The sequence below is a fragment of the Populus trichocarpa genome, chromosome 6, assembly GCF_000002775.5.
Source record: "Populus trichocarpa isolate Nisqually-1 chromosome 6, P.trichocarpa_v4.1, whole genome shotgun sequence".
Lineage (NCBI taxonomy): Eukaryota > Viridiplantae > Streptophyta > Magnoliopsida > Malpighiales > Salicaceae > Populus > Populus trichocarpa.
Window position 1 is genome coordinate 26626191 of NC_037290.2, and position 124776 is coordinate 26750966.

The 124776-nt window shown below is 34.0% G+C and overlaps 14 protein-coding genes and 1 long non-coding RNA gene across 28 annotated transcripts; 5 read left to right on the top strand and 10 right to left on the bottom strand.

Annotated features, from left to right (window-relative positions):
- Positions 1 to 7165: 7165 nt before the first annotated feature.
- LOC18100753 (uncharacterized) lies at positions 7166 to 9242 on the bottom strand. Its single transcript, XM_006382098.3, has 2 exons — positions 8959 to 9242; positions 7166 to 8664 (listed from the first exon to the last, which is right to left on the bottom strand). Exon 2 carries the CDS (start codon positions 8641 to 8643, stop codon positions 7351 to 7353), a length of 1293 nt encoding a protein of 430 aa, XP_006382160.3. The 5' UTR covers positions 8644 to 8664; positions 8959 to 9242; the 3' UTR covers positions 7166 to 7350.
- A 5494-nt stretch (positions 9243 to 14736) lies between these two features.
- LOC18100754 (E3 ubiquitin-protein ligase MBR2) lies at positions 14737 to 19359 on the top strand. 4 transcript variants are annotated; one of them, XM_052454013.1, is made up of 7 exons: positions 14737 to 14912; positions 15851 to 16097; positions 16516 to 17740; positions 17824 to 17874; positions 17949 to 18047; positions 18243 to 18407; positions 18892 to 19359. In XM_052454013.1, exons 3-7 carry the CDS (start codon positions 16541 to 16543, stop codon positions 19051 to 19053), a joined length of 1677 nt encoding a protein of 558 aa, XP_052309973.1. In that variant the 5' UTR covers positions 14737 to 14912; positions 15851 to 16097; positions 16516 to 16540; the 3' UTR covers positions 19054 to 19359. The 4 variants fall into 4 exon arrangements, with proteins under 4 accessions (XP_052309973.1, XP_024459986.1, XP_052309972.1 ...); XM_024604218.2 differs by lacking the exon at positions 15851 to 16097; XM_052454012.1 differs by lacking the exons at positions 14737 to 14912; positions 15851 to 16097 and adding an exon at positions 14937 to 15433.
- Positions 19360 to 22341: 2982 nt separating this feature from the next.
- Positions 22342 to 25098, bottom strand: LOC18100755 (uncharacterized). Its single transcript, XM_024604652.2, has 2 exons — positions 24810 to 25098; positions 22342 to 24577 (listed from the first exon to the last, which is right to left on the bottom strand). The coding sequence occupies exon 2, from the start codon at positions 24114 to 24116 to the stop codon at positions 22866 to 22868; it is 1251 nt and encodes a 416-aa protein (XP_024460420.1). The 5' UTR covers positions 24117 to 24577; positions 24810 to 25098; the 3' UTR covers positions 22342 to 22865.
- A 399-nt stretch (positions 25099 to 25497) lies between these two features.
- On the bottom strand, positions 25498 to 30075 carry LOC18100756 (uncharacterized). Its single transcript, XM_024602535.2, has 5 exons — positions 29985 to 30075; positions 29196 to 29231; positions 28515 to 28560; positions 28200 to 28287; positions 25498 to 28040 (listed from the first exon to the last, which is right to left on the bottom strand). Exons 1-5 carry the CDS (start codon positions 30033 to 30035, stop codon positions 28019 to 28021), a joined length of 243 nt encoding a protein of 80 aa, XP_024458303.1. The 5' UTR covers positions 30036 to 30075; the 3' UTR covers positions 25498 to 28018.
- Positions 30076 to 32351: 2276 nt separating this feature from the next.
- LOC18100757 (plasma membrane ATPase 4) lies at positions 32352 to 39061 on the bottom strand. Its single transcript, XM_006382102.3, has 16 exons — positions 38853 to 39061; positions 36880 to 36999; positions 36518 to 36754; positions 35664 to 36425; positions 35445 to 35567; positions 35253 to 35357; positions 35016 to 35160; positions 34770 to 34934; positions 34325 to 34563; positions 34197 to 34229; positions 34024 to 34105; positions 33749 to 33909; positions 33491 to 33664; positions 33066 to 33248; positions 32789 to 32973; positions 32352 to 32685 (listed from the first exon to the last, which is right to left on the bottom strand). The coding sequence occupies exons 1-16, from the start codon at positions 38907 to 38909 to the stop codon at positions 32589 to 32591; spliced, it is 2868 nt and encodes a 955-aa protein (XP_006382164.3). The 5' UTR covers positions 38910 to 39061; the 3' UTR covers positions 32352 to 32588.
- An 11848-nt stretch (positions 39062 to 50909) lies between these two features.
- On the bottom strand, positions 50910 to 55116 carry LOC18100758 (COP9 signalosome complex subunit 5a). The gene is made up of 6 exons (XM_006382103.3): positions 54627 to 55116; positions 52949 to 53230; positions 52722 to 52869; positions 52429 to 52508; positions 51335 to 51412; positions 50910 to 51237 (listed from the first exon to the last, which is right to left on the bottom strand). The coding sequence occupies exons 1-6, from the start codon at positions 55047 to 55049 to the stop codon at positions 51148 to 51150; spliced, it is 1101 nt and encodes a 366-aa protein (XP_006382165.1). The 5' UTR covers positions 55050 to 55116; the 3' UTR covers positions 50910 to 51147.
- A 727-nt stretch (positions 55117 to 55843) lies between these two features.
- Positions 55844 to 61389, bottom strand: LOC18100759 (protein KAKU4). 2 transcript variants are annotated; one of them, XM_024604387.2, is made up of 13 exons: positions 60958 to 61389; positions 60805 to 60860; positions 60527 to 60642; positions 59736 to 59851; positions 59517 to 59644; positions 58904 to 59086; positions 57931 to 58195; positions 57696 to 57775; positions 57397 to 57433; positions 57225 to 57300; positions 57048 to 57133; positions 56543 to 56651; positions 55844 to 56458 (listed from the first exon to the last, which is right to left on the bottom strand). In XM_024604387.2, exons 1-13 carry the CDS (start codon positions 61259 to 61261, stop codon positions 56107 to 56109), a joined length of 1908 nt encoding a protein of 635 aa, XP_024460155.1. In that variant the 5' UTR covers positions 61262 to 61389; the 3' UTR covers positions 55844 to 56106. The 2 variants fall into 2 exon arrangements, with proteins under 2 accessions (XP_024460155.1, XP_006382167.2); XM_006382105.3 differs by having other exon boundaries at positions 57030 to 57133.
- Positions 61390 to 62111: 722 nt separating this feature from the next.
- Positions 62112 to 64793, top strand: LOC18100760 (cytoplasmic 60S subunit biogenesis factor REI1 homolog 1). The gene is made up of 5 exons (XM_006382106.3): positions 62112 to 62390; positions 63023 to 63598; positions 63699 to 63868; positions 64063 to 64281; positions 64451 to 64793. Exons 1-5 carry the CDS (start codon positions 62286 to 62288, stop codon positions 64605 to 64607), a joined length of 1227 nt encoding a protein of 408 aa, XP_006382168.1. The 5' UTR covers positions 62112 to 62285; the 3' UTR covers positions 64608 to 64793.
- An 892-nt stretch (positions 64794 to 65685) lies between these two features.
- Positions 65686 to 68828, bottom strand: LOC18100761 (uncharacterized). Of its 5 annotated transcripts, none has more exons than XM_024603607.1 (5): positions 68620 to 68828; positions 67013 to 67693; positions 66772 to 66847; positions 66163 to 66199; positions 65686 to 65964 (listed from the first exon to the last, which is right to left on the bottom strand). In XM_024603607.1, the coding sequence occupies exons 2-4, from the start codon at positions 67668 to 67670 to the stop codon at positions 66163 to 66165; spliced, it is 771 nt and encodes a 256-aa protein (XP_024459375.1). In that variant the 5' UTR covers positions 67671 to 67693; positions 68620 to 68828; the 3' UTR covers positions 65686 to 65964. The 5 variants fall into 5 exon arrangements, with proteins under 5 accessions (XP_024459375.1, XP_024459374.1, XP_024459373.1 ...); XM_024603606.2 differs by having other exon boundaries at positions 66125 to 66199; positions 68620 to 68826; XM_024603605.1 differs by having other exon boundaries at positions 66772 to 67693; positions 68620 to 68827.
- A 1160-nt stretch (positions 68829 to 69988) lies between these two features.
- Positions 69989 to 76011, bottom strand: LOC18100762 (uncharacterized). 4 transcript variants are annotated; one of them, XM_052454015.1, is made up of 13 exons: positions 75845 to 76011; positions 75568 to 75656; positions 75055 to 75216; positions 74447 to 74668; positions 74120 to 74197; positions 73319 to 73420; positions 72909 to 73228; positions 72685 to 72795; positions 72098 to 72582; positions 71805 to 71973; positions 70769 to 71011; positions 70542 to 70676; positions 69989 to 70383 (listed from the first exon to the last, which is right to left on the bottom strand). In XM_052454015.1, exons 2-13 carry the CDS (start codon positions 75644 to 75646, stop codon positions 70252 to 70254), a joined length of 2238 nt encoding a protein of 745 aa, XP_052309975.1. In that variant the 5' UTR covers positions 75647 to 75656; positions 75845 to 76011; the 3' UTR covers positions 69989 to 70251. The 4 variants fall into 4 exon arrangements, with proteins under 4 accessions (XP_052309975.1, XP_052309974.1, XP_006382170.1 ...); XM_052454014.1 differs by having other exon boundaries at positions 75568 to 75653; positions 75845 to 76010; XM_006382108.3 differs by lacking the exon at positions 74447 to 74668 and having other exon boundaries at positions 75568 to 75653; positions 75845 to 76007.
- A 2902-nt stretch (positions 76012 to 78913) lies between these two features.
- Positions 78914 to 84684, bottom strand: LOC18100763 (protein ACTIVITY OF BC1 COMPLEX KINASE 1, chloroplastic). Of its 2 annotated transcripts, none has more exons than XM_006382110.3 (14): positions 84313 to 84684; positions 84026 to 84232; positions 83419 to 83508; positions 83188 to 83334; positions 82936 to 83100; positions 82573 to 82713; positions 82315 to 82494; positions 81840 to 82035; positions 81506 to 81633; positions 81219 to 81290; positions 79789 to 79901; positions 79547 to 79694; positions 79350 to 79419; positions 78914 to 79271 (listed from the first exon to the last, which is right to left on the bottom strand). In XM_006382110.3, exons 1-14 carry the CDS (start codon positions 84598 to 84600, stop codon positions 79207 to 79209), a joined length of 2010 nt encoding a protein of 669 aa, XP_006382172.1. In that variant the 5' UTR covers positions 84601 to 84684; the 3' UTR covers positions 78914 to 79206. The 2 variants fall into 2 exon arrangements, with proteins under 2 accessions (XP_006382172.1, XP_052309977.1); XM_052454017.1 differs by having other exon boundaries at positions 84329 to 84459.
- A 4949-nt stretch (positions 84685 to 89633) lies between these two features.
- LOC18100764 (replication protein A 32 kDa subunit A) lies at positions 89634 to 92970 on the top strand. Its single transcript, XM_024603342.2, has 10 exons — positions 89634 to 89955; positions 90527 to 90637; positions 90757 to 90854; positions 91049 to 91090; positions 91221 to 91298; positions 91603 to 91681; positions 91794 to 91877; positions 91962 to 92041; positions 92557 to 92625; positions 92706 to 92970. Exons 1-10 carry the CDS (start codon positions 89851 to 89853, stop codon positions 92779 to 92781), a joined length of 822 nt encoding a protein of 273 aa, XP_024459110.1. The 5' UTR covers positions 89634 to 89850; the 3' UTR covers positions 92782 to 92970.
- A 1542-nt stretch (positions 92971 to 94512) lies between these two features.
- Positions 94513 to 100059, top strand: LOC18100765 (disease resistance protein RGA2). 2 transcript variants are annotated; one of them, XM_024602788.2, is made up of 4 exons: positions 94513 to 98731; positions 99309 to 99419; positions 99507 to 99596; positions 99819 to 100059. In XM_024602788.2, exons 1-2 carry the CDS (start codon positions 94729 to 94731, stop codon positions 99314 to 99316), a joined length of 4011 nt encoding a protein of 1336 aa, XP_024458556.1. In that variant the 5' UTR covers positions 94513 to 94728; the 3' UTR covers positions 99317 to 99419; positions 99507 to 99596; positions 99819 to 100059. The 2 variants fall into 2 exon arrangements, with proteins under 2 accessions (XP_024458556.1, XP_024458555.1); XM_024602787.2 differs by having other exon boundaries at positions 99309 to 99392.
- LOC112327861 (uncharacterized) lies at positions 100030 to 101274 on the bottom strand. The gene is made up of 2 exons (XR_002982276.2): positions 100787 to 101274; positions 100030 to 100665 (listed from the first exon to the last, which is right to left on the bottom strand). It is a non-coding gene; the product is annotated as an uncharacterized LOC112327861 (long non-coding RNA).
- An 18430-nt stretch (positions 101275 to 119704) lies between these two features.
- On the top strand, positions 119705 to 121301 carry LOC18100766 (transcription factor WER). The gene is made up of 3 exons (XM_006382114.3): positions 119705 to 120030; positions 120150 to 120279; positions 120388 to 121301. The coding sequence occupies exons 1-3, from the start codon at positions 119898 to 119900 to the stop codon at positions 121034 to 121036; spliced, it is 912 nt and encodes a 303-aa protein (XP_006382176.2). The 5' UTR covers positions 119705 to 119897; the 3' UTR covers positions 121037 to 121301.
- The last annotated feature ends 3475 nt before the right edge of the window (positions 121302 to 124776 follow it).

Sequence of the window (124776 nt, forward strand, 5' to 3'; positions counted from 1 at the left end):
ACTCTCATTATCACCCTCAATTTATAACTCATATGGGAGACCATCCTCCCCATTTTAGACAATTATAGCAGCCACTCTTGCCACTGTTTTTAATATTCGGTTACCTAATTGCAATCTTCACCATGCAACCATGTTTGACATGGCAGCCAACAACTATTTTGTGTCCACACATAACAATTAGCACCAGTTTTGATGTACACTTATGATTCTAACCATCCGAGGTTGAATCTCAAAGCATTACTGTCAGGACCTAAACTCAAAGTTTGTGACCAGCAACGCAGGAGAGATAACATGGGGACACCTCACCTGTGTTAAGCCTCATAACATACATATCATAAAACAATTCACACAAAATTTGAAGTGTTTCGTAATCTTTCAAAATAATATATTTCTCAAAACCAATAAAATCAAATACTACTTCAAAATTTCTCATCATCGAATAAGACAAAACAACAATCTATAGCACTTATTACATTAAATAAAATCTAATCCTTAAACTAAACAGTGTTATAAAAGAGCACTCTAAGACATTAAAACAAATCTATAAGGAAATGTCCCGCGATTCTACCACACATTAAAACAAATCTTAAGTTATTTCAATAAAGATTTGAAATAACTGAAGTCTAATACATGATTTGATGTGGATGTTTTATGTCTGCCTAATCCATACCACACATGAGTGAGCTGATGATTCTACCATCTGAGTATGAATTAAAGTATTGCTTCGAAGCTTCAAACAAAGAAAATATAACCAACAGGGAAACACTACATATTCACATAATGCTTATTGGTCATTAACTTTAGACATGTTATCAATATTTCAAGATTTATCAGCAGTCAGATCAATGCCTGCAATTTGGTTCTGTAAATGGAAAGTATGAAGTGTGAACAAATTTCCTTAAAGTTTGTCACATGCCTGCAAAACCCCATAAACACAAGTATCATAAGAAAAATGAGTAGACTGACAACGATGACTTGCAAATTGAATAAGAAATCCCTCAAAGAAATAACAACTTCATATACGTTGTGATGTTTTGAAATAAATGAGTAGGAAAAGGCAATAAAGCCCTTAGAGGCTTAAAAGTGAGTATAAATGAATAAGGAGCATTGTAGTAATTGAACAAAGAGTTGATAAATATAAATAGAAAGAGAAAAAAAAAAGGAGAAAGTTGTGTTCTTAGAGAGAAAACCGTGAGAGGGAAAGAAAAAAAAGAAAAAAGAGAGAAAGATAAATGAAGGATAAGAGAGTTGGAGAAATAAGCTTAAAATGTAAGATTTAGGTTTTTAAATGTATAAATGAGTGTTCTTTTAGCTTTAATTTTTGTTTTGTTGAATGTTAGGGTTTTTCTTTTAGCTTTAATTTTTGTTTTGTTGAATGTTAGGGTTTTGAAGATTGTGTTTTGGGTTGATTGATGAATTGATTTAAATGTTATGGTTTGATTGTTACAGGTAATTAGTTATTTAGTTGATTATGGAAGAATATAGGTAAAGATAATGATTTTGAGTTATGATTTTGTTGGAATGGTGAATTTGTGTTAGAAATCAAGAGATAACAGCAGGTAATCTATGAAAATTCTGGTTTTGAGGTTGAAGATGACGAAAATTCAGTTTGGTCCCTCAATTTGACAAAAATTACAATTTGACCCTAAAAATTTAGAAAATTTTCAGAATGGTCCCTGGAGCATAATTAGAGATTCTGGACAGAAATGAGGATGAATTATGGGCAAAATTCCAGTATAGTCATGAATTTATAACATTTTTAGTTTGGTCCTTCAATTTGATAAAAGTTACAATTTGACCCTTAAAAATATGATAAATTCCATATTGGTACCTAGCTTTAATATTAGCTTTTTCAGATTGGTTTGATGAATAAATTAGGTTTATTTAATGAATTATTATCAATTTTATTATTTGTTTTATTATGGATTATATGTCGGGAAAACCGTTTAATTTTGGGTTTTTTAAAAAAATTACTAGTTTAGTTTAAAAACATATAGGGTTATGGAATAGACCCTTAGGTAAGTGTATTAAATAGGTTGTATGTTCTTTCGAGTCATTTTTTAATATGTCTCATTTGTATTTAGATAATCATGATATTTTACCAGCAGGACATTAGTAAGATTTCCTTTAGTATCTGCATTTGAGTCAAGTGAGTGGATAATTTTCCATATGCATGAGAAATATTATAAATATTTGAGTTGTTAATATGAATTGAATCATGCTTCTTGATAATATATATGTTGATTATTATCTTTATTACGATAAAGTATGATCAATTGTTGAATCTGAATTCTTGATATGAACCAATATTATTTTGAATTGACTTCTAAATTGATAGCTCCTCATTTGATTGATGTCATGAGTTGAGCCTTGAAATATGAATATGTATGTTTGATTATGATTATGATTATGAACCTATGGTATGTTAGTCAGTATATACATGCTAACAAGGTAGTGTTAGTCTTTGTGCACATCATATCTGAACCCTAGTTGGTCGGGCGAGTCACCAACCTGTGTGGACTGATCATCCCACAGTACGGAGCTTCATGCTCGTTGCATTTTGATTTTCTGAAGAGCTTTACCTTATGATATTCTTGTTATGACCTATTTGAGAAACCTTCTTGTAAGAACCTAGAGCCATAATTGTATATATATTCCTCATTGTTGTATTACCTCGTGTGTGTGTGTATTGAACGATATCTACTCACTTAGTTGTTAAACTCACCCTCTCATTATTTATCTTTTCAGGCTTATAGCTTGTTAGCGGGTTATTTTGTTGGACCTTCAGGACCTGCTCTTTTGTTGAAATTTGTATTTTTTTCTTATATCTAGTTAGTGCTCCACAACTATGAATTTATACTAACTCTTGTATTAAGACAATCAAATTATATAATGAAGTTAGTTTTGTTATTAGTATTGCGTTGAACTCTGATTGAGTTATTTGAAGGATAAGTTTGTATGTAAGTTTGGGTTCGAATAGGTATGAAACCTTGGCGGGGAACCTCACTTATATGTCGGTCATGGATCCGGGAATCGGGTTGTGACATACATAGGACGCATGACATACCTCAATGAGAAAACTGTTGAAATTCAATATCAACTATGGTTTAGGCTAATAAAATTTAGAGTTTGTAGAAATTTTAATATTAGATAAAAGAGGAATCCTAGTTAATGTAGGAGTCCTTGATGAAGAAGGATTTATAATATACTAGTTTGTTAGAATCCTTATTTAATTAGAATGTTAGATTTCTTATTAGATTATGATTTTCTTTGAATATTTTAATTTCTTGATTATCTAGAACTTGAGGCCTATAAATAGGCTTGTAATCTTAAGTATTATAGACAAGTAGAGAAAAATATAGAGAAGAGCTAAAAAGGTGTATCTTTTGACAAAACTCTTAATAAATTCATCTCATTCTTCTTTTTGTTTTTTAGTTTTGTTCTTATATTTATTCTTATAAATTAGCTACCACACTTTATTCTTCTTTGGGCTATTAGGTGAGGTCCTAAGATATGATTTATATTATTCTCTAACAAGTCCCTTCAAGTGAAAGTCATTTGTGCTTGAAACTTACACAAGCTCATATTACTTTGTATTTAATTTTTATCAAATAAATGAGGATGGTGAGATTTGAACTTGTAACCGCTTGGTCAGCAAGGCTCTGATACCATATCAAAGAACCATATTAACCCAAAAATTTAAGTTGTTAGGTGAGGTTCCAAGATATAATTTATATTATTCTCTAACATCTAACAAAAACAACTAGTTGTCATTAGAAAAATTCTCATATGGCCCAAGTAGCATGAAATTTTGGTTTCAGACAAGCAGAGCCTTCAGTTATTTTTTTTTTAAAAAAATATGGGATAGATTAGATGATTGGAGAAATCTCTTTTTTGTGCATGTAAGGAAAAGAGATTGGATAATCTATCGTTTTGTTGAGGGTTGAAACCCCTTTTATGTTAGAGTTTATTTTTAGTGGTTATTTAAAAAAATATTTAAAAATATATTAAAATAATATTTTTGTTTTTAAAATTTATTTTTGATATTAATATTTAAAAGCAGAAAAAAATATTTAAAATAATAAAAAATATATTTTTTTTATACAAATACTTTCCAACTACAAAAACAAATATGACTTTAATTAATTAAAAAATGTTACCAATATTTATAGAAAAAATATAATAATTTTATCAATAAAATTTGTGAATAATAAAATAAATAAATAAAGAGAAAGAGTATGTAATAACAATAATAATAACAACAGAAATTAAATGAAGGAAGGAAGCGGTTAAGAACCTTTAATTATATTTAAGAATAGTAGCCTCACGGTGAAAAAGCTCTAACCATCAACTATGATAAATTAATTAAATAAATAAATAATACATAGTTTTATGGAATGATAGTAATAATAATAAAAATTAAACTAAGGAAGGAAGTGATTAAATACCTTCATTTATGTATGTATGTATTTTCGGTGAAAGGTAATTTTGTTTGGGGTCTGAGCCAATTAATTGAAAAATGTTACCATCATTTAAAGAAAAAAAATAATAATCTGATAAGTTGAGATTTGTGGATAATAAATCTAATAAATAAATAGATAGAGAGAAAGAATATGGAATAATAATAATAATAATAATAATAAAAGAAAATAAATGAAGGAAGGAAGGGAGAGGTTAAATACCTTTCATACATATAAGTAAGCATGTTCGGTGAAAGTGTTCTTCTACTCCTTAGTATTCCAATATTACTACACCCTTTACATCACAACCATCAATTACAATATCTGGAATGTGTTTAATGTTAGGAGGCCACTCCTCCTCGCTCTCCTTTCCCCCATCCTCTTGTTCTTCCACTCAGCTCTTCACTGTAGTGACTGATTCTTAATTCTTGCAAAGAGGGAAGGTAGGGTATCATCCCTGGAGACTCAGATTGAGATAGCGACTTCAATCCTCTGCAGTTACGGATATGTAATTCCTGAAGAGAATGCATCCCCTGATCAGGCAGTGGTAGAGACTTCAATCTTGGACATTCATAGATCGATAGCTGTTGAAGAGAAGAGAGATTTTGCAGCCCTACTTCTGGAACAGATTCCATGTCATCAATGAAATAAATATATAGTTCTTTCAATTTGGAGAGAGGACGGATAAATGAAGAAGAGACTGGTGATTTCATCTTCATTGTCTGCTGTAATGGCATTGAACTAGTGTTGTCCAATTGAAGATCTTCATCGAGAGTTCGAAAAAACGGCATTGAAGTCAGATTTGGACAATCTTCAATTTGCAAGGAAGAAAGACGTGGAAAACAGAGCATTCTCAACCCTTCTTCTATTGTTGACTCATCACTATCATCATTCATCTCATCTCTACTCCATCTCTTCCACCATCCCTTCAGTCTACGACAACTAAAGATAAGAAGTTTCCTTAAAGATGGGAAAAACACTCCTCTTCCTCCAACCCTCTCACTATCTATGTACTCCAAACATGTTGAGCTAGTGTGGTCTTCCCCAACCCACCTATTCCAACTATGGAAATGACAGAAACATTCTCATCGTTTTTGGAATTCAGCAGAAAACTTTTAACTATAACTTTGTCCCCTTCTCTCCCAACTATTACTTCAGGTTCAGAGGAGGTATTTTGCTCCCTCACAGTAATCAAATAAGCTCTCTCCTCATCACGAACCTCCAAGTGGAATCTTTTACTGTCAGCATCAATGTCATCTAGTTTCTCTCTAAGTGCTTTAACTCTGTGACCCATCAGCAAACCATACGCAAATTGGTTTGATTCTGAGAACACGTACCTCCCTCCATACTCTATTCCCCGACATCAACTGATTCCGCAGAACTTGTGCTGAAAAATCGCCCAGCATATCATCTGCATCATACACAGCTTCCAGCAGCTTCTTGAGCCAGTCTTTGATTTGATGGTTCTGTTTCTATGCCTGCTCCTCAGCATCATGAATCACAGCCTTAATCCTGGTAACTGTGTCATTGAGCTTCCGCAATTGATCTTCGACCCCCCACCATAGTGCAACCTCCTGAACAGCTAGGGAACCTAGTTTCTTTATTATTTCCTCCGCAATATTGAAGAGCACACCTTCAGCCATTTTTTCTTTGTAGGTTCAAAAAGGAGTGGGTAGAAGACAAACTCAAAGGAGAAGAAGAAAGAATATGTAGTTGGTTTGGATTGGTGATCGTTTAGTATGCTCAAAGGGTTTTATATAGTGAAGTAGATTCCGACGTTAACCAAACAGTACTCAAAGCAAGCAATGTGTGGATACTGTCTAAGCTACCAATAAATATCCCTTAATCCTTAGGTTTTGAGCTAAATTATAACTTAAGTCCTTTTGGTTTAAAAATCTATAACTTAATCTCTGGGACTTATTAAGAAAATGGCCTCCGAGTGTTGAAGAATTAAGCTGTAAATATATAGCCTTTCAAATTTAAATGACTATATTGTAATAACATTCAAAGCCAAGGGACTACAGAATGATTTAGTCTTAATATTTGTACTTAATAATTAACTAGTAGCCAAGGACCACACTTGTATTAATTGTAGGTCCCAAGAACAAAGATTAAGGCGAAGTCGAAGTCTAAGCAAGCCAGCCAGTTATAACTTGGTTAATTAGCACTGATTCCTTGGAATGCTATAAGAGAGACAAGAATCATTAATATGGGAAATGTCCGGGAAGAGATCAAAGCTATGCATGGAAAAATTGATTGGTTGCAGACCAGGCTAATTGAATCGGTCACAGACCTGGAATAGATGGTTTGGAAGCAGTATTCATTAGATTAGACGATATAATTTCGCAAGCAATTACGTTAGGTGGAGGAGGTAACCAAGATGTAGATGCTGCAGAGCAGAAGATGCAGGACCAGAAAATAGACCGCTTCAGTCTTCAGAAGATGCATATTCTCCTGTACTAATGTTCCATTAATTTAGACAGAATCACCATTTTGTAAAATCCGATAACCGGTTCACGTGAATACTGTCCCTATAAAGTCATTTAGATTCAATAAAACAATCTTTGTAAATATCATCAGGGAAAAATCAGTTCAATTGTTATTTGTCAGGAATTATCAGCTGCAATATATATGTACCGGTCTATGACAAAGGTTTTCATTCGAAGAATCACAAATTGAGTACATGTTTTTCTTGGCTATGTATATCATGGAAAAGAGAGAACAAACAGGAATTATGTATTCTTGCACATTATCATCAATGTCTTTCTAAAGGCAACAATATCCACACGAGCTGTAAAGGAAATCTAGCAAACACATCGGCAACCTGAAAATTAAGCTTCAGTTACTCCAATTCGATCGAGAATTGTCTGTATGTTATCATCAGCCAGGTTCATTTAGATTCATAGTCTATCACAGTCTCAAATGCCCCAACCAATGCCTTCACCTTGTTCTTTCTCTCCTCAAGTAGCTTATTCTTAGTCTCTTCGATCACATCATTGTATGCAGCATGAGATTCCTTTTTATTGCCTTGTACCACTTGCTTCTTTTGTGGCGAATTTGCATCATCTGGCTTTTCTTCTTCTTGAGCATTACTCACTACTTTATCTTGTTCTTCCTGGTGCTTATGCTCCTCACTTCCTTCATTAACTTTGTTCATGTCTCCCTCCTTTTCTTCACCAACAGGTACTTCGGGCGAAACCTCATTTTCGTTAGCATTGTCTTCCACTTTCACTTGATCATCAGCGTCAACTGCAATACCCTCTTCAAGGTTAGCATTAGTGTCGATGCTTTCCTCTAATTTGCCATTATATTCCTCTTCTTGTCGGTTTTCGCTTTCTTGATGTAACTCGGTTTCTGTTTCTTCAACTGGTTCTGCTAATGCGGGGTTATTACTAATTTCTCCTTCAGCAACTGTGGTAATGTTAGAGCCCTTGAGCTTCTCATCTTCAGTAACATTGTTAACTTCAGTTTCTTCAGAAACAATATGTTCTTCCTTGTTTTTTGCCTTTTGCGAATCAGAAGGAACTTGTTCCTGGCTCACAGCATTCAGTATCTCTTCACTTTCATGAGCCAAAAAAGATTCTGCATTGCTTTCTTGCTTAGTTTCAAGATCCAAATTCTGAGCTACATCATGACGGATTGGCTCTTTCGGCAAAACAAGAGCATTACTCACTTTCTTGGTAGAGGGACTGATGCTCCTCCTCGTGATCCTTGTAGCCAGTGGCTGAGATTGTCCTGGCTTATGTGATGTGGCATTCCGGTCGAAGACAGTTTTTGGTGAAGTAACATTTTTTGATGAAAAAGATGAAGATCGGGCTGTGCGGATTAATCTTTCTCTACCTGGTCTCTCTTTAGAATCTGAAGAGAGTAGTGGCTTTTGTACATGATGAAGAGATGGAGGCTTATCAAAGGATCTTCTTCTAAGAAGAGCAGGCTTTTGTGATGTGTCTTCATGGCCAGTTTTCTTAACTTGTTTTAAGGACTCAGGTCTTGAGCTAAATGTAGGCTTGAGGTAGTTTGGGATTGGTTTTCCTGATGGGGTGCTGGGATTATCCTTGCTGGTTGAGCCTGATGAAGGGCTGGCTGGTCTTGAACTCCCTTGCCTGCGAGTACTTGTGTGAGGATGTGAAGAGGGTGTGACCTTCTCCCTCTTCTGGGCACCATTGCTTGCAGTTGTTGCCATATAAAAAAATTCTCAAAAATCCTGCATTATCAAATGAACCCACGATCTGTAATGAGTTTCTCAATTTCTAATGTATACATATAAATACTTCTTGTCATATTTCTACATTTTATGATTCTATTTCCAATAAACAAGCAGGTTTTTTACAACATTGTCCAATCATATAGAAAATCCTGCTAGAATGAAAAGAAATTATTTGTTTGGTTTCTTGCAAGACGAACAAATTATAAACCAAGAAACAATACAAATACAATAAAGATTGACATTACAAGCAAAAAAGAGAGGGAGAGATGGCCTGAACTACAAGCAACATACCTTGACCAAGGCAAGGAAATGGGGCTAGGAGGAGTGATGTTGTTATATTGCTATGCCATGAGAAAGAAAAGGAGACGAGTATATGAAGAAATTAAGGAGAGGAAATATGGTTATTGGGATTGATAAAGGAGAGTGAATTGCGCAGAACAAAAGGAGAAATGGTGGTGGCTTTGGTTTTAGAGATAATGGAAGGCCATGAAATCAATAATGGTAGATCATCAACATCAAGCAGCCGAGACATGTGGAGGAGCTAGGGAATGTTGACCTTTTCGATGCTTGACAACTACATTATTCTCCTCTTTGGTACTCACGTACATGTAAGAGATTTTCGGTTGAAATTAAGTTGTTAAAGGAAAGATTATCAAGTGTGAGCAGTTTCAATATTGGAAGGTACGAGCAATAAAATACATCATCTAGCATCATTTTTTGTTGAGGAATTGTAATGAAATATATATCTAGGGATAAAATTGCTATAAGAAATTGTTTGCAAACAAATATTAACCCAATACTTGAGGGCTTTTTGGAAAAAATAAGATCCTAAATTGAAGTCAACAAGGTGGTCTCATGATTATGTGATGGCTTCTTAGCCCTCGAAGTGGTCTCTGGTTATATTATTAGATGAAGACTCTAATGAATAAGAGCACCATTTGTTACTGTGGAGGAGAGTGATCTCAGATCACCATGGCCCAGAAAATGTCAACAAATTGCAAATTAAGCTCACTTTTTTATTTCTCCTTTTGTTTCCTTCCCCTATTTGATAGAGAAATTCACCAACTAAAACAATTTGTGTGTGTGTTTTTCAAACTATATCATAGTCATTAATTCCAATCTGTCTTGGTAGATTAAACCTGAAGTCCTATACTCGAGTTTGGTATAGAAAAAAAATCAAATAACCCGATCAAAATACTATTTGATTTTTAAAATATTATCAATAACCTATATTATCAGAAAATTTAGAACAATATTATTTTGGATTTAAAATAAAAAGGGCTAAGCTACGTTTAATTATTATGTTGTGTATACTTCAAATAATATATATATAAACTAAGGATAGTAAAATATATTTTTTTTATTTGGTGATAGAGGATATTTTTTAACCAATCAATATAAATTCTCTATTAATTATTTTAAGAGCACTTCCTTCCAATTAACTTCATAAACTTTTTAAAAAATAATTTCTTTGATAAAGAAAAAACTCTTCTTTGTCTAATTGCATTTGGCAATTCATGGTATTGGGTCACAAATCTTTGTAAAAAAAAATATACACCTAAATCTTCAAAAAAAATTCCAATAAAGGGAAAAATCCAAATCATAGTTGTAATAACTAGAAAACCATTGGCACTTGGCTAATGGATGGCTGGCCAGCATTTCCTGTAGACAATACATGTTTTCTTGGTAGATAATTTATTGGTTCAAATTTGTCAACTAGCTAGCACAACTTCTCTCCCTTTCTATATTTTCTAATTACAGAAAGAAATAAGAACCATAACAAAAGGTAGACATAGACAAGCTTTGAAACCCAAAAACATTAGGCTGGTTTTGTTGAACAAGTCACCCTCTTGCTTTTCCACGTAGGAACACCAGCTTAGGATTGGTTTCCTTGTTAAAGCCCCTTTAAACCCCACTTTTGCTCCTCTTGTCGTGGAAGAACCTGGGGCTTATGGCAACTTTCTGAGGCTTTGTCCGAAGGACATATCATCATCGAAGGTGACTTGTCACGTATGGTGGCTTTAAGCCAATTTGTGCTTAATCTTTGGGTTACAAATGGCAGTGTATCCTCTGTTGACATTATTTTCTTTCTTTCCTGTTTGGGTTATTTTCAACATTTTTATAAGAAATATTAATGCTATTTATATATTATGTAAATATATGATATTATAAAGTAAGAATCACTCAATCTTTGGACCAAAGTTCAATGGTAGTATTTAATATAAGAGAAATGAGTTCTAGTTACTAGTTAGTTCAGGTCTAATCGTTTTCATCAATTTGTTACTGATCTTGCAAAAAAAACAGAGATTTATATTTTTTTATAAAGTTGGGAAACTTGTTTGTTTCTGTCAATTTTTTCAAAAAAAAATAAATAATAAAATAACATTGAGATAAAAAAGACAAATAAAAAAGATATGTTCTTTGCATCTCCTTTTTTTTTTTAAATGATAAAAATCTATACTAAATTTATTTTATAACTCTTTCTTGTTCTTTTAATTAAACATGTTTATATTATTTTTGTATTTGTATGTTTTTTTTTCTTGCCAAGTAACACTAATTAAACCAAACCAAACCGTGTGTGTGTTATATAACAAAAATCATGTTTTCTGGTTTTTATTTTTCAAAAATGCAAAATTTAAATGTTTTTTTTATTTTAGAATTAGAAGTACTATCTTTTTAATAATACCAAATGACCTTAAAAAAGTTATTTTGTAACAAAAGACTTAAAACTTCTTTTTTATATAATTTTTTTTTTAAAAAAAGGAATACTTTTCAATTGTTTGAGAATCGAAGCCCCACTAGCAACTACTTTGTATGTTGTGGGGTCTGGAAGCTCAATAAGATATGGTGATGGCCAAAACAATAGTTCTTTCTTCCTCCACGTAGCATCGGCTCGGGACTGTTAGGTGGATTATTTCAATTTTAAAATAAAAATCAAAATAATATTATTTTTTAAAAAAAATAATAGATTTAACTTAGTTACTTAGTCAATTCCTTCATTTAATATTTTTCATTTAACTCAGATCAGTTGAGGCTCTAAATCGATATCTAACTTTCTAAGTTTTATGACAATATATATATATATATATATATATATATATATATATATATATATATATATATAACTTATTTACTCTTATTATAATCTTATTTAAATATGATTAAGATTTATACACTACAACAGTCATAACCGTATCAATTTTTTTAAGAACATAAATAATAATAAAAAATTAAATCTTACTTGATTCCTTATTAATATATATTTCAAACATAATATCAATATTAAAAATCATTATATTTTTTTCTCTCTCTCTTTTTTTTCATTCAAATAGCTCAATTTATATTCTGAAACTTACACTCCTTATATCTAATTAACTTCTAATATTTTTATAGAAACTTACATTTCTTTTTATTGTATAATAATTGTCATCTTCTCACATGATTATACCATTATTGCTCTTGACTGTTCTAGTAAGAATCTTATTTTTATTGACAAGACTTATTAGAAGTAGAAGAAATTTTGAAAACGTGAGAGACATATACAGTGGAAAATGTCCTCGTCAGTACCAGAATATAACCTCTCTTTCTTTCTTTTTTGCGAATAAACAAATATATACAGGGAAGGAAAAAAAGAAAGAAAATAATTAGTAGATGGGCCCATTGCCCCTTGGCCAGTAAAGAAAGTGATGGATGGACGAAAATCTAGGTTAGGAGGATCAAATTGCACAATTTCAATGGCTTATCTAGCTTCTTCAAGGCCCTCAATTCAAGTCACTTCATAGCAAGTAGAAAATTATCCATCCATCAAATAATTAATTAATTAATTAATTAATTTGGGCACTTTAGGTTAATAACAACCACATAAAAGGGTTTTGTAAACTTCCGAGATGGAAACACTTTGAATTGAATTGCGATATTTAATTAATTAATTAATTACTTGCATGGTTGGAAAAAAAAAAAAGGAGTTTGTAAATAGATTTCTTGGTTCTTTAAAAAACTCTTGAAGTATTCTCTCCTTTTTTATATAAAAAAATCTTAAAAAAGAAAGAATATTCTAACCTCATGAAAAATAATGACTAGATTTACTATAAAAAATAATTTTTTTAAGTAAACAATTTTGTATTTCATACTATTTTTGTGGCTATTAAGATAGTAAAAAAGTTTATTTTCTATATAAAAAATACAGCTAGAAAGAATCTATACCAGCTTGGATATGAATTTTATTTCAAATCTAATTAAGAAAATATTTAATCTCAATGTTTGAAAATCACCAAAACAAAAAAGAAAAGAAAGAAAATTGAGACATAGAAATAACACCAATGAAAAGGGAAAAAACCAGCAATATTTTTGGATGCAAGAATAATATTTTTTTTCTTTGAATGATAATATTTGTTTTCATGATCCAATAAAAGGACAATTTAATTTTTCTAATAAATAAAAAAATATGTAAAATATAAGGTTGTGTAAGTTAATGTTCTAAAATAGAAAAAATAGATACAAAATGAACAAAAACATGTTTAGTTAAAGAGTTGAAGAAAAGGATATAAAAATTAATTTTTTATAATAATTTTAAAATAAATTTTTATATTTTAAAATAAAAATATTTTCTTTTCTATATTAATTTTTTTATTTCTTTTATCCGAAAATTAACGAACGTGCTGTGGTGATGTGAGGTATCCTTTTTCCATCCACAAAAATGTCAAAAAAAGAGCATAAATCAGTAAGTGACGTCAAGGTCATCATTAGCCGTCGATCTTTGACTCCCACCCATGTTTAATCCAACGGCCATAAATACCTCACTCACTTAGCTCAATTTTTTTGTTTTTGTTTTACCTATTAACATATTTGGGACGGCACTAACTCCTTTATAGCTTTATAGCTCCTTTTAAATTTAATTTACTAATCAATCAAGTAATAAATAACTAGATCAAGGATAAAATATATTTGTTAGATATAAAATATTAATTTTATTGTGTGAATAAATAATGTTTATACTAGTTTTTTTATTTTTATACCAACAAAAGATAAATATATTAAAAATATCTAATAATTTATTTTATTATAGAGGTTAAAGTCTAATTCTTATCCATATTCAATGCATCGTACATATTACAATATAACCTATATCAAATCAATCATATTGCTTTTAAAGAAATTGAATTAAGATACGTGAAAGAAATAAAATTAAAAAAAATATATTCTTGTTTAGTCATTATTAACTTATTATTCAATTATTAAAATTAAAATTGTGTTTGATCAATGTTACATGACATAAAAGATAAATATATAAAATAAAAATATCTATGTGATATGATCTAGAAATGAATTTATATATTTTTAAAAATATATATAAAAATATTTTTTTATCTTTATTATCTTTTTTTATTCAAAATAATAATCCAATCCTACCTAATTTATTGAAATACAACTTAAAATCTGTTTGTTTAAAGTAAAATATTTTACACGAAAATATACTTCAAATCTTCTGTGTTTGTTTTTGAAATATATTTTTCTATGTTTGTTTTTATTAAAATATTTTATAAAAAAATTAATTAATAAAAAATATTTTATAGTTAACTTCAAACTTAATTCATATACAAAAAATTATTTTTAATTCATGAATTTTTATAAAATATCTTGCAAATAATAATTTATTTACAATATTATCCAATTATTTCAACTATCATCTTAATCTCGCCACCACTATCATATTCTCTTGTGCAACCACAACCCAGTTATTATTACTTTCTCAACTACTACAACTATTATTTTTATAATTTTACCACCATTTCACAATTATTTTTTTATTATAATTATTATTTTATAATTATCATATTATCTCATCATTATTATCACTATATTATCATCACTTCTCATTAATCACAGGAAAACATTTCTAAATATTAAAAATATTTTATATGTAAAATATTTGATAATAAAAATACTTTTTCGCAAAAGTTGTGAAAAAGGAAAGTAAGAAAAATGCAAGTTGTAAAAAAAACAGAATAATTAATTAAAGATAGTAGATAATAAATAAATAAATAAAAGGGGAACTTTCTGGCTTCAGCTTTGGATCTTCCTTCCCTATTCTTCACTCATAAAAACATTACAAGCACTCAAGTTTTTCCCACTTCTCTCTCTACAAATTTCCTCTCTCTAAAAAACGCCTTCTCTTCTCTCCTTCAATTCCTCTAGGCTCCTCTCTCTCTACCTCTTTATCTAACAAATACTGAGAAGGAGAAAAGGTAGAGCAGACCACCTCAGTATTGAATTAACATGAAAAGAACCATTTTTTTCCCATTTTTTTTTGTTTTTTTTTCAATTTTGAATAAGAAGAGTTGGTTTTGTTCTTATTTGTTGTGTTTTTCTTATTTGGTTGATGGGGTTTTCCTGTTTTGATTGGTCTTGTTTTTTTGTTGGATTTTCTCTCTTTGTAATGATGAAAGCTGGTTGCTTTTCTTTTTTCTTTTTTCTTGAAAATTTTCATTTGAAAAGAATCCTAAAATCAAGGAGAAAAGGTCAAGTTATTTATGGAAAATAAGGGAGAGATTGAGTGGAGAAAAATTCAGGGAAAAAGGAGAGGTTTTATTTTGCTAAAAACACTGAAGAGACCCACTTTTTTTGGAAATGAATTATGGAGTTGTTGCCATCTGGGTGTTCTCTATATCTTTCTTTGCATGTTTGGTTTTTGTTGTTTTGTATTGTGTTTTCTTTTTTCCTGTCTTTGAGTGATCAAAGTTGATATAGTTGTCAAATGGAAAACAAGGTTTTTTCTCTTTAATATGTGATTATTTTTTCTGGGTTTATATGATTGGTTCTCGATCAGTTCTTAATTTAAGGAACAGAGTTTCTATGTTATCTTATGTTGTTTTGTTTTGTCAGGTGTTTTAGGTTCCTTTTGTTCTTTGCTATATTTTTGTTAGTGTATTTATGCAGCAGAAGAGGGAAAGATGTATATTTGAAAAAAATTTATTATAAAATATTTATTAGTGGGGCAAAGGAGTGTAGGTGTAGGTTTAATTTGATGGCTGGAATTGGACTGTTGTTTGAAGATATTAGGAAGTTTTTATTAGCTGTAGCTTAAATTCGAGGTTAGAATGTTTGATCAAACCCAAACATATTCTGTTATTGAGCCATACTGATGACATGGATCTTAATTTGGTTTTTATGGAATTTGTGCCAGATGGCAACCAATTTCTTTGGCATGCATACTGCCCGTTAATGATTCGTTTGAAGGGTGATTTAGGCTTCTTTGCAGACAAACCTATGAGGCATTCACAATAGGGATTTTTGAGGGAATTTGCAGGTTATTGTGATGCTGGAAATAACACCGCTTGTGGTTGCTATTATAATCTGAAAGAATCTTGGTTGACGATTACTCTGAATTCCTCTGTTGGCACTTTCGCTGTAGTTGTATGCTTTGGTAGATGGTAATAAGAAAAGAGATTATCGGATCACAGTTTGCATAGTTTTCTGATGATTGGATGGATTAGATATTTATAATGTGGTCGCTGTTTTAGATGTATTGTTCTTGTCTCCTGTAATCTCGATATGGACACCTTATAAAGATTTGTGATCAATGCATGATTCATCATATCCCAAGTGTTTAGAAACAATTTATTGAGTTAGGTTTTGGCAGCAGATTTCTCTTTATCTTTCAGTTGCACTTTGAATCATTGATGCTTCCTAGTTATGCTGTACATTTTCTGACATGGTGTGGATAATATTGCGGTACATTCTTCTATTTTAAGATGTTTGCCATGCATCTTTTTTTTTCCCACTTCATATGATGCAGCTTTTCAAGAGGCTGTAATGGTCTAAACAATAGATTTAATTAACTGTTTGCAGATTTAAAGGGACTTATATATAATTCATGGATGACTATTCTTGTAAGAGAGCTGGTGATGGATCCCTTGTCCCCAGAAAGGGATCTGCCCATGTTTTGAGAGATTCTGCTAATAACAGAGATCAAAAAGCTCAATTTTGCAACCGAATTGGATGCAGTGGCAGACTGAACTCTAGTAAAGGTGCTCAAATCAGTTCAGAAAAAGCCAAATCTTCAAGGCCAAGACCGTTATTTTCATCTTCCGCAGGTGGCAAGGAAACAATTGGAAGCTCGTCTAGGACTTGCTCTGTAATCACCAAGCCTAGAAACTCCTTACAGGAGCCTCGGAAAAAGTTTTCTTCTCGACTAGAAGCAGATTCCTCTGAAACTGGGAGTGTTCAGGATGAGCCTGAAGGGATACCACCTTCTGGAAGGATTAAACTAGACATTTCCCCATCTGATGGAGCTGGTTCAAGTGACATCACCTCAATGGAAGTTGGAAGCTCCGGTATATCAACAAATACAAGATCTCGTAGGAATTTTCATCAGAAATCAGGATTCGTAAACCCTGAAACTGTAGTGGGCTCACCTGTTTCTTTGGCATCTAAAAGCACAATCCAGGGGACGCGTGTGAGTGCCAGCAGGTATGGTCTCAAAAATCTTAGATGCAACACAGTATCTGATGCTGCCTCTTCAGGTTCTTCATCATCAGATTCAAATCTAAGTAGAAGGAAAGACATGGTCAAAAGGAGAGTTTGTGATGTAGAAAGTAGTTCCTCTGCCAGAGGGAAGAAGATGATCGGATCATCATTAGAAGGGCGGAGTGCTAGTTCAAGTCCCGGTATCTCCATTTCTGATTCAAGGCGATCCAGAACTGGACCTTTGAACAGGGATAGCAGCGCAGCATCAGGTAGGACTCGAAGACCACTCAGTGGCTACGCAGGGGCAAGGTTTTCTAACCAAGGAGGTGGAAACAATTTATCAGCAAATGAGATCCCATTAATGTCTCAACCTGATATATCCCTGGATTTGAATGCTCCCAGTTCATCACACCAGTTCTCTATGGAAGCCTCTTTAAGTCGCCCAAGTTCTTATAGTCGACCTGGCAGTAGAAGTTATAGTCGACCTGGCAGTAGAAGTGGGAGTTTACGGGGTATTACGCCATCCAGTCCAGCAGAAGCTAGTAATGCCCGATCTTTAATGAATCGAGAGAGCTTCCGGCACCACAACATGGATGGAATTGCTGAGGTATTTATTCCATATTTGGTTTCACCATGTTTTCTTGCTATCATATCATTAATTGAACACGATGGTTAAATGATTTTGTACAGGTATTATTGGCACTTGAGAGGATTGAACAAGATGAAGAGCCAACATACGAGGTTGGTAAAAATTTTGGCATTTTGATTTCATCTGGTTCCATACACGTGCCTGACTCTTCTTTGCTGTCTTGCAGCAATTGCTTGTTTTGGAGACCAATTTGGTCCTTAGTGGACTGAACTTCTATGATCTACACAGAGAGATGAGACTGGATATTGACAATATGTCGTATGAGGTTTGAGATTCCTTGTACTTCTTTACCTCCTTCCATACTTTTTGTGCTCTCGTGTTTCTTTTTCTTTTGTTATCAAAACTGCTGTGCTTCATCAACCAATTTTATTTTGAGCAATTACTTTATGAGTTGAAAGTTACCTCAAAAAGCTATGTCATCCTTAGCCATTGTAACCTTACATCATTCCTATTCTGACAGGAATTATTAGCTCTTGAAGAGAGAATGGGTACTGTGAGCACGGCACTAACAGAGGAAGCATTTTCAGAATGCCTTAAGACTAGCATTTATGAGTCCACTCCTATGGAGGATGCGACTACAAATCTTGAAGGGGATAAAGATGACATCAGATGCAGCATCTGTCAGGTCTTTTTCTGTTCATTAGTTTTCCTACGTTCTTCCTCTCTTTTTTTTTTAATTCGTTTTCTTGCTCTTTTCTATTTTTGGTTTTTGTTGTCTAATATATGCCTCTCACTGATTTGGAATTTCAAAAGTCATTTTAAACGAAGGGTTCAAAGAATTAACATGGTAACTTTATGCAGAAGCAAATTGTGCTAAACCTGGCCATTTTGGTTTCTCACCTCAATGGACCTGTAGGTTCAATCTAGTTACAGTCAGAACAAGTCTGAGATCCTTATACATCTTCGAGAAAAATAACAACCACAATAATTTTAAGATAATTTGTAATTCAGGTTTTGAAGAAGCCAAAAGAAAGGCATTTGTTAGTTACACTTGGGAGTAAGTTATTAGAATGAAAATGAGCATATTTATTTGACTATTTCAGTGTACCAAAACTCTCAGTGTCTATCCATCACCTTGTTTCTCATGCTGCTGGATTTTAGTATTGCAGGAAGAGTATGCTGACGGAGATGAAGTGGGAAGGTTACCATGTGAGCATAGATATCATGTGGCCTGCATACATCAATGGCTGAGTCTGAAAAATTGGTGCCCTATTTGCAAGACATCGGCAGCTCCCTCCTCCTCATCCTCGTCACCACTGCCATCCTTGTAATCGATTAATGAATTAGATGCAGGCGACTGACTTTTCCATTTTGTACAAAAAAAGTCTGTCCCCTTCCATATATTTCTTTGATAAGTTTTCTTTTATGTACATAACAATTCTCTTTCAAAAGACTAATAAGTTCAGGCTCTGTAAAGCCTCCACAGTCATAGGTCAATTGTCTACCCAAAACAAAAGAAACACGAATGAAAATTTCATGGTTTGTTTCTGGCCTTTTGGGACAAATATGGTCTTTCAAAGTGATGTACTTGTTCCTTGATTGACCAATTTTCAAGGCATTTAAGATTACTTTCGGCATTGGTGTGCCTTGTTGGGGTGATGATCCTTTTATCAAGCAACTTGCATGCGTGAAGTTAACCCTAGCCTCTCTACGGAATAAAGGAATCTTTGCATACGTGTTTTCAGTCCATGTCTACAGCCAAGGTGAACATGTACAAGCTAAGCTTATGCTTGTTGTCAATGTCTTAAACCCGGCCTATGATTAACCTAGGGAAATCCATCACCTAGGCTTGGCTCGAGTTATGGACCGATCTGGACTTAATAACTTTGGTTATTGATAATCATGATTGAATGCTGGTATACTAAACAAGGGCATCCATAATTTGTAATATAAGGTAGGCGTAGGTCCTGGTTAAGAAAAATAGTTCCAAAAGCATCTGTGTATCGAGCCATGGAACATGGGCTTAGGCTATTAAAGGACCATGGAGGCATAGAAAATGGCAGCTTAGCATGGCATGGCCACTTCACACTATCTATGGGTAGGGGTGAGTAAACCAAGAAAATAAAAAAAAAATAACTGAAAAAATCAAACCGTGAAAAAAAACCGATTAAAATTTTGAAAAAATCGACCGGTTCGGTTTCAGTTTTATAAGCCTAAAACCGAAAAAACCAAACTGAATCGAACCCAAACCGAAAAAAAACGAGCCAAACCGGCAAAAAACCGAGCCAAACCGGTTTGAACCAGGTTTTTTCTTAAAAAACCAAACCGAACCGAACTGAAACCGGTCAGTTTGAACCAGTTTCGGTTTTTTTTTTAAATTCAATTTGATTTTTTTTTTATAAAAATCAAATTAAACAAAAAATAATCACCCCTGCATATAAGATAATTAATTAACAAAAGGGAAATTGCAGGTTCAAGAAACAATGTTTTTCACCCTAAAACATAGTTATTAAACACCGTAGGTGGGTTGAGCTGTGTGTCAACCTGAATCTTAATTGAGCCGGATTTCTTTTCAAATTAATTTAAAAGTTGACTGGTGAAACCTGATAACCCGATTAGGAGTTGTGTTTGGTCTTTCTCCATTTATTCTGTATGTTTCTCTCTGTATCTTACCTTCATGCTTGTCATGTAGGTGTTTTTTTCTCAATAATATGTCTGGTTTATGGGGGAAAGAAAAAACTACGCGAGTCCCAAACGAGCTGAACACGTCCAAGACAGTACTTTCTTCTGTCGAAATTGGAGGAGCTCTGTAAGTTCTAATCTTTCTTCAGGTCATTAGCAATCAACATGATTATCTCATTTTCTTCCAAACACAGAGCAGCTACATTCTTCATGCAGAAATCTTGATGGATCTCCACAAGTTGACAGCAGGATCCAGGCACGACGATGAAGCATTCTTAAAAAGGTTCAGTGCACTGATTGATCCGGATCCTGTAACTGAAGCAAACGAATTGATCCTCAACACACTTCTGAATCAATATTTGTTAAACTCCCTCTTCCTGTCTCTTTCCTAACAGATGTATATATTAAAAAACTAATTTAATTAAAAAACTTAAAATTGTAGATGAGTCTCAAAGATTTTTTATTATCATCTTCAACGAAACTTACATAAATTCACACTAGTACTATTAATTAATTTTAATTAGAATAAAAAATGGGATGAAAAGATTTACACTAATGACTATTTGATCAATTCAGATACCATGTCAATGTCAAGTAACTAGTTTCATTGAAAGCCAGCACCTGATAAACATCAGTAAGAGTAGAAGAGGAAACGTGTTGGTTAATGGAGGCCAAATAACTTCCTGGAAGTGCTTAAAAGAGAAATGAAAGAAGGCAAAGAAGAATCAGCTTGCTGAACTAATAAACCCCACCTGATGATGTACTTGACCTTCATGAATGGAAGATGTCACAGTGAATACTGTGTTTTTAGGGCCAGCAAGAGCAGAAAACATGAAAGCGATATTTTAAGAAACGAAGATATCCTTCAATGGAGAAAATTGAAAGTGAAAGTGAAAGTGAAAGAGGAATACGAGTTGCTGGCTATTACTTCATTATTTCAATGGTTCAGATCTCTAAGCAACTTGATATCCATGAAATAATAACAAGGGCAATAGCTTCCTAACAAAATAATCAGTTTTAGGCAAATGGTAACTGATCAACAGAGCAAAATTGATTGCAGAGCTTTTCTTGAACACCAGAGAAACCAGCTTCTTTAAAGTCCATGGTTCTTCAGAAGTCATTTGATTATGGAAAACTCATTCAGTGGCTCTGACAAGATTGGGGAAAAAAGTGTGAAAAACTGTAGCTCCAACAAAATATATTTTTCCTGAAAACCAAGCTAAAAACAGCAATCTAGAAACAGTACACCACCTTTAGACGAGCTTATGAGAAATATGAATACCATTTTACAAATTCCAAATCCTGCCTCCACAGGACATCTCAGAACAAGTTCAATGACAGTTTCTGCATTATGATCAAACGGTGCTCTGAGGATTGACAGATGGAATTCGGGTGGCTCGACCAGTGCTGGAATTTTAGCCTGTTAGTAAATCTCAGAAGGGCGTTTAAATCTCTCTTGCAAATATTACCTGTAGCTGATCCTATAGAGTTCATGGCAGACTGAACAGCTAAGTTTCTTTGGATGAGATAAACCAGTACTGCTGCAAATAGAGTTCGTGAAGAAACAGATAACAAGCAGAAAGCCACTATTCCTTGCTCATTATCAGCCAACCACTTGTTCACAAACTTGCATGTGGCCACTTATTTATTATTACAACATGAAAATCCCTGCTCTCTAGCTCATGATTTGAATATGTTAAGTTGCGCCACCAGCACATGTAAGATTGGCCAATTCCACGTTTCGCAAGCGCATAACATTTATGCTAGTCTAGGCATGTAAAAGCTTTTAAGATTCTGATGTGAGAGCATATTTATGCTAGTTTAGGCACGGAATGGAAAAGCCACAATCTTGAAGAGAACACGATAGGTTGAATAATGCTTTATTAGGGATATTTTCAGGGGTCATTCACTTGAGAATTCAAACATGACAAGAAAGATAAGTCAATGGATATCAATTTGTTATTAATATTGGAATTCCAATCGTTTCAGATTTTAAAATACAAAGAGCAACACTACAGCTCTTTACACCAGTGGTTTACCTTTCAACAAGCTACACAAGTGTATCCTGCAAAACTGTCTTTGAGTACCTCTTTGTTGGCTGTAAATTATACAGAAGAGCTTCGGATCTCTAGTGACGGCAGCAGACAGCCAACACCAATGCTTATCGTACAACAGAGCAGCCAACCAAGGGCATTCTATTTAAAACTTTCCCTGGCTTGGTTGCTGCTAAATAATTTCCTGATCTGTGGCAGGAGAATACAGCCATCTGGATGCTCAACCCACAAATTTCATCTTGCAGTAGCTGAGCTTCAACAAAAGGGAAGCCATCTGGTTCATCCTGGCAACAAGAAACAGAACTGGGTGCATCAATGGCTTCTAACAACAGTTGTCAATGCCTTTGAACCAGGACAGCCTGACCCAATTATGGCTTTGGGATAAACAAATCTTCACAGGTATGTTTTCAATCCTCAAATGACTGCATACATATTTTCTCCAGCAGCAATGGCCAATCTTCACCGAGTTGCTGTGGATTTAGCTCCATGGCAACTTTGAAATCAAGCATAGATATTGAACTATGTGGCCTCTGCTCCTGCACACCCTCAACAGGACCACTGCTACTCTGCATATGCAAGTGATTACTTGGCCACATGCCATTGACAACCTTGTTCTGTACCTGCTGCTTGTGAACAGCGTACTTTCTTGGATCACGCAGAGACTGTGCTCCTACTAACTTGACGCATGACTTGATCAACCTCTTTAAGTACACATCCAGCATCTTATTCAACGTGTTTGCACATTCTGTCGTGACCCCTCCAAGACCTTGCGCATCTGCAATCTGCTCCATGCGTTTCCTCAGCATCTCTGTATCAGACAATCCACCACTGTCATAATAGCTAACGAAATCACCACTGCTTGCAACTGGCATAGCTTTGCGGGCCCCACCCATGCTAGCTGAACAATTTGGAATCCCTAATGGTGCAAGTAGAGGACTTCTAGAGAAGCTCAGGTGGTTTGCCTGCTCCACCTCATCTCTATCTTCCACAAAAGCAGTCTGATCTTTGTTCTGTGTCCTTGGTCTTTCGATGGGCCGTTGAGCTGAACCCTCCCTTTCATTCTCAGGTTGTTCAGCAACTGTTGGAAGATGCTGCACTGGTCTCTGATAATCACAAGGAGCCAATTCCCCATTTTCCACTACAAATTTACTTCCATTATCTTCTGTACCAATTGATCGATGTGAGATACATTCGACTTTCCCATTGGGTCCAAGTGAACTGGGTCTATCTCTGAGCTTCTGATCACGTGTCACTGACCTAACCTTTTTTGGGGACACTGGTAGGATCCCATTAGGCCGAATGGGCACGCTTTGATTTGGAATAAGGGACCCGATTTGTTCATGCCCATCTTCTCTAACAGGAGAGCTTTTTGAAGCTTGAATCGGAGATTTTGTGGGACCCGCCTCGTAACTTGGTGGCGGCGTCTTCACTTGACAGGCATTCTTCAATATTGAACGTATAAGATTATTGTGCAGTGGTAGATTCTCCCTTCCAAGAAAGCGAAAACACGACTTATCAAACTCACTCTTACACAGCTTCTGACTCAAAAATCGATTCAAGTAGTAAAAATACTTCTTTGATCTCTCAACTCCAACCTTCTTCACTATTTGAGTTCTCAATTCAACCAAATCAACTCTGGAGCTCTGATAAGGTTGCATTTCTCACGGAACAGATTCATATACCATCCAAAAACAGAGCCGCAAAACCCCCAATTCCACACTCAATCACTGTTATCTTCGTCTCCACAAAAACACAAATTTCCACACCCACATATCAAATTCAAAGCAAATCAACAGTCAACCTCAGCTTGTCTCCAGCACAAACAGTCCCAAACCCCACCATTCACCAAAATCACAAAAACCCACGATTTTCAACCTAGAAAACAGCTATTTCTGTTTCCAAATAACCCGAAACTCGCCCGCCAACAAACCATACAATGCAAACCCAAATCTCATCTTTACAACATCCAAAACCCTAAGAGATCATACTCGCTAAAAAAAACTCAATCCAAATCACCTAAAACCAACACCAATTCATTCAAACACACAATAAATCAAAACCCTAACTTCAAATCACCAAACTTTATATACACAACAAACTCCTTTCTCTTCATATACCACTGCACCAATCAAAATAACAAAAACCCACTTCAGTTTTCACACTAATACACACAATTCACAAGCTAACAACTTCAAATTTTCACAAATTCAACTTTATAAACAGAGATCAGTAAAACAAACTAAACAGAGCCCATAAAAACAAAATTGACAATGAAGTGCAAAAACTAAACTTTACGAGTATAAAATTAATGGGTTTTAAAGATTAATCAAGTAAAATTTGAAAAAACTAACCTTTGATTAAACCTCGCCAAAATAGAAGAGTTCGAGCTTGATTCCTGGCTTGTTTTATCGGGTATTGAATGTAGTTTTCGGTGTTCTTGATTTGAGAAGAAGGAGAAAGAAAGAGAAGGTTTGTGGTTTTGAGAGTATTAGCTAGCTTGATCGCTCGCTTTTGCTGCTAATTAGTGTAATAAAGTAGAGTTTTATTTTCTCTTTTTGTTTTTGTGTGTTTATTTTCTTGGTTTCTCTCTGTGTTTCTTTCCCTTTCACTCCCTCTCTCTTCGGTTCCTTCTTTCTTGCGTGGTCTCACCTTTGTGTTCTTTTAGCACAAACGTTTTCAATTATTTTTTTTAATTTTTTCTTTTCATCTTTTTTAATCCATTTTGTGATTTTCAATTCAATTCTCTAGTTTCATCCCTACCTCACATATTTTTTTAAATAAAAATATGATCTAATCCATTTTTATATAATAAAATTAATTTCTTTCTGAAATATTATATATTTAATTTGATGCATTTATGAGAATTTTTTTCTATAGTTTAATTTTATTTAGATTAAAGTTAATAACTTAAGATTCTTAAAAGTCACTCGATGCTTTATCTTAATTTTTGAAAATAATTCATAGTTTTCCTTTCAATAATACTATTTTTTTTTAATTTTTTGATAATTAAATTGGTTATAAAACTAAATACAATGGTGTTAAAATTTCATAATGTCGTGAAACATTAATTTTTTTGATTCTTGTTGAGATCTAGTATTAGATTTTATAATAAGTAAATTATAGAAATAAATTATTTTGTTGTATAGAAATAAATTATAATAAAAGTAAATATAATGACCTCATGGTTGATGATAAGTACTTTTGCAAAATTAAAAGGGTGACATTTCAAATTTGAGCGCACTTTTATTAATTTATTATTAAAATATAAAAAATGTAACTTAACCTTTCATGGCATCAAAATTTTATGAATACGAGAAGTTAAATTATTTAACTTTAAATTGCTGGTATAAAGACATGTACAATCAGTTAATTCAAGTTAGTTTTTCAATATTTAATTCTTTTTTAAAGATATCATATAAAAAAAATAAAGTTAGATTTTAATTAGTGCAACTAGTCATGAAATAACTTATTAAATTAAATGAATCAAATTAAGTTAATTTTAATTTATTTTTAAAAAAACTCAATCCAACTAATATTAGACATAATTTTTTTTTTATATAACCCGGGGTGTCCGGGTCAGCTTACGCGCACCACGACTAATCCCCGGGCCCACTGAACATCCTGCAAGCCTAGTAGGCAAATAAAACACCGCGGAGGTGACAGACGTACACGCAAGGCTCGAACCCAAGGCACATAGGCAGGGAAATCCTACCAAGGCCGTTGGGCTGCGAGCCTCGGTTAATATTAGACATAATTAACTTGTGCTGATGTCAGTCGAAGAAGAATCCCTGATTTTTGTTAAGGCAAATAACTTCATGCCACCTCTTGCTGAAGTAATATTTGTCATCGTGAGAATTCTATATAAGGTATAATTTAACTTATTAGATTTTATATTTGTTTTTCAGAAATTATTAGTTCAAGTGTCATAAAATTTAAGATCATTAAAGGTTTATCTAGTTATTAATTTCAGGATTTTAAAAAATTAATTAAGATACATATAAGTTGATCCGAACACACACCCATTAAAATAAAAAAATTGCCATCTCGGGGCTCAAAACGGATGACCTACAATTTGAAGTCAATCTAGCATGAGGTGATGTGGGAAATTGACTAGTCATACCTAACGGCATGGATAAACTTTTAAATACATATGTCATAATATTTAATATCCTCTCTAAGGCCTAACATTAGTGTGAAACCCACTTAGTACTTGTACCAACTACCAAGTACAAACTACCCTTGAAACCACATGCATAAAAGAAGAGAAGCAAGACATCAAGTGAAACAACTAGTTAGTCCCTCTAGTTTTAACCTCATATCACACCCCTATATTTTAAAAAAAAAATTAACAGAACATTTTGATGAAATTATAGTTATAAACAACATGGGATTAAGTAATGATTTCTAAACCAGAGAAACTAAGTTATTGTATTGCGAAAACTTGAAAAATACAGGGACTGAATTGTTATTTACTCTTGTACAAACAATCGAGCACTAAAATGCACGAAGCAAAATGACCTTTTCGTTATTCATGGATTCTTACTACTTTATTGCCAAGTATGGAAAGGGACTTGAATATATACCGATGCTTATGGATACCTCAAATATGATGGCTGGAATTCTTCGGAGAGTGATTTTGGATACACTTTAAGAACTTGAAATTTAGTATTGTTCGTAATCATTGATGTTATATCGTGCGTGTTGAAATCCAATAAACGTGTTTTTGATCGGAAAAATAGACAAAAATAAGATAATTTTAAAGTTTTTTACTTTTAAAAGAGAGATGCATCTCTACTGTCTTTATGAGACAGCAACCAAACACGTCTTAAGAAGCATTTCTTTGAGTTTGTACAAGAGCAAACTCACAGCAGTCGTCACTCTCTTCAATTAAAGGAAATATGGATGTAAGGTTTCTAAATTTCTGGAAAATTAAGTGGGGATGAGGGTTTACAACTCACAGCAGTCGTCACTCTCTTCAATTAAAGGAAATATGGATGTAAGGTTTCTAAATTTCTGGAAAATTAAGTGGGGATGAGGGTTTACAGACAGTTGTTCTCTCGGTGACTTCACATCAGCTACACAGCAACATGGCTCCTGCTCAGACAGCTTCCACCTATGGAAGGGTCAACCTCTTGACTAAAAGCCTTCAATGTTATTCTCATTAACGTTGCCATAGTGATGTAAAATTATCAGATGATACTCTACCTTCACAAGGTCAAAGCAATTATGCGACGATCCTTGCGTTATATTAGACAAGATAGCACCAACACTGATTTTTCATAATAAAAGGTATTCAATCCTGTGAAGTTATCCCATTTACAGTGGCATGATGTTCCTGAAAGCAGATACATGCTTAGATCATGATAGAAATTGATCTGAAGAATTTTTTCGAAGGTATGGCAACGCGCAACGGATTTTTAACACAGCAAATATGTTTCATCAACCTAATCCGCAGTTCACAGAACAAGATATGTAGCCTTCAAATCTTACAAAATTCTGTAGGTATTCGAAAAATCTAAATTTCTTTGCCACCGTTTCGGAGGGGGGAGCTTGTATTGTATCATCCTGAATTATCCCGTAATCTAACAAATATTAGATAAAATCAGTAGATGACAGCATGTGGAGGTACCTATATAGAACACCACATTTTTGTACTTTTCGAAGTAATCCATGATCTCCCATGTACATTGCAATTTCATGTTGCAAACAAAATATATGTAAACACATGCATAACGACTTACGCAACAGCTCTCCCAATAATTTGTTGTGGCTTCAACCAATGCTGACCATTAGCATACAAGCTCCTGTCATCCAAAGGATTGGCGTCTCCTGACAAAATTAGCCAATATCAAATTGAACATCAGTCTCAAACATTTTTTAAGAACTTTTCACTTGTACCCCTTATAAAACTACTTAATAGGCTGAAAGATTGTCCCTTTTTATCCTTCATTTTAATTCATCTTCATATTTTATTCTTCAGAGTAGAAGAGGATTAGGTAAGATAAGCAGATGTGTACTCAAAGAAATTTAACAACTTGAGGTACAGAACGTGTTACCTTTAGGAAGGATGTCAACATTTCCATTATTTTCCTCTTCGTGAACCTACAAAGCAAAACAAATGTACATTATGAAAACTTCTTGTTAAAAATCAAATAGTATCACACAAGACTAACGCGGGATCGCAGAAGCAAGACTTCTGTCGCTGCTTGTCCGATCTGCACTCCCCTCCCCACCCCACGAAAGAAAGAAAAACGACAATCTAAACAAACAGTACTATTCTCATACCGCTACGATAAAATGCACGCTGTGATGTAACGAATCGACATAGTTAGTTTAGAAATCTGATTCAGGTAACCTAACTCATTCTGTGGGTGGTTACAGAGCCAGCAGATACAAATTGAAGTTCCAGAAGAAATGTGAGTGGGGTCAAGATGAGCTAAGGGCCTTCCTTCTTTTGTTTAATCGGTATGCTTCCTTATGAGAAACATGAAATATACTATGATTGACACTAAAATAAACAAGAGTGGATGCACAGAAGCTTATATTTCCTTGTAGTAGTTTCCTTTCTATATGGTCACTATGTCCATAAAGAATACATTTTCAGTTTGGAACTGAGTGGTCAGCATAACACTTTCAACAACCCTGTGCAAAGTGCCCAGCATATTCTACAATAAACAATAAAATATGACAAGCATGTTTAGATAACAAAACAAGAGGAATCTCGCAGATATTGGTACCTCAATTACTCGATGGACAATTGGAACCGGGCGTCCCTAAGCAATGCATGGAAGATATGTTAGTCACAGGGTAAAAAGAAGAATATAATGGTAAATACATGTAAGACAGCAAGAAGAAAGAAATAAATTTGGGATACAATCAAAGCAAAAGAGAACAACTTTGTGCCTAACAATGTCCATGTTAGCTAAATTCACAGGAATGGCATCTATATGTTAAGGTAAATACAAAGCTGAATCGCCTTAAATTAACTCACGCACCTCTGCTTATATCAAATTCCCACTAAAGTTCCTAGAGTTGAGGTTTAGACAGCTAAAATGGGTTCAAACAAGATTCATCAAAACACCCGCATTACCACTTTTTAGTTCTCCGGTGGCACTACTGCTCCACTCGCATAAAAGTGGGACCCATAACAGTAAAATGGTAGGTCCCACCTTTATGTAACCGATGAAGAAATAACACCTGTTTGCGTTTAGTTGTTACAAAACAGAATGGACAGAAAAAGAAGAGACAAGAACGTGCTTGGTTGAAGAGATGAAGACACGAACATAAAATTGATGTGTTCAAAACAAAAGTGCATGGAAACATGTAAAGTCTCTGTCTCTTTTATTCCGATAAGATACCAAATGCTACCCTAATGTTTTCTCCATTATTTTCTATACGCAAAAATTCAACAAAAAGATGTAGTAAATACTAGAAACATTGACTAATAAAAAATATCAAATATAAGATCAATAAATCTCAACAGTCACCGTAACAACAAAAACAAATTAGAGATAGAGAGAACATACTTCTACATTGTACACAACAATCTCTCCAATTCGAACGGGGGCCTTGCTCATATGCAAGAACAGAATGTCACCCTGCTGCAAGTCAAGACAACATCATAAAAACCACATCTTGTCTACGTTCATATTCATATCTAAACCAAAAAAGAACAAAAACAAAACATGGGATTCTTAACTCGTTTGAAACCAGGTTCCATACTCCCAGAAAGAACAACGACAACAGGAGATTCACTACCAGTTAAACACATTAAGACTTTCCATATTATTAAAACTGTTAATCTATATGAAATAAAATCCTCTAATTTAAATTGAATAAAATCAACCCTTTACTCCTAATTTGAAGTGATTCAATCCCATTAATTAAATTAAATAACTAATTAATAATGCAGTAATTAACAGTTTATTTGTGAGTGATTTGTTTGAAAAAAATGGTTTTTTCTTTTAAATTATTGTGTGGAGGTTTATTTAAATGGAACTTTAACTTCACTAACTTTGTAGATATTTTGCAAATATTTTGTTGCTAAAAGGGAATTGTAGCAAAATCATTGCATGATTGCTTTTTTCAGTTTCTATGGCGTCAATGATGAATCTTGTACCGCACACATACTGGATATGTTTCCACCTATTCTGATGTTTTTCTATGCCTTTTCTTGTTGCAGCAAGGCAATAGTCAGTCTTAGATACGCAGGCGTCGTCTCTGTCTATGCTTCCAACTGGAGTCAGAATCATTGCATGGCCAGTTGATCAGTTCAAGAAAAAGCGAAGTGCTGGGAACTCACCCTAGTCCAACTCGCCTATCTTACGCAGAGGATGCTTTTTCTGTAAAACAAGAGGCAACATCAGATTATATTTAGCTCTCCGATTTAGCTCCTAAAGGAGAATTCCTGCCAGCTGGCCAGCTGGGTATCATGCAAGCAAGTCAAGCAAGCAAAAGATACCTTTCATTTATAGTTTATATTGTTATTTGCATGATTTCTGGGGAAACAAGTGAGGTTGACTTGCTTGCTCTGAAAGTTGATAATTCATATTTTCCTAATTACTTCCATCAGTTTTTCATTGGATCATTCCATCACCTGCTTGTAAATGGAAACACATTGTTATAGATGTTTTTAGAGGATAAACAAGGTATTTTGTGAGATAAGCTGGAAGTGTTAGTCTAGCTGATGCTGGTTTAGATGTTTACCTAATCCTTTTCCACTTAGTTTTCTCCGGGTTCCCCTTTGATGCATTTTCTGCCTACAGGTGTTAGATTGTTTTCGATCCGTGTTGCATTTGAAGAAACTTCTGTGCCTTTCATGCTTTCCTGTTCCATACTTTATTACTGCTCTTCACTCTCTCCTGTTTCTTTTCTATTTGCCTGATTCCATATGCAGAGATCGTGTTGAGGCTGCCAGAAGTTGTTCAGTGAAGATCTGAGGACAGGAATCCCAGTAGGGGCTTCAGTTTTTTGGCGGAAAACTTCTGATCTGTACAACTATATCATAATAGTGCCGGAGTAAACTCTTTAAAGTGTTGCTTAGAGATGATTAGTACTAGCTAAAACTGGAAGTTTTCTTTCCCCCTCCTCCTGATGAAAAAATTCGAAGAAAACGTGGTGTCATCCTATGTACAGGAATATCAAATACGATATCATTTTTCGAATGTCTTAAATGAAATTTCACCCATGCATTGACTATATCCTTCTGCTACTATTATATTCATGAGGCACGAACACTTCAAGTAAGAAATAAAGCAACCAATGCACATCAATTTGTTCTTGGTTGTGCTTTGAGACACAATTTTTCTTGAAATAGAAGAGACATAAACAGATACGATAAAAAGAGCATGCTCCTCTGTCTTTCTTGTTTTATGTCTGGAATAAAAAATGTACGTTTTTATCTTTTTGTTATGGGATACTAATCAGATGCAACTTCAGGGGATTCATGTCATGACATGGGTGACATGCCCCGGCGTAAACTGAAGTCGTGATTGTCTTTCCTCGATGAATATCGAATTACAGCTTCTCTCAACTTCTCAAGTAATTCTGTGTTTTACGTTAGATATCAAGTGTATTAAACACATTCCCATCTACGTTGCTAATTTGGGCCCTTGTTGAAAGACGTCGAAGAGCTAGAATTGTTTTCCTTTCTACAAACCCTGTAGTTAAGCCCTAGGAAAGTCCATTTACCTGTCTCAGGACTGGTTTTGTGATTTCTTAATTGCTTACAGAACGCCCTACCTAAGATAGCTTGCTCATGACAGAAGGCTTCTCTCATGTTTCTATGGAAACAGTAGGGGGCATTTGATACAATTTTAAAGCATATAATTGCATCACTCTATCAGCAACATAAGACTGATGCAGACAATGTAAAATTAAAGACGATAGAAAAATGGTACAGCGGAGAAAATGTGTGGCTGATTATATTTAGCTCCTGAAGGAGAAATAATCCCCTCTGGGTTTGAAGGTAGATAACAAACAACAAAAAGGTACCCTTAAGTTATGGCAAGAGGAGTGTCATTCTAGTCTAATTTAAATGATTTTCGCTTCCAGCCTTCTTCGTCATCATATACCTAACTTCAGCTCGGCTTTTCTCCGAAGAATTTGTTCTCATCAAGACTTGTAACTCTTTAAACTGTGTAGTGTTGTTGAATTGTATCAATGTCCAGTCCCTTCAGCTTCACCACTGATTCAACATGCCCCTTGAGGGTGTTTAGCTCCCTCAGCCTGTAAAAACCATCCTTCATGAGTATAAAGATCGTAGAAAAACAAGAGCTTTTTCGTTCCCCCATTCATTGAATATGAAACATAACGAATACGGCTTGCTTACCTTGCCATCTCAGCCCTCCGCTTGGCTTGCTCGGCGATCTCAGAAAGCTCCCTGTAACTATTCTTTTCAGAAAACATATTGTGGGAGGTCTCAGGAGGTTGAAGGCCATGGAGGGTCCTCTGTGCTGTGGCCCACTGAGCTTCTCTCTCTTCTTTGCCGTAGTCTTTCTTTGTAGTAAAGGCAGTCTGTTACAAGACGATAGCGAATGAGCAAATAAGAAGGACACCGAGGCAGAGAAACAGACTCAGACTCGGGATTTTGTTATGAAAAAATATACCTTGTTCTCCAAGAGATTATCCCAAGCCTTCCCACTCAAAATGTAGCGGATTGCGAATTTGAGGATATCAAGCGGCACATATGTCACCACGCTAAATAGCCAGATTACTCCAGCCCATCCCCAGCCACACCCCTCAATACGTGCAAAACCCCAATTTGCATAGACCGCTATCAATGTTGCGACCTGTCATTCAAGAATGGTTCAAGGCGATGGGTTAGGTTTTGCTAATAATCTGATCTGATTCATTTTCAGAATATAAGCAAAATATTTGACATCCAGCATGAGGATCCCAAGATTATCATTGGCAGAAGGTTAATAAAGCACGTTACCATGCTTTAGAAAACATGAAGCAGCCATAACAAAGTAAGCCTGGTAGGGATGGTTGTTTAACAAATAGTGATAAAGCCGATAGAATAAATCCTTACCAGCTGAGCAGCTACAAATGCACCAAGGAGAAGGAATCCAGGACGTTCAACAAAAGACCAGCTGCGAGATCTTGTGACAAAAATAAGTGCCTGGCTCACGATACTCACTTGTAAATACAAGGCTGCCATCATTTCCTTATCGTTATTTCTCAGTGACCTGACACCAAACTTATCCTGCATAACCGAAAATGTATAAATACATAAAAACCTGAATAAACGAAACCACAAACCGATAGTGAGATTGAGGAGTATTCTTACTGAAAAGAAGTCGGTGTCTTTCATAATCCAGAAGAATAATACTGTCATCAGTGCCATGTAACCTCCAAGCACAATGCCAGTACTAAATATCTCTTTAAGTTTCCAACTATCGGGCTGTGGGGATGGCTTCACTCGATCCTTTGATATTGTCATGATCGTTCCTAGACGTTTGATGATAAACAAAGTCAGAATTGTTCTCAAGACAATTCAGTTAAATAATAACTTGCGTTAAGAGAATGATGCAAATATACAGAAGAGTAAACTCAAGATCTCACCATCATTTAGAATAGCAATAATCAAAACCATGAATGGAGCGAAGTCAAACTTCCATATCAGGGCAATAAACATGAAGCCAAACTGCCATTTTGAGAAGAAATAGAGCAAGAATTTGAATCAGTGTCTCGGATTGATAATAGTTGGATAACTACACATGTAATTTGGTACTTACGACAATACGAATGGTAATTGAAACTGCATATATCTGCCAAAGAGAACAACCAGATCAGAGATAGTTAGACTCTCACAAATTCTACTCCTTTGAACACAGAAATAAAACAAGCAGAAAATGTAACTAACAGTGTAATTCTTCATCCTTTGGAATATAGCCCTGCTGGTCAGCACTGCACTTATAATAACACTAAGTCCTGGTTCAGTGAGGACAATGTCAGAAGCACCTCTGGCAGCATCAGTTGCATCAGCAACAGCAATTCCAATATCTGCCTTCTTCAGAGCAGGGGCATCATTAACACCATCTCCTGTCATTCCACAGATGTGCTTCCTCTCCTGTAGCCTCTTCACAATTTCATATTTGTGTTCTGTAAAAAATATATATAAAAAAAGTGTTAAGACTAAGAAACATGATAAAAAGTAATCAAAATCCTAAAAAATAATCATCAATAAAAAAATGAAAGTCGGTAAAAAAACAATGCTAAAATTGGTGTGGGGAGAGGGGGCTGAAAATGCACAATCTTTGAGAGAGAGAGAGAGAGAGAAACATTGATAATAAGGCAGCTGAAGTCACCTGGAAAAACTCCAGCAAATCCATCGGCCTTTTCAATCAACTCATCCACAGGGAGAGCCGCAATAGAAGCATCTTTGTCTTGGCCGAGCAATGCAGAAGAGGGATACATGTTTGTTCCCATTCCAAGCCTCCTGCCAGTTTCCTTGCCAATTGCAAGCTGATCCCCTGGACATCGAGGAAACAACAAACAAAATCTAAGAAATCGCATCAGAGCAAATTTCCAAGGGAGATTGAAACAAAATTTACCAGTAATCATCTTAACATTAACACCAAGGTGGAGAGCTCTTCTGATGGTTTCAGCACTGTCATGCCTGGGAGGATCAAACAAAGGCAACAAACCAACTAGCTGCCATGGTGCACCTGCAGCATCTTTTGATTTCTCAGGTACTTCCTGCATACATTTCATTAAATGAAAGAAACAATAAGATCGGGTTTATTTGAATAGCACAGTGACAAGATGTAGATAAACACTAAATTGCAGACCTGTTTTGCAACACCTAAAGATCTAAGTCCACGTTCAGCAAACTTGTCAATCACAGAATGAACCTTCTTCTTAACATCTTCCTTGCAATTGCACAGAGTTAATATCTGCGTAGAAACATAAAATAGGGAATGAGCAGGTGGTTATCACTCTGAATGCTGATCCCTGAATTGGTAAAAGGAAAAGCATCTTACCTGCTCGGGGGCACCCTTGCTAGCCCGGTGCCAGTTTCCATCAGAATCAATGTAGGTCAGAGCAGTCCTCTTGTCCACAGGGTTGAATGGAAGGAAATGAACCTCTCTGATCCCAGCTCGTGCCTGCCAAACAATGAAAATTATAACTGTTAAGTCCTGTTTTTTTGTGCAACCTCAGATATAGAGAACTCGGAGAAAACTGCATTGAAATGGCTATACCTCCTTCGGGTCTGCAAGCATCCCTACAATCGCAGCATCAATAGCATCCTGATTTTCAGTCCTTGAAGCTCTTGCTGCAAGAAGCATAACATGCTCCTTCTCCACACCCTTTGCAAACACTTCAATCAAGCTCGTATCAACAGTAAGCTTGTTCAGAGTTAGAGTCCCAGTTTTGTCACTGCAAAGAACATCCATTCCTGCCATTTCCTCGATGGCAGTCATTCTCTTGGTAATAGCACCCTGTTGAGAAAGTCTGTGGGAACCAATAGCCATGGTGACAGATAAAACAGTAGGCATAGCAATAGGAATTCCTCCAATCAAGAGAACCAGCAAGTTGTCAATTCCATCTCTGTACTTGCGATGTTGTATAGGGTACATCACTATAAGCTCGGCGATTATTCCAACAGCAATTGAGCAAATACAGAAATTACCAATGGCAGTAAGAACTTTCTGGAAATGTCCAACTTGATTGGTGCTGTCCACAAGATGGGCAGCCTTACCGAAAAAGGTGTGCACACCAGTGGCAATCACAACTGCTTCAATTTCACCTTGTTTACATGTTGAGCCAGAAAACACTTCATCAGAAGGGTTCTTGGTGACAGGAAGTGACTCCCCAGTAAGGGCAGATTGATCAATCTTTAAAGGATCACCCTCGAGAAGACGAGCATCAGCTGGAACGATGTCTCCCAATTTAATGCTGATAATATCTCCTGGAACCAAGATTGAAGCATCTTGCTCGCTCCATCGGCCATCTCTCAGAACCTGAATTTTTTTCAACATAAATGATTAAATAATCTTGCAGTACTTGCAAGAACTAAAGTATAGAGCAAGAACTTGTGAAGTTCAGTCATCACCTTAGTCTTAGGAGCAAGACCAGCCATGAGGGCTGCTGCTGCATTACCAGCATTGTTTTCCTCTATGAAACTAATAGTGGAGTTAATCACCAACAACACAACAATCCCAACAAAATCCTGCCAATCTGGAGGTCTTCCATCACCATTAGCCAAGGCTATGGCCATCAATGCAGCAGCTTCCATGACCCATGACAATGGATTCCACATAAATCCCAGAAACTTGAGAATCTTGCTCTCCTGCTCATCAAACACCAAACCTCAAATTTAGCAGAAAACTCAGTAGAATCAAATAGCTAACACTCTTATTAATATGTTCTTCCATTTTTTTGTTCAATAATGAGTAAAAGGTTACAAAAACTGACCTTTTTCTCTTCTAGTTTGTTTGGTCCAAACACTTGAAGCCTGCTGGCTCCTTCGTCTGCCGACAGACCTTCTCTTGTGCATTTCAGCTGCTCAAACACTTCCTCCATGGGAATCCTCTCCTGCAAAGAAAACAACATTAACTACTAAGAAACAAGAAAATCTTTCCATGATTATCATGAACCCAACTCAAAATGACACACCATATACCTTCTTACAGTAGTTTACTACAACGTTATTAGTCCTGACAACATCATACCACCACAAAATCTAACTGACAAGAGTACATACAGTATCTCATACCAAAAGTTTGTCCAACTATTGTCCATTTTTTTATATCTTTAATAAAATTAAACCATTTTTTTTTTTTGGATTTGGATTTGGATTTGGGAACTTGGATTGCCAATTGGAAACAAGATTTGTCTAGCTACATCTTGTATAACAATTTCTTGAGTGAAAAATCAAAATGGAAATAAAATAATAAACCCAAAATTTTTCACAAGCTGGCAACCAAAACTGTGGTGTGTAAACATGTGCAGCAGATAACATATCAGCTTGAGCTGAGGTTGGTCAATGAATCCACCATGGTCAAACATTTTGTCTTCAAAATTAAAAAATTTCAACCACCTTGCTTACACTAAAAGTCCAAACATTATATTAAAAAAAAAAAAATCTTTCTGCTCAATAAGCTAACACCAAAAAGGGACAACAACTGTAAAGTACAAAATCCATATTGCTCAAATTATACAGATCATTATTAATAATAAAAAAAAAACATATTTTGTTTGTGTTAAAAAAAAAGGCATGTGATTAGGTTAAAAAGAAAGAATCAACCACAGAAAAAACCCTAAAATTATTATGTTTGCCTCAAATATAAACACTATTCATAAAGTTCTTTAAATGGTAATTAAATCAAATTTAAACCACTACAGTACACGCGCCAAATATGTTTTTTGTTATCTAAAAACACAAACAAAATTATTATGTTTGCGTCAAATATAAACACTAAAACATTATCTTAAATTTTTTATTATTTTATCAAAATAAAATTATCTGAGAAAATAAATAAATGGATTTGTTCCAATGTTATTTTATCCCTACAATACCTGAACCAATCCGGGTTTAAATAGCTTTAATTCAAAGTTAAAAATATGATAAATTAATCAAAATTATCCTTATTATTATAAAAAAATATTTAATTCAAAGATAAAAATATGATAAATTCATAAAAATTATCCCTATTATTATAAAAGAAAATTGAAAAGACAATCCACGTCATCATTTAAGGAAAAACCTCACGTGAAGATGGAGTAAAAAAAACCCTTGGAGTTTCCAAAAGGCAACGTTTATTATTTATGGTAATATTTTATTTATTTAAAGTATTGGCTGATTTTGTTGATATATATAAAAGTCAAAATTATCGCCGAAATTAATGACCTGCAAAATAAGGTAAGTCTTCGACTTGATTAGATATTTTTTTCTTAACGTGACTGAAAATTCAAAATAAAATTATTTTATTTATTTAGTTGCCTTTTCGAAGACGTAATAATAAATTTTTTAAAAGAAAAATCGAACTTGAGATTAGAATTGTGGTCTATAATTAAGGTAAAAATCAAAGTAAATAAAAAAATAATAATTTCAAGGTGAAAAAAATTAATCACAACATACAAGATCGAAGATCGATTTTTAGAGAACTCAAAAACTAAAGAAAAAATCATTATTTAAGTATGAACTGAAGAATGATTCCATATAGTTTTTCGAAAAATCTCGTAAAGAAAACAGCGTGATAATTTTCTCAGGAACCAAACACATGCATATATATATATATATATATATATATAGCGAGAGAGAGAGAGAGAGGGATAGTTCGATAGATAATGGTAGACATGATGATTTCATTGCTTTCACTTTCTCAGCAACCAAACACGAATGCAAACAAAAAAAGGGTGAAGAAGAGGAAGAAAAGAGTACATACCAGATCAACAGACTCATTTTTGATCTCTTCAAGACTGATGCCGCCCTTGCTGGACATGGTTTAGCCTTGCTAGAGAAAACCCTCGAAATATAAACAAAATTCAAGAGAAAACTACAGAATCATAGTAATATTAGCTAAAGGGGGGGGGGATTGGAGAATTTAGAGGGAGAAAAGTTGAGAGTGTTCTGAAGAAGAAGAAGAAGAAGGCGAGGGGTAGGGGAGTAGCTTGAGCTAGAATTTATACAGAGGTGGGGGGCTTACGTGGCAGGGAGATTTGTGGGATTTGCAGTAGAGAGATGCCACGCTCGGGTCTTGAGACACGAGTGGGTGTTGGAATTTAATAGGGATTCTGGACTCCCTATCGGGCAAGATTTGACCCGCCCGAGTTGATCCCTCCCCCAGCCATTTTCTATTTGTAATGACCAATGGGCATGCCCTCCTCCAATATATTTCAACTCAAATTGAGGTGGTTATCAATTTTCGATTAATTGAATGTTGACAGAAAGGAAATAAAATGAAATTTTGATTTCTACTGGAATACGATATTTTAATTAGCAAAATTTTTAAATATTAAAAAAATTATGATTTTATCCTTTCGGATAGGATATGGATTGGTCCGAGATTTACAAAAAAATCAAGAAAGAATTTTATGTGTGTAACTCATTGAGAAAGAAACAAATTACCCTTCAATGATTTAATATTTAATATTTAGATCTCCGCTTAATAGAATATTATTCAAAATAAATGAAAAAATATTCCTTATGAAAGTTGTTCGATGACAAGAATTATTGTAAATATTAGTTGGAATATCAAGTTAGGTTTAGAATTGTCAATTGGATACTAAAAAATAATAAAAGGTAACATCAATACCAAGAACAATAACGAAATTATTCTAAATTAAATAATTAAAATTAAATTTTCAAGATCTATAAACATATTTTTTATTGGGAAAGTGTTTTAAATTATGACTATAGTAAGAATTAGTCAGACACTCAAACTAGCTTATATATTCAACATGAAAAATAAAATTGATCTAAGGTCTAATCATGCACGACTCCATTCTTTTTATATTTGTTGATTATGTTGGCTAGTGTTGAATATATCAATGCTCTTGAGATAAATAATAGTTTAAAATTAAAAACAAAGATATAAAATTTTAAAATAATCCAATTCCCAAGTAAAATCAATAAGTATTTGATCTTAGTGATTGTCTGTGCCATGATTGTTGAGTTACCATTCATCTCAGACGGCATGATTAATAAGTTTTTATAATTTTAATTGGAATTTATTTTTTAATTTATAATTTAAATAAAAAACATATTTTTATTTATAAAACATATTTAAAATAAAAGATTTATAAAATTATTATTTTATATGAAATAATTGATCGATTAACACTTTAAAAACACAATATATTTAAATATTGTTATTATAAAACGCGACAATTATCTTGTTGTGTTTAGAAATATTGATATTTAGTAAATATTATATTTTAAAAACATGTTATTTAAATGGTATTATTCCTTTAATTTACAGTGACAATTTTTTTAAAAAATCCAAGCTTTTGTCCCCTTGAAAACCCTAATTTAATTTAATTAATTCATTTCCCAGGGCTGTGTTCTCATGTCTCCGAAACCACCGTAAGTTTCCAACACCAAGAGTTATTATTGGCAAGATTGTTAAACCGGTTCGGCTGGCGGTTTGATATGAAAATCTAAGGATTTGAGACCTAATCTACGTTGGATTTCTAGTAATTAAATCAATCAGATAATTTATTAACCTGGCAAGGATTTGAATGATATTGTTAACTCCATCTAATCCAGTTTAAACCCTGCCATGTCAAGACTAAATAATTCATTGTGATGGCAATAAAAATAATTCATCCGATAATCCACGAGCTTACATTTTTTTCCGAGATAGTTAGTTGTCTAACAATTATCAATAACGAGAGATCTTAGAGATAAGGCTGATTTCTTAATTGTTTTCTGGGATTCCGAAAACCTTTTTGATTTGTTTCAAGTACAATGTTGTATCTTCACCGTACGTTTGTTTCATGGGATCAAAGGTTGTTGGGACTTTTCAAAGTGATTAATTAAATGTAATTTGATCTTTCATGCTAGAATTTCGGCAGGAAAACTGGGGGAGTGTTTGTTAGGAGTCAAAATTCTCTGTTTGGTACTAATCAAAAGGTGTTTGTTAAACAGAATTTTACAATAATTGAGTTCATTTAATTAGTTAGGTTTTTAGTTCCAAGATTAATTTATTTTGATTTCTGGCTTTAATTATAGACGATGGTGATGTAATTTTATTCTAAGAGTATTTTGATAAATTAAAATAAATTTGGTTTTTGAAATTTGGGGCTAGTTTTTGTATCCCCAATTTAAACCAGTATTATTTTTATTTTTTATTGAAAAATAATGCTTGAATTAATTTATCAAACTTATAAACTTCACCTGGTATACAATAAAATAAAATAATTTTAATTTATCAAAATAAATCTGATTTTTTAAGTATGAGACTATTTTTTTATCCCTAACTTAAAACCAGTATTTGTTTTTTATTTTTCATAAAAAAAACCTACAACCTCATAAACACTCGAATCCAACTAGGCTATGCGGATAATCCATGTAAAGTTGTCTTGGATTAAAATATAAAAAATATAGTCTAACTTAAAACTAGGTTATTAAACTTAGCTTAACTTGGTGGACCAACTCGAAACTTAATAAATTCATTATTTAATCATAACTGTTTTTCATAATAAATAGGAGGTAGTTGATTCAACTTAACAGACTGAAAAACTCAATTTGATTCGTCATTCAATCAACTCATTTAAAACCTGTAGATTTATTTTTTTAAAAAAAATATATTAATTAACACTTAGATTTTATTTCAAATTGAACACATACAACTAGTGCAAGTCTAACAAGTATGAGTTAAACTCATATCTTTGGTTGGTAGGGTTTGTATGTTACAGAAACGGTATAGAAAACTAACATGCACTAATTTTTAATGTCTCCTAGGAGCTCCAATACGGACTTGTCAATTTCCAAAAGTAATTAAAAATTTTTAAAGTGCATTAGTTATTGAAAAATTAACTACTTAATCCCTGTATTACATGGCTTTGTCAAGGGGCCATGTTTACTTAATATATCTTGATTATTGCGTGCGACTCTTCAAAAACGACGACTCGGATGCTACAAGATATCAATGGGAAGAGAGTCATGCCAATATCCACCGTCCAACAATAGGCACTTGATTATACATGACATGTTAGTGAATATAGATGACGAATGAGATTTATCTTTTTTATTCGAAGTTTTGGATTAGTATATAAAAAAAATATTAAATCTATTTGAACATGTCAACTAATATAATATAATATAATATAAGAGTTATATTCCTATAATCGCTCGGAGAATGTATTTAATGTCGTTTAATGTGTTATCTTCTATGAGAATACTAGCAGTGGCATGGATTTCTTGGTTGACTATAAAAATCAGCATGACCTTTGCAATTTGCTCGAGGAGGACCGGAATGCTATGTTCTGCTATATGCAATAAATTACGAAAGAGAAAATTTGTCCTCGACGGCCTTTCAAACAGGGATTTGGGTTTGTAACAGCGGACTTTTACAATATCTATGTTTAACAAATAAAAAAATTTAAATATTTATATTATAACCGTAGTGTTTCGAGAGTATTCATTTATTATTTAAAATAAAATAATAATTTATATATTTGAGATACATGTGTGTATATTGAACGGTGAAATTATATTATATATATAAAAAATGTTTTAAGTGTGCGTGCATACACACTCAATACGAAATAAATAAATATATATATATATATATAGGTTTGAATTGTCTGGATTTTATAATATTTATATGTTTATTGTGGATCTTTGTTGTAGAGAAATGGACTTACTCTCCCCGTAATTTTCGACGGTGTTAAGACTTGAAAGAGGTTTCAATCAAGAGCGCCAAGTGGGTGGGTGGGTGGGTGGGACCCGGACCCGGGAATTGGAAAGTCAAGCCATCCCCAATGAGCTGACCTTGCATCCAATCACAAAACAGTGTGGGCAAGATCGGCTTATACATCATCCTTGATCTTCATGAATCAAGCAACCTAAACCGTTTGATTCCATTTCATACCTGGAAGACGGTCGACATTAAACTAGGAAAAATCATGGCACGCCCCCTTCTCTCTCTGCGTTTTGTTTGTTTTTTGACTTGTATTTATTGGCCCTGTAGCAAGTGGTCCACTAGGCATTGGCGTGAAGGTTTCGTGATCTGAATTCAAGGGGCAGTTGATGATTTTTCTTAGGACTACTCTCAGGGTCGCATTAAGCATTAAAATCCAAGTTGGGTTTTTGGCTGCAAAAATCCACACTAATTGTTTTCAGAAAAATGATAGGACCTCAATTAGTCAATACTAGTTTAATTATTCATTGAAATTAAAAAAAAACAGTTTATTTTATGTTTTTGTTTCTATTCTTATTCTTTTAATTAATTAAATATATTTCTATCCCTTTTATATTTATTTATTATATTCTCGTACACTAACCAAACACAATGTAAATGCATGTGAAGAGTTGAAGCTAATATGTGTTCACACGAGCGAACAAATGATGCTTTTGTCGGATTTAAGTTTCTCGTGTAAGGTAAAAAGACTCCATGCTATAAACGCACGCAAAAAGCAATGGAAATTGAAGGACCGATGGGGTCAACATTCCTACACCACATAATTCACTTCCACATTGCTATAGATTTTACGGATTTAAAACATCAATTTGATATTAAAAACTTAGTACAGAAGGCAAAGATGTACACAAACATTAATTAAGATCCAATTTAAGGCATATTTAATCTTTAATATATACCTTACCCACAAAGGCAGTACCATAAACCCTCCCATTTCTACGTACAGGATATGAAGAATAAGAATATCCATATCAATACCCTTATCAATTAATTAGTTCAATTTGTTTCCCATCTCTATATATGCATATCATCATTAATATTGCATATAGGATATATTTTAATTAATTAATGAGCTTGTGTAATCATATTAATAATTACCAGTACTCTTTAATATTTATTGCTATTTATTATTAATTAAATTTCATAAAAATTAACTTTAATCCCCCCCCCCGGTAGATAACTATAATAAATTTTGAAGTTTATATTATCTATTCATTGCAATACTTTACTTGCTCATTTTTATGTTTATTTAGTTTTAACCTCTCTTTTTTTTTAAAAAAAAAAAACATTGAAATAGCACTATTTTTTTATATATAGCTTTGGTCCAATAACGAGCATCTAGAAAAACTTGAAACAGAATGGATAATTTAAAAGGGAAAGCAAGCATCAATCAATCACCACATCTTCTTGTTCTTGATTATCTTCTGGCTTTTCCACTCAAACTTTGCTAGTCCTTCCAAAGCTTTATATATTGCTGCGGTCATTGCAAGGCATATAACTAAGGTTAGGTTAAGGCCTTGTCACGATCACACACATGCCCTCCTTGATTATTGATAATTATACAGTCAAAAAGGGGCCCGTACAAAACGTACTCCTTTTTTTGTTCTTGCTTAAAGAGTTTGACAAATATAATATATAGTAACAAGTTAATTATTATTAAGAATAAGAATATGATCACACGCATATTTTTTAATCCTTGGCATGTGCAGCAGTGCTGTAGATTTGACTAACGTGTCTCATTTCCTTGACCCTTACGAAAGGGCTGGAGAATTACTACCTCTAGTCCTTGTTTTATTGGGGGCTTTTATCGACTACCCATCATGCCTGATGACGGAACTACAAAGAATAAACAAATAAAAAGCAGTAGAAGAGGAGGTGTTTGATTTTCTGTTCTTGCTGGCTATTCTCTGTTGTTTTTTTTTTGTTTTAGTGGAATTATAAATGATTGGTGTGTTGAGAAGTTTATATTCTTACGATGCTTGTTTGGGTTTTGGAGACTCTTTTCCATGTGTGTCGTCTATACAAGAATGCAATTTCTCTTCTTAAGAGGATAAGAAAGTAGTGGTTGTTGTAATAGTTACCAAACCCCATCCAGAATGAGTTTCGAGTTACGTGAATTTTAATCTAGTTATTTTTTAAAAATAATTAAAATAATATTATTTTGATTTTAAAAAAAACTAAATTTTTTTGATCAAGTAGGCTATGTTGTGAGTTTTGACCATGCCATGCCGAGTATTTTATTTTTATAAAATCTAACCCGAATCATATCTAGGATTAACCTATCGGACTAGTCTAGAATCCACAACAACGGTCAAAATTGAAAAGAAAAACAACTATTTTTCATGTTATCTTCAAGTTGAGCATTCAAGTAGGACATTACAAGGGGATTATATTCCCCAAGTAACAAGAATCACCCTAAATGGAGAGTACTGCTTTCAATGTACAAGAGAAGGTTATGGTCCATGATTTTGGTTCTCGATTATGGACCACCATAGCTACTACTTTTGAGTTTTGAAAAGACTCTTTTGACCATTTGAACAAGTAAGAGATGGAAGCTTAAAGTGGGCAGACATAGACTAATGGAGGCAAGTAGAAGAAAGAAGGGAAGATGCCGTTGCAATTATGCCGAAGACGAGTGGCCTGAAACCTCCCCTCCAGTCTCTTTGGCACCAATGCTTTTAGTATTGTTCTTTCAATGTACATCACCAAAAAGATTCCTGGGAGCTATCATACCATAGGGTTTTTGGAAGCCATGAACATTATCAAAATCTAAAGCTTGTGGATTAAATATTGCAGCAATTTTTTACTGATGACCCTCTTATAATTCACCATGGATTGTAATAGTGTATTTTTTAATTTTTATTTTGATCCTCGAATTTTAATTTTTTTTATATAATTGGATCATTTTGAACTCAGATTTAAAGTCAATTGCATTTTTTAAGAAGGAATTGCTGAATAAAAAAAAAATAGTGAACTAAAAAACAAGAGTAACATAGATGAATTGTCATAGACTCATAGTGTATTTTTTAATTTTCATTTATCAAAAACTAATTCACTATGTATTTTTTAATATTTATTTTGGTTCTCGATTTTTTTTTGTATAATTAGGTTTTTTTTTTGTATAATTAGGTTATTTTGAGATCATATTTAAACCTAATTACATTTGTTTTTTGAAGGAATTGTTGAATTGAAAGAGATAAGACATAACTAAAAAACATGAGTAACATAGGTGGTGACTTTGAGATTTTTTAAAAGTTTATTTTTCTCCCCCATTTTTTTTAGCTATTAGGTGACCAGTTCCTATAATTTTTAAAAAATAAATTTTGATACCAAACTTTATTTTTTTTATTTTTAGTTTTTTTTGTGGAGGAGAGAGAAGAGATGACCTAATTCCGGTTTAGAGAAAGAAAGTTGTTGTCGGCGATGATTTTGACCACCAAAACATTCGATTTTTATATCAAATGGTTCCATATGATAGGAGCTTAAGATTAGATTTTTTTACCTTGAAAATGACTAGAAAACATATATGAGCTCATGAAAATTTTTAATTTTAGGTTGATTTCGAGTTTTGGTGCGATTTTTTGCACTTGACCTGGCCTCATTTATATATATTTTTAAATAATTTTATTTATATATTTGTTTATGTTAATACCCCTTCTCTGTGATTTGTTTTTAGCTTTTTGTAAATACTGATTATTTTTTAATTATATTAGGTGTGTTTAGTTTTCTAAGAAGTTAGTGTGATTCACCTGTAATTTTTTTTATATATATTTTATATAGATTAAGTTAGTTTGTAGATGGATACATAAGTTTTTTTATTTACATTTATGATTTTTTATGTAAAAAAACAGGTTGAAAAATTCTACATGTTCAATTTTTTATTATATATAGGTGTTTTTAATTTTATCCTTATTTTTAATCTTCAATTCAAGTTTAAAGTAGCCACCTGATTTTCATGTATTTTTCGCTTTGATTCTTTTTTTTATGAATTATGTAATCTTTAAATAAACTAGGAGCGATTGGTCATTAATTTGATCTCAAATGAATGCAATTAAAGAGAGAAAAAGCTCAATGAGCAAAATAAAAATAAATTACAATTTAAATCCACTTGATTATCATGTGTTTTTCACTTTAATTATTTTTTTAACGTGCCGAAAATAACATAATTGCGTTTGAGGTAAAATTTAATTTATTTCTTGAGGTAAAAAAAGAATTTAATTTATATCAAGTGAGCCCTTTAATTTTTTATCCCATCTTCAATGTTTTCCTTCCGTCCGTTTTTGTCAATTGATGACTAAACCTATTTTGGTTGACCCCTCAAGTTTAAAGAAAACATCTATCAATCACCCCATCATTTGGATCATATAAAAATTCATAAGAACTGCCTTCTCATACTCCATAAACACATCCTACCATCCACATATTAGTATAACCACCATAAAAAAAATGTTATCGTAAATTATAGCTTTGTATAATATTTTTTTATTATATAATCTTTAATATTTATTTTTTTTATTATATTTTTAATATATGTAGTCTTACATAATATTTTTTTTCTTTTATTTTATTCAATTAGTTTTATGTGTGTTGATTTCTATTATAAATTAATTTTAATAAACAAATTCATCAAACATAACTATAACCCTTTTTTTTGTTTTTGAATAGAGATTTTTTTCTCATGTTATCACAATAGCTTTTTTTATGTATATATTTTTTTGTTTGCCATTATTGTTTTTTTTTTTTAAATATTATTTAAATAAAGCCAACTTATTTAGTTGATTGAGACTATAACCCGAGTAATTAAATTTTTTTTTTATAATAAAATACACTTATAATACTTAAATATTTTACTAAAAAATAATACAAACCCACGTCAAGGCTTTATTTGCATGCAATCATGGACTCATCCTATAGATTAAGGTTTTGTCTTAGCTATTGAGGGGCTAATAGTTCTATACCACCCAATTGTTGATATTTCCTTACAAAACCATGAAGTGCTCCATCTTTCTATTCAAAGTTATTAAACTTGTTCTGATACAAATGATAATGTCTTTAGATTGAGTGGGTGTATTGTTTCAAGAAAGTTTTTTAAAAAAATATTAAAAAAATATTGTTTTAATTATTTTTTTCAAAGTTAAATCAGGTTTTGATTTACTGAGTCACTCAAAATTGATCAAGTCAACTCTAGCTTGGATTTTTTTTTTTTTTAACATAGCCCGAGTTAAGTTTTGAATCGACTCTCCGAGTTTTGAACATACTAGATTTAATAACAGTATTTTCACCCCTACTGAGAATGGCCCTACTTGCGTTTTAGAAACATTGAAATCCTATGTTTCAAAATTTGGAATTGATGGGAGAGTGGACATTCCACTTTCTAAAGTGGCTAAAGCACAGATCACCTCCCACCCTTTCTAAAATCTCCTTCACCAGCAAAGAAAAAAATATGCATATATATTATAAAAGAGTAGACACGAAGGTTGGCTTTAGTGCTGTTCTTACTTGATTACCATACTTTATTACAGGTATGGAGTTAGGACCCATGTATCTATTAATGTCAGACCTCAAATTAGGGCAGGAACAGGGTGAAATACAGAGTCCCAAATAAATTTCATGTTGCATACGTTGTATATCAACAATTTCCTGTTTGCTTTCTAAAAAAGAAACAGCAATTTTAGTTTACGTATTGTTCCTAATTTTCTAAAAGAGAAACAGCAATTGATAGAACTGAGAAGATAAATCTTTGAAATTGTAAAAACATTAACCTTTTATAATTTCCAGAAGGGCCTCGTCTAATTCCAGATTTTGGTTAAGGAAAATGATGTAACCCAGTTTATCAAGTCTCTGTGGATGTATTTTGTTTTTCATCACCATGAGGTTTCGAATTCAGACAGCTCTTACAATCAACAGACAGCTTCCAGACTCCAAGTACTGAGATTCATGTATTGGGCATGAAAGACTTCCATTGCTTGTTGCAAATTACAAATCTTATCTGTGAATCAACTTGGATGGCCTATAAGAAATTAATTGTTAGTTAAGATTATTCTCAAACCGTGAAGGGATCATCTCACTTCATGACATGAAAAAGCTTGATCACTCACGGGAATGGACCATGTATGACAATCAAGCAAGTAACCTTTTTCTCCATAAAATCTGGCCGATGAAATCACATGAATGTACACGAGACAGCAAAAAAGCGAGAGAGAGATTAGGTTGCGTTTGGTTTGTGTGTCATGATAGAAAAGATAAATACAGAAAAGATAGAAACGTGTTTAGTTAGAGAGATGAAGATGGAAACATAAAATAAATCATAATTTTGAAGTGAATTTTTTTACCTTCAAAATAGAAAAGACGAAGATCTCCATTATCTCAATCTCTTTTATCTCAAAAGAGTATAGTTACAAGACTAACGCTCAAATACAAAAGAGATAGACAGGTGTTTGATTGGAGATCAGGTGAGGATAAAATTATAAAATAAATCACAATTTTAAAGTGAATTTCTACATTTTTAAAATAAAAATGATAAAGGGATATGTCTCTATTATCCCGTCTCTTCTGTCTCAAAACATAGACTCTAGAAACGCATGCCCTCGCATGATTTTCTTTCTTTCTCTCATGCATTCAAAGCTACAAAAAAGTGCATCATCCATCACAAGAAGACAAGTGAAGAACAAAACGACTTGCAAAAAAGGAGGGTTAACTAGTAGTGGTGTGGAGCTACTTGCATGTGACATTGTCACAAGCATTACTTCATAGCTATATATATATATATTTAACACCCAAACCAAACCCTGCGAAGAGGACCGTTCCTTGTGAAGATATCTCTTTTCATTATCTTATGAGAATCTAAACTAAAAAAAGAATGGTGTGTGTGCGTGAGAGAGAGAGGGAGGGGGGGAAGTCATGGAAGGTATGATTTCTAAGAGTGTCCATAGAAGACCCACTAAGGATAAAAGGTGGAAGATTTGGTATAGTTTTTTGTTCTTGGCCATTTCCTTCTCTAGTGGATGGTGATGGTGATGAGGAAGGACCCTTGGGGTCTGCCTTACACTTTAGCATCCAAAAACCAAATGATTACAATCACAAAAAAACCAATAAGAGGAAATGAAACTAACAAAGTGCTTGCTTGCCTTGCATGTGAATAGCACTTGCATAGGAAGACAAAGGGCTCCCCATGTTTTTCCCTATGAGTCTATTAATTGGATTTGGATGCTGTCACTGTTCTTCCATATGATCCATTCATTTTCCTTCACTTTTCCATTGCTTTTCCAACCATCCATTTCTTCAACTCTTCTTGTTGATACATATCCTTTCTCCGCATTTAATTTTCCTTTTGTATTTTTTTGGTGGTTCAAGTGTTGCATTGCATAATACTGGTTCCACATATTCTGTGCAACAATTATGGTGTCTTTCACATATCTTGTGTTCCCTTCCTCCTCTGTTGGCCATATGCAGCTGTAGTTGACTCTGCAGACAAGACAGTGATCCCATAAAATGAAGGGCTAGAAATTATTTCTTGAGTTGCATAGTAGGGCTCAAGCCAGTCAAAGATAGCAGGCTGTTCTTGCTATTAATATACTACTTTGTAATTCTTTCAGCCACTCAATCCCTCTTGTTGGATCTTCAAGATACATTATATCCTTCTTCCTTGCAACCTTTTCTTGACTTCCAACACGGCTCAAGGTGAGCTATGCGTTTTCAATTCGGACAGTACAAGATTAAAAAAAAAAAAAACGGAACAAGAATCCAAATGCTTAACGCAATGCCAATTTAACCTGCCTTCATAAGAGGTAATCTGAGATCTCAAGCAGCTATTTTTCAAAGCAAAAAAGGTCACTTTAAGCAAATGATTCAACACGCAAGGGGCTTTATTAGAATGGTAGATACAACCCACGCTCTCATCAAGTCAAAGGTTAAAAAGTCCTCCCTGCCTGTTTCTGCTCAAAGACTTGATTACTTGCAACACTTGCAACATTCAAACATATATTTCTGAAAAATCCGGATTTGATGGGAAGGAATGGCTAAGGTTTGTTTTCAGGGAAAAAAAAATTGGTGTATAAATTGCATGAGAATCAAGAATTGTTAATGGTTCCTATATTTAAATTACCTTGTCACTGAGTTGAAGACATGTAAATTGCCAAAACAAACAAAAGCTTAAATTCCGAATAAAACAATGAAGGAAGCTGATACGATTTACATCTGCCTCTAAAGTTGAAGGAAAAAATTCCAATTTCACCGTCAATTTTCAATTTTAACCTGCTCTGCAGAAAAAAGGAACATCCATCAGTTGCTGCACCAAGGAGGAAATCAACATCAATCAGGTTTCAACCATTGGTTCAGGGCCAGATGGCTCCGTCTGAGATCTGTTTGATTGATGAACGGAGTTGAACAAGATGTCCTTGATAACCTAGTCATAAAAAGGCAAGAACGAAAAATGAAATTCTCCTAAATAATAAAACTTTTCAAAGTTAGGAAGGCATCTAAAAATTGGATTGGCCAGTTACCTGCGACATTAGGCCATGAACTTGCTCCACAGTTATCTTAGCACTATCACGAGTAATTTTAGCAAGTTGAGATTCTTCCTGCAAATTTAAAAATCCCAAATAAAACTACCACCAAAGAGACTACAGACCATAAATTATATAACAAAAGAATAGATGTGTAGGATGCAAAAGTACTGAATGGAACAAAAGGAAATGCATAAGTAGAAAAAAAATGTAAGCATGCATGGGACATAGCCAGCACCTATTAAGAAAATAGGGTCCTAAGATGAAAATTGAAGACAAAATCTGAGAAAAGAATTATCTTCTAGTTCTAGCCCATACAACATAAAATCAGTATCTGTACACTGCCTTTGCCCGAACAAATAATTCCAACAAGAAGAGTTGGACAGCATCTCAGGCCAAATATATTTTCATAATGTTTCCTTGTGTGTGGAATTTCATGCAAAATTTTCAGGTACATGACATGTTACAGAGGCACTTCTCCACACCATAGGATATCACCATGACTGATGCAGGCTAATGCCCTGATATTAAGGACCAAACATTTTCCCAGGACAGAAACGAAAATAAAAAAGTTATGTGACCAAAAGAACATGTGATACCCACAAAGGTACAGTTTAAAGCAGGTCCAAAACATTTACATGATGCAACGATGGTCAACACATTTAGCAGTTCGATGAATGCCTTTTGTTAACAATGTTTGCATCAGTTTCATAAGTGCAGGAAAACTAAAGCAAACCTATCAGTTAAATGCATCAATTGCACATTTTTAGGCACCCATTATGTCACTTTTCACATATATCTATGCAAAAGACCAAACATTTAGCAGAATACACAGAGGAAGCCCTGTTCCTCTTATAGAGATAATGGGGAAATAGTCTTTAGATGTCCCATCAGAAAAAAGACTATTCTTTAGTATTGCATGCCATACAGCAATGAAGTAACAAATATAATGCACAATAGTAAAGAGGAACAGTTCTGTGGTTGACAGAGACGTTAATTTTTGGTGCAAAAGAGCTTAGATCAGCAGAGTTAACAGTTATAATTCTGAATTAACATAGATATATAACTCTACTGATGGAAACGATACTCACATCTTTCTTTCTTTGAGGAGTCATTAATGGTCCCAATCGAGAATGTGCCAATTGATTCTCTGCATGCTCCAGCTTCTCAGCTGCATGACAAATGGATGATTATTGCATCTTGATAGACAGAAAAAAAAAAAAAAAAACCCTAGCCTTTTCATCTCATAAATAAGCTACTGATACTCATAGACCTTAAGTACCCTGGTCTTTCAACTATTTACAGCTACACTTAATTTTAACCGTGAATCCAAACTGGAAGAAAATCGCATAAAAGAAAAATAAACCAAAAATTTAGAAATTACCTAAATCAGAAATTTGTCCTGCAACATAGTCTCCATTACCCAAGAGAGGTGAAGATGAAAGCGTATTCACCCAGTATTTGTTCCACAAAAGATCCAAGAGGTGACAATCAAGAGAAGACTTGAAATATGTGATGTCCAAAGAATAATACTGCAAAACAAAGTAGCATTAGTCAACAATGGAATACTATGAAACCTCAGGGGCAAGCAGTCTAGGTTAATATAATAACCTGTTTGCAATGGACTCCAAAGTCTTCGATCTTATTAAGAGGAATAGTTTGATATTCAGAAACAGGATCATCTGGAGGTTTGTATCCTTCTGGATATGTCCTGAATGCCCCAATCTCTACTTTCCCAGCTGAGACAGTTCTTGTTGGATCAATAACAACTGCCAAAAACGGCTCCTGAAATTGCTGGTTAAGCATTTGGGTTGAAACATCAATACCCGAAAGCCAGCATCCATAGCCAGGATGTGAATGATACCACCCAATTACATTCTCCAAACGTCCAGCCTGCATAAACACCACTTCTTCTTTTTGTCAGAAAAGGGGGGAAAGAGCCTTAATAAATAGGGAGACATGGAAATAAATGAATTACGAATTACAAATTATAAATAATGCTTCCATCCACTCTTTAAGAAATATTTTAAGGAGTCAGTTTATGTGTCAATACAGAATGTGGAACCTTGTGTGCTACTGTTCAGGATTTAAATCCTACTCTTAAAAAATAAGAACAAGTAGTCAAGTTACAACATAGATCAAATTAAAGGTGATTCAAGCATAACAGAAAAACTATTCATGTCTAGTGTTCCCTTGCAACAAAAAGATGCAAAAGACAAACTCCTAGGACTACTTGAACATCGCTTAAAATAAAACCAGCAATTATCAGACATTAAGGTTTCATACATAAAGCCACAATGTGTGTGTACAGAATGTGTCTAACAATCAGATTGGGGCTACCAACTATTTCTAAATGGAGTCTTCACGGAATTCCTTTCAGCTAGTTTGCTTGGCAAGTATAAATTAGGAGTTCCACACACTTACGAGACATAAAGCTAGAAATTTGCTATTTCAAACATATAAAAAGTAGAAAGTTATATATTTTGGGAACAAATTATTAGTTCAATTAAGCTCTGAATCAGGGTTTAAGAAACTTTTTTTTCTAATTCAAACTATAAATTCAAGGTTTAAATAAGTGTTTGGGAGTGTGGTTGGTTATGATTGTTTTTCTGTTTTTTATTTGAAAATACATTAAAATAATAATTTTTTATTTTTTTAAAATCAATTTTAATATCAATATATTAAAATGATTTGAACACACACAAAAAAATATTAATTTAAAAACATAAAAAAATTTCAAATTTTTTTAAAATTCTTTTAAAACACAAGTTCCAAAGACAAAAAGTGTCTAACAAATTACAGAATTGCAACAACGCAACTATTCGCTACAGTTGAAAACCCAGGGTCTATATTTTACTCAAAATCACAAAATTTCACCAATGCAAGCGTTCTCTAATCGTAAAAAACCACAACAAAACAAATCCCTAAACCCCAAAAAACCTCTAAATAATATATAAAGTAAGAAAGTTTATATCTTGGGACTAATCCTCGGTTCATTTAAGCTCCGGATTAGGGTTCAAAACACTTACTTTTCTAACTCAAATTGCAAATTTAGGGTTCTACTCTTTTTAACAAATCACAAAATCCCAACAATGCAACCATTCTCCACACACACAACCACCACAGCAATACAAACCCCCAAAACCCTAATTACTCAAAAAACCCAAAATGTTTTTCCTCTTTTTGAAAGAGAAAGAGATAACAAAGGAATCCAAAACCCTAATAACCCCAAAAGGCAATGAACTTTCTAATTAAAAACCCCCCAAAAGCAATCACATAAAAAACAAACCTGTTTATTAGTCTGAGAATAATCAACCATATACTCATAAGCATCAGCTTGAGCATTAACTCTCGTCTCAGTCCCTTCAACAGGAAGAGCAAAGGCATCCATAACAATTATAGAATCCCCATCAGTTTTCCCTTGCATTAATCCCATAACTTCAATAGTCCCACCTGATCGAGCATGTACAACCATCTTCAACAACGCAAGTGCAGATATCTTCACTCTTCTAAAATAATTCGGATCATTAGACCACGGTTTTTCTTTCTGGAACTTCGCTTGTGCTGCTTCATCGAAGTAAAAAATCGCGTCCGATGAAGAAGAAGAAGAAGAAGTGTCTGTTGTTGTCGGGGTTGCTGTGTCGATAGGTATTATGTTGTTTTCGAGTTCCCAGGTCTTTTTGGCTATGGAAGAAGAAGGGTAGGGATCCATGGTGTTTTCGATAGAGATGAGGGAGGGTTTATGTAGTAGAAGCGGGGAGTGTGGGGGTTAAGATAAGTTTAGAGTGAACTGTAATGTAGTTCTTATAGTTTAACCAAAGTTATTAATCAATCCTTAGTTTTATTTGTATTTATAATTTAGTCCTTTTTTCAATTTCAAATTTCTACTCCGAAGGAAACTTATCTAAAACTTCCTATAAGCCGATCAAAGTAGGAGGTAAAGTTTTATTTTGTCAGGTATTTTTTTTAAATTATATAGAGTTTGGAAAAGATATTTTTGTTAAAAAACGAAGTTTTAATTAACTTTGTGATTGTGTTGAATATTTAAATAAGATGAGTTTTGGACTAGATCACGGACCAAATCAAATTTTTACAATTATAATTATTTTTTATATAGTTAAAATATTATTTTAAAAAAATATTAAACTAGATTTTTAGCCGTATAAATAAGGTTCAACAAGATTAATTAAGTTCGTTAAAATTAATTTTCATCGGATCCTATATAAAACTTGTTTAACTTGTCAGGTAGAGCAGGTTTTATAAAGCCCCGATCATTAGTGTAAACCTACGCAGATACCTCATAAAATCTCTGAGAAGTGAAAATTTGCCTAAAAAGAAATCTCGATAGCATGTTTTTAATCTATTTCTATGATCTGTATATAAGCTTCAATGTCCAGAAAAGAATCATTTTTTTTTTTTAAAAAGAAAGAACTAAATTTCATTAGAGGGAAAATGGCTGCCTGTTCAATAAATTCAACAGAAACCAAAGATTATACCAAAAAAAGATGACAAAACAAATTAATTTCACTACAGCTTGCAAATCTTGTGCAAAGCAGAGACAATTCCTCACTCTGGACTGACATCAATACCTAAATTTGACAGCTACTAAACACCCGATTGAAGGGGAAAAACCAGCTTAGTTAATGTTAAACTAGGAGAGCTATATGAATCTCGCTAAACTTTAATATAGCCCTGTCGTGGCACTATCCTCCCTTTCTAGTCTAGTTTACAGTTAATTTTACACTAGAGTACAAGGACATGATTTAGGATTATTTACCCCGTCCCCTGCCTCTCTTGTTGTATCTGCTGCTCACGATTCTTCCTTGCTGCTTCTCACTGACACCAGTTGTCCTGGATCCCAAGCCGCGTTTTGGATTTGGTTGAGCCAGAGCCTGAGCCTGCAGCGATCCTTCTTGGTGCATGCTAGAGCTGTCTTGGGAGTCAGTAGCAACACTATCATTTTCATTTACGTTTGGCACTTCCATGGAAGCCTCACTCAGTAGCTTGCAGGTTTCCTCGGCAGGAGCAGTTCTTGTCATCTTGTCATGATCTGGACCAACTGGATTGTGCTCTTCACCACACGGCATAGACTTTTGTTCTCTTTCCTGTGCCTCGGGCAAACTTAGAGAGAAGAAAATGGTGTTAACAAAAATTACAGTAAGCAATTAGCAGTAAAAAAAATACAACCGCAGCCACGATTTTCACCTGGATGCTGAAGAAGGGAAGCCGTTGACAGTAACTGAATCGTCTCTTCCAGCAACTTCTCCAGCAACTTCCTTGGACGCTGAAAAATTTACTTCAAGTAACATTGAATCTGGGATTGCATCTAGAGAGGATCAGCTTGAGAAAAGGTACTACTTATTGACAAACATCAGTCCACCCAAGAAACAAATAACACAATAGAATGTTAGGGCCATAGTTTAACGGAAAGAACTTTAGAACAGGGCATTCTGTAAAACCATGTTTCCGTATTTATTCAGCTCCAAGTATACTCCCAAATTCTAATTCTTGGATTTAGACACCATGAAATCGATGCACATCTCTCATATTAATATCCTAACCACTCTGTCAGAAATCTAAATAGAAGCAGCTTTTAGCCTGGCAACCGAGGAACAAATAAACTAAAATCCTCCATACATGGTCTAGTAATAAACTGCACATTGTCCATAAAATGTTTCTACTACGATGTTACCAGATTTAAAACTCTTGCCTTGTACAGTTCTTTCCATTCTAGAGCTCAAAGGGTGGCTAGTCTCCTCAATGTCTCTGGGGGCATTGGCAATGACAGCATCAGCACTATGACATATAGAGAGATGTGGAAATCATAAGAAATAGACCTCTTCATAGCCCATAGGATTTTAGAAAATCAGGGAAAGGGGAAGCTAACCTTTGTTTTACTATCACTTCTTCTGGAAGCTGCTGTTGTTCATGGCTTGATATCCCTTCAGAGCCATCCCGCAATCCTAAATTAATTGGTTTCCATTTGTCAGGAAAGAGTAATCACCAGAGAATAAAAGAGAGAGAAAAAAAAAACTCTTGAGTGGTTATGGAAAAAGCACCTGCCATTCCCTCAGTGGTCGGTGTTAATCCCAGACCCTTCATGAACATATTAGTAAATCATCAGACATGATTAGTTTAGTTATAATAATAGAAGTTTCAATTTATTTTCTAATAAAACTAAAAAGGAAGGAAAGAAGAATAAGAAGAAGCAAGGATTCCATAACCGAATTGCTTTAGCTAAAGGAATGGTAAAAACAATTTTTGTGATTCCTATGAGCTAATCACGGTAATATTAATAGATATACCAAATGAGCAAGAAAAACTTTTTACTGAATTCCCAATCCCACAACCAAGTTACCTGACTTTTTTCGGGAACAGAAGTAGCTGCATTAGGTGAAAAATCATCTTTCTGCAACCTAACTTGTGCCATCTGAGTATCTGAAAATGCAGAAAATGAGATTTCATTTCCCCCCCTCTTGGATAAAAAGACTTTAACCAAGTAGGTTTTATTTCATAAATAATCCACATGTTATAGCACTGGTGACCACAGCTACAATTCACATAATTTCCCTCAGGCAGGTAAAAAAACACACCTGTTAAGCCAGAATTATTTGCTGCACTTCCCCACTTCAAAGGTACATCTATTAATTGTGTGAAGTTGGAAAGTTTATTTTTAGCACCACTAAATTCTCCAGCCCCCAATACACTAGGGCCTCCTTTATAAGCTGAAGCTAATGCAGACCAATCCATTTTGGAAGACGGTCGAGTCCTCAGCATCTCTTCAGTTGCCCTGGATCTCACTTTACGTAGTTCCTCTTGGATATTCCATGAACCAGTGACCAGGAAATCCCTGTTCAACTGCATTCAAGTTTCATCATATCACAATGAATTAAGCTGTGCAGAGCAATAACCTTGAGAAAATAAGCAAACATTGCATAAAGCACATCATTTTCATGTTTCTTCCCAGTGCCCTCAGAGGCCATCACATGATTTAAAGGTAAGAGAGTTGAAGAGTTACGAGAGATGCCACTTCTATCAAAGGTGCACAAGAGTAGGACTACCACAAAATTCTCCCCTCCAGTACCCCATTGTGACCACAATAGGGTCAAAACTGAGTAATGGCCTTCATTTTTTCCCCTTATTCTGTCCTTGCTTCTACATACAAAAATTAAATTCTAATAATGCATCTTATGAGTTCCTTGCTCAATTTCTTTCCAATGAATTCAAAAAAATTAATCAATCTGTTCAAATTCAAACAGAACTAGTATTTGTCAAGGTCAATTTCACTTTATAGCCAGAAAAATAAGCACAAGACTCTCAAGAAACTCTCATTCCTTTTCTGATCCTGACTTAACTACTCATGGATGTGTGCTTTATCATCCTGAAAAAAATATGACTGTCTAATAAAACCTAGACAGGATCACTAAATTGCATTTCTAAGTCAAAGTGGTAACAAAACACCCTTTGAAGTTCACAAGATCATTTTTTACTATCACTAAAAGCAATAAAAGGGTCTATAACTATACAAATAAATGGAGAAGAGTAAAAGAGACTTCCAAACGGCACCTTTGATTGGGACAATGACTTGCCACTGACTGAAAATGGTGTTGCTTCCACAAAAAGCTCTTTTCCCATTGATGGCGGTGATTGCAATTGGATGTGGTTTGTGGAAGGAGAAGCCCAAGGTGGACGCTCTCGCATGTAAGATTTGGCCAAATCCACTGGTGAACCCATTTCTCCTTCAGTAGCCTGTTCAATAAAAATCAATAGCAAAAAGGTGGTGTGCACCAATTAGCTCACAGCAGTTGCTGAATAAAACAAGTGTGTTAAGGTACTTGCACAATTTAGTTCCTTGGTCTAGTGAAAACAGAATCTACAAAAAGAAGATTAATAAAAAAAATCAATGCATGGACAATGACAATAATTGGTTAAAGGAGGATAGCAAGTCAAATTATTATGAGAGCCTATACATTTCAATGAGCAATAATGGACACATTCACAGAAAACGAATTGCAAGGACAAGGGAACTGCCATTGCATGGAATAATCTAAAATCATCATGACCCATTGTAAAATATGATTAAATACAAAGCCACGTCACTATAATCTAAAGAAGCAAATATTGTAGTTTTCATAAATTCCTTATACTAGGATTAAATAAAAATAAAAGGATTACTAACATGTGGAGCAGTGTTCAAAATGCAGGTTCCATACTCCACTGACTTTGAATTGGACCCCAATTTCTTTCCCTCAAACCATTTTTTGGCCTCTGTAACAGCTGTATTGCAGATATCAGGTGTATCAACATCTGAAACAGGGCTCAACCAATCAGCAAGATATACCACTAGGCATATGAATTTCTAAGTACTTTGAATGTGAAAAATCCAAAATAACAATACCATTGCCAACTGTCTTGTCCAGAGTCTTACTCGGCCTCCCATCTTTTGTGCTTCCAGTGATGGGAGAATCTACAACTCTCGATTTAATAATATGTGTTAGTCTGTCGCATTCTTCCCTGGTCATTGTGAATAGAAAATAATTCAGAATTTGTAATCAAACCTAGGTTGAATATATAAAGAAAGAATAATCTCCAGCAACGTTAGCGGTAGGCAAAAGAATTTAAAATTTTCAGCAACTTCACAAATTAAATAAACCATGATAGTTATTACCAATGTATTGTTTTGAATTTGAACTATTACTTGAACCTTATATCTCAATAATTAAGTTAAATGCTTGGAGTCGATAGTTCAAGAATCAAGGTGAATTAACACAAATGCAACAAAAGCAGTCATATATAAAAGTCCAGAACAGATGGTTCCAATGCATTGATGACAAGCAATGGCGGAACTACAGCATAGCTGAGCAGACAATGGCACCCCCGAGAGTTTGACAAATTTTATTCGAGTCATGAAAACATTTAATTTTTTTTAATCTACCCTTGAATTTAAGGCTTATTTCACAGAAAACATACACCGCCCCCCCCCCCCCCCCCTCCCAAAAGAAATTACCTATTGTTCTATAGCTATCATTCATTTATTTTATTTTCAAATGCACCCTAGTATGTTTTACACTGGAACCCTCATATCTAAAATCCTAGTTCCGGGTCCTAATGACATGGACTCAAGAAAAAACAATGTAAATGTGCATGCGAGATGTTTCTAAAGAAACAATGTAAGTGATTCCCAATTACCTCGAGAACGTTTCCTGCATTAGAAGCTGTGCAATTACACGTAATGTCGCAGTCTTCCACTCCACAGCAGGGAGATCTTTCTTCGAGTAATTAACAATTTCAGTTGTCTGATTCTCCTAATTTCCACACGCACAAAAAAAAAATCAATCACCACAAATCTCACGCTCTTAAATGCCAATGAAAATAAGCTTAATTTAAATCACAAAACACTCAAAAATCAAATGATACATCTGCAATGTATATCCCTCATTCAAGTTAAAAGGGACACAAAAAACTACCTTTTCATCACTTTGAGAAGAACCATTGCCGTCATTGACGTCTTCCATTTCACCCTCTACAGAATGCCACGAGCCAGAAATTTCATAATTTGAAAATTACCATTTCTAAACTAATTTGATTAAACACTAATAACCAAATCAAATTTGCAATACCGGAAGTAGAACCGGAATCGCCTTCTTCTTCTTCGTCGACATCGGAGGAGGAGGAGGAGGAAGCGGAGGATTCAGAGCCGAAGACGGTGGAGAAGACTTTTCCGGCACCGGTAGCAAGTATACGAGAAGGAGATAAAATGAAACGAGAAAGCCAATTAGGGTTTTGAGGAGTGGAAATAGGGGAAAGGCGAGGAGTAGGTCGGTCGTATGGAGTGGGACGGGTAGTGGTTCGCCTGGGTCGAACGATTTTTCCACCTGATTTGAACTCAGTGAGTCGATTCGGAGGCCGGGAAATGGCGGACATCGTGACTCAGTTTTTGAAATTGGAAAATTTTCAGGTAGAGAGAGAGAGGGAGCGGTTATCCGGGGGTGGATGGATCTCGTTAAAGAGAGAGGAGGAATGTTGTTGGTGGTGGGGTGCTTTACAAATGTAAGAGTTTGATGGGTTAAAATTATAATTATTAAACCCCACTCGAATTATCTGGTTTAAGACCCGGCTTACACCAAGTCAAAAGATTGGACCTTATAGTTTAATTATTATTTTTAAATAAAAACATGAATACCGTGAAACTAATTAATTAGAACTTAGAAGATGAAACAAATTGTGTTTCTTTTATAAAATAAAATAAGTTATTTCTTATATATCAAATATTAAACGAATTTATTAAATGAGTCTGGCTTATGATATCACAATCATTCATATAAATTTATATGATTTTTTGAGATTATTGAGTATTTTTATAATTATAAGAATTGATTTGATAGTAAATTTAATTTGAGATGAGATTGGAAGAAAAGAGGATGAATTAACTAGGATATCTTAATTTTATAAAAATATAAAAAAATATAAAATATTTTTTTAATTATTATTTTTTTATTGATATAATTTTATCAACGTTGAGATTTATATTTTTGTGTTTAAAAATTAAATTTTTTATTTTTTATGTTAAATTAATATTTTTATATTTTTATATTATTTTGATATGTAGATATTAAAATAAAATTTAAATAATAAAATTAAAATATTATTTTAATAAAAAATAATTGCTATACCAAACAAAACGTACTGTTTTTCCATCATAAAGTTAGGCCAAAAGCCCATGGGCAATAAACAGGTTGGGCCACTAACTTATATGAAAATCAACAACTCTCTAAGGTTTCAGCTAAAGCTGATCGATCAATCGTAGGGGTTTGTGCAACAAACGACTCGTGTCTTGGAAAAGAATCTCACCTTCTCGCCGACAACCAGCGGTCGTATATTTTCGCCTCTCTTTCTCTTATAAAAAACGAGAAATCGAACAGAGAAAGCCGAAAAAAGAGAGAATAAAATGCCAGGATTAACTTGTAACGCTTGTAATAAGGAATTCGATGATGATGCTGAACAAAAACTCCACTACAAGTCTGAATGGCACCGTTACAATCTTAAACGAAAGGTGGGTTTTTTTCTTATTCTTTTAGTGTTTTCTTTGCTTATTTGTGTTTTTGTTAATGTTTTTTATACGGGGTTTTGTTGCTTTAGAGTTTAGTTTGAGTTTATTGCATCACTGGGTTTTTGTTGTTTTTTTGAAAGAGATGCTTATAATGGTGGAAATTTTTGAGGTTTTGAGTGATAATAATTGTTCTGTTCTCGTTTTTTTTTCAGTCTTTAGAATTTTAATTGATTGTTGTTGAGTGAATGATTTGATTTTGTTTTATTTGTTGATAGCTGTAATGATGTTAAGCTAACGTACTGGTGTGCTTTTGTGGTTTGATGGAGATTAAGCTAAGTGTTGATTATAAGAAATAACTTGGAAGTATAGCAAAAGCCATTGTGTTTGTAAATACCATTTCATGACAGCCACTGTTTTTAGTAATATAGCATCGAAATGAAGTGTGTAATTCATGAATTGCTTTAGTGGAAGAATCAACATTATCGTCTAGTCAGAGATTAAAATAACAGACTTTGCTTAGGGTTTCTCTGCGATTGGTGATATCAATAAGAAGACTAATGATATAGTTTTCCTTGAAAAAAATCATGAAAATTTCTCAAATTTTTACCTTTCTCTGGGGTTCTGTTAAAATCTAGGTTGCTGGTGTTCCGGGAGTGACTGAAGCCCTGTTTGTGGCTAGACAGTCTGCAATTGCTAAAGAGAAAGAGAAGAATGAAACCCCTATGCTTTATAGCTGTGTTCTATGTAACAAGGGATATCGAAGTTCCAAAGCTCATGATCAGCACCTTAAATCAAGGAGCCATATACTGCGAGCTTCTCAAGGAACAAACCAGGAAGAGGAGAATACTGTGATTAAACCGCTTCCTCGACGGGAGGTGAATAAGCGTGTTGTGCAAAGGGAGGCAGATGTTAAAGAAAGTGAAGAGAGTGAGGATGAGTGGGAAGAAGTTGATTCGGATGAAGAGTTGGTTGCTGAGGCCACAAAGTCTTTGACTGGTTTGAATGTAAATGAGATGGCCTCCCTTGATGATATTGTTGAGGATGATGAAGATGATGTGTTGTTGGATCCATCATGTTGCTTCGTGTGTGATCAAGAGCATGATAACATAGAAAGCTGCATGGTTCACATGCATAAGCAGCATGGGTTCTTTATTCCTGATGTTGAGTATTTGAAGGATCCACAGGGTCTTCTTACTTATCTTGGCCTCAAGGTACTGTATTACATGCCATGTTCTTTATTTGCGCAGCATATTCTTATTTTATTTTATTCTAGAAGTCATATTTACTTTTATGCTATTTTCTCCTCTCCAGGTGAAGAGGGATTTCATGTGTTTGTACTGCAATGACAAGCGTCAACCTTTCAACAGCTTGGAAGCAGTTAGGAAGCATATGGAAGCAAAAAGTCACTGCAAAGTACATTACGGTGATGGTGATGAGGATGAGGAAGCTGAGTTAGAAGACTTCTATGATTATAGCAGCAGGTTTGTAAAATGCTCAGTATTGACTGCAGTTAATTTCATATAAAACCCATTTCTTTTATCATACTTTCTGGTAATGATGCTATAATCAGAAGCAGAGTTATCTTGTTCAATACTTGGCTTTTAGTCATTTCTTTTAATCTTCCATCTGTAATTTTATTTCCATATTGTGTATCCATTTTGTTTCCTGGTTGCAGCTATGTGGCTGAGGATGGTAGACAACTTGTTGCATCAGGTGACATGGCCAACACTGCTGAACTTGGTAGTGGTGGTTCAGAGCTAATTATAACCACAAAATCTGGTAAAAAAGTATCATCCAAAACACTAGGTTCCCGAGAATACTTGCGCTATTATCGCCAGAAGCCACGACCATCGCATGCAAATCATATAGCCATTGCTGCTGCACTTGCGTCCAGGTATGCTTTCAATCTCTGTTTTTCAGAAAATAAGATCGTGATATTGAAGAGGAAACAGTTTGAAATTAAATGAAATCGCTCTCTCTTCACCTGTACCCAAGTAATATTAGGAATCAAATAAATTGACAGAAGCAGTGGTATGGCGTCTTAACTTTGTTCTAATTTTCAGATACCGGAGCATGGGGCTGACAACTGTCCAGTCAAGAGAGCAAATGGTGAGGATGAAAGTGATGAAGCAAGTGAGTCGATCAGCAGAGGCCATGCGGACCAAAATTAACATGAAGAATAACGTTATTTGGAACCTGCCCAAGAACGTCCCATATTAGCTCAGGGCATGTCGTCATCTTCTTGTAATTCTAGCTACTGTTGTGAGCTGCTTTCGAATTTCCAACTACTAGTTTAAGTGTTCGCTACATTGATATAGTACTTAAGTTCACAGTCTCGTTTGTTTGCTTCTTTCCCGTTTGGCCGGATTGGGAAATTAATATTTCATAATTGCAGTACTTCTTCAATTTCTTTTTTTCTGGCCAAGATACAGAGCCTACCAGTTATCTCTGGTTAATAATTGTTTTGGGAGTGGAAGATAGACAAAGGGTGCCTTCCATGGTCACTTGACAACTGCTGAATTACTGAACTTAGAAGTAGGTTCGAGGTGCAACAGCACAGTCCTGTTCTTCAGGTCAAGGTTTCCAAATGTCCAGTGCGAGGGTGGAATTGGCATCGTTTAGGGCTTACAATCCAAGGTTATTGAACCATCACCTGGAGGATATCAGCTTAGATACAAAACCTACCCCCTTTTCCATGTGACGAGTTCTAGCTAAATTGTTCTTAGAGTGGACATGTCACCTCATGTATTTTTCGGCGTCTGCCTTAAAATGAAAATTTGCCAACTGACGTGAGCAGATTTTGGAAATATTGACGTCGGCAAATGCTGCCACTGGAGTCTAGACAGCATCTTTTACCACAGAATATACTGAAGGTTTCTGTGCGGTCTTTTTCAGGAATCACAAACAGAATGATTGTAGGGGTTGAAGATGCTATTTTTTTTTTTCTTGAGTGGTACTTTAATTGCACATGCAATTATTGTTAAAGAGTAATGTAAATTATTCTAGTTTAATCTTATTCTTTATCTAATTAAATTAATAAAATCAAACATAAATTAATGATAAATCTATAAAAGTTTCAGGTGTTAAAAAAAGCAATAAAAAACCATTCTCGGGATCTCAGTTTAAGTTTTTTAATTTTTAATTGAATTGGTTCTTTTACAATTTTATAACAGAAAATAACAAAGTCATTACTCAAAGGACCACTGCCAAGCCAAGATAACATGCCAGAAAATATGCTTCATATCTCTGCTGGACAGGAGAAGGTGAGCTAATCCATGAGTTTGTAACAAGGACGCAGTAGCAGAAAAAGAATATATACAGTTAAGATAATCAAAGTTCTATTAAGGAAATTAACAGTCAATCTCAAATTAAAAAGAAAAAAAATCCAAAGAACAAATTTAGTCACCATATGACTACCTGGAGATGGCAACAAAAATTCATGTCTAACGAGCAAGTCTAGTTTGCATATACAACAAGATGAGGTCTGGATTTAACTTTTAATGTTTGAAGACCAACACTATCTGCGGAATCCCTAACATTTTGCTTTCGATCCTTTGCTTCACTTTAATTACAGCCGCTGCTAACACAATACAAGGGTTTAGTGAGTATATTATCTTAGGTAAGCGAATAGGAGTGCACAATTGAATTTCAATGAGATGGAGGATACACCGCTATGAATATAACTGTGCACTGTTAAATTGGCAAGGATGGGCCTTTCTACAGAAAAATGAACCTACCTGATTTCCAAGCTAAGGATCCACGAGCAAGTACGTACCTAAGTGTCATAGAAGCGAGAGCGGCGTCTTCGAGAACTGTGAGATATAGAACAGTAAGTATAAAATTATAGGAAGAAAGTGTTAAAGAGTGAGCAATTGCTAGAATTTTATTCTGACAAATGAAGTGGTCAATTGAAATAAACTAGCTTTACATGCATGGCTTGTACCACAGATACACCTCAAACCCATTATGACCTTGTTAAAATGCTTCTAGTGCACATGGTGAAGTTTTGCACCCAGCAAGAAAACTACCAAGGACAGCAGAAACCAGTCCTATTATATTAAATAAGGTTGATTAATGTATCAGAAATGGTTGAAAAGTGCATTTATTGTGCTCTCAATTTATTTTACTTGGTGACTGTCAGATGTTCATTTGAATGCACATCCTGCAAAATCAAAGGTAACCAGAATTTCCACTTAGTTGTTGCCTACAGATTTGTATATCAGTCCCTGTATGGTAGCAAATGTGCAACGATTCTCTGCCCAATGTCCACCAAAAAAAATAATGCAAATAATCATAATGAGAAAACTTGAACTCCAGAGTTGAATCGAACATTAAAAAAAAAAAAAAAAAAAAAAGATGTAAGAAAGAAGGTAGCTTTATTGACCTGCGATGACCAGAACTACCCCTGGAGGAGACGCTTGAACTTGGAAACTCATCATCAGTCTCGTCTAATCTGTATTCTGCAAAGTCTACAGATGTTACAGAGCCTTCATCAGAATTTGAAGTATCATAACTTGAGTGGCGACTTCCTCTCCTTGTATCAGCTATTCTTGCCCTTCTTCTATTTCTTGAATTTCTGAAGTTATCAAATACCTGATACAAGATACAAGAAGTCCACCAGTTACCTTCATCTCCAGGGAAGTCCTCAAACTCATCTCCAGTATCATCATCTCCATACTCAATCACATAGTCTCCTAGAACAATTCCACGTGGCACTTCTGAATGTATGGTGCTCAAAACATCTATTATCTCAGATGACTGCTGAAAATTTTCCCAATCAAGCTGCCGAGCAGGGTCAATTTTTGAAGGGCGAGCATGCGGGTGTTCTATTTGAGCATGTTCATGTAGTTCAAAATATGTTCCCATGAATGTACATTGTTCTTCTGCGCAACAACGCTTCTTCTCATCCAAATGTAAACGAGCCTTATCAACAACAACCCACCCTATGACTTCACCTCTACACAACGGACAAACTAGTTTGGAATTGCTATCTGCTACTGCTGGCTGAGTATTTGTTGCAGGAGTTGGATCAGATGTTGAAGGGGATGACAAACCACTTGCACTTTTAAAACGACCCAAACAATTTGAATGCAAATGGTCTGTATCACACACAAAAGGCTGGCACCCTTTATCATAAGATGAGCACTGGAGGAGTACACAATTGTGAGGAAAATCCAGGCATATAGGACAAATCACATCTTCCCAGTTGGTATTCAATTGAATATCTTCTATGTTGATAGTATTGGCAGGGTGACCTCTTAGAAAATAAGGCTCAAAGGCCATGATCAACCCCTCCAAATGACAATCTACAAGGACATTAAGAAAACTCAGAAACAGACAGCAAACTAACTGAAAAGAGGAATGTAGCAACTACTGAATATGGTTAGCTAAGCTCCTATGCAAAACACAGATATGAAAAACCACAATCTTGTATAACATGAAATGCAGAAAGCTTCACATAGAACAAAAAAGAAAAGAAAAAACAGTTGACAGGAGTTGTGTGGAGACACGCCAAGGAAAACATGCCAGTACCAAGTTGCTTTGTCAACATTATCATTGTATCAAAGTAGCAAATCAGTAACTTGTCATCTTCACCACTTACCTTTCCACTTTCAGTAAGAAATCCCCACTTGAACCTAATAATTTCTAAATATTTTATAACTTTGAATTGAACCAAATCAACTTAATTCCTTTTTTTAGTATAACCTTCAGATGCGAAACTTAAACTCAAGAACCACTGTATTATCATCATAACAACGTCCATAAAAAATTAACGAATTCACACTCACCCTGAGACTTAAATTAAATGTTTCAAAATCAAGACTTCCTGGATAATTCCCTTTGATCAAACTAGCCATGCTTAGTAGCGAGAGCATGCATTAGCATCCACATCAAATGGTCATCAAAATTGATCAATCAATCAACAAATCCGTACTATTCAATAACATTAAAAACCCAATAAGCCTATCAGATTCGCACATATTTTTCTCAAAATTAACAAACAGAGAAACAAATTAACCAATTCGAAATCAAGGATCAACAGCAAATAATTAAAAAATATATATTAAACTAACATTCATCAAAATCATCGTAGTAAAACAAAAAAACAACCCAAAATCAAGGATTTTCTTTCCAATAAAAAAAACTATATATAAAAACCAGCTGATCAAGTACAACTTAAAACCAATATACGTGATCAAAATAAAAACAGAAAAATTTGAAGTGTTCTAACCTTAAATAGACAGCTACTTTGGGACTGAAATGAAAAACCCAGATGGGGAAAAGACCAAAGAGATTGGAGAAGTCAGTTTCGGGAGTAGGAGTAGGTAGGCCCTCTCCTCCTCTTCTCTTCTCTTCTCTTCTCTCTTCACTTGTATCTGTCTGTGTGACTGAAAGGTAAAGTCTTTATTTTTATTTTTTTGTAGTTGCCATTTTTTTACTTCAATTTTTTTGGTTATTTTCACTAACAAGATATTGCATAAAAGGTCAAGAATCAAGATAACTCGGTGACGTTATTACCCTTTTCCATGCATTGACCATAACTTTCATGTAATAAATAATGCATGATCTTTTTTTTAAAAAAAAAAATAAAGTCCTGGAAACAAAATCTTTGATATCCCATGCTCCTTAATTACACATTATTGCTATTTAATATTTTAAAATGAATCACAATTATTAAATTCAGTCTAATTTGAGTTATGAATTAAGTAAGATTAACCCTAATTAATCTAAAATTATATCATTTTAAAATTTTATAAAAATTAAAATAATATTATTTAATTTTTTTAATAAAAAAAGTTAAACTGTATTTTGAAAAAACTATCTAAATGATAGTTAATTCTCACTTGATTTTTATTAAAACTTGATATGAATAAAATCTTGAATTAATTATATTTTAAATTAATTTACTAGATTCATTTGCATTTGATTTTTATTGAAACTTGACATGAATAAAATCTTAAATTAATTATATTTTAAGTCGACTTATTAGACTGATCTGAATATAAAAAGATAATTATTGTTTAAATGAAAATGTTATTTTGAGAAAGAAATTAGTACGAGTTATTTTTAAAATATAAACCATAGATAAACTCAAATTGAATATATAAAAAAAACTAATGAATAATTTAGCATCATTTTCGGTAAAAATCTGGAAAAAAATATATTTATTTTTATTTTTATTTTTATTTTAAAAACCATCAAAAAGCTACAATTGGATGTCAACCCTTTAATTATTAATAATCTAACTCAATCCCTTAATTATTATTAATCTAACTCAATTATTCAATAAACAGAACCTGACTCGATCTGAATTTCATTTCAAAATATTTTAGAAATGGACTTGAATGAACTGACTTCACCTACTGATCAAACACATGCCAAGCATGCACGGCACGGGTCCTTTATTTAATCCCTAGCATGAGGGAATCTCAATCTCATATTTGCTTGCACGGTCCCTAATGGCCTTCAATGGCGAAACTAGCAGCGCCCACTTCATAGCACATTTGACAAGATAAATTAATTGAGGATAGTGGTCAACGCAAAACAACAAAAGAAATAGTATTGGGATGAACAAAAACTAGAGGTGGTTAAATTTGACCTATGTTAATGAGAGATGCATTGAAAAGAATCAAATAATTTTACATTACAACATAGGAGGCTGCCCTTTTTACAGATGTATAAATATTGATGCAACCCACAAGACAAAATGATCCATCAAAACTCAAAGATTAAGCCCCCCAGTGTAGTTGTTACATGTGTTTTGGGAGGTTGCTCGAGAGCCTGTCGCCAGATGTGGCGAATTCTAGCAATGAGACCTGTTCACATCTCAAACACTGAGGTTTCTTCCTCTCATGGTTGCTAGCTATTCCTGATCCTCAATTATCCTTGTTACAATTCCGACGGCAACGGTTTTCCCTAATGTTCTCAAAAAGGCCCTTCCAAGAGCCCTGCAATTCGTGAACTCTTCCGCACAAACTGGTCCATCCAAAGCCACCTGAAATTAGTGAAAAGACAAACATGAGATCAATTCACGGATGTTTCTGCATCAATGTCGACAGAGGATTTATCGTTCATGTTTTTTTTTTTCAATTCACTGCTATTTCTGTGTAAAAATTGATGGAAGAAACTATCATTCTTTTTAATTCAATCCACCTCGATTATGGCACTCTGCTTTGAGGTAAGACAGCGAGGTGCCTTCTTTGACACCTTGCCGGTCTTTGGATCAAGCACTGATATTATTTTAACAACTCTTGCAGCCTCCTTTGCATGGTGTATGTGGAATTCCAACTGCACATGTGAATGATCAGATCATCACTGTAAAAGAGAGATGCTCTGGAACAAAATTAAAAAAACACACATCTTCGTAGTGACGAGCTTACTTGAGAGCCAATGACAATTGGGATTGTCAAAAAATCTAAGACGAGCACTTTCAGCTCAAAATGTTTTGCAACTGCAACAGGAAAGTCAGGATGACATAGAACACCCCCAGCCATCACATTACTTCCATCAATGCCTTGGAGACTGACAGTCACATTATCTCCTGCTCTTGCGACTGCACAAATCTGAGAGTCCCGTTCTAGGGTGCGTACTGTCCCCACATCTCCTGATGGCATAACTAAAACCTGCATTCCACCAATTAAATATGTGGTTATAGTATCAGCACGGATAAACAATGGCCAAAACAAAAGATAAATATAACCCCAGCAGGATAGGTATTATTAACACCAAAAATTCAACCACCGGTATAAATTTTAAGCATAAGTAGTATCTGCACTTTATAATGGACATTCAGTAACCCAACATTATATTTTCAGGCTAGGGAACTAATCTTGTCCAGGAGCAAATGTCGAGACAACAAATCAGTGGCCAGTTACAGCACCAATAAAAAACAAAGGGTAAGAACAGTAAATGTGAAGATGGTTAAATTCTGGGTCATTAATGATCCAGGGACAGCCTATGATCAACTCACGAATGTCTCAACAAATTTTCCCATGTTATGCAAAAGTCAACATTTAAAAACACACACTAAGGAACAATTCTCACATAGTTGAAGCATGAACTCTCAACTCTCAAGGAGAAAATTGGTTGCATTTCTGTAAATTTCTTCAACCTTAATCACATCCTTCCAGGGAGACAGAAAGAAAGAGGTCAGAAACATTCAAGTGAAGACCACCACAAGTTTTGGGATCTATATGTGCACATTTATTGGTACATATATTGAAACTAATTATTGAAGCCTAAGCTTAATGCAAGGAATCCAACTGCCCATACTAAGAAGCACTGGTATGATGGGTTTCTATTAGGAAAAATGCAAGCCACCCATCCAATTGATTTCTCAATGATGAACCAAATCACTTGTTTTTCAGAAAGTCTAAAGTCAGTGTTATAACAAGAAGTAGCAACCTTAATGCATACCTTCAATCCACTCCGAAGAGCACCAGCCTCCAGTTTACCGCAGGCTGACACCTGCCCTTGTGAAGATGATTTAACTACATCACATATGGGCATGAGAAGAGGTTTTGAGAAATCTCTCTTCAGTGGCTGAAGAGAATCAATTGCATCCAACAGATAAGATCCATGGTACCTGCAATTCAGTTACCTAGATAAATTTTCAACACCCCAGAAATAATTTTAAGATGCTAGTGAGACTTTTTTATAGCTCCCATTACAGAAAATATTTCTTGTAAATAAATTGAAAGCAAACTCACCAGGATGATAAACGAACATCAGAAGGAGCTGCAACTAAATTTTGATTTTCCACTGCACTCAACGGAATCCATGACACCAAGGAATCCTTGAATCCACAAGAACGAAGAAATGTTCCAAGTTGTGTTCCAATCAAATCAAATCGGTCTTTGGAGTACTCTACTGAGTCCATTTTGTTAACTGCGACAATGATTTGGTCAACCCCAAAACTTCTAATAAGACGTGCATGTTCCCTAGTTTGCCCTTTGCTGTCCATTCCAGCTTCAAAACCCCCAATGGAGGCATCTATAACAAGGATGGCAGCATCGGCTTGTGTTGCGCCAGATATCATGTTTGGGACAAAGTCTTTATGGCCTGGGGAATCAAGCACAACAACATGATATTTTTTGGAATCAAAATAAGCAACAGCGACTGTCATAGTTATTCCCCTTTCCCTTTCTTCAGGACTCTCATCCAATGCCCAAGCATAAGCGAATGACCCCTTGCCCTGTTTGAATTACCAAAAAGAACCAAAATCAAGTATTATTGTGATTGTTTTTTTATTTGAACAGCACATCCATGCGAAGAAGCAAAACCTTATTAACATCACCTGTAACTTGGCCTCCTTTTCATATTTGTGCATTTCTTTTTGGGTTATCCGTCCCGAAAGATGTAGCAGTCTACCTGAGAGTGTTGATTTGCCAGAATCAACATGGCCAACCTATAATCATTTATAGATGAAGTTTATCATTAATGCAACTGGTAACATATCCTTATTGAAGATATTAGCAACAAATTCCTGGAGTGTATGACTAAACCAAAGTTCCGACTTACAATAGCAAGATTCAGTTGTGTCAAAGCATTTTCTGATTTGTCTGGGAGCATCCATTTATCAGGTTGATATTGTGCAGATGACTTAGGCCTCTTGGCACTAGCCTTATTTGAGTTTCCAGATTTATCAGACAAAGACATGTCATTCAAATTACTTGTAAGACCAAGAGACTTGCCCCCATTTATTGAAGAACTGCTATAACCAACACTTTTATCTTTGGCCTTCGGCATCAATGAAGATGTGCTATCTGAAATTTCATCCCTTGATTGAGTGTCAACTACGCCATTCTTGTTATGATTGCCCTCATCAACACCAGGCCTGCCTTTTGAAATAGAAGCAGAAGAACTATCAGAACTTTTGCAACTTGGTCGCGGAGCTCCATTCATTAAATGATTGCTGTCATCCATGTTACCTTGTTTGCCTTTTGGGATTGAGGCAGATGATTTATCTGAACTTTTAACAGTCTCAGAAATGCCAGCAGATGCATTTTGAGATCTGGAGTTAATAAGGTTGGCTGCAATAAAAAGGCAGCACAGGAACAAAGATGAAGCAATATTATATTCACAAAGGAACTGGAAAGCTCTTGAAAATAAGCTATTTTAACTATATTGTTGTTTTGGAAAACAACAAGGAATATGATGAGTATGCATATATTACACGCACACACATGTAAGAAATATATATTATGTTTATACATGCAAACCAACTAAGTGAATGCCAAGTTATATACTGTAGGAAATTGCAAGGCAGGTGGCATATTCTATCTTCACATGTTTCAATAGGAAATTGTTCTATCACATAAGAAATTCAAGGCCTTAAATTTGCAAGTTAGGACACATAATTTTTTATTCAGACTCAACCTTCTCTTGATTATGTGTTTATGGCAGACCATACAGTCCTGATAAGAGCAACTCAAAATAAACAGTTGAGCTATAATGTTATGCAAGTTATTTCCCTGTGGTACTCAGCCGAAAGGGGTAGGATGCTTTGAATGAATAAAATGCCAGTACCCAGATGTAGTCCACCAAACTAGATTCCTGGAAGGGAGAAATTGTAGATACTCATAATTGCACCAGGCAATGGCAGCTATACAAGCAAGATGGTACTCTTTTTTTTCATTCCTAACAGGATTTAATCTTTTTAGAAATCAAGGAAATAAAGTTTTTGGCACCGGACACAAAGTGACCTATCAAAATTGAAAATAAAAGGATACCTTTAGATCCAATTTTGGAGGATCGTAGCCCCTTAGAAACCATGTCATCTGGAGATGGGAAATCAAACTTGAAAGGAGCTGTATAAGTAATATACGCAACATCAGTACACACACAGAAGCCACAGATCTAATGATAGTTTTGAGAAGCAAAATGGCAAAATGGCCTCAAAAAACAGCCATCAGCTGGATATATATATATATATATATATATATATATATATATATATATATAACAGCTTCATCCAAAAGGATTCTTAAGTTAAAGAAAATGGGTCTTTAATATCTACTGATTTCATCAATTCATCCTGTTATAAAACATGTTCGGACCTATATCAAAATGGGAGCGGTTATGGGGACTAAAAGCCTTATGGAATTCATCAAATTTTCCTTGGAAATTCCCAAGCTTTTGGAAGTTATTGCCCTCCTCTGTCACAAAATCATCATTCCGCCGCTGAGCTACTACAGCCTTTTGTGGTGTCTGATGTGGCAATGATGCAAAAAGAGACTTGGCCATAATGGATACTCCAGAATCTTTGCATATAATGCCAACTGCATGAAAGAGATCTATTCTATAAACGGAGAACCAGCTTGAAAGGAAACCTAAATAACAACAGAGATGCAAGCTGACTGCATTGTGATATCAAACCAAAAATGATATCTGACTTTGTGCACTACCAAAAGCATGCCTACTATGTTAGTGTCTAATGTTATCCAGGAAGAAAAGGATAATGTAAGACAAAGCAGAAAGCAGTTAAAAAAACCAAACACAAAATTTCCTTACATGTTCGTGTCTAAGTTATTCAAGAAGCAAAGCACAATATGAAAAGAATTAGAATGTTATGAAAAATACTTTTCCCTTATTCCTTATTACAAAGAAGAATAATGGACGGAACCAATCATAGTACTCCTATAATTAACAAAGGACACTTGCATACCTGTTCCCTTGTCATCCTTGAGTTTTCCAGGGACAGAACTTCGAATAACACCGCAAATATCACATGCAGACATACTCTCATCATTATCATAAGTGCAAATCGGGCAACTCCATACCCGAACCTTATCACTACTCGTTTTTTTCTTAGGCTCAGGTGCTTCAACTGTTACACAAATAAATTCCAAACAACCAGCAATTACAATATCAACAACTTGAAGAACATCAACATCATGTCCCCTTCAATAAACATAAACTTATATGTACATAATCCTATATTTCTATGCACAAATTCAAAAGCTCTTTTCTATTCTTACACTCATTATGAAAAAAAAAAAAAAACAGAAAATCCTAATTAATTCATTAGAAAGGTTATTTGGATAATTGAAATTGTAATTCGAGAAAACCACAAATCAAATCTCTTAAAAATCCAATCTTTTTCTCAGTGATTTTCAACATACCTTTCCTATTAGTAATGCTACCCAAAAAATAATTAATATAACGTATCTATACTAACCTTGATCTTCTACATCATAGTCATAGTCATAATCGTCGTAATCATCATAATCAAATCCGTAATTCCCTTTACGAGGCATATTAATCCTGCTAAACACAAATAAAAAAAAATTAACTCAGCATTCCAAGCAAGTTTTGATTTTGATCTGAAAAAGTGAAGAAATCACTGAATTTTTTGTTTGGTTTTCTGGGATTTTCTCGGAAACCAAACAGAGGAGAGTGGGATTGGGAGGATTAGTTGGAGAACTGGAGATTTTTTAGGGTTAATGGACTGTGACCTGTGTGAAATCGCAGTGGCAAAGCAAGCAAGCAGAGCCTAGAAGATGCTTCTTTTCTTTTCTTTTCTCGTCTCCTCCCCTCTCTCTCTCTCTCTCTGTTTTTGTTTCTCTCTCACCCCATCATAACATACATATATATAGTACTGGTTATGAAAGAAATTTTATTTTAGAGTGGATTTCAGTTTTGTTTCAATAGATTCATCAATGTTTTACTTCTATTCTTATATATATATATTACCATTTTAATTTTCCAAAAAAAATCAATATTATCCCTAAAAATAAAATAACTTACTTTTTAAAATTTTGGTCTATGGATTAAATAACTTACTATTATAAGAATGATAAAAAAGTAAGAAAAAAAATAAAATTGAGAAAAGAGAGAAAAACCAAAACTTTTAAAAGATAAAAAAAAAACTATTTTAAATAAAAATGAAAGAAGAGAATAAATTTTTTAAAAAATAGATATTTTTGTTTAATAATATTTGATAAAAAATAATGTGGAGTAACTTTTAAATTTTCTTAAATGTATCATATTGATATGGATGGTATGTTCTTAAGATTACTTAAGGAAAAAATTTAATTTTAACTGTTGTGCAAGTTGAAGATAAGAAAAAAATCTATTTAACTCTGAAATTCTGTAATTCGATTCATAGTTGTCAGTTCATGTAAGTCTGTTTGGAATTGACTGAGAGTGCTGGGAAATGTTTCTGTTTCAGCTCTTTCTCAACATAATGATGAAGTTTTCCAGTTAATCTCAGCAGCCCCTTGCAAGTAATCCAAAAACTGTTTCTTGATAGGCGTTTTGCCAGGCAGGTAGTGTCCAAATACATAACTCCATTGTAGTACTTGCCTGCCTACAATAGAGAGCTAGAAAGCTGAGGAGGGAGCTAGGAAACAGCCGTGGAAACAGGGCAGAAGCTGCTGGCAGCAGGGTCGGTGCAGAATCCTTGCAGGGGAGGATTTGCAGCACCTGTAAGTCGGCAACCAAGGAGAGATTTCTTGCGGCAACTGGACTGGAAGAAAGAGTAACAATCCTACAAGGAAAGGGAGACGGAAAGTCTATACAAAAAAAAAAAAAAAAAAGGGCTTATACGCGGCAGATACAGCCTTAAATTCAGCAACTCAAACTGGCAGAAATAGATCTGTGAGTTGAGGAGTTCGGCCATAAAGTCAGCAACTCAACCTGGCAGAAACAGGTCTGTGAGTTGAGGAGTTTGGAGTTCTGACTTGAATTCTGAGTTATAATTTATTACAACTATCTTAGATTATATTAGGATTTTCTTTACCAGTTATTTTCCATTGAGTAGAATACAAGACCATACAAGTAGCCAAAGAGGTAAGAATAAAATATCAAACAACACCTTTTCTGAACCTTAACATCAAAGCTGCTTCCATTTCCACCGGAAAACTCAATAGCATACTTACAGTCTCGACCAATACACCACTTTGTCTTCCTATTCTTTAATATAAGACCTGACAATGTAGCCAGAATTCCTCTTCAAACCCTCTACAGACACCAACGATTCGATCATGTCTTCGCCAACAGCGGCGTTACAAGATGGGTCAGGAGACCACCTCAACATCAAACACCCAAAACCATCACTTTAATTGATTTGCTAGTGTAACTAGACCAGCATGCGTTACAGTAAGGATATGTCCACAAGAAGCCGAGGTAAAATCCAGCACAAAACCCGCAAGCAATAATTTTACAATATCATCATCGATTACTACTTGTTTCTCTTAGTACCAACCCTACTTTTTCAAGAACTGATCCAGACTCGTCAGCAAACCATGCATCATTAACTTTATTGACAGAACAATTATCATGATAGAGTAATAAGATAATTGCCTCGCTTTTTGATACATAGAGGACAAAAGATACTTCTGCGGTTATAATGGTTGTCTCTTCTTCTTATTAGGTACCTGAGAATTGAAATTAGAGATTATTCAAGAGAGAGAAAATCAGGAGATAGAGAGAGTGATAATGGTTAAATCTTCAATGAAATATCATATAACCAAAGGTTTTTGTGAAGTTATTAAACCCGGTATAGTGTAACGAGATAATATAGAAAATTTATTATTTGGATTGAACTAAGTTTCAAGCAAAATAAAATAAAATATTAATTTGATAAAATTTAATTAATTTGATCATGTTTTTAATAATATGGTTTAACAATAAAAAATATTAAAAAAATAATAAACATTGTTTTTGTAACTTACAAGTTGATTAGGACATGTTTATAATTGTGGTAGCGATGGCGGTTCAAAATGTTTTTCGCTTAAAAATATATTAAAATAATATATTTTTTTTATTTTTAAAAAATTAATTTTGATATCAATACATCAAAACGATCTAAAAATATAAAAAAAAAATTGACATAAAATTTTGTTTTTTTTAAGAGAACACGGTGTTCCCAAACATGCTATAAGTAACCCAAGCACTTTTCCAGGCCTATATCTAGGCTGGTAATCACAACTATGTTAAATAATATCTATTATATAAGAAAACTAAAATATAAAAAAATAAATGTTATATTTAGTTCTAAAAGAATCTATCTTGCATTCTAACACCATTCTCCTCATAATAAAAGGAACTCGAACTTTGAAAAGTGTTTTTTGAAGATGAAGGTTTAAGAGCTCCGATCCAAAACATGGAAGTCACCTTGTGAAATCCTTTATGTATAGGTCCTATACAAATTCGAATATTTAGAAATTCGTGTGCTTACTTGGCATCTCATGCCTTGAAATTGAATATTCAGGTAATAATTCTTTTGGCAATTACAAAACTTTTGAATCAGTCAAAAAGTTGGGAATAATATTTCAAATGCTACCATAGATAGTAGATTAAGCCCTTAAAAATGCCACACAACAAGGGGAAGAGAACGAGAACGCCCACTTCGTGTTTTTAGCTCTTTTCTTTTTTGAGTATTTCTTAAAGAAATAAAATACCATTAATAGATTTTGGTTACTGATATGTTTGATGGAACATCCAAAAGCCTTTAAAATAAATCCAAATTCAATATGAAAACAGCATTGTGTTCTTCATTCACTTCCCTGGCAGATCAAACGAGGCAAAAACAAACTGCATGCATTACTTCAGAAAATTGACAAAATGTTTGAGTTCCTCTGACACTACAGCTCTCTCCAATTATCTACCGAGTAAGATAATTCTTTCTATACAGAGACAGAAATATTTTCAGTGTCAACAAAGTTACTTTGCATTTACAACATGATAAAAGAGCCTCTTGACAAAAAGGAAAAACGGCAGAATCCTTCTTGCTGGCCCGGTATATTGTAGTCTTGATCGAAATAAAATTATAATTCTATTGTAAGGAATGAACCATGTTACATCAAAGCTTTGATCATCGGTCAGATAAGATTGAGTCGCTCCAGGAAAGTATGAGATCTCGGATAACAGTTGGAATGTCTGCGAGTCAGAAGCATAAGATCATTGTTCATATAATTCAGTAAGCAATGGTACATTTAAGATTCCAGGAAACTTTACCTCTCACAACTTCCCTAGTCACCGAGGGGATATCGATTTGGTCTTCAACCAGTCTATATACGTCAACAAGCTATAGAAGATGAACTCATTTCAGTATTCAGATAAGGTATGGACTATACCAGAAGAAGAAGAAAAAGGTGCCATTTCTATATTTGGATGATGGCAAGCTTAGCAATCAGTGGCTCGAATTTGCTTACCTCTTCAATGTGAAGTTTCGAGTCTTCTGTCATAGCCAAAAGCAGCTGCCTCCGAATTCCTTCATCGGTAAAGAAGAGACGTGCTCCATCTTTAATGGTATTTGTCAAGTCTAGCTTCTTTTCAATTTGCAAGCTTCTTGAATTTTGGCTGCGAAAACAAAATTGCAGACATGCGGATGTGTTATTGAAACAATAACCAGATTGTATCAAAATAATCAAGGTTGTCATGAAAAGATACAGACATGTCTTTTACTTGCAAGGCAGGGTTGCTGCTCATCTTGGCTACGTTTTCCTTTGCAAGAACAATAAGGTTTTCAAGCCGTTTCCACTGGAAAACACCACCTTTGAACAGAACCTGACACAGGGAAGCAGATCCTTCTTGAGGGATTACATTGTGAGAAACCATATGGTTGATGCAACTTGGACATGGCCAAAATTCAATAATACAAGGACACAATCAGTTGCAACACACTAGTGAACCTAGGAATTGACAATGAATCAAACCCCTGACATAAATTGTTTCACCCACATCTTCCCCACAGCCCATAATGACCACGCTGTCCAGTAAGGTGACCCTGTCCTTGCTGGCAGCAAAATTGGCATTGAGAATCCAGAATTTTAATTGGCTAGACCTAGTTTTGACATCTACATGTGTATGCTTCTCTGTTAAAGTTACCTGGTTGTTTAGCGATAAGGGATCCTCTCTTGGAGAAAGGACATTAAGAGATTAAGGCCATTTGGCCAATGAGGTGACACCAAGTGTTCTAGGATTGAGAACTAATGTATATATTTTACCTATTTTGGTCAGGGAAATTGGGGGCCCTTGAGTCCTTCCCTGACAAGAGCTTGACATCAGATAAGGACAATGACCCAGATATAGAAAGACACAATCAAGTGAAACACAACATTGAACCTCAGACTTGACAATGAATCAACCCCATGACATAAATTGTCCGCCCCGCATCCAATAATGACTCTAAGCTCTCAACTAAGGTGAACCTGAAGTTGCTGACAGCAAAATCAACATCAAGAATTGATAACCATAAGTGGCTCGCTAGTTTTGACAAATGCATGTGAACTCTTCTCTGTTAAATCCACCTGGTTGTTCAGAGATGAGAGGATTCACTCTCTAAGAAAGGACTTTCAGATATCAAGGCCATTTGTCCATGAGCTTGAAGCCAAGTGTTTCTGTGGTTTAGAACTGCATTTTATCTTTTTATCAGGGTCAGGGGAAAATTAGGGGCCCTTAAACCCTTCCCTGACAAAAACCTGACAGTAGGTGCTTTTAAAGGCAACAAAACCTGATCCACCACCCTTTTTAGATCTTAGCATCCCCATTTAACCACCTCATTTAGGATGAGGTGATGGGCATATTTAACAATCTACCCACATTATTCCCATCCCTAAGAGAGCGACATGTTCTGTTGTGCAAGCACTCCTGCTTGGATTTGTTGAATACTCTCTTCCATATTGCAACAATAATGGGCAATTGGTTATACATCCAACCAGGATATTCCACAAAGAAGTAAAATTATTTTTGTGGGTAAACATTCTTACAGTTATTGTAAAAAATAAAAAATTGACCTACCATCTGCAATTTAACAGCATGATATAAGCAATTGATGCACATTGTGTGGAAAAAGATTTCTAAACAAGAAGGATTGGAACTAACCTGTATGAGTCGTTCACGGAGTGCTGGATTGGGATCTGTAAGGAGGCGTTTTGCAATATATGGATAGGCAACCTAGTTACATTATACACAAACTTGGTCAAACAGGTTCTTTATTCTGTACAAATCTGACAAAACAAGCTGGTGGTTATGGATTAACTGCTTCAAGTTATCAGCCTGTGTATTGTTTTCTGTTTGAGCAATAAAATGTTTTGGATCAAACCATTTATTAGTTTATACCTAGAAAGTTATAACATATAAAGCATCAAGAAATTTAAAACCTGGCTCACCTCAAGAAATTTAAAATCTGGCTCCAAGGTAAGACAGATGCCCTCTTGAGTCAATAAAGAACGAATAACAAGGGAAAACCTCTCTGGTATACGAATGGGATAATTGTAAACCAATTGATTAAATTTCCCTGCAATGTTTACAGAACTATCTTAATCCAGATGCACTACAAAGTAAAGCATGCAAATGAAAACCAAACAAAAAAGTTTTGGTTTAAGCAATGTACTTAAATGTTCATACTATTGGCAAAAGTTCTATAGCAAACTCTCTGGTGATCTATGATTAAGTGTGATTCAAAGACACATGATTAATATAGATTGTGGGCATACAATTTACCTGTAACAGTTCTGAAATTAAAATCAGCAAGTCCTTTCCCAGCAGAATTCTGCCAAATAGCTTCCAAAGCTGGAATGATAGGAGCAACATCAGTGTCACTAGCTAGGAACCCAAGCCTGGTAAAGTCATTTGCCATCTCAGCATAGTCCTCGTTCACAGCATGAACAACAGCATCAATCAATATCTGCTTATTTTGCTGAAATATTGTACGCGGATTAGCAGGCAGGGTAACAAAACATATACACTCTGTGCAGATCAAATTAACTACAATTTTGCACTTGGTAAACTAGACTAGTCTGTATATAAATGCTTTGCCAAGCATTCCCTTCCCAGCCAATTCAATATAATTGTACTATTACCTTCAAAGAACAGAAAAATATATCAGTTTTTTTTTATATCATACCAAAAAATAAATGAGGCATTGTTTACTTGAATACTGTTGTTTCACTGTACACCTAGGAGACAAATATCCTACCTGACTAAGCACAGCAACATTCCCAAAGTCCACATAAGCAATGCGTCCATCTCGCATGGCAAAGATATTTCCAGGATGCGGATCTCCATGAAATAACCCAAACTCTAATAATTGCCGCAAAGCAGCACTCACCCCAACTGTTAAAAATCCATTTAAATCAATACCAGCATCCCTGATAGCCTGAGCATATGAAAAATACATTATTTCTTTCATCATGAAAAAACAGAAGAAAGAAGAGGCACATATTTTGATAGCCACCTGTGGGTTGGTGCATCGAATGCCATCTATCCATTCCATAACTAAAACACGTGAACCAGAAAGTTTTCTGTAAACCCGAGGAATTTTAACAGTAGGATCATCTTTGAAGTTTTCCAGGAAGTCTTCAATATTCCGAGCTTCCTGATTAGGACAAGAAACAGAAACATCAGTACACATATAAAACGTAAACTGTAAGAAATATTACTGTTTGAGGGGGGAGATCCATCAAAGTGGTTGGCATGAACATAGATATCACACAGCTGAAAGGCTGGGAGATGTCATGGACCAAGATACATTCTTGTCTATCTTTAAGAGCATACAACAAGATTGTTATGCAGACCAGAAGACAGTTTTGAAAGATACCAAGGTGTAATCAAGCTCCTCCAAAAGCTTCTCACCAAATTCATCTACTATCAGCTCAGCATTGCATCCCAATTTCTGTAAACTGATTCCATTTAGGAATGAAGCAAGAGTTCTAAAGAGAAAAAGATCCCGAAAGATTATAGGCTCTATTCGAGGTCTTTGCACCTGAAAAATAATGACTTTACATCATTGTTTGCAATAAATACACAAGAGAATTATGCCAGTACATGGACCACAGTCACCACACACAACCTTAATTGCAACATCCTCCCCAGTAGCTCGTAAGGTAGCTCGGTAAACTTGACCCAAGCTCGCAGCTGCTATTGTTTGTGGTGAAATCTTACTGAATACAGCTTCAAGCGGTTGCCCCAACTCCTCTTCTATAATATTGAAAGCAACCTATCAAAACATTCACTGGTTAAGCAAAAAACATGATCCAGACATGCCACATCAAACTAAAATCTAAGCAAAGTCTGCAGTTACCTGATTGGGGAAAGGAGGAACATCATCTTGGAGGATGCAGAGTTCATTCATATAATCCTCTCTAATGATATCAGGTCTACTAGCAAGAACCTGGAAAGCACAAAAACTATCCAGTCAACCCCAAAACCAAGACTGACACACATGTACTTGGCTAAACTTCACTACTCCCACCGCACCACACATCTTCCAATCACATTTCAGTATTTTCGGATCATGTGGGCCACACATGGGATCCACAAACGCTGATATCATAACGAAAATTTGCCAAGAAACAAGCATTTAGATTTGAATAAACAAACACCTCAAAATCCAAATTCTTACAAATGCAGAAATTACTACATAGACTCAATCCAAGTAGACTAGACTAATTAAATTGGTTGGCCTGTTATAAAACTAGTCGGGGAAATGGACCCCACCATTACAATTCCTTGATTCAACATAAACCAAAGTCTATAAAAACTACTCAAATTTTTGCTACGCCAATACATTTTTAGCTTCAATTTCTAGAAAATTCACGAATTCAGTCTTAAATTCATCAAAAATCGCATCTAAACTCTTCATAGAGGACATAATTGATAAACAAAATTAGCAAATTCAGATAACAAACCTGTCCAGCTTTGATGAAAGAAGGTCCTAAATCACACAACAAATTCCTAAGCTGCCGAGCACGATACGGAACCACCTCCTCATCTCTTCCAACCAAAAAATCATACGCCAGATTAGACCAATACAGTCCCAAATTCCACACTATCTCCACTCCTCTCAACATCAACGACGATATTGCCCCTCTCGATTCCAGCACTTTACTCCTCACCTAACCAAAATTAAATCAAAATAAGAAAAAAATAAATTATTATTTATTATTTGACGATGAAGAAGAAGAAGAAATCGTACTGTTTCGGGAGAGTACTTGCGAAACGGCACGCAAACGCCGCGTTCGATGTCGAGTTGATCCATGGCGCTGCTGCTGCCCCTGTCAGTTGTTTTTACTGTTACGTTTCTCCTGGTTGTTGTTGAAGCGGAGCCGTTTTTGGTGGTTTCGACATTGGAAGAAGCAGCAGCAGCGCGAATTGGAGATGATCGGAAGTTGCTTCTTTGGAGGATAATCCAAGAGCGAGGTTTTGGATTTTGAGAGGAAAGGGAAGGGGTTATTGTGTAATTTGGATAGTAAATCAAGTCCATATTTGCTGTTGAGTTTCAGAGAAGGAGAGGGAAAAAACGGTTATTTTAGTGAAGAGAAGAGAGCTAGCTAAAGTCATGCTATGGAGATGGTTTGGTAAGGGGTAACCACATAAGCTGGAAATGGATGGATAAAATTTTGGGAAACTTCAAGTTAGTCCTTATTATATTATTCAAGTAATGGTTTCATGTCAAAAAATAACTTTTTATCGATTCGGGACCGTTTCTATGATATCACGAAATTAATCACTCAATCTCTAAAACGAGAGTCATTAAGAGCTCCTCCTTTGATATGGATACTTGTAATGTTTCCAAATTACAACTTTAATTATGCAAGAAATAAAATATATAGCCTTTTTATTTTATAAAAAAACTAAAAGCATTCTTCTTTTTTTAATTACGTATATTTAATTAATTTCTATATTGACATTTGATTTTAGCCATACTTTTTTTTGGCTGCATGGAACATGCAAATTTAACAGACATGGATACGAGGATCCAATTGAGATGTGTCGGAATGTTATTCTATTAAGGACCCAAATGATAAAGATATATCTTATGATATGAAATTGGGAGATGTGAAAGGGCTAATTTTTAGAGGGAAACGCAAGCGGTTGGAGGCTTGTGAGAGATGCGGCTGGGGGCGGGGCTCTGCCACGTGGATTTGTTTGTTTGCTTGCCCTTTCCTTTTCAGAAATCCACTGGTGGGAGAGTTTGAGAAACCTGAAATTAGTCCCTAATATTTTTCAATCCCTAATTTCATCCCAAAATAACATTTTTCATAAATCAAGTCTTTTATTACCATCGAGTTTTTTTTTATGGAAAAGATTGTACATTACGTATAAATTATTAATGGACATGCCAATCAATAAATCTATGAAATGCAAACGATTTTACTTAATAAAATGTTTTTATGTTTTTGGATAAAATTGAAAATTAAGCAATGTATATGGACTGATTTGAAGTTTTCCATAATTTTCAGAGGGGGCAGTGATGGTGTAGCGTAATGAATTCTGGCATGGATATGTACATCCAGGGTGACATGAAAAATGACTTAGGTTAATTAATTTGAGTTCAATTGCTTTACCGAATTGATACAATATCTTATCCAACTAAAAACCCAGCACTAAACACTTGAGGGCATAGCTGCTGTGGTCAATCGTGTGACTTGTTCCGCCCCCGTCCCGGGTTCGACTTTCTATGTGCACGTCTGTCACCCCCGCGGTGCCTTACCTGCTCCTGGGCTTGCAGGATGTCCAGTGAGCCGTGGGGAATAGTCGTGGTGCGCGTAAGCTGACCCGAACACTGCACGTAAATCAAAAAAAAAAAAAAAAACCAGCACTAATCGATTACAAGGAAATTTGGATGGATGTTATTTGTTGAGTGGTCCAGGTGGAGGCTTCTTGTACAGGTGGATGGGTTTGATTAATATAGGAACCTTTTTTCGTTGTCCTACGTGTCACTTTCGGGAGAGAGTTTGGCAACGGAAAATGTTTGGAGTAATTTGATGACCCACTAGGCCTTGAACCTCATCTCCTTGAAGTCTTGAACTTGAAGCCTGAAGTTATCTTATTGTTATAGTTATTGTTTTTTTCAGAGATGTAGCTTAATGGTGTTGAGATATTTCCTGGACGCTTGTCAAGTCCCTCCGGAAGTCCATGCCATTCTGATACCCCATGCCCATTAGGAACTCTAGACGTCTTCTTTTAAACATTCATGACATTGACATTAGTTAATTATGTTGTTCCACGCCAAACTATTTTGAGCTATTAGGAGATCAACAGATAAAAAAAACTAAGAAAAAACTTTTTCAAGGTGAAACAAGTTATGAAAAATCATATTCAGGTGAAAGAGGTCAGTGTGTTATGGCATGGGTCTCTTTGTTTCTATAAAAACAATTAGCATGAATGACTTTTCAAGAAAAATCATTTTCCTAGTAGAAATAAAAGCTCGAGGAAAAACCATAAAAGACCAACCCATGGGCGTTTGGTGTTTCCTAGTGATCTACTACTCCCCTTAATCAAAATGGGACTATCTATTCAAAGTTAACAAGGAAATTAAGACAAACACTTATCACCTTCAAGACATATTCCTTCTAAAAAATCTCCTTCATGTTTGGCACCCATATCACCTCAAAATGCATTATCCTTCGTGGAAATGAGTTTATTTTTTAAATAAAAATATTACCTCTGACATTCTATTTATAAATTTCCAGTGAGGCTCTCGGGCCTTACAAAATCTCCAAGGATTGATCTTAGATCTCCCGCCTCTCCAGTGTAGTCTTGGATCGACATGGATTTTTAATGGGGCTCTTGAGCGTCACAAAATCTTCAGGTATTGATCTCGGATCTCTTGTCTCTCTAATGCAGTCGTGGATTAACACGACTCTCTAGTGGGGCTCTCGGGCCTTCTGCAATCTCTAAGATTGATCTCGAATATCGCACCTCTTTGGTGCAGTTTTGGACTACAAAGATTCACTAATGAGGCTCCTAGGCCTCACACTATCTCTATGAATGATCCCAGATCTCCCACTCTCATGTAAGTGGAGGGCTGTCGTGCTCCAAGCCATCGTTGGAAAGGTTACATACCTCCCTCTTCTAATACAACCACTTTCACTCTTCAATGAGATCTTTTTCTAGTTGTGGACTCTTCAGCCACACCCTTGTCAAGGAGGCCACATGCCTCCCACTATAGTGTAATCTCTATTTGGTAGGGGCTTTCAAGCCCCACACCATCGACTAAGAGGCCACGAGCCTCTCTCCTTCTCTAATACGATCTCATATAAGTATAGAGCTTCAAAACCTCACGCTATCGCAAGGAATGACCCTCGTGGGGTTACCTTTAACCTATTAAATTTGTTTTTAAGTATAAGCTCACATTCTTAATGCTCACTTGGCCATTTAAAATGTTTTCTAAGTATGACTTTCTCCTCCTCGTTTTTTAGCCTCTTATAATATTTTATAAATATAGGCTCACCCTTCATGAGTTATCCTAGCCTTTTCAATTTTTTTTCAAGTATAAGATCACCCTTATTTGGTTCCCTCATCTACTTAAAAATTTTTCTAAGTACAAGCTTTTCTTTAATGGGATTCTTTTACCTCATAGAAAAAAATTCTAAGTATAAGTTCATCCATGGCTCCCTATAAAAATCCTTCAAACACGATGCACGCCCCTGCATATAGGCTCTCCAGTAAATTACCTCGGAGTTTCTCCCCCTCTTCTCATACGAAGAGATTTCAACAAACTCATGGTACTTGTTATTTTTACAAGTTTTTGCGTATTAATATCATAAAGATTTGAGGGGCTACTAATAAATCTAAATTTAACGCGAAAAAAAAATCCAAAGGCTCAAATATTAAAAAAAAACACAAGCCAGGCAACGTGCATGAATCCACCTGCCCACAGGCTTCACCTCCAAGTTAAGCCCATAACATTGGGCTCAACAAGCCCACCAATAATGGTTCAAACAATGTTTGGTTCTAACGTTCCAAGCGTTGGGTATTCCCAGCACTTGAAGGCGTACACCCAGCACCAAGCTCCCTATTATCCCCATGGGCTGAAGCATGCGCCCATACCTATTTTTCATCCCTAATAGGCTTAGACAACTCGCTTGAGCTCAACATTTTCTTGATAATTTTTTTAGGACCCTACGCAAGTCTCTCGGTAACTTTCAAAACCCCATGCAAGTTCCTATATATTTTATACTAATTCAATATGTATTATTTTAAGTGGAATACAACTTAAAATATTACATTGATTTATAGGAGTAAAATGACTATCCAGCCCCTTATCTTCATATAAAAAAAAACTCATAGGCTATAAATACCCCATTATATTTTCTCTCTTTATGAAGTTATTGACCTAAACATCTAAGAGCTCTCACTTCCATTAAATGAGACCTCTTACAAGTACAAGTTACGTGTCACTCTGATTTACCAAGCACCAATTACTAGCTACGTGATTTACCAGTTATCAGTCGCTTGAGCTTTCCACATCAGGCTACCGAATATCTTGGCTAAAAATATAGATGAGATTACTATAACTAAATGATTAGCCTATTATTCAACTATATAAATCTTGATCTAAAGACCTTGGATTTTCTTATGTCATCACCTACATTTTCCACCGTTGCAAACATGATGCTAAAGTTCAAACAACTATGCCAATCCAAAAAAAAAATCAGATATTTCATCTTCTATCAATATATATTTCAACTATAAATTTGATTTTAAGTAGTACACTACTATTATCATTTAATCTTAACACTTTATAATACTAGCAATATAGATTAAGTTATATCAAAGTTAATACAAACTATTGTAATCAAATTACCCATCAAGACAAACATATATTATTCACTTAAAAAACTTCTACTAAATTCTTATTTGGTTGAATCCAAAATTGAAGACATGAAGAATTAATTAACTCGTTTCATTTTAACTTAAAAGATAATAAGTTAACCATGCTAATTAGTGTGTGTATATATATTGAAATGGATATGAATAGATTTTCTTTTGTGATTAAAATGTTTTTGTTTTATTTTTAAAAAACAAGACCACATGTATATCTTTATAAGGGGAAGGGGGACATGTTGTTTATTCAAATGATTTAAGCATGTTTGAGAGTGTGGTTGTGATTGCTTTTCACTCGGAAATGCATCAAAATAATATTTTTTTTATTTTTTAAAAATTATTTTTGAAATCAGCACATCAAACTGATCTGAAAACACTAAAAAAATTATTAATTTGAAGCAAAGAAAAAAATAAATTTTTTTTAATTTTTTTAAAAAATATTTTTAAAACACAAAAACAAACAATGTCTAAACATTAAAAAAAAAAAAAAAAAAACTACCACGGGTCAAGAAAATAAATATTTTCAATTACTATCATTTTTTCATAACAAAAGTATGAAATTAAATGCAAAACTGAATTATAAATGTCAAATCCTCAACATTAAAAATTTGTCTTTAAAAAAATAAAAAGCTATTTTAATAAAAATAGTTGATTCGATAACCCCCCAATCACTTTCTTTGATTAATCCTCGGACCGATAACTATGAACTCCCATCCCCCAAACGAAACCAGCTGGTGTCGTTTCCCCCGCGCGGGAAAAGGAAAACTAAAACCACAATGGCGGGAATCCGTTATCTAATGAGTTAAAAAGTTACCCTCCTCTCCCTCTGTCTTGCATTCGCTAAAAATTGACTCATTCTTCCAAAAAATTTCCATTTCTAGGGTTTCAAAAGAACGAAAAAATGTTTTCAAGCAGCCAATTCGACGCCACCTCCGCCTTCTCCGGCGGCGGATTCATGCCTTCTCAATCCACTCAGCTCACCGATTCCACACCTTCTCCCGCTAAAGCAAGCCTTCTCTCACTCTCTCTCTCTGTGTGTTTTGTTTTGTTTTGTTAATTTCGCTCCTTTTAATAATTGTTTCCCATTTTTCCATTCCGTCAACGAAAATTAAACAAAAAGCAACTTATTTATCAGTGTTAGGTTTTTATAATTATATTTCCCGTGAAAGTGTGGGAAAATTAAGTGAATCAATTGAGAAAGTGGAGTGAAAAGATCCGTGTTTTTGTCGATCTTCGCGGTTTTGTAGTTTTACTTGCTGTTTGGTTGCTGAGAAAGTGTAGGAAAATTAAAGCACGTAACTGAAAAACTCTGTTGAGTATAATTTGAATTTGAGTGTTGGAAATGAAAAAAATTGTGTTTTTTTTTTGTTAGTCTCAGGGTTATGGATTTTATGTTGGTTGTTTGTTTGTTGTCAAAAATGGTGGGATGAGAAAGTAAGTAACTATCAATTATTGCCAAATGTCTAAGTTAGACTGTGATTTTTTTTTCTTTTCATAATATTGTATAATTGTCAAAATTTTGTCCTGACAATTCCATTCCTTTTTTTTTTTGTAAAAATTTCTTTGTTTGGGAATAGAGTCGCAATTCGTTGGGTGTGGTTCCAGTTACGGTGAAGCAGATAAGCCAAGCTTCTCAATCTGGTGATGAGAAGTCAAGTTTTGTGATCAACGGTGTGGATGTTACCAATGTAATCACTCTCAATTCTTGTTATATAAATATGGTTCTGTGGGTCTAAGCCTTAAATTTCTTTATCCATTTGGTTTCTCTTTAACCATTTTCTTCCATTTCTTCGCCTTTTTGGTGTAGGTTACGGTTGTTGGAATGGTGTTTAATAAAGCTGAAAAGTCGACTGATGTTAGTTTTGTCATAGATGATGGAACAGGCCGTATTGGTTGTAGAAGATGGTAATTATGTGTTTGCATGTGAAATTTCTGTGTTCATATGTAAAGAAATTGCTTGCCTTTAATCTTTTAAATTTCCATGCCTTGTTGTGTACCAAAAATCAAATAATCAAACAAAAGTGTTGATTATATTCAAAATTGGAGTTTTTCATTTGTTGTGAAGAGTAGTTTTGACGTATGCTCAACACTTCTAATAGGGTGACCGAGAATTTTGACAAATTGGAAATGGAGGCAGTACAGTAAGTTTCCAGTCTCTTATACATGTCTCTTACCAAGCATCTAGCATGAGAAAAATCTGGTGTCATGTTTTTTCTGATGTGAGATCTTTTAACATTTGTTTTTTTTCCCATGCGAATCATTTTTCTATAGAGATGGAATGTATGTTCGAGTTATTGGACACTTGAGAGTTTTTCAAGATGTCAAGCAGTTGGTTGCTTTCTCTGTCAGGTATTGACCATACCCTTTGGTGATCATTGTACTTGTCTCTCTGAAACTGTGCATTTCATTCAATTTTCAATTTCCACTAATGATGGCACTTGGAATTTGCGTTGACAAAGCAACTTGGAGTTGACGAGGAGAGCTTTTTAGCCACATTTAACCACTTATTAAGACATATTTTTCTTAAGAACCCTTCTTGTTGAGCGTGGCTTGGATGTGTTTTATAGTGGACATGATTGGTTTCTTGAATCAGTGTGCAAGCTTCATTATTTATAAATTCACTGCCATCTTATTGATCTTTTTATTATTGCAGGCCCGTGACAAACTTTGATGAGATTACTTTTCATTTTATAGATTGCATACATTCCCATTTGCAGAATTCCAAATTGCAGGTATTGATCTTGGAGCGGATGAATTATGCACTATCAATTTCTGAAATGATTTGAGAGCATATTGTGTTTTCTGTTGGTTGGTTGTGTGAATTTTTTTCAACTGAATTTGCAGGGTGGAGCTTCAACTCAGCTTCATATGGTAGAATCATCAATGAACACTCCTGTGCGGAATGGTCAGACATTCACATCAAACCTGGTATGGGACTGCTTCAAAAAAACGTTTTTCAATGTCCTGCTTTCCAAATGTGTTTGGCATAACATTCTAGCTTCCTTTTCCCAGATGTCCAAGCAATTTGATGTTGATGGGCTAAAGGATTGTGATCAATTGGTCCTTGATCGTCTGCAACAGTCTTCAAGCATGTGAGTTGAACATTTAAACTCTTTACTCCATGCAGCTTCTTTCTCCTTGAAATCTCATGTTGTCTGTGGTTGCCTTTCCCTTTCTTAGTGCAACCGTAGTACCTTTGATTGCGTTTAATATATCAAGTTCTATATGGTTCTCATTCTCTTTTGCCCTCCAGCTGTAGACTGCTAATTTGGAATTCTTCCTTGTTTCATTGGAGTTCTATTTGTTTAAAACATCACTCTGCCCCATGTCATGGAGAGATGCTCTTTTTCTGTTTTAATCTGTTGCTACTGAACTTGTTTTTAGTTTTTTGAGCAGTCCATTAATTTTTTTCTTTTGGTTTCTTTTTTTCAAAAACACTTGCAGTTTGTCCTGACTGCTATGGACAATTAAGTTTTGCAGCGTTGCTTGGAATAGTTAGCCATGTTTTGCAAACACTATTCTTCTGACTGCTATTAAATTTTAATCTGCTAATACTGAACTTACATTTAGTTCCTTTACGAATGTTGAGAACTGTTCTTGGTTGCAGTGGACAGGAAAAAGGGATGCACATGGATGAACTTTGCCAACAGCTGAAACTTCCCATGGAGAAGATCAAGTAACCTCTCTCTATCTCCCCTTCTCACCCTACATTATCAAGTAATTCCTTTTATCGACCTTTTCTTTTGTCTTGGCCAGGGAATCTATTAGATCACTTGAAGATGAAGGTTTAATATACTCTACAATTGACGAGTTTCACTACAAAGCAACCTGATGAAGTTCACAGTATTTTGGAATGCTACCCAGTCTACAATGCTGTTGCGAGTTATTTTGTTCCTTTTGAATATTAACAGAACAGCCTGTAGATATTTATTTGTTTCTATGTTAACATCTTAAGTGCAGGGATCTGGACATGTGTGTTATCGCTAAATCATATATAGAATTTCACAACATTTTGATGTTTTGTTTAGATTCCTAAATAACGTGCTGCTTAGAACTCTAAAAGAACAAAGATTATGGTCTGATTGATTTTTTAAAGCAAAGAAAGTTCTAGTTGAGTGCCAGTCGAATCAAAGGATTGATTTGGAGTTTTCGATACCTGGAGTGTTTGGGACAGTTTGGAATTTATTTTACTTGAGTAAAGCGCATCGAAATCTCTTTTGATCATATAGTTGGGGGGGGGGGGGGGGGGTCCATATTCACTACTACTAGGCATTTTGCTTCTTTTGATTTGTTTCAGTGAACAGATAATGAAGCAACCTATGCATGGCGAAGCCCCCATGAAAAAGAGAAGCCATGATTTATAGCTTTGGTGGCCTATCCATTAACTAAAGGCATTAGCGTACTAAACATCTTAATATTATCCTAAACGTAATTGAAATCTTATGTTAACAAGTTATTAATTATGGCTGGATATAATAGCAATGTACGTTTTGAAAGATTGTGGCTTCCCTACATGAAACATCTTGATTCAAATATTTGAACCTAGAAAATGATTAAACTTCATTAACCAACCCTTTAAAGCTCATATGCCATTAATATGTAGCTATTGAACTTGTTTCTAGCTACAGCTTTATGATTTCTGAGCAGTCCACGAAATGACGAGTAGCCCTGAACTCCAAAAGAACAAATGAAGGTTCCTGTAATGATTGTTTTTTTAAAGCAAAGAAAGGAACTCGTAACCAATGAAGAGATTGATTTGGAGTTTTTGATACTTTGAGTGTTTTGGGATAGTTTAGAATTTCCTTTACCTATGAATAAAGCACCAAGAAGAAGTCTTTACATTCACTACTACTAGCTAGGGGCATACCCTCCATTAAATGCACTTGCTTCTTCTGATTGGTTTCAGTGACCGATACTGTAGGATCCCAAGTACGCATAAGCCCTTGAAAAAGGGAAGGCATCTTCCATTATTGCTTCCACATAACTGAAAATCTCCATTTAACAAGTTAATTTGGCCCTCATCTTTCCTTCATGAGTACTGTATATATAGCTATAACCCTGGATTGATGTCATTTTTTGAATAAAGTGTGAGGAGCAAAGCAATAGAAGCAGTACTACCAGTTGAGGGATTTGGAGATCGAGAGAGTGCATGCAGGCCTTCTTATAGCTTTAGTCTTATCTTTACGTAAATGAAAGCATCAGCATCTCCTTGGGAAGTAATCGTTTTTTCATTACGTAAGGCATATATACCCATTACTAAAGACATTCGCATCGTAAATCTCATTTTGAAAGGTAAAACAAAATTGAAATCTCATGTCAAAAAATAATTTGGCTTTGCTACTTGAAACATCCCTTGGATTTGTCTTTCCCTTTTTAGCAAGGCTAAGTCATACGAAGTCTATTGGTGTGATATTTAAAATGAAGCAAGGAATAGAGATTGATTTTTAAAAGCAAAGAAAAGAAATACCTGCTTGTTGAGTGCAGATTGGTTAAAGGATTTCGAGATCATGAGAGTACTTGCAGAATCTCTAATAGCTTTGAGTGTTTCGGAGATTTTCGAGTCTTATTATCTCTATAAATGAAGCCCGGAAACCTGTGGTTTTCCGCACGCTCTTCACAGCAACATAAACATTCTTCTAGCATTCAAACAGATCATCACCGCTCAAACCAAGAAACACCTCAACCACCACCCAGTCACACCTTTTCTTCTAATTTTTTTCCCTTTCTTTTTTTGTGTTTCCCTCCTCCATCCACTCCTTTTTGAACTTGCAAAGAAAAAATGGCTGAAGGTGTGCTCTTCAATATTGCGGAGGAAATAATAAAGACATTAGGTTCCCTAACTGCTCAGGAGGTTGCACTATGGTGGGGGCTCAAAGATCAATTGCGGAAGCTCAAAGACACAGTTACCAGGATTAAGGCTGTGATTCAAGACGCTGAGGAGCAGGCACAAAAACAGAACCATCAAATCGAAGTCTGGCTCAAGAAGCTGCGGGAAGCTGTATATGATGCAGAGGATTTGCTGGACGATTTCTCAACGCAAGTTCTGCGGAAACAGTTGATGTCTGGGAAAAGAGTATCGACGGAGGTACGCCTTTTTTTCTCAAGATCAAACCAATTTGTGTATGGTTTACGGATGGGTCATAGAGTTAAAGCACTTCGAGAGAGACTAGATGACATTGAAATTGACAGTAAAAAATTCAACTTTGATGTTCGTGGTGAGGAGAGAGCTTCTTTGACCACTGTCAGGGAGCAAACTACCTCATCTGAACCTGAAAAAATAGTTGGGAGAGAGAGTGACAAAGAGGCAGTTAAAAGTTTTCTGATGAATTCCAACTATGAACATAATGTTTCTGTCATCTCCGTAGTTGGAATGGGAGGGTTGGGGAAGACCACACTAGCTCAACATGTTTACAATGATGAGCAAGTTAAGGCGCACTTTGGTGTGAGACTCTGGGTAAGTGTCTCAGGCAGCTTAGATGTTAGAGAGATTATCAAAGGGGCTGTAGGTACTAGAGATTTTGATGATCAGTTAGAGAGTCTGAAAAAAGAGTTGGAAGAGAAAATAGGAAAAAAGAAGTATCTTCTTGTATTAGATGATGTGTGGGATGGTGATGATGGTAAGGATGATGGTGAAAATTGGGATAGGTTGAAGGAGTTGTTACCATCTGATGCAGTAGGAAGTAGGATAGTGGTAACTACACGTTCTCATGTAATTGCCAAATTCACAAGCACAATAGAACCACATGTTTTAAAAGGTCTGTCTGTAGATGAGTCATGGGAACTGTTTAGAAGAAAGGCATTTCCTCAAGGCCAGGAGTCGGGTCATGTAGATGAGAGAATTAGAAAAGAGATTGTAGAGAGGTGTTGTGGAGTTCCTTTGGTCATAAAGGCAATTGCGAGGTTAATGTCTTTGAAAGATAGAGCCCAGTGGTTGCCCTTTATCCAACAAGAACTTCCAAATAGGGTCAAAGATGATAACATCATAGATACCCTTAAGTTAAGCTACGATCCTCTTCCATCATATATGAAGCATTGCTTTGCATACTGTAGCTTATTCCCAAAAGGTCATAGGATTGATGTGAAGTTATTGATTCGACTTTGGATTGCACAAGGGTTTGTTAGCTCTTCAAATTCAGGTGGTAGGTGTCTTGATATTGTTGGTCTTAGTTGCTTTGAGCATTTACTGTGGAGGTCATTCTTTCACGAAGTGGAGAAGGATGGTTTAGGTAACATAGAAAGTTGCAAAATGCATGATTTTATGCATGATCTTGCAACCCATGTCGCTGGTTTTCAGAGCATCAAAGTGGAGCGTGGAGGAAATAGGATTAGTGAATTGACTCGGTACGTGTCATTTGACATGGAATTGGATTTGTCCCAACAAATTCCAATTCTTTTGCCTTGTGCAAAAAGTCTAAGAACATTTATATTATTTCAAGGCGGCAAATGGGATGAGGGGTCATGGAAGTCTATTTGTCGAGACTTTAGGCTTTTACGTGTGCTTGTTTTGAGTCATTTGGGAATGAAGGAAGTGCCACCTCTCATTGAAAATATCAAGCATCTGAAATATCTTGATCTTTCTAATAATGAGATGAAGGCGCTTCCTAATTCTGTCACTAGTCTGGTAAATTTGCAAGTGCTCAAGCTCAATGGTTGTGATAACCTTAAAGCACTACCAAGAGATATTAGTAAGCTGATCAATCTGAGGCATCTTGATGTTGGTTGCACTCTTGATGAAGATTTATGTGAAAATTTAGAGTATATGCCTCGTGGGATTGAAAAATTAACTAGTCTACAAACGTTGTCATGTTTTGTGGCTGCTAAAAATAGGAGTTCTAAATCCAAGAAGGTTGGTGGATTGGATGAGTTGAGTGAATTAAATGAATTGAGAGGGAGGCTAGAAATAAGAGTAAAGGGATATAAGAGCAGTTCTTGTATATCAGAATTTAAAGGAGCAAAATTGATAGAGAAAAAATATCTTCAGTCGTTGACCATATGGTGGGACATACAGGAAGATCTTATTTCAGATATTTTATTGTATGATAAAATGTTGGAAAGCCTCGAGCCAAACTTGAGTCTTCAAGAGTTGAAAGTGAGAGGCTATAAAGGCATCAGGTTTCCACATTGGCTTTCAGAACTCTCAAATCTTGTAAGCATTCATCTAATATTCTGTCCAAGACTTAAGCATATCCCTCCCTTAGATAAAATCCCTTCTCTTAGAGAAATGTTGATTATGCATTTGAATAATTTGGAGTACATGGATAGCGAGGGGGATGGAGGAAGAGGAGTTTCAGGATTTTTCCCATCTTTAAAGAAACTTAGCATCTATAATTGTCCTAATCTGAAGGGATGGTGGAAGAAGAGTAGAGATGAGAAGAGTGATGATAATGATGAGTCATTAAAAGAAATGCTATGTTTTCCATGTCTTTCTTCCTTGAGCATTGTTGATTGTCCAAACTTGACTTCAATACCGTTTTTTCAAACTCTCTCAATTCTCTTTTTGTTGAGAGCTAGTTCAATACCATTACAGCAGACAATGGAGATGACATCACCAGTCTCTTCTTCTTCTTCTTCCCGTCCTCTCTCCAAATTGAAGAAACTATATATTTATTTCATTGATGATATGGAATCTCTTCCAGAAGTAGGGCTGCAAAATCTCTCTTCTCTTCAACAACTATCGATTAGGGGATGCTCAAGATTGAAGTCTCTGCCACTGCCTGATCAGGGGATGCCTTCTCTTCAGAAATTAAATATCATCAGTTGCAAAAAATTAGAGTATCTATCTCAATCTGGATCGCAAAGGATACCCTACCTTACCTCTTTACAAGAATTAGAAATATCTTACTGTAGTGGAGAGTTGAGAGTGATAGAATATCGAGGCACGAGGTTTCCAAGTTGGCTTTCACATCTCTCAAATCTGGTAAGGGTTCATCTACGACATTGTAGAAGACTTGAGCATCTCCCTCCCTTACATGGAATCCCTTCTCTTGAAGAATTGTCAATCGCATATATGGATAGTTTGGAGTACATAGATAGTGAGAGGGTTGGAGGAAAAGGAGTGTCGATGTTTTTCCCATCTTTAAGGAAACTTCGTATCTTTAGTTGTGGTAGACTGAAGGGATGGAGGAAGAAGAGTAGAGATGAGATGGATGATGATAGTGATGAGTCAGCAAAAGAAGGGTTGATAATGCTCTGTTTTCCACGTCTTTCTTCCTTGAGCATTGTTGATTGTCCAAAGCTGACTTCAATGCCGTTGTTTCCAACTCTCGATGAAGATCTTTATTTGTGGAGGACTAGTTCAATGCCATTACAGCAGACAATGGAGATGACATCACCAGTCTCTTCTTCTTCTTCTTCATCTATCCGTCCTCTCTCCAAATTGAAGAATCTAGAAATTTATATCATTGATGATATGGAATCTCTTCCGAAAGTAGGGCTGCAAAATCTCTCTTCTCTTCAACAGCTATTTATCTATGGATGCGAAAGATTGAAGTCTCTGCCACTGCCTGATAAGGGGATGCCTTCTCTTCAGAAATTACTTATCAGGCATTGCAGAGGATTGAAGTCGCTATCTGAATCTGAATCTCAAGGGAGGATACCCTTCCTTCCCTCTTTGCAAGAATTACTACTAAATGGCTGCAGTGAAGAGCTGAGCGGAAGAACAAGAGGATGGGGAAAGGAGAGCGTGGAGGAGTGGCCTATCATTAAACACATTCCATATATTTTTATCGAGGACGGCTACATTCAAAAGGAGGGTCGCTATGTAAAGGGTAGCTTACATAAAGGTATTTAACCTCTCCCTTCCTTCGTTAACTCTCTCTCTCTCTCTCTATTTATTTTGTTACCCACAAATCTCATCTTTTCATATTTGACGGTTAGAGCATTTTCACCGTACGGATATTATTTAGCCAAGCATTTTCATCTTTATTCTTAAATACAAAGGTTTTTAACCTCTCCCTTCCTTCCTTAATTTAATTTCTTTTATTATTACTCCATACTCTCTCTCTCTCTCTCTGTATTTATTTAATTTATTATCCACAAATCTCATATGATAAAATTATTATTGTTTTTCTTTGAATATTCGCAACATTTTTCAATTAACTGGGAAAGGGGTTCAGCTCCCCCTCAACAAAATGACAAATTACCCAAAATTTCTCAATTAAATGATAGTAACTACAAAAAGGAAAGTCTCCTCCAATCACCTAATCTATCCTCAAAAATTTGATTTTTTTTTTAAGAACAGAACTCGAAAACAAAAAAAACTGAAGGCACAATGATGGTGTTGGAGCTACCAAGAGAATAACATTGTTTTCATGTAATACCATTTTCTGATTGATACTTTGCATTTATGGTGTTTTCCAGGCCATTAGCAAGCTTCTATGAGATTACTATCTTATCGTTTTACAGATGGTGATGCATTCCCACTTTCTGAATTCCAAGGCACAGGTATATATTGTTCTTAAAGCTGGCTAAGTAAGTGCTACTGCTAAAACATCTTTATATCATACAAGACAGATAAAGTATGATGCATGCGTTTAATATTCTAATTTTTTTTCGCAGTTCTCTGAGCAATTTAGTGTTGATGGATAGAGGGACAGTGCAAGGAAATGGCCCTTGACCGTCTGTCTACAACAGCCTTCAAGCAAGCATGTGAGTTTTATTTACTTTTAAGATTTTTCAATTGCCCCCAAGTGTTTTCCATCTCTTTCGAATGCATTTGGTCTGTTTTCACATACTCAGTCCATTTGTCCTTGACCTTTCTACTGGTGTGCCATCCATTCTCAACTTTGAGAAATATGCCGGCATTCCGTAATCTCTTTCGTTATTTTTAATCATCTGTTTGTTGATTTTGGAGTTGGTATGTATTCACAGGGTGCAGTTCCAGTAACATTGAAGCAGATAAGCTGAGCTTCAGATTCCGGGGATGTGTTAGGAATTTCACAACCTCCATATTAGGAATAGATAATCTGTACATATTGACTTTCCTATTGTAATGCCTAACTTGTAGGGAGATAACCTATAATGTAGTAATTGATTCCTAACTTGTAGGAATGTCTGGAATCCTGCTAGTATAAGTACATGATGAGATCAATAATATATTCATTCCAGCAAACTCAATCTCTTCTTCAGTGTTTCATGGTATAGAGCTGGACTAAGATCCTAATTTATCATCACACCCTAATCTCTCGTGTAACATCTCTCCTTTTCAGCAACCATGGCCGATATCGAAATACCACCAACACCTTCTGTTCCTGGCAAGAAAATTGCCGACCCTGACACCAAAAAAACAGAGACTTCTATGGATTTTTCAGAGGCAAGCCTCTCAAATCCCTATTTCACTCATCATTCAGATCATCCAGATTTGATTTTGATTTCAAAACCCTTGAATGGAGACAATTATTCTACTTGGAAAAGGGCAATGACTCTCACCTTAAACTCCAAGAACAAACTATGTTTTGTCAATGGTTCAATCAAAGCCCATTCAGAAAAAAAATAATCATGAAGACTATGTAGCCTGGTCTCGGTGCAATGATATGGTTCACTCCTGGATCGTCAATACTCTTAGTCCAGAAATTTCAGACAGTATGATCTATTACTCTGCTGCTCATGAAGTTTGGGAAGACCTTTGTGAGAGATTCTTTCAAAGCAATGCAACTCGCATCTTTGAAATTCAGCGAGATATCGCTTGTCTTCAACAAGAGCAACTCTCTGTCTCTACCTATTACACAAGATTGAAGGGTGTATAGGATGAACTAGTTTTCTATAACGATATAATACATGGAGCTCAACAAGATCAACAAAAATTGATGCAATTTCTGATGGGATTACATGATTCTTACAGTGCTATTTGCGGAAAAATCCTCCTGATGAATCCCCTTATTTCAGTTCGCCAAGCATATTCCTCCATCTTACAAGAAGAAAGACAACGTATCCTAAGCTCAACGCACACAACAAGTGATTCTTGTGGTAGCGCCACCATGGTGGTTCGAAACAGCAGTAGTACACCCACTAGAAATTTTAGTGGAGGATCGGCAAGATCCAAACGGTTTGACCACTCATATGGGTTGCAGGATCTCCAATCAAAAGAAAAGTCGCTGGAAAATTTTAACAGAGGACACAGATTTCACCAAGACAGGTGTTGTCCTGGCTCTGACGGAGGACACCCCTATTGTTCATAGTGTGGAGAAGCGGGCCATTGGGTCCAAACTTGTTTTGAGTTGCATGGATACCCAGCAGGTCACCCAAAGGTAAAATATGGGTCAGGCCAAGATGTTTTAGCAACAATAACAAGCCTGAGGCCAATCATGTGTCCAAAGACTTCTCTAAAAAAAAAGATGGACAACCAATTGTTGGGATTTCATAGGCTCAATTAAAATAGCTCTTATCACTTTTTGATAATAAATTTTTATTTTTTTTTTTAATATTTTTAAAACACAAAAATAAACAGTAAAAATAAAAAATATGAAGAGAGCTTAAAAAAAATAGAAAGAAAAAAAAAAACTAGCCCTCCGCCATCTTTTTCCCCTACGTACCGTCACTAAAGGAATCAGGTCACCTAAACAAAACCTGCCTGAAGTAGCCAGCCACCGGTCTCCAGTCAGGACCAAGGAACCCATCTTAGCAACATCAACGCCGCATTGAAACAGCAACAGTGATCCCTCAAAAAAGGGATATATCGACGGTAATATATATCAGGTTTTGTTCTTAAACCTGATCCCATTTTATAAAGAGTTCCATAGATAGTCTTGTTTAGCTTGCGTAGGTCCTCAGTACAGGAAGCATGCATGATCATCTTAGAAAAATCATGAGTGTAGAGAGACTCCATATATATAGCGTATTTATTTATTTAGTTGTTTCGCTAAGATCATGCACAGACTTGAGTTTTCTTTTGCTAAATAACAAACAATGAGATAAAAACACGTGATTGGGGTATTAATTTAACCAAAGAAATTTAGAGGAAGGTGTGGGGACATAACCTTATTAATTAGCAACGTGGTTTTTGCCCATGTTTAAGGTCAATGAACTCATAGCGAGCCACTGCCACTGCCACTGCCTTGAACAATAAAAAAAAAACACACTTTTTAAATTTTCAACAAAATAATAATGACCTAGAAATTTGAATATACATGTATAAGGTTTCTTAAATGACCAAATTTCTCTCATTCCTTAGTTCCTTACTTCCAACTTTACCCCCCAAAAAATACATTCCATTATAGGAAAAAAATATTTTTTCATTTAATTTCATATACTTAATCCAAATTTAGTGTTTATCAATTTTCCCTTACCTATCTCACGGATTTACTTTGTTGAAAAAACTATTTATTTCTCTTTATTCTTTTATTATCAAATAAAAAGGTATAATTTATTGTAATAACATATTCCACACAAAAAGAATTCCTTAATTAAGTTTTTTTTATAAAATCATATGAGTAAAACAAATAATAATTAACTGTAAATTTATTAAGAATATTTAAAGAATAAATTAATAATTTTTTTGAAACTTCATTTTTCAAAGACTCTAAAATAATTTTACCCAACATAACTAAACAAATAAGAAAAGAAAAGAAAAATTGAGCAGGCAAGGTAGGCCTAGCATGCTTGGGCTTGCCAAACCTAGCCTGAACAGAGTCATTGACCCGTTGTCCCTGCAAACAATCGAAAAAATTGGAGGGCCCTTGATTTGGCTTCCAAACACATGTAACATGTGTTTGACAGTGAATTTTAATATATATATTTTTATTAAAATTTAATTTTTTTTTGTTTTAAATACTTTTCTAAAATCAATGATTTAAAAAATAATTAATACCACACTTACCAACAACCCATCAACCCATCACCGCAACCTCGAGACATATTTTAGTTCACCGAAAAGGACACGAGCATAGAAATTCAAAACTATATATAGTGCAACAAATCTTTGACAAATACAGAAGCAAAGTGTTCTAGAGGAGACAGAGAGTTTACTCATTAACATTCAGGGTAGCCTAATGATATATTAGGGTAGCTAAAAGATATGGCTAAAGATTACGATGCATTTGATTGTCTAAAGATTATTATGTACAAGGACAAAATTAAGGTACAATTATTTTTCAAAGCATGAGACAGAAAAAGAATTCTTAAATGTCCCTGTTGCTTCGGGTGCTTGCTTGGCGTATCAAGCATTCTTTTCCTCCACTTTCTCCGAGAAATACATGGTGTCTGCAACAATGCGTTCAAGCATATGGGGAGTACATTGAAATCCCGTCCTTTATTCCATGTAGCAGAAAGGATTGACTGGTTGCCTTGTTTTTTGTAAACTATGGCCTGATTAGAAGCAGGATTATATATTACCCCAGAAATCATTTAGTATAGCAAGTTCTAAGCGACTTTCACTCTCTCGTCCCCTCGGTAATGGATTGTGTTAAATTTGGCAGACTTCCTTGGAAAAGAACGTTATCTGTTTCTCCCAAACACTATTCTTCCCCATGGCAGGATGAGGCTGGATTCATGAAGTTTGAGCAAATGGATGGACTTAATCTACTGACAGCCACAAATTCCTGTTCAGAAGATAAGTAATCTTCTGTATCCCTTAATCCACTGACCGCCACAAATTCCTGTTCAGAAGATAAGTAATCTTCTGTATCCACTAGAAACTTCATGAATGTGTTGTTTTTTGAACTTTGATGTTGCCACAACACTGCAAAATAATTGTGTGGTGGTTTGTGTTGAAAGCAAACCAGATTTTGATTTTTTTAAAGAAACAAAGGAATTTGTTCATCCGTTGGACGTTGGATTAAATGAATTGATCAACTGATTTAAATATGGTTGATCAGTTGAGTTGGCATAGTACAATTCTAATTGAAATAAGGATCTTTTTATATTATTTTAATTCCTTACTTATATAAGACTTTATATCTATAAAAAGACTTGTAATTTAGCATTATTAGAAATAGCGTAAAAAAACAAAACTAAAAAATCCTAGAGATAACACGTAATAAAATTATTTTTTCCTCTCACTCTTCTTCTTATTCTTAAAATTTTTAACATTACATTGCCGTAATGATATTATACAACATATATTTTACTTCCTACAGTTTGAAACTCAGAACAAAACAATGGGGTGTTAATTTGATATGTAGTTTGTGGTTAATTTCTTAGATATGGACTCGAATGAGTAACCTGTCCCTATCTCAGCTGCCATCCGCTTCCCACCATCCCAACAAAAGGCCACCATTAATTTAATGCTGGATCAGACCCTCCTTGATATGTCCAACTCTTGAGGGAGATGCATGATGAACTGGCAATGGGATAAATCAATCATTCTTCAAATATTGAGTAAATCTTTATTTGATCTCTCTGTATTTTTAGTGAAATGATTAGCCGATCCCTTTGGTTGAAAAAATCCAATGGTGATTAATCCTATATTTTTCATATTTATTACTAGCCTGGTTCTTTCAAGTAGTGGTTTTTCTTGAAAAAATAACTTTGTTTTCTCTAAAATATCTTTCATTGGTATTCAAATTTGAAAAATTAAAATTGCATTTTTAAAGGACAGTTTAGAAATTATAAAAAATAAATAACAGCTAGTTGCGGTCAAGAAACCAACTTATGATTTTCAAAACAGCAGGAACTAACTTACAAAATTATTAAAAAAACATAGGAGTTAAATTAGAAATTACTCTTAAACATTTTAAACATCTTAGTTCAAGGCAGGCGCATGGCATATATTCAAAGCATTTGCATGAACCATGCGCACAAGCATTAATTTGCATGTTACTTCGACAGAAGATAAGGGGTGTGAGATCTCTCCATTGATTAGATAAGGTACAGCTAGCCAGCTAGCCCCTTTAATTGACCTTACCTCCTTTTCCTTGTATTGTCCTTCGTCTCTTTCTCACATGCATCTCCTAAGCAGGACGAACATTCCTGCACATGGACTTTTCGATTTAACAAAGTTGCACAGAGCCAGTACAGAGTCAAGCAGAGTTAAGGCCAAACCGTGAAAAGAAAGCAGTAAATGAAACAAAGTGCCTCATCAACCCAAAAAGAAACATGAACAGAAAAGCTTAGAATTACTTTTACACTGTTTAGTTAGTACAGTACTTACTAAACATGAAGAATCTATAATTTCTTTGCCATATTTTCTCTACTATTCATCAATTTTCTTCCCTCTTAGATTTCATTGTGAAGAAATATGTTTTTTTTTTAACCTTAATATAGGTTATTTTTGTGTCATATGGGACGTTTTAGAAATTATGAACAAATATAGTTAGAGTTTTCAAAGATACTAAAGCCCATATATGATCATTTGACAAACCACGAATGAGAGGAGTATTTAAAAAAAATATATCCTACATTGAATAAATAAACAATATAAAAATAATAATAAATCATCCATCACAAGATTTTTTTATTTTTAAATAGAATCGAATCTCAGTCATTTAATCTAATATATACTCTCCCTCCATGCATGCACGAATAATTTTTTTAAAAAAATAGAATCGAATCTCAGTTATTTAAGGAAAGTGGAAATGGAAGTTTTCTTTCATAATTAAGTGGTGTTTTGCCAAGCTACATCCATCACCTTCGTATCCCAACTACCACTTTGTGTTGTGATATCACATTAATTATAAATCAAACTATAGTTCTGTACTCTACATCTTGTCTTCAAGTACTGTTAATTTATTCTCCACCCTATTTTTTTTTTCAGTTCATTACTCTAATTCTAATATTTTATATCAACTTTACAGTTTAAAACAAGATCTTAATACATGTGAAAGTAACATTATAATTTAATGACAAATGAATTAATATTTTTGACATAATTTATTTTATGCTTAGATTATCCAATCAAGCTCTTGTCCACGTACACTTGATGTCACCCAGCTGCCACTAACATTCCAAAAAGCTAACTATGCCGGAGTACGCATGAGTTTTATAGCCTCTCTAGATTTTATGCTTGTTGTTGCATGCTTGCTGCATCTGAACTTTTCGAATCAACAAAGAGCCAGCGCCAAGGCACAAAGCAAGTGCAGAGTCAGGGAAAGTTAAGGCCGAGCCATGAAAAAGAAAGCGAGACAAAGTGTCTCAACAGCACAAAGAGAAAGATGAACATGCAAGATTTACGTACACTGTTTAGATGGTACGATTTCTCTTGTCACACGGTTTGGTTTTGCGCTGAGTATTTTAACTTGAAAAAAAATTAAATTAATATTGTTTTAGTGTTTTTTTTATAGATTTAATATATTAATATCAAAAATTAAAAAAATAAAAATCTTAATTTGTTTTCAAACAAAACAATGTTTTAACTAAAGCCCATGTCATTTGACAATTAGAGAGTGTAGAAGAATTAATATATTCAACATTAAAATAATAAACAATATAAATTAATAATAAACCATATATCCACCATAAAATTTTATTTTATTTTTTTAACTAGAATCGAATGTCATTTACTGAATTTAATACTCTCAAGAAAGGGAAGCAAGAGTGGAGATGGGAGTTTTCTTTAATTAAGTGATGATTTGCCTACATCTTCTTCATGTACCAACTACCAATTTGTGTACACTAATTTCAACATATAAACTTCTGCCACGTATCTTAAATAATGAACACTAAGGAAACACGTGATCTCGGGCGCAGTAAATCAAACTTTAATTTTGTACTCTGCTGCTGCCTCCACGCAACTTATTCCAATTCTAATATTAAATTTGAGCTATACAATGATCACGAGATGGTTATATAATTATTAATTTAGGGATTATGAAATTAGTCAAAGTTGGTATAAACTTGTTTAAGTATTCAGGTTAATAAAAAAAATAATTAAATTTGAGCTTTACTGTTATATATTTTTTTTATCATGTAAAACAAAATCTCAATACACACGAAAGTAACATTATAATTTAATAACACGTGAATTATTGTTGGCATAATTTTATTATGTTTTATCTACATTTTGTCTTCAAGTACTGTTAATATTTTTCATCGAATTTACAGGTATATTTTTCTTTTCTAATTTAAAACAAAATCTCAATATATAATAATTTTAGTTCTTGACCACGTTTGATGTCATCCAACCGCCACTAATATTCCTAAAATTAACTATGCCGAAATACGCATGAGTTTTCAATCTTAACGGCCTATGCATGCAGTGGTGCTTTTTTTTTTTAGCCTGAGTTGTTATTATAGTCATCACATACATTAAGTTTTATATATATATATATATAGGAGTGGTTTTTTTTTTTTCATCATCTTAATGTACGTTTTTTTATATGGAACATAAATTCACTTTAAATTTTTTTTAAATATATTTATTTTTTTTCTTCAATTAAATATATTCTTATCTCTTCTGCGCGAGTAACTTCTATATATCTTAAAACATTAACTAAATTCGCCATTAACATGCAAACTAGTTTGAATATTCTTTGTACTATCAAGTGATCAAAAATAAAATAAAACGTAAAAAATGATGCTAACATTGCCGTGATTTGCATCCCCCCATAGAGTTCTTGTTTCATTCCATGGAGCCTAGCTAGTGATCGACTACGGACAAGCTCCTCCGCAAGTCATGCAGTAATATTCCTCTTGTCTCCATGTTCTTTCCATTTCCTTTTCCACTTTCACGTCCATCTTGCTATATTTGGCTTATAAAAAAAGTAAAAATAAATGAAAACTACCTTCAGCTCAAAGCCAGAACTACTGAGATGTGCAGGTGTAAGCATTAATTTTATAGTCTTGAGGAAGGTGTCTGGATGGTGACTTGTACCTTATGGGGTGAATGCTGCAGCCAGTTATTTTCTTCCTCTTCGCTTCTTCAAGATATTAGCTTTTTCTGACTTTGTACTCAACTTCATGAGTGCTGTGATTGAACTTGTGCGTTTTTCAAACTTTGATCATCCGTTTGAAGTGCAACGTTTTTGTGTTTTTAATGATGAAAGTCGAAGAGTACTTAATTATAAAGGTTTTGATTTTCTTTATATTATGGAAACATTCCGCCCATGATTTATGAATTTAAGGCTATTCTCAAGAATCAAATCACCACGGGAAATAGCTTATTAACTTAAGATTTCTAGTCACTCACTTATACTTGTATATTTGGGTTGGAAAACCCATATGTTAAAAAGGTTTTGATCTGACCCAAAATCATCATTATGAGAATGATTATGTTACAAAAACTTTAATATATTGGTATGTTCGGATCAAGCCATTTATAAAAGGTGTATGAGTGGAATTACATGGAAGAGAAGGGGGCGCAGTTGTGTTTTTAGCTCTTTGAAAAATTCATTGTAACCTTTTAACAATTTTATCCGTTCAAATTTCCCCCTTCTGTATTTAGACATGCACTTGCCCCCTCATAGTTCTTGAAAACATGTATACAAGTCTTTAGCATATCTTTAGACACTACTAACTTCTTGTTGTTTTTTTTTTTTTGAATAATTGTGTATGAAACCATGGTCTAAATGGACTATCTTGTGATTTTTCAATTCAATTTTTTATCAAATAATTTTATTTAAATAAAATCGTTTTATATGCTTAATGAAATATTATACCAAATGGATCCTAGCTATAATGTTTTTCCTCCTGTATCACCAAGAAACTTCATTCGAAATCCCTATATGTTACTGAAAGCTTTGAAATTGGGGCATAATAAGGCTATATTTGTTTCCCAGAAAATCACTTTCCAAACTTTCCTGTATTTATTTGTCATTGAGTAAGTTGGTTAACGGAAAACACTTTCCAGTCAAAGAAAAATTTGGCTTGATTTTCAAGAAAGTGTTTTCCTGAAAAATTTGGGCGGAAAACACTTTCCGGAAGTTGTGAAAAAATTAGAAATGTCATATTATTTGCTGATTATATCAAATTTGATCCTCAAACTTTTGATTACTATATATATTTTGTTTTGAATATTTATTTTTCAATTTCATCTCTTAAAATTTAATTTTTATATTAACTTTGGTCCTTATTTTTATAATTGTATTTGCTTTTTCCTTATCATTGTTTATTGAAATTTTTTATTTGTCAAATTTGATCATTATTCTTTTGATTGTTACTTATTTTATTTGAAATAATTTATGAAATGTTAATTATTATTATTTTAATTTCTTCATCTTTCATCTTTTTTTATTTTTTTAGATTTGATCTCTATTATTTTAATTATTATTTATTTTATTTGAGATAATTTATGAAATTATATTTTTTTAAAATTTTATTTTCATTCAACTTTGTAAGATTTGTCCCTCATTATTTTAATAAACTTAAAAAAAATAAAACATTAATAAGTTATTTTCCAGCTCATTTTCCATAATATAACCAATCACTAGAAAATATTTTCTAACTTATTTTTCATTACACTACCAAACATCAAAAAATAATTTACTTTTCTAGAATTTACTTTCTCAAAATTTATTTTTTAAAAAAACAAAATTTCTAATAAATAAATGATGCCTGGAAATGGTAAGGTTCAGAATTCAAAGAAAAAACGAATAAAAAAAATATGGTGTCCAATCTGTGTGGTTCTGGAATTGGATTCGATATCTCAGCTACCGGCTGGACGTCGTTTCCTACTATCCAAACAAAAGGCCATTATTTCATGCAGCTGGCGTACGTTCGTACTGTACTGTCCTTCTCAGATCATAGAGTCTATTATTTTTGCTCGAGGGAGACTCCGAGTCGGCAAGGGTATATGAATGGCATGAAATCATTCTTCAATCTTTCACATCCTCTCACTAATCTCGAGCTCCAGCACCAATCAAAAGTGCGTTATATAATGCAGAAGTACTTTTGATTGATGTTATATATATATATATATAAGCATTGATAAATTTCTAAATCAAGAACAATTCACAAGGAATCTATATATTACTTGAGGTAATATCTTTATTATTCTTATTATAATTAATTTTATTATATTATTTTATTAATTTTTAAATTTTTTTAATTTTATAGTCTAGTAAAAACGATTATACTTTTTTATCAGATAATTAGATTGGGCTAAAATTTTATTAAATTACTTTAGATGTTTAATTACATAAGAGTTGTTAGTCAATTAGTTAGTTGCTTTTACATACCCAAATTAAATTCAGAATTAAGTTACTATTTTAAAATCTTCTATATTTTCTTTTTTTATTTATATTTAAATGATAATTTTCAATTTAATTAGAATTTTACTTATTAGAATTTGTTTTATAGTTTTGTAGGTTATTTTTCAAAAGAGAATTTTATAAAAAAGTACTTTTCAGAAAATATTAAAATTTGTAAATTCTTCTATATATATATATGGTTAATAGTCGTAACATTAGGTTTGAGAAGCCTAAATTATTTCTTTATAGTTTAAGGTTATAAAACTTTAGAGATTGAGAAATATCATCCATGTATACTCTACATTAATTTGTAATTTCTTTATTGTCTTTTCTATACTTTCTCTTTTTCCTTTTCCTTTTCTTTTTTTATGGTAAGTAGACTCATCATAAAAAACAAATGACTTTAATGTAAGGTTATAAGGTTATTTATTCTTATATGGGATAAATTAGAAATTATGACCCATTTACTTGTAAACTTTGATAATAAATTAAAGATTTTTTTAAATGAATAAACTAAAAAAAAACTTACGAAGAAGACACCAATTTCTTTTAATAGCTGATAGAAAATAGATTGGGATATCTAATAGGACTCCATAGACGGAACTTGTATTTATGTATTTGGAGGGAAGGAGGGAAAGAAGGCATGCAATATGTGGATTGGATTCTGTCTATCAAGGATATAATATATAGCTGATTTATAAGAGATTGTGATGTAGTAAAAACTTCAAACATCATTGATTTTTTCACACATTTTTTTAGGTTGGTGGAGTGCTAGTCTGATTGATGAACTAATTGGATGATGGAGTTAGTTATTGCTTGGAGTAACTGGAATTGACAACTAGTTGAGTAAGAAGAGTTGGAAAAAAATTACTTACAAAAAATCTATTTGATGGTTATATGTTAAATTCACCGAGGGGCATACTATCGGAGAAACAAATCACCGATGAAATTGCATACGGTTTTTCTATAAGTGATATACTATATTCATTTATAAAAATACTGAGTTAATAACATCAAAATGAAACGAGTAAAAACAATTCAGCACGCTTTTGCTGTCAATAAATCTATCGGTAAAATTATTACTGACAGGTATATTGATAGACTAGAAATCACCAACGAGAGTTTTTTTGATGAAGTATTGTTGTTCATGAGCCCATCAAGGAAATTGATCATACTGATAGATTATGAGTATAAATACCAATAGAGAAATTCATTGATAAATCTAAAAATTGTGGTAGTGTAAACTATATATACCATTTCTGCTAATGCAAATAATATAACTTCTTTGAAAGAATGGGTCATTAAGCTTGGAAGTTTTTCTGTCTTCGTGAATAAACAACGGGTCAATAGGCTTGGACATGTTTTCAGGGAAGGTAATTTCTAGCTTAAAAGGATTTGTTGCAAATTGATGGATTGCTCTGATTTGGAAATTTCCTCCAATTGATTTGAAATTTGAATTGGGTTCTCTAATTAACTTGATAAAATAATGTGTCCTTGTAGGGTTTTTTTCTTTGTATATTTTTTTTTTTAAAAAAAGAATTAAGTGATTCTTGCAAGATGGACTATTTAAATTTTCAGGTGAGACATTAGAATGCTTAGGAACATGATTAGTGAGTGAAATAAAGTAATAAAGAGTTACAATTGTTATCATGCATCAAATCATATTCATTCAATTTAAATTCAATAATTTTGATTTAATAAACATTACAACTAAACAATTAGAATGAATTAATTATACTGTCTCTGAATTCAATATATTCCATTTAATTCATGTCAACCAAATCCAAACAAACATTTTCCTTTTCAAATCGATCAATTAAGAATTTTTAAGTTTGCAAATTATGATTATATAGAAGTACCTGTATTAATTAAGGAAAACAAACAGATTAACAATGTGAATTTCCTTATTTTCGGGAAAAAAAACCCTTTAATAACCAAATTGTCCCCTCCTCGATGAAGGGTTTTTTTTTTATTTTTTTATGAACCAGAAACTTTTATCATTTTTTGTTTGTTTTCAACCACTCCTTCCTTCTTGGCTTCGTCAATTATCACAGCTTTACATATACAATTCGACAGGCTAGGATGGAAAGTTAATGGTAAAGAAAAAGCATACAAGAGGGGACCATAGCACGTGAAAATGTAAAGACTTTCTTGTAACTAAAATTGCTTAACACACACACACACACACACATGAGAGAAAAAGTTGTTTATATATAATTGTAAATCCATCCAACTAGTTTGGAATTTAGTAATAAATCTTGCATTTTATATATCTTTCTCTTCATTGTTGCCAAGATAATTAGTGGGTTAGTGGAAATATATTTTTTAAGGAGACTCGAGTGAATTTATTAAAAGCTTGTTTGTTTTGTGATTTTTCAATGCCAACAAAAACTAAAAATTAAGTTAATATAATATAGTTTTTAATAAATTCATGAATGGTGATAATTTGAAGAAAAATATTTAAATCTCAAGAAAATAAAAAAAATATTTTCCTTGATATAACTTTCAATTTATAATATTTACCATATATCATAACTTAACTATTTCAATAATGGTTATCAACACCACCACCTTGTTATCATATCATAACGGGCCACCACGCCACTTGTATTACCATGGTAATCAACCCTTTCTTATTTATACCACCATCACCATTATCATTGTAATATTATTGTCAAAATAATTATTATTATCACTATGCTAACATCATCACTATTCGTGCTATACCACTATTTCATTATTATTGTCACTTTGATACCATTACTACTACAAAAATAGTAGTTGTTATCACAATCATTATCATTGGTTTTTTTTTTAATTAATGTAACCTTCATTATTATCATTTAAAGTTAATTATTAAAAAATATATTTTTCTTTGATGTGTGTAAACAATGAGAAATAACTTATTTTTTGAAAAAATATTTTCTCCATAAAATGAATCTTAAATAGAAATGTTTATTACTATCAAGAAAATGAAGACGAAATTGTAGAAAAAATACAGCAAAGATGTTAGTAAGTGGTACTTAACCAAGTTACAAAGAAGAGAATTTTATTAAGCAACTCATTTAGCCATTAAAGACATGGTTAAATAGGAGAACAAAAATAAAGCTAAAAAAACCATATATATTTTATTTATACTCTTGGCCGGCTAATTGATCCATGACAGTATCAATTTCTGTACTCTCAATGTGTATATAACTTATATAGAAAGATTTGAATTTGTAATTATTTAACTACTAAAAATTTAATACTATATATATATAAAAATTATCAGATATCTCGAATGATTAATGTAAATTAACTGATCTATATCACCTACTAAAAAATAATTTTTTTTCAACACGAAATTAATCGTAACCATGCATGCATGTTTCAAAAGTGAAATCTACTTCATGTTAAAGTACTCCATTAAAAGTAAAAGTTAAAAGTAACGGACTTCATGGAGTCCCATATTCTTTTTTTCTGTTCTACTTGGAAATTAGTGCGTCCCTCTCCAACTTGACAGGAAGCCAGCAAAATCTGGGGTTCTTTTTTCCATGCCTTCTGAAACATGTTACTCTTCGATAGTAGGCAACACCTAGCAGGCATGGTTAATGGCCAATTAATTAGCCTGGTCATGATCAGAATGGGACCGAACATGCATTACAGAGGAGGAAGTGCAATACTCACGCTGGAGAAAACGTGAGCCCAGGCAGGCTACAGAGGTGACCGACCATCCATGCAGGTTCTGAGAGCTCTGTCCATTAATTAATCACCTGTTTCTACACGTGGCTCGACACCCGTGTCAATCTGAATAAATGGTAGGTAGAAAGATACGGGAAGGGTAAAATTCATTTCGGTCCCTGTAGATTCATTAACATCCCACTTCGACCTCTAGAATTAAAACTTTTTCATGTTACATATACAGGTTTTAAGAAGTTTCAATCATGCCATTTACTACCAAATAACTAATAAAAAGATGAATTCTCATATTTGCTCACTTTTCTGTCTTGTTTTTCCCCCCCTTAATTAAACTCTCATACATATTACAGTACCTCCAGCTCACAAAAATATTTAAAATTGTAGCATAAAAAGCTTTGGAAACTAAAAGGGTAATATCGAAGCTATTTGGAAACTGATGAAAGGGTAATATTGAGATATTCTTAAACAATATGGATTGAAGAAAAATATTAAAAAATCTACGCTTGTTTTATGTTATTTGATGCTTTAATTATAGGTGAATGACATTTCAATAAAGCACCCAGGCAAAACATTTTTTTTCTAACTCAAACAATTGTCTTCTCTCTATATAAACATCACCAGCCACCGACCCTGTGAGTGCATGGGAAATTATTGTTCATTACTTTTGAACTTTTATTTAATTATTTTTTAATACAAACTACACCATGTCTTCTTTCCGAATTATTGTCATAAACTATTTGAAGTTTTCCTACCTAACAAAGACATGAAATAAACGTTCCTTTCTTTTTAATAATAGTTTAGTATATTAATCAAAAGATAATTATTTTAAAGATGACCCCTGAAAAGTTGAAAACCATTTAATAGAAAATAAAATGTATGTGTTACAAACGAGAAATGAGATCATTACTAGTGTAGCTAAAATTAGATTCACTACACTTAAACCAAACCAATAGCATGTGTAAAATCAAAGAGAAACTGGAATCTTAATCCACCTAGATTTCTCTTCCCTTGATAATAGACATCTAAGAAGAAAGTCATATGTAGAAAGTTGATTTTGGACCGTCAGCCGCATAAATATATGTATTTTGGGTGGAGCCATTTTAAACCATACATTAGATTTGAAATGGCTAGATCCTCTAAAAATAATTTTAAAAATTATAATTTGACCCTTAGACTTTAATTTCTTCCAATTAAAGCTCAAATTGACTTTAAAAAATAATTTTTCTTACAATTAAGCCCTCAATAAATTCAATTGATCCTTAAAAAATTCCAATTAAGTCCTTAAACATCAAATTTCACATTTTCCTCCTTAAGTTGAATTTTCCTTTACCAATAGAGTCTTCATCAGTCGAAAATACACTGTTAAATTTTTCAATCTTGTATATTTTGATCTTCCTCAACCAGTCTTTGGCAATTTTATGAGCGTTCTGGTATATTCTTTCCATTGATATATTTTTTAATTTTCTTCCAATAGTTTTTTTTTCAATTGTTTTTGTATTTTCTCTTTTTTTAGTTTTTTTTGTTTATGTGGGGCCTCAAAATGGATAATAATAGATGTTCCAATAGTTTTTTTTTCAATTTTTTTTGTATTTTCTCTTTTTTTAGTTTTTTTTGTTTATGTGGGGCCTCAAAATGGATAATAATAGATGCTTTCTCTTTAGTTAAATAACCCTAGGATTTTTAGCCATATGAAAAAAAATATTTTTTATTATTTTTTTAAGCTTTGTTTAGTAAAAACCCATTTTTTATAAATAAAAACTACCAAAAATATGCTTAAAGGATTTTTGCATAACACACCTTTAAATCCAAAAAAAAACCTTCAGCATAAACATGGAAAACCAAACAGGGTATTCAACCCTTTGACCCAATTTGTTTTGATCTGAGTTGATTAATTGGGTTGACTTAAAATTTTTGGTTCGACCATAAACCAAATAAAAAATCTTGGTTTGACCTGAAAACAATCCAAAAACAAAATTAAAGAAAAAAACAGATTAAACACCCAAAAAATTCAAAAATCCTTGAACATAACGAATTAAACACAAAAAAAGGATGAATGTTAAGGCCTAAATAAATAGTTATTTAAAAGAGTTGATTGGTCTCTCTTCAAGTAAATATTTATTAAAAATTTCAGCAGAGTCTCTTTTGTATTTTCAATACCAAGTTATCTACTCAAAAATCAAAACCTGTAAATAATAACCACAAACTCATCCCAATTTAATTAAGCATCACAACTTTACTAAAAACATCAATTTCCATGTCCCCTGTAGATTTATTTTTTAATAGTTAACATTGTATGATTTCATATACAAAATTTTAAAAACTAATTTATTCACAATAAACATTAATTTCTTAGGACACAAACACATTCAAATAAAAATACAACAAAACTATATTACTTGTTAAAGTAAGGGTGTTGTTCTTAATTACATACATGACAAAAGAATAATTTAAACATTTTAAAGTTTCTTAACATACAAGCAATGTAATAACATGAGATCAATACTTTCAGTACAAAAATTAACTTAAACAAAGATTTTCATCTATGCATTTACTTTTCAGCTTGAGGGTGCGAGGTACCAAACATATTTGATTTAAGAACCTTTGCATTCTAGGAGTGATTAGAAAGTATACAAGTTTTTTATATGAGACAAAAGTCCTTCCCCTACCAGTTTTGGGTTTATAACGAACATGCTCACATGTTCTGCACTTGGTCAAATATGCATTTTCAAAGTAGTACAACATGTAGAAGTTTGAATACATGTCAATTTTCTAGTATCCTAGGCCAAAGAGGTTTCATCTTGGATTTAAAAGTATAGAAGTTCTCTTTCAGCCTATTCCCTTCTCATTCATTCAATAATTATGTCGTAACCGACCTCACTCAACTCATGATCTAATTTGATGGTGAATACTTATGCAACAATTGATAATTTATTGTGATTTGTGCACTGATCTCATAATGGTTCATTAGAATCTTTCAAAAGACTAAAAAACCTGGCCTCATTTGCATTTGGTTCTTCATCTATGATTTGGACATTCACCTACATAACTCTGATTCATTCTCATCACATTCATAATTATATTTATATAAGAATTGCTATTATCATCTACAACTCCATGCATATTGCTAGAACTAGAAGTTAACCCAACCACATTTTTTTTTTATCATGGTCTCATAAGGAACATATGGTTCTCATGTGCAAACCAATATAAGTATTTCTCCATGAACCTTTTTTTGTAGAAGATGCATCATTACAACATCTGTATTGATAATTTTTTTATTTTTACACCTCTTGCATGGACATCTAATATCACTCCCACTAATATTTCTAAGATTAGATAGTAAGTAATTAATAAAAACCTCAAACCCATTACAATAATGTATCTGGCACAACCCTTCGAGTGAAACTCAATACATTCAAGAACGGTCATCCATTATTTATATCAAACCTATATAGAATATTGATGGCAACATGTATTAATTAATTATGTGAACTAAATAAATTATCTAACATTGATTTAACTCAAACTTATTCAATATATTTTAATAGCACCCTTAAATCATTATCAATTTTCTATGAAAAATTTAAATTCCTCCATATTTATTGAAATTCTCAACTTAACAATAAAATTGATAAAATATAAAATGCACACATTAAATGAGTCATTAATTATTTCATTACAAAACACCTAAGTCACAAAATCAAAATCATATTTATCAAATTACAAACAAATATAATTTTTTAAAATCTCAAACAAACCCTAACATGTACAAATCATACATTCATATAACAAATTTCTATGAGAAAATGCTATAAAACAAGTAAAAACACAAACAAACTACATATACTTCATCAAAGTGCCAAAAAAATTAACATTTTTAAAATGACTTAAAACAAAAAAATATATATGTAATTTTGCTTGATTTCCAGCTAAACAACTACGCTAGCTAGCACGAGAAACTTTTCAGCTTCCTTCTTTTTCAGGATCACATAAAATGAGTAGGTAACTAGTGATCTTTTGTTGTTTTTTACAAAAAAAAAAAATAAATAAATAAGAAGAAAAAGGGGAGGAGAGAGTGGGTGATTGCTAGGTTATAACTTAAAAACTACTTACGGATATTAGCAACAGATTTATTGTGTTGCTAATATGACTTGTAAGTATGACATGTGTTTTTTTTTCTTACATTATTTTTCTATTGTAATTCCTTCGGTATATACCAACAAAACTTTTTTATCGATGTATACTAAAGGGGATATATATAGGAATATTTCATCTGTAAAATTTACAGCAATTTACTAATAAGTTTTTTTTTGTTGATATTTTTATTTTTATTTATCAATTTTTTAGTAAGTATGACTACGTACATACATATTTTCATGTGCATGAAATGAGCAAATGGTATAAAAAATAATTTTTATGATATGGATCAAAATATATTCAATTTTTACGTCTAGATTAGTGCGGATTCAATGATAGCAATCATTGTCATGGAAATAACACGCATCTCTATGACTCTACCCCAAATGTGTATATTTTGGTTAATTCTAATAATTGAAGCTCAGCCTAGATGGTCACATCGATCCCTGACAATCAGATCAGTTGGAGATTTTCTATAGAAGAAAGGGGCTTGGAGTCAGCGTGTGGTTCAAATTGGTAAGGTGTCCTCAACGAATTGTGTGGTTTAAATTTTATTGGTTTCCAATCCTCAACAGACTTTCTTCTATAACCAGACACAACAGATTTGGGAGGAATATTTTTTTTTTCCATGTTTTTTCTTCTGTAATGATTCCATTGAAGATCTTGATCATATGCTTTTCTTTTCTTTTTTGCTTGTTCTTTTTCTGCAAATGTTTTGGCATAACGTTTTAAATGCATATGCACTATCAATGGCAAAGTGTTGTGCAAGGCAGCAGTTTTTTGCCTGTTCTTTGAGGATAACTTGGTGTGCTCATATCTATATGCAGTGCGACAAGAAGCATCATTGAGTCAGTTCATCTCAATTATCATAATTAAAAAGAGTTCTTGAATAGCAATTTCTCTTGAAATTAAAAATTAAGCACCCCCACCACCCACCTTTAACCCCCATAAACACCCCCAAAGATCAACATTAAAGTACAAGATCTTAGATTTACGTCAAGGAGAAGAAGATTTGAGAGAGAGGTCGAGGACAAGAAAGCAAGGATCATTGAGTGATGGTTGGAGTCTTTTTTTGTCGGTAACTAACAAACTTTCAATTCCCTGAGTATATCACTATTCGTTTCTTGTATTGTGGACTAATAGTAAACGCAGCCAACCAACTTTCAAGTCTCTAGAACTCGAAATGGCCAAATGTTAGTTCTGGAGAAGAGAAAATATAGAAGGGTGGTTGAATTTTATAATTATAATTAATCACGAAATGAAAAAAGAAATGATACTGAGAAATAACAATGACAGAAAAAGCAACGGAGGGCATGCAACGTGGAAACCGTGGTTGACACAACACGTAACACCCATCCAAGATCTTAAGAAAAAATAAAATACAATTTGTTGGTTTTGTTTTTAGTTTGTTTTTATTATTTCTGTATTAAAAGTGGGGTCACTGAATTACTTTTTATGAATTAATTAAAACACCCCATTAATGGAATAAAAATTATTTAATTTCAAAACTTGTGATAACTCATATTATTTTATACAATTGATCATAAAACAATCAAAAAATGAAAGATGTTAGCTGGGAAAGATCCATTCAATAATATATCAAAATGACAATAAATAGTTAATTATGTTTTGTGAAATGTTTTAGCTAGCCTCTTCAATTAATTAAATTCTAATTCTTTTTATATTTGAAACAAAACATTTCAGTAATATATAATTAGTGTATGGCAGAGAATAATTGGCGTTATTTGTGCAACTTGACCACTGTCTTTTTAGGTGCTAATTAATTAATTGGAAGCAAAAGCACGTTGGCAAAATTTGATAGCAGGCATTCAATTTTAATCAATGCCTGGGGGTCCTTACCTATATAATGAGTGATGAAGTGGCCCTGTTTATAGCTTGGACGCTCCATGCTATCTTTGGCATGTATTATTGGTTCGATGCAATACCAAAAAAGTCATCTCGCACTGTAGGACATCGAATCTATACACACTATCAATAATAAAAGCCAATAGTACCAAGTATCCAGTCATCCAGAGGACATCGAGCTGTAGCTAGTAGTGAGATACAGCAAGAGATGGGAAGAAAGCCGAGGTGCTCAGCGGATGGTATGAACAAAGGAGCATGGACACCTCTTGAAGATGAAATGCTTGTGGATTATGTCAAGATCCATGGTGAAGGTAAATGGAGCAATATTGTCAAAGAAACAGGTAATTAAGAAACCATTTATGCTTACATATATATTCTATACATATATTGTGCATGAGTAATTGCCTGTTATTAGGATAGGAGAATTGAACTGTATCTGATGCCTCCATGCATGTTGTAGGACTTAAGAGATGTGGGAAGAGTTGCAGGCTTCGCTGGATGAATTATCTGAGACCTGATATTAAGAGAGGCAACATCTCAGATGATGAAGAAGACCTCATTATCAGGCTGCATAAGCTCCTAGGCAACAGGTGCTGTGTACATGCATTATTCCCTTCTTTCAAGGAGCTGTTGAGTGCATTATTAATGAAGATGGATAAGTGATACTTAGTTAACCTTTTTCTTTCTTTTTCCACCAGATGGTCTCTGATAGCAGGAAGGCTTCCGGGACGAACAGATAACGAAATAAAGAATTATTGGCACACCAATATCGCTAAGAAGGCACAACATTCGCAATCTCGGAAGCAGCCTGGAGTTGATAGGAAACAAATAGCATCAGGATCTGAAAATGGGGCAACAGCATCAAATTTCAAGAATCAGACCATTGAATCACAGTACTGCACTACTGGGGTGGTTGTTCCCTCTACTGCATTACAAGAAAACAATATGGCTCAAGATCATCTAGTTAGTACTCTTGCAATGGCACCATCCAACACACATCATGAAAATGAATCATCAAGCAAGGGGTTAGCATCTGGGGATAATGACAATTTGTCCAACATTTTGATGGATTTTCATTATATGGAAGACTTCTACAAGATTCTTGATTCAGACTTCCCAAAGTTAAGTGACCTCAATGATATAACTGGTACTGCTAATCATTCCAATAATACCATACAGGTAGATGGTGATCATTATAGTGTGTCTATTAATGGATGCAATCCAAGAGAAATAGCAGGGTTTTCTGAATTGTTGGAGGCAGATTGGACTAGCAATAAATGCGTTCAAGCTGAACAAGGTTTTGATTTCATGTCATTGCTTTCATTTCTTGATTTAACCGATGAGTAATGGACAGAAGATGCCTTAGCCAATAATCTACGTCAAGTTGCTTTCATGTCCACGCCTTCCAGGGCTAATAGTTCTCGAGTTTGAACCTCTCTCATGTTAAAAAAAAAAAAAGCCGATTGGACAAGTTTCTATGTGTGCAAGCTGTTCTACCATAATAAATGTTGAACTGTTTGGTTAGTTTTAGCGATCTATCACAGTACTGTCCTTTTTTTTTCTCTTGGTTTTGGCAATCAAAATAAAATTTAATCTTAATCTTTGATCCTAACTGTATCCTGAATCTTGCAATGCCCTTTGTTTCAGTCTACATTTAACTTCATTTATTTTGGCTTCTGTTACGATTTTCATTGATCACTTTCTGTTGGTGAGAGATTCTTAAATGTGGTCTGAGGAAATTGTGACCACTCATGTTATCTGGAAATATTTTTGATGATTATACTAACACAGCATTGTTGAATGAGTAAATTACAAAATCATCTCATTTCTTAAATTTATTATTAATTATATTTTATAATTAAATTAAAATTTTAACTCGAGATAATGATGAGTTTATGTAATTTCTTAGATTAAGGGACTTTTTTTTCTCTAAACAAAACTGACTTTTAGTGGTATTTTCTTAAAAATCCAAATAAAAGGGCCATTTTAGTATATTTAAGAACGATATTTTACAATTGCTTTTATTGTGTTGACAATATTAATTTATGATAATTTTGGTGACATTTATCATATATATTTACTGATATTAGACATTAATATAGATAGATCCAATATCAATAAAGATAAATCATAACTATCATTCAAGTTGGTATATAGTTCTATTTTTATAATTAAACAAGTGTTTTTAAAATACTGATATAGGTATCAAACAATTGGCACTAAAATTCAATTTTGCTGTGTGAATAAATTGTAAGAACACTTTTAATTTTTTGTTTAATTTAATTATAATCCACTCAGAATTCCAGTCCATGCACCTCATGGTGACATGACTCTATCACTTTTTCTTTATATTTCTTACAAAGAAACATGAAATCGACTTGAGCTGCAATTATGCACGCGCGTCTCGGGCAGATATTTTATAAAAGCTGGTTCAATCACATGTTACTTGTTCTTTAATGGTATAATTGTCATGAAAGATGGTCATTTTGCAATGATTTATTTTTTAGTTAATAAAAAAGAAAAATGGTGAAAGTCAATTCATCCCAATTGAAAGAATTATAAATTACAAAAAAGGAACGATAAAGGATTTTTTTTCTTTTTTTATCATTTCCTTCCTTGTATCCATCCATTGTGGTAGATGAAAGAAGTTTTCTTTCTTTCTTTTTTTATAGGCTTATATATGGAAATATAACAAAGACCTCAAGGCCGTTGGGGATCATAAAGTTTTATATATGTCATGAAGAAGAAAATCTAGAATTAAGGGCACTGAATTCCAACAATTTCTCCCACTCCTCAAGAACGGAGCTAATGCTCCCACATCCATAGCATAGCTTGGTAGTTAAAGCAAGTGAATGATTTGAAATTCGAGTTATTTCCGTAATAACACTTGTATCCATTGGAAACTTGCAAATTCGAAAGTTTTTCTAAGGTTGAGGAATAAATGTGTGTTTAGTAGTATTTGCGGTTATGATTTAGGTTTAAAAATACTATAAATTGTATTTAATTGTTATTAATTAAGATTTCAAGAGAAAGCTTTTTCAATGAAATCCATACGTGATATGTGTTAAATACTATTAAATTAATACGCGAACCAGTAACGGGGCCTAAATGTGTTCCTGGGTGATCATAGAAACATAGATAGGGTAAAAGATGGGACTAACCACGAGACTTTAAGATAGCTTTTTCGTTCACTTGCATCACATTCTCAAGTGCTTTCTGGAAAATGGCTCCAGGAAGCAAGGAGGGTGCAGAAAGAACAGAAAGGAAACGAAACCTGGAAAAGGTTGTTCCGTCAAAAGGAGACAGACATCAATTAAAAGTAGGTTTTTTCATTGGCAGCTGGAAAAGAATAAAAAAGCTCCAATTGGCATAGAGAGAGAGAGAGAGAGATACACATCACATGAAATAAGAACTGCCAAGAGAAATGGAAAGTTTCACCAGGAACTCAGTTCACTGAAAGTAAAATTTCCAATATTATTGAATTAATGCATCATGAAAGCTTTACATTACGCGTTGCTATGATCTTTTCCAAAATCTTTCTTATCTCAAGACATTAACTAAATGTAAAACTAATGAGTTAAACTACATATGATTTCGATGGAGTACAAGAGAAATGCAAACATATGTTTTGATTTCGGGTCGTTGTTTTCATAGCACAAAACTACGGACATAGATGTTGTAATGTGGGTCGCAGTGTTTTCCTCTCCTTTTCAGATTAGAGTGTTTGCCAGGAAGGTAGTCACTACTAGACTTCATGCTTTTCTAACCCCCTTTTTTAATAGCTCTTTTATTCACACAGTCCATTTTTGTCTTCTCGTCATCATATGTTGTAGCCTATTTTAATTGCTCATATTATTGAGGACTGGAATTATCAATGGATGCAATCAAGAAGGAAGCCCATGACCGATGACAGCGTTCAGGTGTGGTTTGTGAGGAACTGATCTACAGTCTGGTTGCTTTGATTTTTCCTTGGCCATCACTACAACACAGCTATGATTTAGAATTAACTGATTATCTTTGTCATCTTCTTATCTATAGGAGGGCGATTGGTTGGTTGAGAGATCAGTGGTGATTATCGCTTAAGGGTTTTGGCATAATTACATCTATGAGTTTTTTAATTTGTAATTTAATCAATGCCATGCGTGAGTGATTCTTAGGTCTTCCCATGAAACTTAACTTGATTATTATATATCTCGTTCTTAACTACGTGTATTTGATTCCATGACTTGGAACAACTGAAAGACTTTTCTTCTACTCCTTTTTTTGTGGACAGGCTCTTCTGATAATTGGTTGCCAACAACTCTGGTTTTGTGGCATTCAAGACACCAAGTTAACAGCAATGGCAATGAAGCTTTGATTATTATTATATAAATAATTTTTATTTGCTTAGAGCACGAGGGAGATGACAACTTTGCAATTATATATAGGTAGAGCCATGTGATTATTAAGCATACTCGTGTATGTCTTATAAATTCCAAAGAAATCTTTATTTTAATTTTTTCCCTTCTGATTGGTACTGTTCCTTCTCTCCGTGCATCAATAAAAAGATTTGTTAATTTGACTAATATTTCTTAAGATTTGTTTTTATGTTAGTGGATAAGCAAAGGCTGGATGACGGGTGAAGAACGAACGAAGCATGCATGGCTAAAGGGTAATTTAATTAGTGTCCTTCTCTTCCTACTTCCTAGTGTTGATGGAATTCAAACTCTTAGCTTCATCTTTTACTTAAATCTGCATAGCGTAAGAGCTCCCTCTCTCTGCGTGTTCCTCCTGTGCATGCTTGAAGTCAACACTCCCCCCCTATGTGAAGCTCTTGACTTTCTGTCGGATGAGATTATTGATGTTTGCTTTTGACGGTAGTTGTAAAGTAGTTGAATCGAAGGGCTATGGCTATGGCTATGCCTATATATGCCCAGATGTTTCAACTTATTCTCTTTCATCCATAGCCAAATTAAGAAGGCTACTTAGGTTATGCTTTCATGTGGTGGGGGTATGCGTAGAGTTCATTTTCGATTATGATTTAAAAAAAATTTAAACTCAATTTTTTACTCATGATCATACTTAATTATTGGTTTGATTTTCATTTA

Coding starts and splice junctions, on each gene's coding strand:
- LOC18100762 (XM_052454015.1), bottom strand. CDS start 75,646: ATGCCTCGTAAAGGGAATTACGGATTTGATTATGATGATTACGACGAT. Junction 72,796..72,908: donor CACAACTGAATCTTGCTATT/GTAAGTCGGAAC, acceptor AAATGATTATAG/GTTGGCCATGTTGATTCTGG. Junction 71,012..71,804: donor CTCTTCGGAGTGGATTGAAG/GTATGCATTAAG, acceptor GGTGGAATGCAG/GTTTTAGTTATGCCATCAGG.
- LOC18100763 (XM_006382110.3), bottom strand. CDS start 84,600: ATGGACTTGATTTACTATCCAAATTACACAATAACCCCTTCCCTTTCC. Junction 84,233..84,312: donor GCAAGTACTCTCCCGAAACA/GTACGATTTCTT, acceptor AATTTTGGTTAG/GTGAGGAGTAAAGTGCTGGA. Junction 79,272..79,349: donor GACTAGGGAAGTTGTGAGAG/GTAAAGTTTCCT, acceptor TCTGACTCGCAG/ACATTCCAACTGTTATCCGA.
- LOC18100764 (XM_024603342.2), top strand. CDS start 89,851: ATGTTTTCAAGCAGCCAATTCGACGCCACCTCCGCCTTCTCCGGCGGC. Junction 91,091..91,220: donor TTGGAAATGGAGGCAGTACA/GTAAGTTTCCAG, acceptor ATTTTTCTATAG/AGATGGAATGTATGTTCGAG. Junction 92,626..92,705: donor CTTCCCATGGAGAAGATCAA/GTAACCTCTCTC, acceptor TGTCTTGGCCAG/GGAATCTATTAGATCACTTG.
- LOC18100766 (XM_006382114.3), top strand. CDS start 119,898: ATGGGAAGAAAGCCGAGGTGCTCAGCGGATGGTATGAACAAAGGAGCA. Junction 120,031..120,149: donor CAATATTGTCAAAGAAACAG/GTAATTAAGAAA, acceptor TGCATGTTGTAG/GACTTAAGAGATGTGGGAAG. Junction 120,280..120,387: donor CATAAGCTCCTAGGCAACAG/GTGCTGTGTACA, acceptor TTTTTCCACCAG/ATGGTCTCTGATAGCAGGAA.
- LOC18100760 (XM_006382106.3), top strand. CDS start 62,286: ATGCCAGGATTAACTTGTAACGCTTGTAATAAGGAATTCGATGATGAT. Junction 62,391..63,022: donor GTTACAATCTTAAACGAAAG/GTGGGTTTTTTT, acceptor GTTAAAATCTAG/GTTGCTGGTGTTCCGGGAGT. Junction 63,869..64,062: donor TTCTATGATTATAGCAGCAG/GTTTGTAAAATG, acceptor TCCTGGTTGCAG/CTATGTGGCTGAGGATGGTA.
- LOC18100757 (XM_006382102.3), bottom strand. CDS start 38,909: ATGTCCAGCAAGGGCGGCATCAGTCTTGAAGAGATCAAAAATGAGTCT. Junction 35,161..35,252: donor CTTTAGGTGTTGCAAAACAG/GTCTGCAATTTA, acceptor AAATGTATGCAG/GAAGTACCTGAGAAATCAAA. Junction 32,974..33,065: donor ATAATCTCTTGGAGAACAAG/GTATATTTTTTC, acceptor GTCTTGTAACAG/ACTGCCTTTACTACAAAGAA.
- LOC18100765 (XM_024602788.2), top strand. CDS start 94,729: ATGGCTGAAGGTGTGCTCTTCAATATTGCGGAGGAAATAATAAAGACA.
- LOC18100756 (XM_024602535.2), bottom strand. CDS start 30,035: ATGAGCAAGGCCCCCGTTCGAATTGGAGAGATTGTTGTGTACAATGTA. Junction 29,232..29,984: donor TTGTTGTGTACAATGTAGAA/GTATGTTCTCTC, acceptor TGCATTGCTTAG/GGACGCCCGGTTCCAATTGT. Junction 28,288..28,514: donor TGTTGACATCCTTCCTAAAG/GTAACACGTTCT, acceptor TAATTTTGTCAG/GAGACGCCAATCCTTTGGAT.
- LOC18100755 (XM_024604652.2), bottom strand. CDS start 24,116: ATGCAACCTTATCAGAGCTCCAGAGTTGATTTGGTTGAATTGAGAACT.
- LOC18100761 (XM_024603605.1), bottom strand. CDS start 67,670: ATGGCCTTTGAGCCTTATTTTCTAAGAGGTCACCCTGCCAATACTATC. Junction 66,200..66,771: donor GGTAGTTCTGGTCATCGCAG/GTCAATAAAGCT, acceptor TATATCTCACAG/TTCTCGAAGACGCCGCTCTC.
- LOC18100753 (XM_006382098.3), bottom strand. CDS start 8,643: ATGGCAACAACTGCAAGCAATGGTGCCCAGAAGAGGGAGAAGGTCACA.
- LOC18100759 (XM_006382105.3), bottom strand. CDS start 61,261: ATGTCCGCCATTTCCCGGCCTCCGAATCGACTCACTGAGTTCAAATCA. Junction 59,852..60,526: donor ATGCAGGAAACGTTCTCGAG/GTAATTGGGAAT, acceptor CACAATGACCAG/GGAAGAATGCGACAGACTAA. Junction 59,645..59,735: donor GGACAAGACAGTTGGCAATG/GTATTGTTATTT, acceptor GCCCTGTTTCAG/ATGTTGATACACCTGATATC.
- LOC18100754 (XM_052454013.1), top strand. CDS start 16,541: ATGGATGACTATTCTTGTAAGAGAGCTGGTGATGGATCCCTTGTCCCC. Junction 18,048..18,242: donor TTGACAATATGTCGTATGAG/GTTTGAGATTCC, acceptor CTATTCTGACAG/GAATTATTAGCTCTTGAAGA. Junction 18,408..18,891: donor TCAGATGCAGCATCTGTCAG/GTCTTTTTCTGT, acceptor TTAGTATTGCAG/GAAGAGTATGCTGACGGAGA.
- LOC18100758 (XM_006382103.3), bottom strand. CDS start 55,049: ATGGATCCCTACCCTTCTTCTTCCATAGCCAAAAAGACCTGGGAACTC. Junction 53,231..54,626: donor ATTCTCAGACTAATAAACAG/GTTTGTTTTTTA, acceptor GTGTTTATGCAG/GCTGGACGTTTGGAGAATGT. Junction 51,413..52,428: donor CTCCTCAAAGAAAGAAAGAT/GTGAGTATCGTT, acceptor TTAAATTTGCAG/GAAGAATCTCAACTTGCTAA.